General features: G+C 43.5%; 1 protein-coding gene across 1 annotated transcript; it reads left to right on the top strand.

Annotated features, from left to right (window-relative positions):
* The first annotated feature begins 8,597 nt into the window (after nt 1–8,597).
* scarf2 (scavenger receptor class F, member 2) lies at nt 8,598–111,821 on the top strand. Its single transcript, XM_063034102.1, has 11 exons — nt 8,598–9,602; nt 10,331–10,389; nt 10,476–10,577; nt 23,041–23,557; nt 44,819–45,037; nt 46,178–46,306; nt 66,925–67,028; nt 78,747–78,864; nt 86,859–86,983; nt 106,162–106,314; nt 109,383–111,821. The coding sequence occupies exons 1-11, from the start codon at nt 9,469–9,471 to the stop codon at nt 110,615–110,617; spliced, it is 2,895 nt and encodes a 964-aa protein (XP_062890172.1). The 5' UTR covers nt 8,598–9,468; the 3' UTR covers nt 110,618–111,821.
* Nucleotides 111,822–144,179: the final 32,358 nt, after the last annotated feature.

Raw genomic sequence — 144,179 nt, forward strand, 5'->3', positions numbered from 1 at the left:
TATTCTTGCTTTGCCATTGCCTCTTTCTGGGCAGCGTCTTTCCAAGGTGGGTGACCCCACCCTCCCAGCCAATATCAATACTCTTTAGGGATTGTCTGCCTGGTGTCAGTGGTCACAGAGCCAGGACTTGTAATATGCACCAGTTGCTCATACGATCATCCATCACCTACTTCAGTGGCTTCATGTGACCTTGATTGGGGAGCTAAGCAGGTGCTACACCTTGCCCAAGGGTGACCTGCAGGCTAGTGGAGGGAAAGAGTACCTTACACCTTTGGTAGAGATGTATCTCGACCCCACCACCCAGGAATTATATTAACTTTGTTTATTGTTGCTTCACAGTGGGTGAAAGTAAAATCTATAATCTTCCCTCTCAGTTTTTCCTCTATCATTTCTCTCTCATTTTCAATTCACCAAATGCTTGCATACATCCTTTATTTAATCTCATTTGCCACTAATTAATAATGCAAACATGTCTCATTCTTGATTTAAAATTTTGATGTCTCCTTCCATTCTCAAGAGCAAACCACCACCTGCATAGTTGATCACTTTGTATTGACTGTGCATGTCTAATGTACCTACATATACCAGAACAGGATCTAGCAACAATATTTGGTATTTTCCACTCAATAAAGCTGCCTGTCCATGTCCGTAAGTTAATTCTACTTTATTTTAACAAAGGAACCACACAGAGTCTTAGAGGATGCTGGTTAGAAAGGGTTCTTAGAAATGGAAAATATGTCTTAAGGACTGTTGGTAAATTTTGCCTGCCAGACAATAATGGAATCATTCTAGTTATAGAATAGGTTTGAGAGAAAGATTTCAGCCTGATTTCAGGACTCTTAATCCTAATCGATTTTAACTTGTGAACCCATCTCTCAAATGCCTTGGATGGTGTGTGTCTATCGGTGGTGGCATCCCCATGCATCTTCTTCCCTTGACCTTCCAAGAAGTAAATGTATGGGTTTGTGAGGCCATTATTAGGTCATGTTCAATTAAGTAATTAGTATAGTTGTTGGATTAGAATACAAATTTGTTATAGTTTAACTGCTCTGAAGCTTGCTTGAGTTTTTATATAATTCTGATATACAGTACTGTGCAAAAATCTTGGGCACACAGATATAGCTAGAGTGCCAGAGGCTATTGCACAGTACTGTGGTAATCTTATGTATTGCACTGCTCTACTACCACAAAAAAAATCTATTATGGGCAGAGAATGGGGAGGTGGCAGGGAGAGGGGAATCATAGCTGGGAAAACGGGAAGAGTGAGGGAAGGAGTGGGCAGCACCAGAGAGGTATTTTGTAAAGATCAATAAACCAATTATTTGGAATCAAATGACCTTGCCTGGTGTCTTAGGGCTGGATGTGTCTACCTATGCCATCTCCCGGCCCTGGCACACCTTCTCTGCCACCTATCCCACAACCCTGCCAAGGCACTCCACCCTCATCATTCCCAATATTTTTTGCTCCCACCAGATTTAAAAAACTTGCCCTCCACTCCACATTGACAAATAATACAGTACTGTACAAATGTCGGCACCCTAACTATATATAGCGTGTCCACAATAGATTTTTTTTGCGGCAGTAGAACCGTGCAATACATAAAATTGCTACAGTACTGTGCAAAGGTCTTTGGCACTCCAGCTATATCTGTGTGCCCAAGACTTTTGCACAATACTGTATATTTAATTGTCTAGTGATGTTTTCAGCAATTGTAGTACAGTTGGTTCTGTCATGCCACTGAATCTGGCTATTTCATAAGTTATTTTTATCATTGATATGCCTTGTTTTTGTGTAGTTTTAAACACAAGAGATACTGCAGATGCTTGAAATCTAGAGCAATACACACTATGTACTGGAGGAGCTGGTTTATTGTTATCCAAGGAATTTCTGTTACCTCAAGTATAAAGGTGATAGCTTTTTCAAAGATGCCGTCTTTTTCACTGAATCTATTGAATTAATATTAATCTCCGCTTTGCTTCTCAGCTCCTCACTTCACTTTGTTCCTTATGAAACATTTGTGAAGAATCAATGCATCAAAGTTTCTAGCTCACTCTTGAACTTCCAGAAGAATCCAAGTATAAAAAGTAATCAAGATTGGACACCAACCATGCTTTTGCATACTATTATTAGCAATCTATATCAGACATCAAAATCTGTATAATCTTATTATTCCTGAATCTGTCTGAAAGAAGTTCAGCACCCTTATGATATTACTTCCTTAGAGTTGTTCCAGTAGAAGTTTTGTATGTATTTGCTTTGATGCCATATTACATCCAAATAATTTGCTGTTGTGCTTAACACTCTCGGGATGTGTCAAAGATCATAGATTCACAGGTGTGCAGGTGAGGAACTTCTTGATGAGCAAACAAAAAACAGACAGAACGAAGTGTCAAGGATCAGATCCACAGGGAAAGAACATGAGTTTCAAGGACTGCTGTAGAGTTTTATTTGCTAGATGACTGAAGCCGTTCTGGCTAAGGAGGCGTCAAAGGAAAAGGTGATTGATAGCAGCAATGAAAAATGGGTTCTCAAGAAAATAGATACAGTATATACTCTCAGTAGCCACATTATTGGGTACAGGAGGTAACTAATAAAGTGGCCGCTGAATGTCTATTGAATTTAGTGTAGGAAAACAATACAAGAGACTGATCTGAGAAAATCAGACAAATGACATGGAGCCAAAAGCATATTTGATATGATGCATAAAACTCTGAACAAAGAGGTAAGGGTTAAGAATGATCTTAATAATGAGAGAGATAGGGAGACGTAATGCAATTTGAAGATGGAACACTGCGGATATTGCATTTGGACATTAAGTTACAAGGGGCAAGATAAAGGGTTTTATCAAGACAATTCGTAATGGAAAATAGATGACTGGGTTATATTTGTGTGGTGTCCCTGGAGTAGCGAATGGTTTTGTCAAAGGAGAATGGGATTGATACAGAGCGGTAAAGGAAGATTAACCTGGAACTAATAAAGAAAAGTTGTGTATTGTATACCCTCCAAGAGGACTATAACATTGTTGTCGTTTGGGGGCTTGTGTGCCTCAATGACCCGGAGAGCTGTGCTGGCTGGAGTCAGGGCTTTATACTTTGGCTCTTGGTAGGATCACCCATGCCAAACAGGTCATAGGGTAGCGACCAGACTAAGGGTGGTCGCCCGTCCTCCAGGGCAGACTAAGGGTGGTCACCAGTCCTCCAGGTTTGCATGCCCGACAGAAGTGAAAACCGAGGGGAAGCTACTGCAATGATAAAGCAAGTCCTGAAGCACTGATGGACCTTTATTGCTGCCCTAAATGCCAGTGGTGTAATGGGGAGTAAGTAGCTAAGTTTTATACATGTTCATCAATATATCTCTTGGATTTAAGGAATGAAGGTGGAAAGGTGGTGGAGTGAGTTGGATTGGGATCAAGGACCTGGTCCCTGGAGCAGATTGTAAACAAGAATAAATACTATTCTTATGTACAAGGCTAGAAATTTGTGTACACTTTTTGAGTGCAAATTGGACATACAAGTGATTTAATATGGAATAGGTCATGTTAGCAACTATTTCTGGGTGATCCCATTAGAAAATTAATCTCTATTTCCATCTGCAATTTTCCTCACAGTGACATCTACCTAGCACCAATTGTCACCCATGATACATTGCACTCTTCTAACATTTCAGGTGTAATTTGGAACCTCTCGGTACAATCTATGACCTTCCTGGAGAAGCCTAAATAAATTTGGAACACATCATGGTGAGATTGGCCTTGAGATGTCAGTTAAGGTCTCCACATTTACTTTCACATCTGCCTCTCAGAATTAGCCAGCCTCAGTTTTCAAAGTTTCTTTACTTGTCACAGCTTTTTAATACAATTCATTGTGATTTCTGGATCACTCCCACCTTGTTGTGGTACAGGGCCTCTTGCTACACAGGTTCTGATTTGGGTGGACCATTGTTTGGGTGAGGTCCCTGGACACACAGGAGATTACCAAATTCTTACCCTCCTTGCTCCCCCCACCGTACCCCCACACATTTTGTTTCCTCCATGATAGCCTTTTCTCAAGGGTTTAATGAAAGGGAAGAACTGAAGGAAATCAGTGTTAGTAAAGAAATAAAGGCTGATGCATCTCCACCTCCTGATAATTTTCATCCCAGGCTAGTAAAGGAAGAGGCTCCAAGATGGTGCACCTCTGGAATACTCCTCCACAAAAGTCAATGGCAGCCAAGTCATTAAAAACGTTCAAGAAGGAGGTAGATATATTGCGTTCCTTCAGTTCCTGACTCAGAGTTGAGGAGAAAGGTGGAATATTGTACTAAGATAGATATTCAGCCACGATCTGAATGAATGGAGGAGAGGTTGTAATGAGAGAGCTATAGACAGTGACGAACGCAAGTGCAGAGTAAGGTATAGAATTGATTTAGACTTGAAATAAATAAGACAACATAAATTAAAGTACTCAGCAACCTCAAAGGTCTTAAGGTGGATAAGTCACCTGGACCAGATGGACTACATCCCAGAGTCCTGAGAGAGGTTGCTGAAGAGATAACGGATGCATTGGTCATGATCTTTCAAGAATCGCTTGATTCTGGCATGGTCCCGGAGGACTGGACGATTGCAAATGTCATTTCACTCTTTACGAAAGGAGGAAAGCAAAAGAAAGGAAATTATAGGCCAGTTAGTCTAACCTCAGTGGTTGGGAAAGAGTTGGAGTCTATTATTAAGGATGAGGTTTCGAGGTACTAGCAGACTAAATCAAAGCAAAATAAATCAAAGTCAGCATGGTTTCTGTAAAGGGAAAACTTGCCTAACAAAGCTGTTAGAGTTCTTTGAGGAAGTAACAAGCAGGGTGGACAGAAGAGAGGCAATGGATGTCATTTACTTGGACTTTCAGAAGGCATTTGATAAGGTGCCACACATAAGGCTGCTTAACAAGATAAAATCGTATAGCGTTACAGGAAACATACAGGTATGGATAGCAGAATGGCTGACAACCATGAGGCAACGAGTGGGAATAAAAAGCGCCTTTTCTCATTGGCTGCCAGTGACTAGTGGTATTCCTCGAGGGTCAGTATTGGGACTGCTGCTTTTCACATTGTTTGTCAATGATTTGGATAATGGAATTGATGGCTTTGTGGCAAAGTTTGCAGATGATATGAAGATAGGTGGAGGGGTAGGTAGTGCTGAGGAAGCAATGTGATTGTAGCAGGACCTAGACAAATTGCAAGAATGGGCAAAAAAATGACAGATGGAATACAGTGATGGGAAATTTATGATAATGCATTTTGATAAAAGGAATAATAGTGCAGACTATTATCCAAATGGAGGGAAGGTTCAAACATCAGAGGTGCAGAGGGACTTAAAAGTCCTCGTGCAAGGTTTCCAGAAGGTTAGTTTACAGGTTGAGTTCGTGGTAAAGAAGGCAAATGCAATGTTCATTTATTTCCAGGGGAATAGAATATAAAAGCAAGGAGATAATGCTGAGCCTTTATACGACACTAGTCAGGCCACACTTGGAGTATTGTCAACAGTTTTGGGCCCCCTATCTCTGAAAGGATGGGTTGTCATTAGAGACAGTCCAGAGGAGGTTCACAAGGATGATTCTGGGAATGAAGGGGTTAACATATGAAGAGCATTTGGCAGCTTTGGGCCTGTACAACTGGAATTTAGAAGAATGCAGGGGGGATCTCAATGAAACTTACTGAATGTTGAAAGGACTTGAAAGGGTGGATGTGGAGAGTATGTTTTCCATGGTGGGTGTATCCAGAACTATAGGGCACAGCCTTAAAATTGGGCGGTGACCGTTTAGAACAGAGATTTGAGTCGGAGAGTCGTAAATCTGTGGAATGCTCTGCCACAGACTGCAGTGAAGGTTAAGTCAATACATATATTAAAGGAGGAAGTTGATTGTTTCCTGATCAGTCGGGGCATCAAAGGATATGTTGAGAAGGTAAATGTATGGGGTTGCGTGGGATCTGGGATCAACCACAATGCAATGATGGAGCAGACTCGAAGGGCTGAATGGCCTAATTCTGCTCCTATGTCTATTGGAAATCCAAAGGCTGTCATGGTCTGGTCCGTGAAGTCTGCATTCTGGTTCATGGTCTGGTCCATTGATTCTTATTCCAGGTTTTCCAGTTTTCCCTTGTTCTGTTGGGGCCTTAATTGAGGCACACGATTCTCATTTTTGGCTGGCTACATAACCAGCTCCTGGGTTCAGCTTCAGTTGCTGGACTGTTCCCTTCCCTTCCCCTTCCTTCTGTAGCCCTCGCCTGCTAACTTCACCTGAAACCTCGCCTGAAACCTTTGCCTGAAGCCTTGCCTGCTACCTTGCTTGTGTCCATGCCTCCGCTAGGTAGGTCTGACTGTTTGCCGCTACCTTGTGTTGGGAACCGTCTCTTTGTGACCTCGCCTCTGCTGGGTAGGTCCGGCCGTTTGCCACTATCTTGAGTGGAGATCTGTCTCTCAGTGTTCTGTGTATGAGTGCCGGCCCTACGTCCTGCTCCCTAAGAGGGGTCCTGACTCTGTGTAGAGCCCCGACCCCAAGTCCTGTTCCCAAGGAGGGGTCCTGGCTCTGTGTTCCATGTTCCTGTTCTCCCTCGACCAAGGCTCTGCGTTCTTGTTCTCTCAAGACCAAGTCAAGGCTTCAGGTTCTCATCCTGTCCATGTGCCTTGTCCTGTAGCCACGCCACGTCTTGTCCTCGCCTAGATCTGGAGTCCAAGCCCGAGTCAAGACCTAGGTTCTGGGTCCCTGTCCAGTCTCTGGCTTGAAGTCCTTGTCCATGTTCCAAGTTCCTAGTTCCTTGTTCACGTCCCATTTTCCTAGTCTAGTTCTAGCCCAGGCCCTGTATCCTAGCCTAGTCCAGGGTCTATGTCTCGTCCAGCATCATTTTCCCCACTTCCCTTGCTTTCTTGACACACCTAGTCCTGTTCCTAGTACTTCAGTGTCTGTGTCTTGCATTTGGGTCCGCTCCCAGCGCCCCCGTTATGACAAGGACAAAAACCCAAACAGTCGTGAAATGCTTATGATTGAGCACTGAATGCTCAGCATGAGGTCTTTGGTACAGATCCTCCATGAAGGAATGTGGCAGGCAATAACTGGCAGTCTGAGTCTTAAACGGACAGTGGCAGCTAACCATCCTCCAGGGAATTGGAGCGCCAAAACTTGGATGCTTGCCGCTGTTCAGTCGGGACCATAGCAGAGGTTCCTAAGGATGGCACCTCCTGCACCCATTTCCTAAATTTCTATGTTCTTGTGGCCACCGTGAGCCTATTGTGCTTCCCAACTATCCGAGCAGCAATGACACACTGACTGTGAGCCCTTCATGCACCTGTTGGGTGAACATCCTGCACTCACTCTTTGTGCAGGAATTCCCAACCTGGAATCCATGGATCCCTTGCTTAATGGCATTTGTCTGTGGCATAAAACAGTGAGCTGTTGGACTCCCTCCCCAGTCGCTGTGGCAGGAGCGATCTCTCCCCCTCCCCTCCCCTATCTCTATCTTTATCTCTCTATATATAGAGAGAGATCCTGTCAGATGCCAAAGTGTTGGGATGGACAGTAGTTTTTTGATGGACTGTGGATCATGGATTCTGGGGGCTTTGTTATTGCTTGCATTATGGGTGGTGGGGGTTAATACTTTTGCTGAAGCAAGTGGGAGGGATAGGAGGGGGAAAGGTTGATGCCTTTAGTGCTGCTTGTGCGTGGGAGTAGGATGAGGGCTTTGGGGTTCTAACGTTTTCTGTCATTCATACTTTTGGGTTTTTCTTCTGTTTCAAAGATGTCTGTGAAGAGTAAGAATTTCAGGTTGTATACTCTATACATTCTCTGATATTAAATTGAACCATTGTCATTTCTGAGTTTAGGCCCAATTTAATGAATTTTTCAGGGCATCTAAATGAAAATTAATAACATGCGTGTTATGTAATGAGCACACCAAAAGAAAGTGAAGCCCAAATTCTAGGCAACAGTCACATCATTGTCTGCTAATATTACACAAATTCATCAAGGGCATTGGTGCACATACACAGAAGCCCAAGCAGTGTCTGTGTTGTGAGAAAGTTAACATTTCAGGTCAACAATATTGCATAACACATTGTTACACTTTCCACAGTTACTACCTAACCCACTGAGTGTTTACTGTACCTTCTATTTTTGTTTAAGGTGTTCAGTAACTGTAATACCTTTTTTTATTTTCTAGTACACCCTCCTTTATTGTGTAATCCCACCACATCTAGCACTCATACCTGACTTATGGATTATTGGTAAAGATAAGGCAATTGTTTTCTTCTGCGTTTAGGCAGTACAAACACAATCGAATTTCTTCCACATCAGGCCGAAGGGATATCGGTGGTGTTATATATTTGGCGGTAAGATGTTTGCGATTAAATATAATTAAGAGCCTAAAAGTTTTCGTTACTTGCGACTTGCACTGAGCTGAGCCAGAGAGACCGGGATAAATTCTGCAACATCTATTCTGCAATGGTTTTTTATGAAGGTTATCCCAGATGTAATCCGTTTTTTTTTGGTGGGGCGGGGGGGGTCTTGTCGGAATTCTCTGAACTTGGGCCCGCATTTTGCGGCAGACTGCGTTAAACCGCAGGGCTTCGACTGCATTTTCCGTTCATACTCACAGGTTTGGATTGTGTGTAACGAGCAGCCCATTCCTGAACACCTCTGGGAATTGGCCTGACAGAAGGAACTCGAGGAGGTCACGTCGAGGAGAGAACTTACAAAACTTAAGGCAGAGGGAGAGAGAAAGAAAAAAAACTATCCTGCATTGATTCAGTGCGTGTGCGCGCGCGCCAGCGAATGATCCTCCGCCTCTCTTCAAGTCCGGAGCAAGAAACACGGTAACGAATCAGGAATTTATCTTCCTAAGACACCCCCTCTCCACCCACCCTCCCCGCTGGAATTGCCCTGCCGACTTTGCCGTAGCTGCCAAAATTCCGCGGCCAGGACCCAGGCGAGGGGAGGAAAATAAGTGGGCAACTTTACGCGGCTCTGGGAGTGCGTGGAAATTATTTACTCGCTGGATAAAGGATGGAAGCTTGGAAGGGCGACCTGTAGCCAACCCTGGCGAGCTGACGGCACTGGGATAATTTAAACAAAACTCTCCCTCCTTCCAAAAGAATATCAGTCATAACGAGTTTGGAGCTGTTTTTTACTCCCCCCACAAGGATTTCAAGTATGGAGAGGTGGAAGTAGATCGAAATTGCAGGAAAGGCACAAATCTTCTGATATTCACTCACCGTGGATTTTTTTGGGGGGATTTTAAGAAGTATTTATCTGGGATTACAGTTTGAGGGATGCTCGCAGACTGAAGCCGCTGGATCGGGGAACAGTGCGCTTTCCTTGCGGGATGACAGCGGACTGTGTGTTACGGGACGTCTGTGAAGGGCTGCTGGATGGCTAACGGCTGACTCTCTCCCCCACCCCCCACCACCCCTTTTACCCCAGTCCTCTGCCGCTGTCTGTGTGAGGGATGCTGAGACGGGCTGTCCCAACAATGGATCCGGGCACTGGCTGCTGCCTCTGGGCTGCCCTGCTGTCTTTGGCGACTCTGAGTCGCAGCCAGGAGCTCAGTCCTAGCGGCAGGAATGTGTGCAAGGCACAAGGGTAAGGAATTGGGGATTGGGGGAGCGTGGGCTGAGGTGGAGCGGGGTGGAGAGCGAAGATCTTGAGATCTCGGTATTCCTTGGCAGATACTGGGGGATGGGGGGCATTCTAGGACACCATTTCGGGAGAATAACAGCCGGGCAGTTCCAACCGTTCGTGAAGCTGTTATCTTTGCAAATTTGCTCTTCAATTAAATTTTGCGTCTTAGTAAGTTTCGCCTGCCTCTTCTCCCAAGGCAGAACTCACACGATACCCTCTATAACCCACATCTGGTGATGAGGTCAAATGGTTCCTCTCTCTTCCCAGTGCTTGTATCAATGTTTTGGTTGTCTGCTTCGCCAGCCACGGCGCCGGTCTCCCCCAAAAATGTAGAAAGTGTAAAAATTATGGCGGGGAATATGATCAAGGAGCCGGAGTGAAGAGGTCTGAAGACATCCACCCTCACCCCCAGCCCCCCAGCTCCTGTCCTGGGACTGAACGAGCCTGAACTTCTAAGACTAACCTGAGATGGAGCGCAGTTATTGTTGCTGTAGTTGGAAAGCACGGGGCTGGGGTGTGGTCTGTGAAACCCTGAAGTAAAGAAACGCAGGGGGCAGGATTTTAAAGCTAGAGATTGTTTCATTTGCCGGGAACGTTGGGTTAACTTATTATGAGTGCGCAGAATAATTTATAACGGACTTTGCAAATAAAATATTCTGAAACTGACTTCTCTGTCTCTCCCCTTGAAGTTCTTCTGCAAGTGTGTGTTGCCCTGGGTGGAAGCAACAGGGCCAGGAATGTCCTATAGGTTAGTAACATCAAATATCTTTCAATATTTCCTGATTGTTCATCATGCCCAGTGTCTTGACGCATTCTTTCGCTGTTTCCTTTCAGCTCTGTGTCAGGGAAACTTCACCTGTAAAGCAAATGAAATCTGCGTCAGACCCAACCAGTGCCGCTGCAGGCATGGATATTTTGGAGCCAACTGCGAGACCAGTGAGTAAAACCCAGACCCATCATTGTGAACCAAGTGGTAAATCCCAGCACCTGTTTAACGTGGGGTCCTTGTCCTGCTGAGTAAATACATACTCCCTGCAGTTACAAAATCTGAATCAGAATCGGAGTCAGGTTTAATATCGCCAACATGTGTCATCAAATTTGTCGTCTTCGTGGCAGCGATGCCATGCAATACATAATAATAGAAAAAAAACTGTGAATTACAATAAGTATAATATATATATAATAGTTAAATCAACTAAGTAGTTCAATAATAAAATGAGTAGTGAGGTAAAGTTCATGAGTTCAATGTCCATTCAGAAATCGGATGGCAGAGGGGAAGAAGCTGTTCCTGAACACTGTGTGTGTGCCTTCAGGCTTCTGTACCTCCTTCCTGATGGTAACGATGAGACAAGACATGGCTTGAGTGATGGGGTCCTTAATGATGGATGACTGCCTTTGAGGCATTGCTGCTTGAAGATGTCCTGGATATTATGGAGGCCAGTGCCCATGATGCAGCTGCCTAAGTTTACAACTCTCTGCAACCTACTTCAATCATGTGCAGTACCCCCGCCCCTCCATGCCAGCCAGTTAGATTGCTACATGGTACACCTGTAGAAATTTGCGAGTGGTTTAGATGTCATACCAAATCTCCTCAAACTCTTGATGAAGTATAGCCGCTGTCGTGCCTTCTTTGTAGCTGCATCAGTACGTTAGCTCCAGATTAGGTCCTCAGAGATCTTGACACCCTGGAGCTTGAAATTGCTCACTCTCTCGACTTCTGATCCCTCTATGAGGACTAGTGTGTATTCCCTCATCTTACCCTTTCTGAAGTCCACAAGCAGTTCAAAAATTAGTTACCCTAGTTGTGTTGGGCACGTGGCTGAGTGGTTAAGGCGTTCGTTTAGTTATCTGAAGGTCGCTAGTTCGAGCCACAGCTGTGGCAGTGTGTTTGTGCCCTTGAGCAAGGCACTTAATCACACACTGCTCTAGTGTCTGTGTGAGGAGTGGCGCCCCACACAGACTTCCAATCTGCGCCTTGTAAGGCATGAAAATGCCCAACGCAGGCCTCTCATGGTCTGAGTTGACGTTCCCTTCCCTCCCTTCCCCTCCCCTCCCCTCCCCTCCCTAACCTTGGTGAACAGCGTATAATTCTATGGCCCTGCTAGTTAAAATAACCTTCTCTAATAACCCTTAAGTACTGCTTCTTTCTAAATAGTGTGATCTTGTTGAAGTCCCGTTATCTAATGTCACTTTACACTATCCACACGGCAGCTTTGGTAACATTAACATGACAATTTGCTATTTGCCATTCGTTGATTGTATCGAATGCCAGTCTTTAAAATTCATCTTTAATTTTTAAGCAGAGGGCACAATATTCAGTGGGTGATGTGAGTAGATGCTGAGCTTCCAGCCACGTTTTAATATGGATAGATGACTAAGAGACCTCTGAGAGGACCTCAACTTTGTTGTTAGGTTTGAAGGATTCAATGACCTGGAGAGCTATGTTGGCTGGAGTCAGGGCTTCATGCTTTGACTCTTGGTAGGGTCACCCATGCCAAACAGGTCAAAGGGCAGAGGCCGGGCTAAGAGTGGTCCACTAGGTTCGGGGGTTCAGCTCAGGGCTAACGACCCTGACTGGTCAAACAGAATTGTTACAGAAATGGCAATAATGAATCCTTCGACATCTGAGTGCGAAGGTATTCCTGAGTCTCCATCCGGCACATGCATGACTGACAAAAGTGAAGACTGACACGCTGAAGGAAGTCCAGAATACCACCAGAGATGGAGGACCTTCACTGCTGCTCTAAATGCCAGCGGCGTAACAGGCAGTAAGGAAGTCTGACGAAGAGAGTGAGAGACTTTGAAAGTGGTCCCAGATAGAGGCAGAAAATCTCCACCGCACTCCAACTGACAGCACAACTGAAGTAAAGAGCAAAACACAAGATTTAGAGATGTAAATCTACATTTGCAGTTTCCCGTGTGTGGCCAGGTAAAATGTCCGTCATTGGCCCATGCATGGAAAACTCATATTAAACAGCTTGTGACGAGAAACCCAGGTGAGGACGGTCAGGACCAAAGTGCTGCAGTATCCGAGACTAGAATGAGGACAGGGTTCTAAATGAGCCCCTAGACAAGGATCCAGAGTAGAGCTGACGATTGGGCACCGAGCCTCAGTTCATTGCTCTTTAAATATTAAAATGCTGGTGCCAAAACATGGCCGCCAATTAGCTGAGTGGGCCTGAGTCTTTAAAGGGGCCACGCTAGCTCCATCATGGGCTCTGGCCTCCATAGTATCCAGGGCATCTGCAAGGAGCAATGTCTCAAAAAGGTGGCGTTATTCATTAAGGACTCCCCTCCCCCCCATCATTCAGAACGTGCCCTCTTCTCATTGCCGCCATCAGGAAGGAGGCACAGAAGCCTGAAGGCACACAACCAACAATTCAACAGTAGCTACAAAGAAGGCATGACAACGGCTATATTTCATTTGGGAGTCGGGGCATCTAAAGCCCCCAAAATTGGCATGCTCGGGAGCGTATCGTAGCACAGCTCATTTGACAGATAAACCAATAATGTAATTTCAAATTACACCACGAATTTTCAGAAAATATTATTATAATTTTTTAAATCTTGGTGTTTTCATTTTGTGTTGCCTTTGTATAATGGCAGCATGTGCTCCAGAGTGTCCCAGCTCAGTGTGTGTTAACCACCCTGTCACTGTCAGGGAGGGGGTGGTCTGAAAGATTGATGAAACTCCATCTGGCTGAACTATTACATTCACCAGAACACATTCCCATCTACGTTTAGTGTTTTATAGGAGGAAGTCCATAATTGATTGCAGAGGTGCATCTTTAGTCTTATAAAGTCACCCTGTATGTATTGGTGTTGTCTTATTATTGCCTTGTATACTGAGATGTAATGAAAAACTTCTGCTTGCGTGCCATCCGGGCAGATCTCGCCGTACGTGATTCCGTTTATTTATTGATTGATTGAGATGCAGCACGGAATAGGCCCCGCTGCCCAGCAATCCCCTGATTTAATCTGAGCCTAATCACAGGACAGTTTACAACGACCAATTCATCTACCATCCCATACACGAAGGCAGCTTAAAAATATAATGCAATGCAGAATTTGTGTAGCACACACTCGCTCAGAATGCTGGGGGAACTCGGCAGGTCAGGCAGCATCAATGGAGAGGAATGAACAGTTGAAGTTTCAGACTGGGATCCTTCATCGGGACTCATGAAGAATCAGCAAACTAGTGTGCAGCGGTTACAGAGGGGGTGTGGTATAGATAAACAAATAAATCACAAGAAGATGGAGTGGCGGATCAAGAGTTCATCTTAACAATTGAGAGGTCCGTTCAAGGGTCTGATAATGGCAGGACGGGAACTGTCCTTGAATCTAATGGTAGGTGCTTTCAAGCTTTTGTATCTGGTGCCTGGTAGGGGAGGGTTGGGAGTATTGGCTGCATTGTTATCTGATCACTGCAAAATATGGAATGCGAAATAATTTTGTACAGAATCCCAGACTCGTAGAAAGTAATAGCACAGGCTGAATGTATTGAACGCATCCTCGTCCACGTCAGATGAGAAAGATTTATTGAGGCCATTTGCACTTTCCAGCTCTCAGTCTGTAACTTTCAAATTAGAGCTCATTAAGTGCTCTGCGATGTTATCTTGCAGTGTGATGAGGCTTTCTGTTGTACTTCGAGGCAATGACTTCCAGACAGCTGCAAATATTCCCCCCCACCCCCGCTTCCTTTCCTTTCTTGATCCTTTTACCTTAAACCAGGGGTTCCCAACCTTATTTTATGCCATGGACTCCTACCATTAACTAAAAGGCCCGTGAACCACAGGTTGAGTTCAGAGTTCAGAGTTCAAAGTAAATTTTATTATCAGAGTATATATATGTCACCACGTACAACCCTGAGATTCTTTTTCCTGCAGGCATACTCCACAAATCTGAAGGATAGTAGCTGTAAACAGGACCAATGAAAGGTGAAGTAGAACATAGAAGGCAACAAGCTGTTGAAATGCAACTATAAATAAATAGCAATAAATAACTGGAGCATGAAATGACATAGTCCTTAAAGTGAGATAATTGATTGTGGGATCATCTCAATAGGTGAATGTAGTTATCCCCTTTCGTTCAAGAGAATGATGGTTGAGGGGTAGTAACTGTTCTTGAACCTGGTGGTGTGAGTCCTGAAGCTCTTGTGCCTTCTACCTGATGGTGGCAGCGAGAAAAGATCATGGCCTAGGTGGTGAGGATCTCTGATGAAGGATGCTACTTTCCTATGACAGCGTTTCATGTGCTCAGTGTTTGGGAGGCTTTACCCATGATGTACTGTGCCGAATACACTATCTTTTGTAGAACCCCTGCCTTGAATGGTACCTGCTCTCCTAAATAAATAGCGATGATTACTGGCGTTTTAGCGTCAGTGTCATGCAGCAGACAGAAGTCCAAAGGCTGATTCAACTAGATTTCTTTTCCAGAAGGATTGGTAGTAAGTTGCAATCGAGATTTAGTTGCATTAAGTGCGAATTCCTGTGCAGTGGAACAAAAAAGGATTAAACACTGGAGGAAAGCAAGTTGGCTGACCGTCATCAGAGATTCAGCAAATGCAGAATGCAGGTACAATGATGAAAACTGTAAAAAAAAAGAAGTTTCCTAATGAAGTCCCTGAAAATTAGAGTGCTAAGAAACAGGAGCTTCTCAGGCAAGAAAGGATTTCATTGATGCTTCTGCACCCATGTTAGGGCTGCTTTTCTTTATTAGTTACATGTGGATTTAGAATCTGAAAAGTGTTTACAGTTTTCCAAGCATGGTCTGGTAATAGAGCTTTCAGGGGCAGGGGCTGGGGGTATAAAATTTAAATTAAAGCTAGGATTTCAGGATAAAGATCAAAAAGTACATTTTTATGCCGCACTTTTTTTTTGGCTCCCAAAAGGCTGCAGAGACACGGGCTGGAACTAGTAGAACTGTGATTCAAAGTCTAAGAATCGTACTGCACAGAAACAGACTTGTCCACCCACCGTGTCCATGGCAACATTATTGTCCATCTACACTGATCATATTTGACCACATTAGAACCATATCTTTCTATGCCTTGTCAATGTAAGTGTCAGTTAATTGTAGTGATTTTATCTGACTTCACCACTAGCTCTGGCAGTGAGTCGAGATATCAACCACTCTCTGTGTAAAAACAAAAAAAAAAATCCACTATAATTTTCTCTCTGTAAATCTAAGCCCTCTCATTTTTGAGATCCCCACAATGGGCAGATTATTCAGAGTATCTACCCCGGTCTTTGCCTCTTAGAACTTTATATGCATCCACCTCCTCGGCATGGTAGCGTAGTGGTTAGCATAACGCTTTACAGTACAGGCAACCCAGGTTCAATTCCCACCACTGCCTGTAAGGAGTTTGTACTTTTTCCCCATGACCGTGTAGGTTTCCTCCGGGTACTCCGGTTTCCTCCCACAGCCCAAAGATGTACTGGTTGGTAGATTAATTGGTCATTTTAAATTCCCCTGTAATTAGGCTAAGATTAAATCAGGGTATTGAAGGGCCTATTCCACGCTGTATCTCAATAAATAAGCTATCCTTCAGGAAAATAAACGTAGCCTATCCAAGTTCTCTCCACAACTAAAGTCCTCTAGTCCAGACAACATCCTGGAGAATCAGCTCTGTCCATACCTGTTGGTAGGTTTATGTTGGTGAAGTTGTTATGGGGTTAGAGAAAATAAAGGTTATCTAGGAAAGGATGTGTTGGCATTGGAGAGGGTCCAGAGGAAGTTCAAAGACTCAAAGTATGTTTATTATCAAAGTATGCAGTATAAAACCCTGAGATTCATCTTCCCCACAGATGGCCATGAAACAAAGAAAACCACGGAATCCATTTGAAGAAAAACATGAAACCCTCCCATGCATTAAAAAAAAACAAATTGCGCAAATGGCAACAAAAAAAACACGAGTGAAAAACACAGATTATAAAACACAAAATCAAGAGAGTCCAGGCATATTCAGTTCAACTCAGTGTTTGTTATCTGCAAGCTGCCCTGATTCAAAATCACCCAAAATAGTAACAAAACGAGAATAGTCCTGGAAATGAAAGGCTTAACATATGAGAAGTATTGTGCTGACTGGAGTTTAGAAGAGTGGGGTGGGAGGGGGGGGGGAATGAATCTCATGGAAATCTACCAAATTTTGAAAGATCTAGACAGAGTGGAGGCAGAGGGGATGTTTCCTACAGTGGGGAAACTGTAAGACCAAAGTGTACAGCCTCAGAATATAGTGTAAGTATTTCCCTTCTAAACAGAGATGAGGAGGAATTTCTTTAGCTAGGGAGGGAACGTCAACTCAGACCATGAGAGGCCTGCGTCAGGCATTTTCATGCCTTACAAGGCGCAAATTGGAAGTCTGTGTGGGGCGCCACTCCTCACACAGACACTAGAGCAATGTGTGGTTAAGTGCCTTGCTCAAGGGCACAAACACGCTGCCACAGCCGAGGCTCGAGCTAGCGACCTTGAGGTAACTAGACGAACGCCTTAACCACTTGGCCACGTGCCCAACACTAGAGGGTGGTGAACCTGTTGCAATTCACTGCCACAGATGGCTATAGAGGCCAAGTCATTGGATATATTTAAAGCAAGAGGTTGATGAGTTAGTGATTAGTAAGGGCATCAAAGATTACAGGCAGGAGAATGGGGTTGAGTGAGATAATAAGACAGTTGTGATAGAATGGTGGAGCAGATTGATGGGCCTAATTCTGCTCCTTTTTCTTATGGTTTTATGCTAGGTGAGCAGAGATGAATGTAGGTAAATCATGATCTCATTGAATGTCACAGCATAGGGTAGGAGAGTTGCAGGAGGTAATGCTGCTACAGAACAGTTTAATGCTGATCTCTAATTCTGTCTGCATGTGTGTAGTATGCATTTTCTTCCCGTGACGACATGAGTTTCCGCTGAGTGCCCCAATTTACTCCCCACTGCCAAGGGTGTGCTGACTGGTGGGTTAGCTGGTCATTGTAAATTGCCCCAGATGTAGTTGATTGTAGGAATGGATGAGCATGTGAGAGAGTTTTCAGGGAAAAGATGAAGGAATAGGATCGGAGGTGGGATTATTCTGAGAGCTGGCAGGGTCTCAATGGGCTGAAAAGTTTCCTTCTTCATAACATGAAAAAAGCTCTACGAATGTTCAGGATGATAAGTGGCTGCTTCTGTTCCTAATATTTCTGTGGTTGGCAAATTTGAAATAAAACAACCCATAGACCTAATCAGTGTGTGGACTGGAGCAACTTGATTGTTACCATGAATAAAGGAAATGTAGTAGACGAGGAATTGTAGGCAGCTGTTCTGTAAAATGTAAAGATTCGATCAATGTAACTAATGAATAGAAGGCTTAGATCAGGGGTTCTTAACTTTTTTTATGCCGTGGACCTCTTTGGAGGTCCGGTGAAGGCTATGGACCCATCTCAGAATAGTGTACTTGTGTATATATAAAATAACATACAGAAGGTTACAAAAAAAAACAATTATATTGAAATACAGTTTCTCAAAATATTGAAGAAAAACAAATTCGTGACATAGTAATATGTGCATTTTTTAATTAACGCATTAAATAACAAGACTATGCATTTAAAATGTAGGCAAGTTAAAATCAAATTTTATATTTTAAAGACATATCAGTGTGAAGACTGTCATTGCTTAGCCTGAATAAGACCATTAAACCGTGGGGTGGTCTCTGACAAAGTTTCATGCATGTCATGTTGGACATCCAATTGGCTACAATTTTTTTTTGTTTTAATGTTACAAACGTTGAAATCCTCATTTGCAAAGATATGTTGCAAATGGAAATACAGCTTCCATAGCTTGCTTTTCAAGGCAAGGAGATCAACACAGAAATCTAAGTCACAAACATGACGTCACCGTTTGGTCGCTGAAGGACTACTAGGCGCAGGGCTGCCCGATAGTTGGCTAGCTACATCGCACAAGCGCCTGCAGACAGAAGGACTGTGATCGCATTTAACCTAGCAGTGGGTCTAGTAACTACTGCAATTTTGAAGTAGTGATGAGTAGTAAAGGATATTTTGATGTATTTGTAACAACTGTAAAGTGATATGAAAACCTCTGTGATTTCTATAGGTGGCAAAGTCACAGGCACTGCTAATACTACTGTGGTTTGTTGCCTACATTCATAATTGAAGGAAATGCCAAATTTCAATCAGAGATTAATGAAAATACAGATGTAATTTTTTTTCCCATCAAAGTTTATGGACCCCCTGGAATCTATCTACAGACCCCTGAGGGGCCCCAAGTGGTCTGTGACCCTAGGTTAAGAACCCCTGGGTTAGTCTGATACGTGAAAATGTGTTAATAATGGTCCAAAAATCTATAATCAGTGGTGAAACGATGTTGCACATGGCTAGACGTAAATGCAGCTCCACACAAGGTTCTCTGTGGCACGGACCTGCCCTTTCCTGATGCAAGTTATTGTCAGGGGTAGGTTCAATAGAACCCGCAGCAGTGGTAGTGTCATTAAAATGGCTGAGCACCCAATCACATTAAACAGTTCAGACATCACAAACCAGGAATGAAGTCAAAGTTTATTTTATTTCAACCATTACATAGCCTCTTAAGTCATAGTTGAGGGAGCTACATGAGATTACGGTAGAAAATAAAGTGTTGTCATCTGATTTCTAAATAGACTTTGAATTCAGAACATTATCTCACTACTTTTCTTTTGTTTCTGTTTTTGCACTAGTTATTTAACTACTTAATATACTGTACATATATACTTACTGTAATTCCGTTTTTTTCTATATTTATCATATATTGCATTGTATTGTGGCCACAAAGTTAACAAATTTCACAACATATGCTGATGATATTAAACCTGATTCTGAAATAAGTATTCTAAAGATAAAAATCCCATATTATTTTGTATTTGATATTTGATATTTCAATTATATTTGAATAATCTTGTGTGTGTGTGTGCGTGTATACACACACACACACACACACACATGCATACATACATATATATATGATGAAGCATTCTTGTTCATTTAAATAATTCATTACAGGTTATATGTAAAAATATGTGAATTACATACATCATCACGCTACCACGTGATATGTGTGTTTATCGCTTGAAGTAAGGCCCACATTTCGGACTCCTGTGTCTTTCTTTCAATTAGTTTAATGTTTACAAGTTACAAAATGTAACACTTAAGGTTTGAAATAGTTGCAATAAAAGATTTATAATACACTTACTATCTTTGAGTATTCGCTAAGGAGTAATGTAGCTCAGAACAATACTAAATACATTAACTAGGACACATTGGGACCTGTACATTTTGACCGAATTAACCGGTTGTGGTTACTCTCCCATAACCGTGAGAGATGGAAGCAGCTGGTGCAGTGCTCATCTGTTCAGTGCCTCTACGACCCAGGCGGGTTGCGGCATCCGTAACCATAACGTAACCGTGACTGTAAATGAACAAAATCAGTGCAGACACCTAGTGCAGATAATGGACTACCTTCATTGCTCTCCTGCGTAAAGTCAAAACTTAAAAAAAAACAAAATGATCAAAAATCATTACTTTTTGAATTGGCATCTGCCAAAATGGATGAAATAACACAAGCACACGCAACTGATGCTATTTTAAAACTATTCACTCTGTAACATCTAGTAGCCATTTCTGGCATTTCCAAGCCTGAATCCTTGAAAGCACAGTTCTCAGAACAGTTCTGAATTGTCTTGCTGCTTTTTTTCTTGCCAACTATCAGTGAGAAAAACACAAAGACTCGGCTGACGTATGTAAAAACTGTTCACTCTGAGCACAGTGTAGTGTCTAATGGCCATATAAGTGTACACAATTAACACTAGTTAGAAACCGTTCAGCAACAATCCCAATTAAGCAGCATAGTATCCCAAATAAACAAAATCCTGGCTATTTTCTTGGTGAATTTTTGTTTTTTAAGTGTTGTCCCAAATAAGCGGCTGCCACAATTCATTGATGGCCCAATTAACCGGAATCCGCTGTACTCTTTTACACTAAGCCAATAGACTATTAATGTATTTTGATGCAGGATGTCTTGTCTGTTCATATGATTTCCTTGGGTTATATAAAGCCAGTGAAGGAAGGCTGAATTTTTTTTAATCAACTTTGGCTCTTCCTTTCAACTATACACATGGGAATTTCTAAATTTGTTATTTTCTCACAATAATAATGATGAATCTAATACAAACATGCCAATAAGATTAGCTGTAGGGACTCAGTCCCTCGACTCTCTTCCACCATTTAACATGATTATGGTTGATGGAGGCACAATTCTGAAAAACTCAGGCAAAAACATCTAAGTTGCACCATGAAATACTAAAGTTCAAAGTAAATTTTATTATCCAAGTGCATACATGTCAGCAAATACAACCCTGAAGTTCACTTTCCTGTGGGCACGCTCAGCAAATCTATAGAAGAGCAACTATAACATGATCAGTGAAAGATCAACCAGAGTGCAGAAGACAACAAACTGTGCAAATGCAAATATAAATGAATAGCAATAAAATGAGAACACGAGATAATGAGATAAAGACTCCTTAAAGTGAAATCATTGGTTGTGGGAACATCTCAATGGATGAGCAAGTAGGTGTGGTTATCCCCTTTTGTTCAAGAGCCTGATGGTTGTGGGGTAGTAACTGGTCCTGAATATGGTGGTGCGAGTCCTGAGACTTTGCAGTGTGCTGGGGTTACTTGTAAGTTGTAGAATTGTTAGAATATCAATTACCTCTGAACTTTGCAAGGGCATCTCATCTTGACTGTTAAGGTAACTGCTCTTGAATAACATTTGATCTGACTTCCAAGGCATCTAGGATCTCACCGTCTTCTTCAATTCTTTTTCTCCAGGTTATGGGCACATCTCAATGTAGGGCAAGTGAGTGTAGTTATCCCCTTTTGTTCAGGAGCTTGATGGTCATGGTATTTCTTTGCTGAAGAATGATAAGCATTTGAAATGACCTAATATTTAAACAAAGCATCAGAGGTACAGAAAGGGCAATTGAAGATTATAACAGGAGTATTGTAAATGCTGAGATTGCTTTTCTATGTTGGTATATTAAGTATTAGAATGGTAGAGCAAGGATACCATCGCTCAGGTCAGCACTTAATTGATTCCGCAACCCATGTATGCACTTTGAAGGACTCTACAATAAATGTTCTGAGAATTATTTATTTACTTGTTTTTTATTTGCACAGTTTGTCTTCTTTTGCACATTGGTTGCTTGCCAGTGTGTAGTTTTTCATTGATTCCATTGTATTTCGAAGTTCAAAATTCAAAGTACATTTATTATCAAGGTATGTATACTTTATACAGCCTTGAGATTTGTCTCCTTACAGGCAGCCACAAAACAAAGAAACCCAATAGAACCCGTTACAACAAAAGAAGACCATCAAACACCCAATGTGTTGAGGGAAAAAGATCATGCAAACAGTAAGAGAAAGAAATAGTATTCAGAACTGGAGTTCATGAAGCCAGGCATCACTGCAGCCGATTGAGATGTCCATTAGTTGTAGGTCGCAGCCTCAATTTAGCACAGAGATGAGTAAACCTCATGGAGTGGCGAGCTGAAACAGCCTGCCCCTTGCCTCTGGCCCCAACACCCTGACTATTTCAATCTGGCCCAGTGCTTAAAACGTCCAAACCTCAAGTCATTTCTTGCTCTTGGAAATGGACCCTGCCACTTCAATATGCTCTCCGGCCCTTTGTTCTACTATGAATCCCTGCAAGAAGATGAATCTATATGGTGACATAGACATAGTTGATAACAAATTTAGTTTGAAGACCATAACACCATAAGATATAGGAGCAGAATTAGGCCATTTGACCCATCAAGTCTGCTCCACCATTTCATCATGGCTGATGACATTTTCCTTTCAGCCCCAATTTCCCACCTTTTCCCTGTTTCCCTGACCAATCAAGAATCTGCCAACCTCTGCCATAAATATATGTAAAGATTTGGCCTCTACAGCTGCCTGAGGCAAAGAATTCCACAGATTCATCACTTTCTGGCTAAAGAAATTCCTCCCTATCATTCTAAAAGGGCACCCCTCTATTCTGAGGCTGGGTCCTGTTGTCTCAGGCTCTCCCGCCATAGGAAGGATCCTTCGCACATCCACTCTGTTGATAGGTTTCAATGAGGTCACCCCTCATTCTTCTGAATTCCAGTGAATACAGGCCCTGCACCATCAAATGCTCTTCATATGACAAGCCCTTCAATCCTGGAATCATCCTCGTGAACCTCCTTTGAAACCGCTTTGGTTTCAGCACATCCTTTCTAAGATAAGGGGGCCAAAACTGCTCACAATGTTTGGAGTTATAACTACCTGTGCAACGCAGATCACAGGCGGGGTGCCTTTCTCCCAGTACTGACTAAACCACTGTCCTTTGCACTTTCAGAGTGTCCTGAACAGTTCTGGGGCCCAGACTGCAAGGAGATGTGCCTGTGCCACCCAAATGGGCGCTGTGCCGACTCGACGGGTAAATGCACCTGCAACCCTAACCGCTGGGGCCCGACCTGCAACAAGCTCTGCCTGTGCCATAACGGGAAGTGCGACCAGGACACGGGGAAGTGCAAGTGCGAGCCGCACCGATGGGGCACCACCTGCTCCAACATGTGCTACTGCAGCCCCAACTCCCAGTGCGACCCGAGGACGGGCAAGTGCATCTGCCAGCCGGGCTGGTGGGGGCGCAGCTGCCGCAACCAGTGCGCCTGCAACAACTCGCCCTGTGACCAGATGCAGGGCAGGTGCCAGTGCAAGGAGAAGTTTTGGGGGCCAAGGTGCGAACGCTGCCAGTGCATCCATGGGAAATGCAACCCTATCAATGGATCATGTGCTTGCTATCCTGGGTACAGAGGGAAATACTGCACAGAACCCTGTCCCGCTGGATCTTTTGGGCACGGCTGCAGAAGGAGGTATGCCTTACTGATCTTGCTGTTGCTTTGGTCATCTGGGCGCTTGGTAGAAGTGGTAAACCATTACCCTTATCTCCTTCGATCAAGGACAGCAAAGTTGGTTTCTTGCCATAGCTTTGAGTGCACATGCTCTACCCATTACGTAAGCGGACCAAAGTTAATCTTAGTTTGGCGTGATCTAAAGGTAAAGATGCACACACTTCTTTGACATTAAATGTACCTATTGAAATTTGAGTAATGAGGTTCTTGATGAGATGGAGCTCACAGGGCTTGTGGAGCTGATGGCGAAGAATCCCATGTCCGTTGATAGACTAAAGCTCTAGGCTCCATCAATAAGCCTAGCTGAATGGTATCACCTTAACGTTGCCAACTTAATGTGTTCATTTCATGTGGGCATCACTGGCAAGGCCAGCATTTAACTTCCAAACATAATTCCCCTTCAGTTGACTTCTTAAGTGGTTTCAGTCTTGCGAGGAAAGTATTCCCATAATGCTTTTGGGTGGGGAGTGCTCAGATTCAGATCCAACAAGGATGAAAGAATGGCAATATACTTCCAGTTCAGGAAACAGTGAGACTTGAATAGGAAAATTACTGGAGGCAGTGTGCCTATACCCCTCTATTTCCAGATACAGAGGTTGCAGGTTTGGAAGGTGCTCGTGTTGAAGCTTTAGCGAATAGCACTTGCAGACTGTTTATTTATTTATTGAGATACAGTGCAGAGAAGGCCCTTCAGGCCCTTTGAGCCACGCCACCCAGCAACCCCCAATTTAATCTTCCCATATCTCAGACTGTGGGAGGAAACCGGAGCACCCAGAGGAAACCCACACAGTGACGGGGAGAACTTACAAACTCCTTGTAGGCAGTGGCGGGAATTGAACCAGGGTCGCTGGCACTGCAAAGTATTGTGCTAACCACTATGCTACTATGCCACAGCAGCCACGCGCCACCACTGATGCGGAGAATGACGGCTATGTTACTGCCTGGACATTCCTCGTTTGGGATGTTGTCGATCTTCTTGGGCTTTGTTGGAGCTGTGCTCAGTCCAGCCAGTGGGGAGCTGTTAATATGCTCCAGGCTTGGGCTTTGCAAATGTTTTCAAAGCTCCACAAGATAGATGAGTCACTCGCTGTTAGACGCATGGACTCAGCCCACTGGAGGAGTCTGGGTGTCTGGTTCAGACAAGCCTAGGGTCAATGGTGGTCCCCATGATTCTGGTGGAAGAATGTTTAATGATGTCAACTCAGTTCCAATCTAGGTAGTGGATTAACAAGTTAGTTCAAGTCTCCAATAATCACAAGCATTGTTTTAGTACCAAGTTAAACCAATGAGACCCACTTCGCAGGCACTGCACCCTTGGAAGATAAGGGGTTAATTAGCTTGCGTGTGTCCTTCTTCTTCTCCTGTAAGGATCCTGTGTGCTAAGAATAGCATTAGAGGAAGCATATCTTAGGCTGTCATTTCGATGTGGTCTGAATAACATGGTTGTTCGCATTCAGATCGTTGTGTTTGAACACAGTAATGGACAGTGACAGCACATGACACTCATGAGTTACATCAAGGGATGGACAGGCAAAAGTACTAAAGAACTTATTGGAACTTCTCAGATTAAAGACAGATTGAAGACCATGATTGCCCAGGTCATATGGCATGATGATGATGAATGGATGAAACTCAACGGCCAACAGTTAGGCTGACCTGCAACTCCTCTCCTCCAGACAAATCCGTCACCTGTGAGAGAAGTGTTTCAAACGCTGACTATGCCAAGATGTACACTTGGCAATTAAGATGAAAAGTATTGTCTAACAGGGCTGGAATTTGAAGTGAATAAAAGCTGAACAAGATATAGTGCCTCCCTATCCTGTGTGAATACTGTGCTATGAAGCTGAAGGAAGACATCACCTCAGTAAGCGTCATTATCATCATCATGATCACTACGTGCTAAGTCGTATGATATGGGCGATCACGATCTTCCATCTATCCTTGACCATGATTGTTCTTGCCAAATTATTCTATAGAAGTAGTTTGCCATCGCCTTCTTCTGGGCAGTGTCTTTACAAGACGGGTGACCCCAGTCATTATCAATACTCTTCAGAGATTGTCTACCTGGCGTCAGTGGTTGCAAAACCAAGACTGGTGATATTCACCAGCTGCTCATACGACCATCCACCACCTGCTCCCATGGATTCACATGGCTCTGATCGGGGGCTAAGCAGGTGCTACACCTTGCCAAGGGTGACCTTTAGGCGAGTGGAGGGAAGGAGCGCCTTACACCTCCTTTGGTGGAGACGTGGAGACGTATCACTATCTTGCCCCCCCTCCCCCCCCCCCCGGATCCATAACAGTAGTATTCCCTTAATACCACAATGGGAGAACCTGCATAGATCGCCCATCCAGCTGATGAACAGCTATGGGAATGTCTGAGGTCAAAGAAGGACAAATTATATCAAGGAATGCAAGAAGTCTTAAGCAGGCCAGGCAGCATCTATGGAGGGAGGAACAGAGTTTACATTCCAGATTGGTAACTTTTTGTTAGAACCTGAAATATTAATTGTGTTTCTTTACAGTTACCTCCAGCTTCTGCCTACAGCTTTTTGCCTTTCCATTTGCTCGGGCTTATACCTTCTTCCTTCATTGGGGCTGAAAGTTTGTTCCACCCCAGATCAGGATTCTGATTGACTGCATTTAACAGGATATGGGATGAGGTACAGAGGGAATTTAGCTAGGATAGAGTCATAGAGTCACAGAAAAGTACATCACAGAAACAGGCCCTTTGGCCCATCTAGTCTGTGCCAATCCATTTAAATTGTCTGGTCCCATTGACCTGCACCCGGACCACAGCCCCCCATATCACACCCATCTATGTACCTGTCCAAACTTCCATTAAACATTGAAATCCAGCTCATGTGCACCACTCATGCTGACAGCTTGTTCCACACTCTCACTACCCTCTGAGTGAAGAAGTTTCCCCTCATGTTCCCCTGAAATGTTTCACCTTTCACCCTTAACCCATGACCTCTAGTTGTAGTCCCACCCATCCCCAGTGGACAAAACCTGCTCTATTTATACTGCACATAATTTATATGCCTGTATCAAAACTACCCTCAATCTTCTATATTCCAAAGAATAAAGTCCTAATTTATTCAATCTTTCCTAATATCTTCAGCCCTCCAGTCCTGACAACATTCTTGTAAATTTTCTCTGTACTCTTTCAACCTTACTTACATATTTTCTGTAGGTAGGACATCAAAATTGCACGTAATACTCCAAATTAGTCCTCACAAACATATTATATCACTTCAGCATAACATCCCATTTCCTGTACTCAGTACTTTGATTTATGAAGACCAAAACTAGATAGAAGTGAACTCATTAAGCTAAATCACTGTGTTATTTTGAAAGGGTTTGTAATGGTGATAGAAGTCACTGATTACATAACGCGATTCATAAAGTCAAAAGACAGACATGGTTGAGTAATAACCAACAGTTTTTCCTGCCTCGTACATCCGGCTCAGTTCCCTTTCCACAGCACACAGCTGTTCATTAAATCATTTCTCTGGTTGTAAACTACATTGCCACACCAAGATCCCCTCTCCATGGTCAAATGGTTCTTCTTCTTAATAGACATAGTCTTCCATCATTTGAATCTGTGTGCCCTTATAATATAGGCTGAGCTTAAATTTGGACAAAATATTCCATCTCAAAAGTTGATTACGTGCCAAATGTGAGTGTTCAAAATAATGGTGGGTGATGTGGGAGGGGAGGAGGTAAATTGGTCTTGGAGTAGATTAAAAGGTCAGCTCAACTGCGTGGGCCAAGGCTGCCTGTGCTCTGCGGTACTGTTCTATGTTCCATGTGCTAATATTAGAAATCTGAAGTCAATAAAACAATAACTGTTGGATTTACACAGCAGGTCAATCTGCATTTGACAGAAGCCTGAAACTTTGGCTCTGCTTCTCTCTCCGCTGATGCTGTCCGGTGTTCAATTTGCAGAATTTTCTGAGTTGGTTGCATGTGTCCTGTCTGATGGATAAGTTCACAGCAATCGTGGCGTCAGTGCGAAGCAGTTTCATCGAGGAACTGGGACATAAAGTGGTGGATGAACATGATGCAGGAATGAATTGGGTGAGATAGGCCTTGTTACCAGCCTCCAAGGAAACGTAGTGTTGATGTGAAGCCCGTGTCGGAACATTCCAATGCTGGAGCTGAAGTTGTAAATCTTCCTTTCATGATGCTGGAAAGTGCAAAGAAAAAGGACAGAAAGACTTGAATTGATATATTATCCTCAGGGAATTGGGATATCCCAGAATGATTCATTGGCCAAAAGCTTATTGGAATATCACTAACACGAGAAGGTCTGCGGCTGCTGCAAGCTCAAAGCAACACACACAAAATGCTGGAGGAATTCAGCAGGTCAGTCAGCATCCACGGAAATTAAAAAACAGTCGATGTTTTGTGCCGCGATCCTTCTTCAGGACTGCAAAGGAACGGGGGAGACACCAGAATGAAAAGGGGAGGGGGGCAGGGGAAGGAGGATAGCTAGAATGTGATAGGTGAAGCCTTGTGGGTAGGAAAGGTAAAGGTCTGGAGAGGAAGGAATCTGAATGAAGAGAAGAGTGAACCACAGGAGAAAGGGAAAGAGGAACAGACCCAGCAGGGAAGTGATAAGCAGGTGAGAAGAGATCAAAGGTCAGAATAGGGATAGGAGAAGTAGGGAGGGGGAGGGAATTTTTTTTAGATTGGAAGGAGGAATCAATATTCCTGCCATCTATTTGCAGGGTACCGTGACAGAACATAAGGTGTTGTTCCTCCTCCCTGAGGGTGGCCTCATCGTGGCATAAGAGGAGGCCGTGGACCAACATGTCAGAGTGGGAATGGGAATTAACAGGGTTGGCCACCGGGAAGTTCTGCTTTTGGCAGATAAAGTGGGGGCGCTCTGCGAAGCGGTACCCCAACTTATGACGGGTCTCACCGATGTAGAGGAGGCTGTATTGGAAGCTCCGGACATAGTAGCCAATCCTAGCAGATTCGCCGGTGAGGTGTTACCTCACCTAGAAGGACTGTTCGGGGCCCTGAATGGAGGTAAAAGGTATATCACTGAAGTGATATAAAAGTCTTCAAAAATTGCAACAGCTTTATTTGTGGTCACTTTAGCAAACAAGGTGATATGTGAGGTGATATAATAACTGTAATTAAATATTGACCAGTTAGTCCAGTTCAGTGATACTGGTTGAGGGATAAATATCGACTAGTACACTGGATTGAACATCCCTTAATTTGGTTGAATTTGGTTCTGGGAGGTCTGTTCCAAACAGGGGAACAGGCCTACAGTTTAATGGCTCAGCTGAAAGACATCACCTTCTATTAAATAAACATTCCCAAAGTACTTTATTGTCGGCTGGTGGTGTAGTGGCATCAGCATTGGACCTTGAAGCAAATGGTCCCAGGTTCGAATTCTGGCTGGCTCCTTGCAGGTGTCCATCCGTGCAGGGTTAAGCATCAAGCAAGCAACTCGGCCTGGTTAGAAACAGACAAAATGCTAAAGAAACAGCAAGGTTGCTACCCAATATGCCACAAGACATGGAGAGGAATAACAGCAACATAATGTCTCGTTGTGAGTACCAGTATGGATTACTTGCTTGGCTCTAAGGTGAGCTCATCAGAAGTATTTAAACTGGAGGGATATACAATTTTGAAAAATTAGAAGATTGGGTGCTGTGGGGATCTAGCAGAGAAAAGGTACTGTAGGTCAGTCATGATTGAATGGTGGGGCAAGTTTGAGGGGTCGAGATGACCCCCTTGCAGCTCTTATTTTCTTGCTGGTCACCAGTCTGAGGCTGTAACCCTTAAACATCTGGCCTCATGGCACAGCACTGCAGAGTGAGGCACAGTTGACACTAAAATGAATGCTTGGGTAGAGCCTGTGAAAGGAAATTTAATGGAGAGAATTACCCACCTGACATTCTTCCTTGAAGCCAGAAGTAAGGTATACACATACTCAAGTACCTAAAAAAAAAGATAAACTGCCTTTCTTGCTCCGGATTACAGCATCCTACAATCTCGTGCTTCAACTGAGAAAATATGCATTGTTCGGTTCTGATAAAGGCCCTTCGATCTGTTTCTCTTTCCCACAGATACAACCTGACCTACTAAGTATTTCCAATATCTTCTTTTTTTATTTAAGATTTCCAAAGTCTGTATTTTTGATTTCCATACCTTTGGTTACCTAGGTTACCTAGGCAGGGGAATACCGTTATTGTTTCCCTGTGCACTAACTTCAAATAAATGCAAGCGGATTCAGTGAAAGGAACTTGATTTCTTGGGCTGACGTATACATAATAATGTCAATTCCTAGTTGTGGTTCACAGTGACAGAACATTATTCACTTTCACTTAGTCCCATTTTTTTTTGTAGGTTTATTGGTGTGGTGGAGCTCAGAGGCCTCATTAACTCTCTGATATAAGAATCACACTTGGGCACTATGAGGAGCCTTGTTGTAAATAAGTTTGCAGATTCTTCTGGGATTTTGAGTGAGGTTATAAGTAATTTACTAGAATATGAGTCTGGTTTACAGTGAGTGTTTCATTGTTGAATTGGTGTACTATTAAGATATGAATTCTGACGGCTGGTTGTTGGCTACCCTATATATCACAATAACACATGCAAATATTTTAAAAGGTTGAATAAGTAACAAAGGTAAGCTTATTGGATCTTGGATTAGAAGCATTGCATACAAAAGCAAAAAGGTTCTTTTAACTCCCTTTGAAATACAGATCTATATACATGTATTTCTTGTACATACTCAAGCGATGTAGACGTGGTTGGATGTCGGGCCAGCACAGAAAGAGTTGCCAGCATGTTCCGGGATCACAGTTTCTTGCGGGCTAGAGGCACGAGCGACGGTGACCCCCCTAGGTACGCAAATTGGTGAGAGTGGAGTTCGAGGTCAAGTGTGCAGATCCCTTCATCGATGAATCTGGAGTTCGAGTCCTCGTCCAGAGTGCTTCATATATCATCGGTGGCGAGTGCTGGGTCGACACCAAAGGTCAAAGCCCGAATGTCATTCAGAAGTCCAGATCGAAGCCCGAGTGCCAGTCTGAAGTCCTGCTGAGGCTCCCTGGCAGAGCTCCAAATGTGCAAATTTATGTGAGTCCGCTGGGGAAGTCAAAGGCCTGTACTCTGTGATCCCTGAGTCCACCGGAGGCTGGAGCCGAAGACAGGATCAGAGGCAATGCATGCTCATGGGTGGGTGTGTAGATGATGTAGTGGGAAACGAGGCTTGTTTTGTTGTTGTTGATTCGTCGTTTGGTATGTTATGGTCTGTTCTGTATGATCTGCGTTCTGCCAAGTGAGTATGCCAGCGAAATGTATGGTGACACTTGCAGGCTAGACCTGAGTGCATCCTTGAGTGTATTGGCTGTTAATAAAAATGACTCATTCCACTAGAATAACACACATACAAGATGCTGGGGGAGCTCAGCAGGTCAGGAAATGAATAACCAGTCGACATTTCGGCCGAAACCTTTCAACAGACCACATTTCACTACATGTTTCAATGTCCATGTGTTAAATATATCTGAATCTAAATCTGAAGTACAAAAGACAAACTATAGCCAGAGTTAGGGTAACAGGACACCATGTTGGAGAAAGTTTGTAACAGCATAGAAAAGATTTATTAAATCGGTTCCAGGATGGGGTGACTTCAGTTATTTCTGGTGTCGAATCTGAGATTGTCTACTTCACAGCAGATAAGTTTCAGAAGTGATTGGAGCGAGGTTTTTACAATCATGGGGGTCTGAATCGGGGGTTTACAACCTTTTTTATGCCATGGACAAATACCATTAAACAAGGCATCTGTCGACTCCAAGTTGGGAACCCCTGGTCTAAATAACCTAGGCAAAAAAGATAACCTGTTTTCAATGATGGAAAAATTCAGGCAGTAAGCATTTGTGATCTAGGATTCGCTAACTTAAAGATAATGAAAACAGATTCAATCATTGCTTTCGAAGGGGTATGTTCTATAGTTACTTGAAAGAAAAAGTATTGCTCGCACACAGAATCAGAAGCAGGTTTAATATCACCGGCATCTGTCACGAAATTTGTTAACTTTGCAGCAGTAGTACATTACAATACATGATAAATGGAAAAGAAACTGAATTACAGTAAGTTTACTGTATATATGTATATTAAATAGTTTAATTAGTGCAAAAAGTGTGGGCACGTGGCCAAGTGGTTAAAGCATTGGACTAGCGACCTGAAGGTGGTGAGTTCGAGCCCCAGCTGAGGGAATGTGTTGTGTCCTTGAGCAAGGCACTTAATCACACATTAGTCTGCGACGACACTGGTGCCAAGCTGTATGGGTCCTAATGCCCTTCCCCTGGACAACATCGGTGGCGTGGAGAGGGGAGACTTGCAGCATGGGCAACTGCTGGTCTTCCATACAACCTTGCCCAGGCCTGCGCCCTGGAGACTGAAGACTTTCCAGGCGCAGATCCATGGTCTCGCAAGACTAACGGATGCCTTAATAAGTTCAAAAACAGAAAAAAAATAGTGAGGTAGTGTTCATGGGTTCAATGTTCGTTCAGAAATTGGATGGCAGAGGAGAAGAAGTTGTTCTTGAATCATTGAGGCTTCTGTACCATCTCCCTAATGGTAACAGTGAGAAGAGGGCAGGTCCTGAGTGGTGGGGGTCCTTAATGATGGACGCTGCCTTTCTGAGGCGCCGCTCCTTGAAGACGTCCTGGACTGCGGAGGCTAGTGCCCATGATGGAGCTGACTAATTTTACAACTTTACAGGGAATGAGCTGGAGGATGGAGCTGTGTACACTGGACTGAATAGCTTCAGCAGGCAGAATGTGGCTTCAGTTTTTTAAAAAGCCTTGCTTTTTAGGGTTGTATAGATTTCCCAGTTTCAATGAATGTAAAATGCTTTAAAAATGTACGTGCATAAAACCATTTTGCAGAAGATGGACTTGCTACAATAAAACAGTGCTGTAGCTAGTAGATCTGCTGCCCCACAGCTTCAGTGCGCTGAGCTCAATCCTGACCTGTGATACAGTTTGTGTGGAGTTTGCACGTTTCCCCTTGCTCTGTATGTTTGCTCTTTTTCTTTGAACCAGAGTTAAGTCATGTCCCGTTAGAGGCTGATTTTCAGATATTAGATTAGATGGACTTCTGGTGAGATGGTGGCACACTTGACTGCAACTGATTCAATAAGGTTAGCCAGTGAGTTGCTCATTGTTGGAGAAACTGAAGGAGCTGTTCTTGGTGCGGATTGTGCAGCTGCCTGCATCGGAGAGGTGTTGGATAAGCTGGCGCGTGAAGGAAGTGAGCAGTCTGAAAGTGAGAGATTGCCATAGCCGCTTTTCTTGTGTTCATTAGACTCTTTGGGGCATTATTAATGTGGAATGCTGTAAGTCCGATTCACTGACTTGTTGGTGAGTGGCGGGGGAGCTACGTGACCTTGGTGATAGCGAGGACTAGGCCTCAAGCCGTGGTGTCACATGTTTATAGCCACCCAGGAGAGAGGCATCCGAGGCGGTGTGACGTGGCATCCAAGTTGGAGTTAGTGCTGCCCCCTGTGTTCGCTCAGCTGAAGACAAGCCATCTTGTGTTCAACTGCAGTATGCTGTAACATTCACGGACTCAGGTTCTTGGACTATGCAGTTTTTTGTTTGTATGACTGCATTTTCTTGATATCTTATATGAGCTTGTTATCTTAGATGTGCCTTGTGCTGTGTGTGACTATTGATATTGTGTTTTGCACCTTAGTTCCGGAGTAAGGCTGTTCCGTTTGGCTGTATTCATGAATGCTTGAATGACAATTGAGCTTGAATTTGAGATTAGATTACATTATCGTCATATTCATCAGAGTACAGTGAAATTTCTTGTTTCCATGAATCTCACAGAATGAACAGTACACCTAGTAATAATGAAAACTAACAGTAAATACTGTCAAGATATTAAAGGCATCAATCAGTTCCACTGCACAACAATTTTTTTTCGGTGGTGTTGATGTATCAGAATTTTTTTGTTTATGAAAGTCCACTTGAAGCTGAACACAAATATAATTTCGGACTACTTGTATCACGTAGGAATTTGGAGAAACAAGAAATGAACTTTTATTGAATATAATGCATTTAGTTGCATAAAGGTGCTGACACTTTGCAATAGTTCAACTAAGCTAAAATGTTTTGTTGATGATTTTCATTTATACTCATTGTCTGAGATTCTTGCTTAAGTGTCTGACAATAATCAGCCGGCACTGATGGATTCCAGTTGCCTTGATACCATTTCTCCATGACGGAAATGTCCTGGTGAAACCTTTAACCATGTTTGTCACTGTTCTTTAGTGACGTGTTGCACTTCATGGTTTTGTATACTTGAACCATGTTGTCAACCAGCTGCACGTAATTTGGTGCTCTGTAGATGGCAAGAAAATTTTCAACAACATCCTTGAATGCCTTCCATGCGATTTTCTCCAGTTCCACTAGAAGTTCTTTGAAATACCTGTCATTGATAACCTATTCGATTTGTGGACCAACAAAAATGCCTTCCTTAATCTTGGCGTCAGTTATTTTGACTTGAATTATGAATTAAAATAACAAACATAGGTGATTTGCAAAAAAAATGGTGTGGGATGGGGAAATTTCAAGATGATTTTCATGATCAGCAGACCAAAATCCATAAGATACACCCAAAAGTATCCAGGAAGCAAAATCATTGTTGTGAAGTGTATGTGGTCACTGTAGGAAAAGGTTCAACTATTATTTGGCTGATGAAGAGGGGATGAACACGGGGCCAAATGGCCTTATTCTGTTTCATTTCCTTAGGTTAAAACTGCATGTGGAATATCTACTCAAAAGAATTTTAATGCATTATGGAGATTTACAGTAGCTGAGTAATTCAAAGGATCAGTGAACAATGAGTATGTTCCAGTGTTGAGATGTTCACCATAACGCTCAGTTAAAGTGTCATTTTCCCAAGATGTGCCAATTGTTAAAGATCCCCTCCGAGGTGTTGAGCAGGATCATATAACGTACTAACAAGGGGTGAGCCACTGATACCTGTCAGAGCTGGAACAGCACGTAAAGGCATTGAGCCACAGGGTGAAAGGAAGAGAAATTTAGTATTGTACAAACCTTTGGTACTGGGGTGGAGGTATGTCTCTATCAAAGGAGGTATATAGTTCTCCTTCCCTCCGCTAACCTGCAGGCCACCCTTGGGCAATGTGTAGCACCTGCTTAGTGCCCCGATCAGGGTCACGTGAAGCCATAGGAGCCGATGATGGATGGTCCTATGAGCGGCTGGTGCATATCACAAGTCCTGGTTATGTGACCACTGATGCCAGGCAGGCAATCTCTGAAGGGTATTGATAATGGCTGGGGTCATCCATCTTGTAAAGACACTGCCCAGAAGAAGGCAGTGGCTAACCACTTCTGAAGAAATATTTGCAAAGAACAATCATGGTCATAGAAAGACCATGATTGCCCACGTCATATGACAGATCAGCATGGTGGAGACAATGGAGAGATGAGTTCTTAAACCCAGTGCGTACCTGGTCACTTAATCGTAACCATTTCGACAATTGGATCACAGCTGGGCTCACTGCTGGTGAGCAATGGTAGGCAATATAAACATTCAAAGATCCATTTTATTATCAAAGTATGTATACAGAATGCAACTCTGAGATTCCCCTTCCCCAGATTGCCAGGAAATACAGAAAAAAACAAGTGGGTCATTGAAAGAAAAGACATCAACCCACCCCAACCCACACACACAAAAAAAAACGTGCAAACTCCAAACACCCCAACCCATCCCCTGCACAAAACTAACAGATAGCCCACTCGGAAATTAGCAGCTAGAGCATCGAACCCCAAACCCCCAACATGTGAACGTACAAGGCAGGACTCCTGGTTTAATGATTCTCACAGGCCCCGGACAGAAAGTGCAGTCGCGTGGATGTTACAATTAGGGATTTGGCCCAATGGTCATGACCTTCATGGTGATAGAGGCCTGCTGGCATTGAGGAAAATATTACCGGGGTAGAATTATTCAGGAGAAGAGTGGGGAAATTGAGAAACAAGCAACAAAACTATATTCTTCTGATTTGAACTACAGTGCCTCATGTAAAACCAGATTCTAAGGATTCAAAGTACATTCATTATCAAAGTATGTATGAATCATACAGCCTTGACTTGATTCGTCAGCTTGCTGGCAGCCACAAAAAAAAAGAAACCCAAAAGAACCCAATTTTAAAAACAAAAGACCAACACCCGATACGCGGAGAAGGAGGGGGAAAAAAAATCACAAATCATGCAAAGAGAAAAAGCTAGCAGCAGCATTCTAAGCTAAATGGAGTTCATAGGAATCCTGGAGCGGTCTGAGTAGGCCCATAGTCTTGTTCTCAGTTCGGCCTATTGCGGGGCAGATCTCTGTGAAGCTTGCAGACATGAAGCACGTGGCTGCTGGAACAATCTCACAGCCTCAGTGCCACGGAGAGAGGAATGAACATCCCTGAACAACGAACAGAATCAGCATGACCCTCGGCTTCGGTACCGACACCCTGCCTTTCCAGCAGGGTTTAGTAGATTGTAAGTACTGTTTGCAAGTACAAGACTAAAGTGATCTTGCAGAAAAGTTTGACAGTGTTCCTGGGGCTGAGAGATTGGGAGCAGGCAGAGGCCAGACACGTGACGCGGCTGCAAACACTTTAAAGCAAAAACGTGTGGAACTCTTCAAATCAGATCCCAGCACAAGGCAGAGGAAAAATGTAAAACAATCTGGAAAACAGTCTAGACAACAGGAAGATCTGATCAAAACATGCAGGCAGCAACAGTTTGTGGGAAGGCATGCAGAATATTAATGCAATGAGGCCAAGTTTTCAGTGGGGCTTATGAAATGCCCCTTGGCCTCACCCCTTAGCCCTCTCCCGTCATTCCTGTCTAAAGCATTTAGGGCAATGACAGGGCAGTTCACCAGAATGAATGTTTGTTTACATGGCATTTGATTTTAATCCCCACACAGAAACATTAGGTCAGGGTTCAGCATGAACAAATTTCCAATTCCCATTGGCTAATCTCCCAGGTTGGCATCCTGGAGCATGCATTTGTCATAGATGACCAGTTTTCTTCAATAATTTCTGATGTGCATGTTGAGCAGAAGTCAAAAGGTATAAATGAACTACAGTTAGTTCCTTGGTTTCTATTTTATGAGGAAGGACCCAGGGGATGAACTTGTTTACAGTATCGAATGGAGCTCTGTAAGGCTTAAAGATCTGTGAGGACTGCAGGATGCAAGTTTAAGCAAGGACACGTTTTGAACTGTGAGCCTGGAACTCGATGATGCATGTTTAAATTTCACAAGGCTTAAGGAACCAGAGGCTAAGGTTTTTTTTTTCTCTTTCACAGCGTAGTGTAGAATGTGGAACGGAGTCACAGCTGAAAGCAATTCTTGCTGTACTAACTAAATTTTCCAAATATGAGGACTGGGCAGGAATTATAGCATGAATGTGGGTGGCTCTGAGGAAAATCTGTGGGATAGGCATTGATCTAGAGTGGACCACAAGCAGCCAGGGAGGTTCCGCGTAACCTTAGTCAGGGTGTCTTGTTACTGAGATGGGGCTGGACTCCATAACCACTCTGCCCCCTTCCTGATGTTTATTGGCAATTCCCACCTAACTTTATTGTGAAACAAGCTTCACACTATGGACTATTTGAGGGGGGTGGGGGGTGGGAGTCAAGAAAGAGGTCCACTATCACCATCTCCAAGTCCCTGTTGGGAACAATAGCAAGGAATAGTGACAGCAAAGTATTTATCATCTCAGAGGTGCGAATGCTGTCAGCGTTTTTGGTTGCGATCCCTTTTCTTGCTCCTGTTGATGCACGGCTTGCAGTTGGTCCTTGTGGGGCTCCTGCAGCTGCTGGACGGTGGGCAGCTGCCGCTGTGACTGTTAATTCTGATTTGCATTCCCATTCGGACACGTTGGTCCATGGCCTCCACTTGTGTCAAATGAGGTCACCCTCGGGGTGAAGGAACCATCCGGGTAGCCTCTAACCTGATGGCATGAATATCGATTTCCCCTTTATGTTTAAAAAAAAGAATTGAATTGCATTCCCTCCCCCTTTCCCCTCTTCTTCTATTCCCCGCTCTGGCTTCTACCTCTTCTCCTCACCTCCTCCTTCCCTCTCTCCTATGGTCCACTCTCCTCTCCTGTCAGATTCTTTCTTCTTCAGCCCTTTATCTTTCACCTATCACCTTCCAGCTATCCTCCTTCCTCTCCCACTGTCTTTTTATTCTGATGTCTCCTCCCTTCCTTTCCATGCCTGAAGAAAGGCCTTGGCCTGAAATGTCGACTGTTTATTCATTTTTATAGATGCAGTCTGACTTGCTGACTTCCTCCAGCTTTTTGCATGTGTTTTGCTTGTGATCGTTGCGGGCATGTGGCCAAGTGGTTAAGACATTCGACTGGTGACCTGTAGGTCGTGAGTTCGAGCCCCAGCCGAGGCAGTGTGTTATATCCTTGAGCAAGGCACTTAACCACACAGTGCTCTGCGATAACACCGGTGCCAAGCTGTATCGGCCCTAGTGCCCTTCCCTTGGACAACATTGGTGGCATGGAGAGGGGAGACTTGCAGCATGGGCAACTGCCGGTCTTCCATACAACCTTGCCTAGGCCTGCGCCCTGGAGAGTGAAGACTTTCCAGTCGCAGATCCATGGTCTCGCAAGACTAATGGATGTTTGTGATCATTATTGTTGTTGCTGTTTCTATTCGCTGTTGCAACAAAGCTTCTGTTTGGTGGTGGCGATGCTTTTGGTGTTGATAGAGCCCTTGTGTTTTACGATTAGAGCTCGTGCAGTTGTGTGTTACTGGTGGTATGACTGCACGGTGGTGTTCAACGTTCAAAGGTTCAAAGTTCAAAATGTAAATAAGTATATTAACAAATATGTATATGTTACCATGCACTATCTAGAGATTCATTTCCTTTCAAGCATTTACAGGAGAAAATGTAAGTACAATAGAATTTATGTAAGTATTCAAAGGCTGTAAAACAATACATAGAAGATGACAAACTCTGCAAGTGATGGTGGGTGAACTTATTCATGCCGCATCAGCTGCTGGAATAAGTGTAATAAGTGATCCTAAAATTTACTTTGAACTCTGAACCTTGAAACCGGTTGTGCGGGAGAAGAGGGCGTGGCTTGGATGGTTTGGAGGGGGTGGGGTTGATTATAGCAGCTACTTTCCTGTGGCATGTACTTTATGAGGGGAAGGAAATTGCCCACTTCCTGTAGTCTCACTTCGGGGACTCTGCAGTTCATGTTCCATCTGTTACTTGTTTACCATTTTTACTATTTGTCCTCAGAATCAGAATCTTTTGCACGTTGGATATGTGACGGTCTTTCTTGTGTGCGGTTTTTTGTGCATTCTCTTGTGTTCCTTTGCTTTGTGCTACCCTGCAGAAGATGAACCTCAGAGTTGTGCAGTATATGGTATGCATGCGTACTTCGATTATAAATCCAAACTTTGAACTTGGAACTTTTCCGTCCCTGGTCATTGGTATTTCCATAGCAAGTCGTGATGCAGCTAGTTCGGGTATGCTCCACTTTGCCTCTCTAACAAGATGCTGCAAGGGTAGTTGTTACTATGTTTGAAGATGCTGCTAAAGGTGAGGGGTGCTGTTTGCTGAAGCACAAGTTTTGCTGTAGCTGGTGGTCCTCCTGTACTGGAGCGGTTGTAGAAGGAAGAATCACTGTAGGTGGTAAAACTGTTGGTATGACTCTGACTAGTAGATACGTTCTTGGGGTAGATGTTGCCGGAATGCTGTTTCGTTTGGCTGTGTTCCTGTATGGGTGAATGATAACCAAACTTGAATTTGATTTGATTTAACTATGATTTGGAATCGGTGGTCTTGCTGTAGGGGAGATATTGGTACAGTTGGTGATACCGCAGGCAGAATGGAGGTGCAGCAGCAAGGATTATTTTAGATTGAAGCACTACTACTGCTGCTGTAAGTGGAGATGGTGTTTGGTGTTGCAGGTTGAGTTGTTGCTCTTGCCATGGTATTACAGTAACTGCGATATGATTGTATAGATGAGGTTGCTACAGATGTAGGTATGGTTGTTACTTTAAGTGTGGAAGCTGCTATTGTGACTTTAAGTGAGGGTGTTGTGAGATTGAAACTTGTAAGATACGCTGAGCTGGCCACAGGCGCTAAGTAGCGTGGATGGAAGGTGGATATATTCCCAGTGCAGGGTTTGTGCCTACTTCCTGGGTTGGATTGCTGAAGGGATTGGGAGTCCGACGCCTGGGCCAGTGGCAGGCTATGAAAGAACTCTCAGAGGCAGCCGGACAGAGCAGACGCTGGTTTTGGATGAAGAGGAATGATGGCAGCTGGGCCCTAAAATGACCCATGGGTGGCCAGATGTGAAGGTGGGGGCGGGGGGGGGTGCCGAGTTGCACTGTTGAGCCCTCTGGAGATGTAGTGGGCTTAAATTGGCGAAACGTCTAAGTGGGGGGGGGGTGGTGCTCACCTGATGGCCCCTGGGAAGCATCTGCTACCCACCAAGTCCCACCTCAAGATCTCTACGCTATGACCCAAGTTAGCATCTGCTTATCAAAAGGATTGAAACATCTAGTCCTATGAGCTCGAACTATAGATGAGGTTGCTACAGACGTAGGTGAGGCTGTAACTTTAAGTGTGGATGTTGTTGTTGTTACTTTAAGTGAGGGTGTTGTGAGATAGGTTGTTGAGGTTCAGGCTGTAACCCTAAGTCAGGGGTTCCCAACCTTTCTTAAGCTAGGGACCCTACCATGAACCAAGGTGTCTTTAGACCCCCAGGTTAGGAACCCTTGCTTTAAGTTAAGATACTGTTGGTGACGTTGTGGGCGGTGCTACTTAGCAGCGGCCACGTTAATGGTGTTGTCGGAGACGTTGCTTCATTGGAACAAGATGGTATTGGCTCACAGAATGTGAGCTGTGGTTTTGCCTGAGGACGTCCTGTTTTTGGAGCTGGTGCTATGGTAGGAGGCTGTGCTTCCACCACAGATGTTCATGACTCATTTTTTTCTACAGAAACATCTATTCAGTGTTGAAAAAAACAAAGAAACGTTAGCTTTTATTGGTCACATGTACATCAAAACATACAATGGAATGTGTCATTTGTGTCAACGACCAACACAATCCGATGATGTGCTGGGGGCAGTCCGCAAGTGTTGCCATGTTTTCAGTGCCAACGTACCACGCCCACAACTTACTAACCCTAACCTGTATGTTTTTGGAATCGGGGGGAAACTGGATCACCCAGAGGAAACACACATGGTCATAGGGAGAATGTACAATTTCCTTACAGATGGGAATTGGGCTGTGATCGCTAATCCCTGGTGCTGTAAAGTATTGCGCTAACCGCTACACTCCCATGCTGCCTGTACACGACTGTGCCTTCCTGCAGTCGGTACCATTGTTAGTACTGGTGAGACGCAAGGGTGTTGATGCCAGTGTTAGTATTAGTCACAGAGAGCTGTACAATGGGTACAGGAAAGCAAAGTGTACTACAGAGAACTAGGTGAGTTGTGTCTGTTGGCTTTTTAACTGAATGGTCTGTTTCTCCCTTGATGCTATCAGAGCATGATGTCAGAGTTCTGGGTCTTGGATAAAGTTTAATTGATGCAGTTTGCAGATTGGACTCTGCAGAATCACGTTATGATGTGTTTCTGGTTTCTGGTCACTCCCTTTTCTTGTTCCTATTTTGGGCGACTTTGAATCTGAGCGGCCTGCAGGTAATGAACTGAACTGAATATGCCTGGACTGTTTCGATTTTGTGTTTTATGCTCTGTGTTTTTCGCTCTTCTTTTTTGGTTGCCGTTCGCACAATTTGTTTTTATTGCACTTGTGTGGAGGAGGTTAATGTTTTTTTCTTTGAGCAAGTTCCAAGGTGTTTCTTTGTCTCATGGCTGTCTATGGGAAGATGAATCTCAGGGTATATACTTTTGAAAATAAATGTACTTTGAGTCTTTGAATCAGATATTTTAACTCCATTGAATTAGAGATTAAGATATTTTAATCCCTCAGTTTCAAACTCTTCAATTTTCATTTGAAAGTTGGAAATGTTTCCATTAGTCTTTCAGGCAGCGCATCTGCGCCACCCAGCAATCCCTGACTTAACCCTAGCTTAATTATAGGACGATTTACAATGACCAATTAACCTGACAACCGGTACGTCTTTGGAATGTGGGCGGACACCAGATCACTGGAGCAGCCTTGGGGAGAATGTACAAACTCCTTACAGACAGCGAAGGGAATTGAACTCGTGTCTCTGGTACTGTAAACCGCTGTGCTAACCACTACACTAGCAGGCCGCCTGATACTGCTCCCTCTGACAAGAATGTTAATAGGCAAAAAAGGGTTGTAAAACTAAGCAGGCACCAGAGTGAAATTCTGATAACAAAGTGCGCTGCAGGATGACTTTGTTAGAAAGAATAAACACAAAGACTTTTCTAAATGGGAAGGAAATTCTGAAATTGGAGGTGCAAAGGGAAGGAGAGTGTCCATTTCAAAGTATATTTATTTTCAGAGTATGTAACTCTGAGATTCATCTTTCCCACAGACAGTCACGAAACATGCAAACTGTTCAGAGAGGGAAAAAAGAACAACCCATCCTCACATACAAATAAAAACAAATCGCACAAATGGCAACATAAAAAGAAACAAGAAAACCACAGGATATAAAACACAAACTCAGAAGGCGTATTTCAGTTCAGCTCAGTGTTCATTATCTGCAGGCTGCCCTGATTCAAAATCGCCCAAACGAGCAACAAAAAAAAAAGCGACCGGAAACTGGAACACATCGTAAACGTGAATTAGTGTCCACAATCCACAAACCGCGCCAATTAATCTTGCAGCATCCTCTGACAGCATTGAGGGACAGAGAGAGAGAAATCATTCAAACGCAGGGACATTCCCTCAGGAGCAGCAAGCGAGAAGGAGGGAGAGGCCATCACACACAGACACCCTCCCTCTGCAATAGTGAGCGAGAGGCGGGTAGATGGCGCTGATCACTCGCTTGCTGCTTATCTTGTTTCTTTTGTTTTACTTTCTCTTCCTTTTAATGATTGTCTTGAACTGTGGATCATGGCCCTTCAATTCAGCTCGAAGCAAAAAGTGATATCCAGAAGACTTTATAGAGATTTGACAGTAAAAACCTTTGACAACTTGTTCATGCCATGAGTGAAATCATTCACTTACTGTAGGCAGCCCTCATCCATCTACTGACATGCACGTTTCCAACAGTCCATCATTATAATATTCCATAAAAATGTGGTACAAGTTATAAGATCCAGTCTATGTATTTTCTGGCACGCTAACATGCTCAGAGGCCCAATATGCCAGAATTTCTATGTGAAACAGGTTATGTGAGGTTATTTAATGTGATGGTATGGAGACAGCCTGAGTCTCTATTTAACCTGCTTTATACCTTATTTGAAAGGGACACCAATGGACAAAGCTTAACTCTGGAGTAGCCCACACTACAGATTATTTGAATGTTTATTTTTTCCATATTAAGGTAGAAAAATCTTCCCTTGGCCTCTCTATTTAACTAAGAATTGATTAATCAATGAAATATCCACATCATTTGAGGAGGCATTTCATTGCGTGCATGCTTATTTTGAGGTGATTAGTGGTGCTTGCTGTTTATTAAATAGAGGTTCTGAAATCTATTTAAGATCTAACTTCTAAAATAATGTTAGAATATTCTTCTTTGGGGTCAAGAAAATGGAGATGGAGGACTGAAATGGCAGTAAGATGAACTACCTGAAGATAAAAGAGCAGTATCAACTCAGTTCTCCCAGGAAGATTGTTACCAGCTGATGATGCACAATTAGCCAGATGGTCCAGATGCTAAAAGCCTGAAACCTAAGTTGAAATACCACCATGGCAAGCTGTGAAATTTAAACTCAGTTAATAATATGGATTCTGAAAACATCAGCCACAAAACATAATAATAACTGTGAAAAGTAGCAAATTGTCACATTTGATTCATTGTTGTCCCTCATGGAGGAAATTTGCTATCTTTAGCTGGTCTGATTGTTGTAACTGTGAACAAAGTCACCAGAGGGACACAGCTGGTGGATATAACTATCTTTATTTGGAACACACGCAAGCTGCAGATTTGAAGTTGAGAGAGAGAGAAAGGAAAAAAGACTCCCGACCCAACATGCAGCATTTTTATAAGTAAAGAACAAAGGTAACAGGACAAGATCTATACTTACAATGCCCTCATAATACTTCTTTTGAGTTACATGTGACATCCTCCCACCAAAGTGAATCTTAATTACTGTGGTCTCTGAATCAGATTCATGAAATGGGGTGTTGATTGCTTTCATGCATATGCAGACATATATTAGTCAACTGATGTTTCCTGGTCTGCAACTTACTGTTCCAAGCTGCATTTTAAATTCAACCTACAATCCATATTCAGGTCTGAATGCTGATTGCTGTTGAGGTTAATATTTTCTAGATACCCTAACTCCAGAATGCATCCTAACATGGCCTAAATGTGACTCCAGACTTATTTTGTGTGATGACTTTTAAATGGCCTAATAAGCCACCTTTTATAAGGGCTATTTGATAGAGTGGTGCATAGAATCTAAAATAATATAAATTATGGATGAACCTTCAATTAAGTCAGGGATTCCCAACCTGGGGTCCGTGGACCTCTTGCTTAATGGTATTGATCCATGGCATTAAAAAAAGTTGTGAACCCCTGATTAATTGTACGTGAAAATGCTGGTTCTTTTCTCTGAGCTCCAGATAACACTACAGACAACATGATAGCAGCGATTATCACCATTGACTGTTTAGATTTAATGCCGACATGGTCATAATTTCACGATACAAGCTCATGGCATTTCCCATGTGTATGAATTAACAAAGTTGGAGACCAGATGATAATGAGGCAGAGGACCAAACAACTGAAATTCTTGGCTTCAGGACCTGCTTTGAACTTTGCCTGGCCTATTGGTGTTAACAGGAAAGGATGACAGTTTTCCGACACGGAAGGAAAAGGACTGAAAATAGAACCTTAGAAATAACTACTTCAGCGAACACCAGTCCAATTGGCCAGCTTCCATGTTAAATTAGCAGACTAATAAAGGTCAAGAAGTCCATTTAATCAGATAAGCAGCCATTTCTTTTGGCTCAATGTATAAGAAAAGCCATACTTTAATTAACCAATCGAATGAATTTTCTTTTGTGTAACACTAGGTGTGGCCAGTGTAAGAATCATCATCCCTGCACAATCGCTGATGGCCGGTGTCTAGCCTGTGAGCCTGGCTGGAATGGAACCAGATGTGATAAAGTATGCTCTGCAGGTTTCTATGGAGAAGGATGCAGAGAACAATGTCCTCGTTGCAAGGACGGGCATACTTGCAACCACATCACCGGGAAGTGCCTGCAATGTAATCCTGGATGGATTGGAGCTCAGTAAGTATTGTATTTTTTTTAAGATAAGAGAGAGCTTGTCTGAGATGTCGAAGTGTTGGGATAGATAGTAGTTCTTGATGGACTCTGGGTCATAGTCTCTGGGATCTTTGCTATTGCTTGCCTAGAGGGTGGTGGGGTTGAATTCTTTTGATGGAGCAAGTGGAGGGAGGGGGAGGGTTAATGCTTTTGCTGCTGCTTGTGTGTGGGAGGAGTGACAGGGCTTTGGGGTTCTCACATCTTCTGTCATTCATTCTTTGGGTTTTTTCTCTGTTTCCTGGATGTCCGCGAAGAGTAAGAATTCCGGGTTGTATACCGTATACATTCTCTGATATCAAGTTGAACCATTGAGCTTAGGGTGAACAAAGAAGAAAGTGAATTCTAACATTTTTGTCTATTCCCTATTTCTGAAAAGGCATTGATTTGTGGATGTTCAGCTAGCAGTCATTCGTCCAACAGTGAACAGGCTGATGCCACTTAAAGGCAGACCATCATAATGAGCTTGATACTATTTTTCCTGAATCTATATGATGCACTGAATAGAGGGATAAAGATAATTAATAGGAATCCTAAGTCACAAATTCCTTTGAAAATCCTGTAAACTAACTTTAGGGTCTCAGACTGTTTATACCTCTCCATAGATGCTGACTGAGCAGCTAAGTTCCGCCAGCATTTCCTGCGTGTTGCTTTAAATCATCTTCATCGTCATTATGTGACGTGTCATATGACGTGAGCAGTCATGATCATAATTGTTCTAGGCAATTTTTTCCCCACAGAATTGGTTGGCCATTGCCTTCTTCTGGGCAGTGTCTTTACAAGACGGGTGACCCCAGCCATTGTCAATACCTTTCAGAGATTGTCTGCCTGGTGTCAGTGGTCGCATAACCGGGACTTGTGATATGCACCAGCTGCTCATACGACCATCAACCACCTGCTCCCACGGGTGCACGCGACCCTGATCGGTGGCAGGGGGCGGGGGGCTGGGTTTAAGCAGGTGCTGCACCTTGGCCAAGAGTGACCTTCAGGCTGGCAGAGCACTTTACACCTCCTTTGGTTAAGACGTATCTCCACCCCCTCACCTAGCTGGTTTAAACATACTCTTTTTTCTCGTTTCAGTAATGAGTCCATTCTTTGTGTTAACAGGTGTGACTTAAAATGCCAAAATGGAACCTATGGGGAAAACTGCGACTCAGTGTGCACGGACTGCTTCAATGGGACCTGTCACTTTGAAACAGGAGAATGTGTCTGCCACAAAGGTTTCCATGGCCTCTTGTAAGTACTGGAGAGCATGTGGTAATGATGTTTCTGTGATGTGTCATCAGACAACGTGTAAGCATGTGGTCCACAAGTATTTATAAACATTCAAAACATTGGCATTCCTTTATGAGACAGCTGCACGGAAATGCTCAATTCAGATTTAATCAAAAGTTTTACGTAAGTGAACATTAGTACTTCGGTTCCCAGGACTGACATAATGTAAATTAGGGAGTGTGATTAATGCTCCTGGTTTTTGGAAGAAAAAGACGCTATCTACTTCTGGATCAAACTTGTTTTTTTCTTAATTATATGAAATGGAAATCTAGAATGTTCTCTGGGCATAAAAAAAGGGAAAAAGGAATATATAGCGAAACTGGGCCTGTAAGAACAAAAATAGGAACTTGAATATCAAGTCGTTGGCATTTGTCTGTCTTGAAGGACAATGGCTGGTGATGATCATCATCAGAAGCCTGGGTGGAAGGTATGGAGATCCTGAGATGCCCAGTCGTCAAGATCCCACTCTCTGCCTCACCAGTGTAGTCCAAAGGAAAGCTTATGAAGCAGTATGTTTGGCACCAGCTTGGTTGCAGAGCTGCCAGAAGGATGTTCAATGACGTCCAACCGCCTTAGGGTCTTCCCTCCAGATTTAGCCTTTGTCTCTCCTGAGGCCGCCCACAAAGCAGTGGGGCCATTTACCCATAACTGGGGAATCTGATTCACGAGCACCAGGGCATGTCCACACACCAGTGAGCCTGTGTGCTACGTGTGCAGGGGCCAGACCTCCTCCCCGTCCTCTGTAGTTCAACCTGAGTCCAAAAGGAGTTCAGTTTCCATTTGTCGTCAGCGAGGAGGCACTACAGAGGCTTGCTGTTGGAAAGGCTGTGTACTGGCAGGGAGAGACTCACACATTCAGCTCTCCTTTTCACAAGACTGCTAGCCAGCAGTGGAAGCTGAAAGCGAGAGTGACAAGCACTCCCCACTACACTGCCACAATAGACACATCACAACGACCATTTTGATATTAGTGCTGAGTGTAATATTAAGGTCCTAAATGAGTAGTTTGCATTTGCCTTCACCAGAGATGAAATTCTTCAAAGGAGTAGCAAAGGAGGAAATAATCAAAACAGTAGATACTTTAAGAAATGGTAGCATGGAATTATTAAAAAAGATGCGGTGTATGGGATGGCCACAATTTCAAAACTTGTGGATGACTCAAAATCTGACAGCGAGGTGAACTGTAAATTGGACGGGTGTAGGTTGCAGCAAGTTATAAACAGGCTGGTGGAATTGGATGATGTATGGCCGATGGAGTTTAATGCAGAATAATATGAGGTAAGGCATTTTGGTTGGAAAAATAAAGAAAGACAGTATAGAATAAAAAATAATTATTTAAATGACCAAGGGAGTAGAGGGACCTGGGGTTATGTGTGAAAATTTCGGGGCAGTTGGGGTAGTTAATAAACCGTACTCAATTATATTTAAAAAAACACCTTTTCTGACTCTCTTACATAGTTAGATTTTTCCCCTCTTCTGCCTCAACTCATCCGTTGTAGAAACCTTTATCCACGTCTTTGTTGTTAATTTTTCCAAAGCATTACTAGCTGCCAGCATTCCTTCTACTCCCTGCAGTCTCGAGGCCATCCAAATCTCCGGCCTTTCCCTTCACCTGCACCAAACTGTAGTTACCCAAGAAGCCTGTGCTTACTGGAACTGGTTAAGCAAAAGCTTGAGTTTAACATGTCCCCCCTCCTTTTTGAAACCCTGCATGACCTCTCACTGTAAAATCAATTGAATTGTAAATTATAAGACCAAAAGTGTTAGATTGTGACTGGCCCATCCCTTGTTGTGACGTTGGAGACCACATTTGATTGCTGAATAGATCCCAAATTTGCAGATATTTGAGAATACCAGAAAAAAAAACTTATCCACACTGAATAACATTAGCCTCGGAGGGGCCCAGGTTCACATGCTCATAATGATTGTGTTGGGAGTGAAGTATTTCCAGATGCCGGCCTGCCAGTTGCAATAGTGAAAGATTTACTTCTGCTTTCATTGAGGACCGACAGTTAAAACGGCAGCAACAACCTTCTGAACAGTTTCAGATCTGACTCAAATCACATTTTAGACCTTGCCTTTCCTTGGCACTGGGACTTTGCGCTAGCCACTTCGTAACTTGGCAAACCTTGGGCAGCATGGTAGCCTGGTGGATAGCACAATGCTTTACTGTACCAGTGACGTGTGTTCAATTCCTGCTGCTGTCTATAAGGAATTTGTTCGTTCTCCCTGTGACTGTGTGGGTTTCCTCCGGGTGCTCTAGTTTCCACCCACAGTCCAAAGATGTACCAGTTGGTAGACTAATTGGTCATTATAAATTGTCCCATAATTAGGTTGGGATTAAACTGGGGGACTGCTGGGGGGCGCGGCTCAAATGGCCTATTCCGTGCTTATCCCAATTTGGTGTTTTAATTTAACTTGTGCAGGCCCTCCTGGCTGCTGAGGTCAGTTATAAGTAGTGTGTTAATGAATTGCCCAGAACAGGACAATGTAGAGGTGCAGCAGCAGCAACCCGTTTTAAATCAAAGCCCCCTGCGTTGTCACTGTGGAGTCGGAGTATTCTCCCTGTGACCGCGTGGGTTTCCTCTCGATGCTCTGGTGTTCTCTTTCATCTCTGTTGGTTGGTTAGCCAGTTGCTGCAGATTGTCCCAGGTTTTTAAGTTATTGGTAGAATCTGGGTCGGGGGGGGGGTGAGGGGTTGATGGGAATGCGGGGAGAACAAAATGGTCAGTGAGGACTCATTAGGACACCAAGTCTTCTGCATAACAGCGTGGGATGTCCACGCTGTGTAGGAAAGCCTGGTACTACCTCATGGGCACGCATGTATTCTGTCCTTTCAAAGTCTGCTGAGGCATCACCAGCCAGCTATCTCTGCCTAGTGAGCAGCCCCTCATCTTGGGAAGCTGAGACCATGGAATTAAAAGAGAGATTCTATCTAAGCTAATTCTTGAAAGGGAGGAGGCTCAGGGAAGGACTGGGTATGCCTAACTTGGCAAGCCTTCAGCTGGATTTCCAGTGTAATTAGCAAGGTGGATGCTGTGAGTTTGGATAGTTACCTTGGTTATGGAGTCTCCCTCTGAGCTAGGGTAGTTCGGGGGGGGGGGTTGTGAAGAGCAGGGGGATCAATTTTGTGGGCAAATTAAGGCATTTATCTTCAGTCACTGAAAAATATTGTCCCCAACAATTGGATTTTATCCCCTTCCCTCTGTGTCCCAAACATGTACTATGCCCAGTCAGATCTCTTGAAAAATGGCCAGCCATTGATATGGCAGTGCCATGTGCTATGGGATTTATGTCTGTCCAGCAGTGTCTTCAGGTATGCAACTGATGCTAGGAAGCCATTGGCCATACTGAGGAGAATCGTGTACAGAAGTGCCAAATGCTAATTCCCTGACGGGCGCTACTCTGCCCAGAAATAAACAGCTGGAGTGATATAACCAAAGCAAGGTTTCTTTGAAGTGCACTTTGGATCCAATCTCTAAGCTGAGAAGTTTAAAGTGTACATATGGCTGTTGAGTGAATAGCTTTGAAGTCAAGATAATGGCCAAGAGCTGTTCAATTTCCTCAGAAGCTTGGGAGACTTTGTTCACACATATGCTTTTGAAATATCCTTCTGTTTTCTACTCGGCAAAAGCAATGACGCCAGGCAAGAGTGGCTTTGTTCTTCAGATCCGGTACTACTGTGACATACAGTATGTCTCACTTCAGAACCAGAGAAAAAGCCTGCTCAATTAATAGACCGAGGGAACAGTGACTTTTTCCTGGGGTTGTGCATGGACGTGCTACCTTCCTGTAGTAAATGACAATCTGTTTCACTGGCTGCCAGAAACACTCATTGAACGATAGCCAGCATTCCCTCATACTGTAGGATTAATTTGGAGCCCCCGCCTGAAAAACTGGAGGAAGTAGCTGCGGATCATTTCCTGCCCGCGAGCTTCTGGGACAAACACGGGCAGAGGTCACCGAGTCACGAGAAGGTTGATATTTAAAGCCCTGGTGATTTTCTTCCCTCCTTTGCAGGAAGCACAGCTGTACGAGAACTTACTGAGTCCTTTCCCAAACTGTTGCCTAATTTCTGCACAGATCCCCTTGTCAGGCCATAAACCATCTGAACCAGGAATGTCTTCCTGCTGATGGGCAATGTCTACACTTGATCCAGAGCAACATCAGAATCAGTTTATTGTCCCTGCCTTACATGACACGATATGTGCTGTTTTGTAGCAGGGGGCAGTTTGTTAAGAATTATAAAATAAATAAATAGAGCAACGGAAGGAATAGTGAGATGATCTTGATGGAATTATGGACTGTTCAGGAATCAGATTGCGGAGGGAAGAAAGTGTTTCTGAATCATTGCATGTGGGTCTTCAGTCTCCTTAGCCTCTTCCCCAATGGTAGTGACAAGATGACGGCAGATCTTGGATGATGAGAGGCCTTTGCGATGGTTGCCGCCTTCCTGAGGCGCTGTCCCTTGAAGATATCCTTGATGGTGGGGAGGGTTGAGCCCGTGATACAGCTGGCTGACTCCACAACCTTTTTCTGCCTCCTGCGATCCTGTGAACTGGAGGCTCCATGCCAGGCGGTGATGCACCCAGTCAGGGCTCTCCCCACCGTACATCTTCAGAAATCTGAACGTCTTTGTTGACATACCAAATACCCTCAAACTGCTAACAAAGTACAGCTGCTGGTGTGGCTTCTTTGTGATTACATCTTACTCGCATCCTTCTGAAATGAAGGTGGAGAAGAACGGATTCTTCTTTTTACTTTAAGAAAATTTCTCCATGTTTCTCCTAGATGTTTGAAAATATTTGCTTCAGCAGATCTCTTTTGATACCTCACCAGGGTTACCCTCACTTCTTGTGAATCCTAACTATGAGTTTCGATAGACTATTCAAAACCAGAGGGCCTCACAAGTAAAGGACAGCACCTTTGACCTTTATTCGTGCAGAATTGATAGGATTGATATAAACACAGGGAAGTCTGCAGACGCTGGAAATCCAGAGCAACATGCACAAAATGCTGGAGGAACTCAGCAGGTCAGGCAGCATCTATGGAAAAGAATAAATAGTCGACATTTCTTCAGGACGGGAATGGAATGCGGAAGGCGCCAGAATAAAAAGGTGAGGGGGAGGCAAAGGAGTGTAGCAGGAAGGTGACAGGTGAAGTCAGGTAGGTGGGAAAGGTGAAGTGCTGGAGAAGAAGAAATCTGATAGGAGAGAAGAGTGGACAATAGAAGATAGGGAAGGAGGAGTGGACTCAGGGGTTAGATGCTAAGAGGCATAACTTCAGGGCAGAGTGTAGTCCATTGAGAAGTAAAATCGGGAGAAGTGCGAATTTTGGATTTCTTGAACTCTGAGGGTTGTAAATGATTGATGATGAAATAAGTCAATAAGGAGTAAATGGCTTCATTGAAGGCATGTATTTGTTACTTTGATGACAGTATCTAATGTTATATCCAAGAGATCATTGAAAAACCACATATATACATAGCTCCTCTCTGCCTTTTCCAACCGATGTTTATTGTGTTTAAACACCCAATGAGATCTGACCGCACTTGTTGATCCATGCCAGTTCTGTCAAGCATCACAATGCCTTACTTTCCTCAGTCAAATTCACTTAGTCTTCTAACATCGCCAATCCAGGCTCAACCTTTCTCAGGCAACCAGTAGTATAATTCCCTCTGGCTGGGTTGAGTTGTTCTCCAATCTTGGCAAATTTATTTGCAAATGTTTCATCATCATACGAGGGGACATCATCAGTAAGCTGTTAATTGTGGTGTTTTCTGAATGATTGGCCTTTATATACCAGCAGCTGAAGGGCCGTCATTACGGAAACTCAATTGTGACGTACGGAAATAATTCTGTAAACAGACATGTAGATCTCAATCCTACTTAGGAGCCAATGCTGGCAAAATTCCACAAAGATCATCACACGGCCAACCAGTGAAGAGACTTCCTCCCTACGTCACAATTGAGTTTCCATAGTGACAACCAATCAGCTGATGGATAAGTATATGAAGGCCAAGAATTCAGAGGACACACCTCAATTAACAGTGCACTGATGATATCTCCTCACATGGTGATGAGATGTTTGCAAGTAAATTGCCAAGATTGCAGAACAAGTCAATCTAACCATCGACCACCTGAGCTACACATTTTCTGAATTACTTCCATAAATCCCTCTGCTTGATTTAATCATCCTTGCTCGGTTTGAAAGCATCACATCATAGACAGAGAAGAATCAGTTGATGTGTACTTGGATTTTCAGAAGGCCTTTGACAAGGTGCCACACTTGAAGCTGCTTTACAAGCTCATGGTAATACAGGAAAGATTCTAGCATGGTTAAAGCAGTGGCTGATCGGCAGGAGGCAAAAGAGTGGGAATAAAGGGAGCATTTTCTGGTTCGCTGCCATTGACCAGTGGCATTCCACAGGGGTCCGTGTTGGGACTGATTCTTTTCATGTTATATGTCAATGACTTGGATGATGGAATTGATGGCTTTGTTGCAAAGGTTGTAGATGATATGAAGGTGGAGGGGCTGGTAGTTTTAAAAAAGTAGAGAGGCTACAGAACAACTTAGAAGATTAGGAGAATGGAGAAGGAAGTAGCAGATGGAATACAGTGTCAGGAAGTGTAGGGTTATGCACTTTGGTAGAAGAAATGAAAGAGTTAACTATTTTCCAAATAGAGAGAAAATACACAAAAACTGAGGCGCAAAGTCCTTGAATCCTTATGCAGGATTCACTTAAGGTTAATTTGCAGGTAGTGTCTGTGCTGAAGAAGGCAATGTTAGCATTCATTTCAAGAGCACTAGAATATAAAAGCAAGGATGTAATGTTGAGACATTATAAAGCACTGCTGAGGCCTCACTTGGAGTATTGTGAGCAGTTTTGGTCCCCTTATCTTAGAAAGGATGTGCTGAAATGGAGAGGATTCAGAGGAAGCTTACAAAAATGACTTCAAGATTGAATGGCTTGTCATATGAAGAGCGTTTGATAACTCAGGGCCTGTATTGACTGGAATTCAGAAGAATGAGGGGTGACCTCATTGAAACCTATCGAATGGTGAAAGGCTCTGACAGAGTGGATGTGGAGGGGGTGTTTCCTATGGTGGGAGAGTCTAAGGCCAGAGGCCACAGCCTGAGAATAGAGAGGTGTCCTTTTAGAACAGAGATGAGGAGGAATTTCTTTTGCCAGTGAATCCGTGGAATTCTTTGCCACAGGCATTGTGGAAGTCAAGTCCTTATATTTAAGACAGAGGTTGATAGATTTTTGATTGGTCAGGATTGAAGGGATCTGGGGAGAATACAGGAGACTGGGGCTGAAAGGAAGATTGGATCAGCCATGATAAAATGGCAGAGCAGACTCGATGGGCCAGATGGCCTAATAATACTTCTATATCTTATAGTCTTATGGTCTTATCATTATTTAAGTTTAAATTCATCTGTACATTTAACTCTGCTGTCCTTTCCTTTATGTCACTCTCCCCACTGGGTTTGAATATCTTGTTTCTGCTCATTATCTGTTCACTTACAGTACTGTGCAAAAGTCTTAGGCACATATATATAGCGAGGTTGTCTAAGACTCTGGCGCAGTACTGTACTAGTTTATGTATTGCATTGTACTTTTGCCGCAATAAAAACAAGTTCAATGACACATGTGAGTGATGATAAATCTGATTCTGATATGGGTCTCTATTGTGGACCGAGAGTGGGAAAAGGGGAAGGGAGAGCGGAGGGAGCGGGAAGCACCAGAGAGACATTCTGTAATGATCAATAAACCATTTGTATGGATTCAAACGACCTTGCCTGGTGGATATGTCTGCACTTGCGCCACCCCCATTTCCAGGAATTCCTTCTCCGTCACCTGTTCCCCTACACTCCACCCTCGCCGTTCCCAACATCCTTTGCTCCTACCAGATTTACAAACTCTCGCCACTCGGCACTGACAACTATGTGTGAGACTCACACAGGATTGTACTATCCATGGATCCATATGCTCGTGACTTTGATCTGGAGTGCTGAAGAACATCATACCTTCCTGTAGAGTCCCCTCCTGCGACAGGCATGTGTCCACAACGTCTGTCTGACTCTTCCTGGGAAACCGGAGCAGGCATCCAGACTCTGTGTGATTAGGATGGGGCCTAATTTCATGAAGTCAGAGCGGGGATGAGCTTTTGAGTGAAGCCTGGAAAAATCCCCCCATTACATTGTCTTCAGACTCAGCTCAGTTCCAAAAATTAAAGAAAACGATATCACTGGAATGAGTTGGGCCTGTAAAATGTGAGTAGCCTGCACTAAACTGTGATCATTATCATGAACAACAGGAATTCTGCAGATTCTGGAAATTCAAGCAACACACATCAAAGTTGCTGGTGAACGCAGCAGGCCAGGCAGCATCTCTAGGAAGAAGTACAGTCGACGTTTCAGGCCGAGACCCTTCGTCTCGGCCTGAAACGTCGACTGTACTTCTTCCTAGAGATGCTGCGTTCACCAGCAACTTTGATGTGTCATTGGCATGAAGGTTGCTGTGGGTTTGAAGGCACCTCCACTGCCACCGGAAGCTTCCAGAACTGCATTTTAGGACTTGGCCACTGTTTTAATGGTTCTACATTGGAGAAGATCTCATATTTTGTAACCCATGGGAAGTTTGTGCCATTTCCACTCTTGGATAATGTGTGTACTCGCCCTCCCAGCTTAATTTTATCGATGTAAACCTAACTTATTCATGAAACATTGCCATTGCTCACTCTGCCCCCGTCTTATATGAGTCACTTTCCGTTGTGGCCACTTCGTCGAATTTAACAATCCCAATGGCCTTTACTCAGGTGCCATGCGGCTACTATTAAAATGGATTTCCTCACCAACAGACGAGGAAGAATGTACCGTCAGCCCATATATCGCAGCAGCCTCTGGCTGGTTATCACTCTGTAAATGTACTGGAAAGTGTTTCTGCTCTTTATGAATCTCTCCCACAATTTTTTCATCAAATTCCTGTAGTGAGCTTCCCACAGCATCAGAGTCAACCTGAGCAAAGCCACAAGCCATATCCTTTATCGACTGTGACCATGCTGCAATAGGTCTCTTCCTCTGTACCTCAGATTTGGCTGACTACACCATTGCTCCTGCTGTTTTTCTGTTACTGAGTGATACGGCATTAATTTCTGGTTCCATTGCTATTTTTCTTAAAACAAAACAAAGCATTTTGAGCAGTCTCTTATCTCCTTTCTTCTGCATACTCAACTCCAGAATCCAAGAAAGTTTATCCTCAGTTCAGTCCTTTTTTGAATGCATTTTTGCTGGTTACTCGAGATCATTGTTTATGTGCAAGGAGGACACTGACTTAACTTGGTACCATTTCTCTTTCCTATTTGACAATCTGTTTATCTAAGCCTTGAATGAATTGCAGCTACCTGCAGCCTTAAATGTGAAGGCTCAAGTCCAGGAACAATTTATTGATATAAACACTGGCCCATTTGTATTCCACAGGCTCATCTACGAAGATGCTCAGGTTTACTGTCCCTACCTCTCTTCCATACCAGAGCCAATCTACAGCTGACAATCATTTATGAGCTGCAAACTCTTTGCTGAACATTTATGTATGTATGTATTTGTTTATTTATTAAGGTACAACATGGACTAGGCCCTTCTGGCCCTTTGAGCCTTGCTGTTCAGCAATCCCCTGATTGAGTCCTAGCCTAATCATGGGACAATTTACAATGACCAATTAACCTTCCAACCGGTATGTCTTTGGACTGTGGGAGGAAACCAGAGCACCCAGAGGAAACCCACGTGGTCATGGGGAAGAGGGTACTAACTCCTCCTAGGCAGTGGCAGGAATTGAACCTGGGTTGCCTGTACTGTAAAGCTTTGAGCTGTAAAACACCACACCGCCATGCCGCCCAATGTTCTTTGCTGAACTTCTAACCTATTTTAATCATACTCTTCAACTTAACTATAAATCTGTCAAGTATATTCTGTGGTGTTGTAAAACTTGGTATTCCACCAAGTCTTCTGCACCCTGCCATCTCAAATTATCGGTGCATTGACAAATGTCCACACCATCACTTGTAGTCACTCCCCTTTCACTGGTAAATATTTGTGCAGTCCCTCGGGATCTCTTTATTGTTCTTCTGCATGAATGTAACTTATAGCTGTTAGACAGCAGCTAATAGTTAATATTCTCTGGCAAGCATAAACAAAATGAGAAATGAAAACATTTGAAACCGCATGCTTTTCCACATTACTTCAGCATATTTCCAAAATTCTCAAAGTGCTTCCTACACAGTGGAGAAAGGAAAATAAATCTGCAAAAGCTGGAAATCAGAAACAAAACAATAAGTGCTTGCATATCTTGATCGGTTAGATGGTCTGGAAAACTCAAGGATTCACAAGGGAAGGCCTTTTGCTCCTCTTGCTAGGTTTTGCTTGTATATGGCTCCTGTCCCACAAGACCATAGTGACTCTTAACAGGCGAATGATATGGAACGTTCAACTAATGTCTGGCGTTGAGTGTACAAGTGGCCCAAAAGGAAGGTTCTCATTGTAACTGCAACAGACAACTAACACCACTCTTCAGTGCAAAAATTGATTCATAAATGATAAGGGAGATTACATTTTCAAATGTTAAAGGTAATTTTGGCCTAGGATATTAAGAGCTCTGGATGACAAATTAGAGTTAAGCTATGCATTAGCCAGGATCTGTTTGAACATACACAGGGTTGAGTGATTCAGAGAACGGTATACAGTATGCTGCCTGAATTTCTTCCTCTTCACAGACGTCCATGAAACAGAAGAAAAATCCCCAAAGAATGAAAGACAGAAAAACGTAGGATTCCAAAGCCCCTCAACTCCTGCCACACCCAAGAAGCAGCAAAAGAATCAACCCTCCCCCTACTTGCTTCAGCAAAATCATCAGCTCCTCCACACACACACACACACACACACCTTGAAAGCAATAGCAAAGCCCCCAGAGACATGATCTTGAGTCCATCAAAAGCTGCAGTCCGTCCCAGCACTTTGACGACATCTCCCAGGCTTGCGCTCCTTCGCCGGTGAGGGAGCGAGGTATCGCTCCTGCCACAGCGAGAAGGGAGTCACCAGTTAACTGGTTCGATGTTACAGTCTGCACTGTCGTTTATTTAGGCAGCTGCGTTCACAGCAAATGATTTCTAATTATTTGTGTTTCACTACTCTTTTTGTCTCTCTTTGGACGCTGACTGGCTTGCCATATATTACAGTACTTTCTCTTTTGCATTAAATTACAAGTTGGTCTTTCTTAATGGGTTCTACTGGATTTCCTTGATTTGTGGCTGCCTGTAAGGAGACGAATCTCAAGGTTGTATATGATTTACTTCCTTTGATAGTAATTGTGCTTTGAACTTTGAACTTTGGTTCATCTCTTTCTGGGGTGGTTGAATGAGGAACAAAGTTTGTTTAAGAGACTGGGCATTTTTTTTTTACTGCTTTTTAAAAATAGCCTTAGGCTTCCTTAACAGTCAGTGTACAAAGACAGATCAAAACTCAGTTTCATGAAGAATGAAGCTTTTATCATTGTACTACTCTGCAGAAGAAGATAATGCATTTAAGGCAATGGTACATTTAAACTGGATTTAAATCCACAGCTTCCTAATTTATAGCCTATCTGACACCTGGATCTAACATACTAACATCTTCTGTAACAACATTAGACAGGTTATAAACTAAAGAGATTTTGCAGATGTTAGAAATTCCAAACAACAGACATAAAATGCTGGAGGAACTCAGCAGGTCAGGCAGCATATAGGTTAGATGCTCAGCATGAGGTCAAAACCAGGAATGAAATGGTTGCAATGGAGCTAGTACCAATCACATTTTCTTTCCTAATGTATTCATGTCAACACTGATAAATTGAAGCTCTACAGGGTGGGAGGGGAGTGTAGTGGTTAGCACAACGCTTTACAGTACTGGCAACCTAGGTTCAATTCCTGCTGCTGCCACATTCTCCCCGTGACGGCGTGGGTTTCCTCCGAGTGTCCACTTACCTCCCACAGTCCAAAAACATACCGGCTGGTAGGTTAATTGGTTATTGTAAATTGTCCCATGATTAGCTTACGGTTAAAGTGGTGATTACCGGGTGGCATGCTGGAAGGGCCTAGTACGCGCATTATCTCAATAAAGAAAATATACATAAATATAGTGTCTTCCTCTTTTTCATTGGCTGTTTACATATTGTTTCTACATATGTAAACCTGTTGCCTTTTCCAGTAATAATTCCTGCCATAATGACATATTGGAACATTGCAACACCAGGTTATCCATAGGTTCCTTTCCCGTTCCCACCAGTCCACGCAGATTCTTTCTCACTCTGTTCACATTTTTCATTCCTTCCTCCCCCCACCAATTGGCTCCATTGAGCCATCATTGCCCCCGCCCCCTCATCTGGCTCCACCTATCACCCACCAGCTTCTGTCTCACTTTCCACCACACTTCTCTATACTGGCCCTCTTCCTCAATCCCCTCCCCCTCATTCTTGCCTCCACAGATGCTGCTTAACATGTTGAGTTATTCCTGTTAAGTCATGAATGGTTCCACACCCGACTGGATTGTGTATTTACCTTGAGTTTACTAAGTCCACGAGCCAGTGGAACACCAGAGTTTCACAGTAATTTATGGTTAAACATTACTAACTATGCTGCCAGCAGGGTAAATATGTACATACTTAGTGAATGATTTAGACAGGCACTTGCTAAACCTCATGGCAGTGGGGCATCAGTTTGGATTGTGCAATTTTCCCAGAAATTAGAATTATTCTGTGTGTGTCCAAACTGTGATCATCATGTGCTTCGTTGACCAATACTGAGTAACATATGTTCATATGTTGGTCTATGGCCTCCTCTTGAGCCACAATGAGGGAACCCTCAGTGTAGAGGAGCAACAACGTACATTTTGTCTGGGTAGCCTCCAACCTGGTAGCATGAGCATCAATTTCTCCTTCCAGTAAAAAAATTCCCACCCCTCCCCCCTTCTTCTATTCCACACAGGCCTCTTACCTATTCCCATCTGCCTATCAGCTCCCACTGGGTCGCATCCTCCTTCCTTTTCTCCTATAGTCCATTCTTCTTCTCCAGTCCTTTACTTTGCCCACCCACCCGGCTTCACCTATCACCATCGAGCTATCCTCTTTCCTCTCCCCCACATTTTTATTCTGGCATCTTCCCCCTTCCTTTTCAGTCCTGAAGATGGGTCTCAGCTTGAAACTTCGATTGCTTGTTCATTTTCATGGATGCTGCCTGACCCGCTGAATTCCTCCAGCATTTTGTGTGTGTTGCTTTGGATTTCCGGCCTCTACTGAATTTCTGTGTGTTTATATTGAGCCTTAAGTTCTGATGGTTACCATTTACTGGACGATGGTGCCATCTCCCAGCCAGAGGTATGTGAACTTTTATTGTAAGGGGTTTCTTCTTTTATGTTACTGAGTAGGCTAATCAAAATGGCTTCTTTGTTATGTTAACTGCTGAGAAAGTTCTCTCTCTAGCAGCTTCTTTGGGTTATAAAGAGAATTGTATTCATTTGCCGACGAGTTGGGATAGATGTTATTCTTTCTTGTGTGTCTGTAAGCTATTGTGTTGCGCGGGCTTTGGGGCAGAAGGTGCAATGGGGACACAGAGAGGAGACGCGATGCCGTAAGCTGGCTGATGGGACGGACCCCGAGCGGGAGTCCATGGCCCAGGGACTTTGGCGAGGAGAGGAGACGAGGACAGACTCGTCTGGAGCGTCTGGTCGACCACCGTGGTTGGTCCCAGGCAGCGGGTCCAGGGGGTCAGAGGGGATCGAATGGTGGAAAGAAGACTCAGTTAATTGAGCGCCAACTGTTGTGCACTGTTGTGCATATGGTGTGTTGTCTGTTATTTGGCGGGGTGGGGTGCATCACACAGCATCCACACAAACTTGATTAGCCAGTCTGGCGGGGCCGAAGACTGCTCCCCCTAGACGAAAGCGAGCTGAGCGAGCCTGAGGCTTACCAGGGGCCTACATTATGATAAGCATTTGTCATTGTGTCTTCAAGAAATGCTCGGCAGCCTGGTAAAAATCACTCATTACAGTGTGAACCTCATTCGTTTCCCTCTCTCCCATGCTTTATATTGAAGTAGAGGAGAAACAGGAGCCTGAAGACCCACATTATCATCATCATCATCATCATCATCATTTGCCGTGGGCAATCATGGTCCTCCGTCTGTCCATGACCAGGATTGTCCTTGCCAAATTTTTCTACAGAAGTGGTTTTCCCTTGCCTTCTTCTGGGCAGTGTCTTTACAAGATGGGTGACCCCAGCCATTATCAATACTCTTGAAAGATTGTCTGCCTGGCATCAGTGGTCGCATAATCAGAACTTGTGATATGCACCAGGTGCTGATTCAGTCATCCATCACCTTCTCCCATGGGCGGCTAAGCAGATGCTACACCTTGCCCAAGGATGGCTGCAGGCTAGATGGGAAGGAGCACCTTTGGTAGAGATGTATCTCCATCCCTGACGACCTACACTCAATATTTTAAGAACAGCTTCTTCCCCTCTGTCATCAGATCTCTGAATGGTCCGTGAACCCATGAAATTACTTACTTGCTGCCTGTTATGCTACAGGCATTTAGGGCAGCAATGAAGGTCCTCCATCTCTATCACACAAATATAGAATTCTTCTTTGCTGTTTCCATAACAATATTTTTTTGTCCAGTCAGGGTTGTTAGCCTTGAGCTGAAACCCCAAATCTGGAGGATCAGTGCACCACTCTTAGTCTGGCCTCAACCCTTTAATCTGCTTGGCATGAGTGGCCCTACGAAGAGTCCAAAACAGAAGGCCCTGACTCCAGCCAGCATACCTCTCCAAACCACTGAGGCACGCAGGCCTTCAAACCCTACGGCAAAGGTTAGAAACATAAAAAAACCTACAGCGCAATACAGGCCCTTCGGCCCACAAAGCTGTGCTGAACATATCCTTACCTGAGAAATTACATAGGGTTACCCATAGCCCTCTATTTTTCTAAGCTCCATGTGCATATCCAGAAGTCTCTTAAAAGACCCTATCGTATCTGCCTCCAACACCGTCGCCGGCAGCTCATTCCATGTATTCACCATTTTCTGCGTAAAAAATTTAACTCCTGACATCTCCTCTGTACCTGCTTCTAAGCACCTTAAAACTGTGCCATCTTGTGCTAGCCATTTCAACTCTGGGAAAAAAGCTTCTGACTATCCACACGATCAATGCCTCTCATCATTTTATACAACTCTATGAGGTCACCTCTCACCCTCTGTCGCTCCAAGGAGAAAAGGCCAAGTTCACTCAACCTATTCTCATAAGGCATAATCCCCAATCCAGGCAACATCCTTGTAAATCTCCTCTGCACCCTTTCTATGGTTTCCACATCCTTCCTGTAGTGAGGCGACCAGAACTGAGCACAGTACTCCAAGTAGAGTCTGACCAAGGTCCTATATAGCTGCAACATTACCTCTCAGCTCTTAAACTCAATCCCACAATTGATGAAGGCCAATGCACCCTATTGCTTCTTAACCACAGAGTCAACCTGCACAGCAGCTTTGAGTGTCCTATGGACTCGGACCCCAAGATCCCTCTGATCCTCCACACTGCCAAGAGTCTTATCATTAATAGTATATTCTGCCATCATATTTGGCCTATCAAAATGAACCACCTCACACTTATCTGGGTTGAACTCCATCTGCCACTTCTCAGTCCAGTTTTGCATCCTATCAATCTCCTGTTGTAACCTCTGACAGCCCTCCACACTATCCACAACACCCCCAACCTTTGTGTCATCAACAAACTTACTAACCCATCCCTCGACTTCCTCAACCAGGTCATGTATAAGAATCACGAAGGTTGTAGTCCTCTTGGAGGGAACCTATGAAAATTACTTCACTATTCTCATCTTCTGCATTTTTAATTCATTTTTGTTTACATAAAGCAATTTTTATGTCTTGCTCTTTACTGCTGCTGCAGAACAACAAATTTCATACGTCAGTGATTTTAAACCCAATTCTGATTCTAACTGGTGTTGTATAATAAAATGCCTTTGTGCATCCTCTACCCATCTGTGATGAACGAATGGTTTGAGTTGAATTTTGTTTACTAGTGATCCGTAGTTGCTGCTCCTCTGTATCTGCCCCGTGAATGGACCTACCTGTGCATTTGACAGATGTTGATGAACTGCTGAAGTGTCATTTCAGATTATGGGTTGAAGTCCTTGAGTAAAATTGAACCCATGACCTCCTGACCCCTAGGTGAGAGTGCAATCAGTGAGCAAAGCTGACACTTGATCTTACTGTCGGAAACTCAGCCCTGAGTCTGATAGTTGAGACATTTTCCCTTATCAGTCGGTTCAGGGCTGAGTTCATTGCTGCAGTTCTGCAGCATTTCATGTGGTTTCACTTAAATGAAGGAGCCGCGAGCAGCTTTGTTAAAGGCGGCTCTGTATCATACTGTTAGGTACGTTAGAATGTACTGGAGTGTTGGCTTACTGTGCGAGCAGATTGTTCCAGTCTGCGTCTCTGGGGCCGGGGTTGGGGGGGGTGGTGTGGGTGATGGGGGAGGGGGGCGAACATGGGTTGGCGGTGGGGTTATTGGGGGCAGGGAAAACGCTGTGTGCTCATGTGTCTAATTTAGCTTCGGCATGCAAGAGCTGTCTGAGTCTTCAAAGAGATTTTGAACGGATGTTGCACTGAACAGTCCAGCTGGAATATTGCCTGCATCTGGCCACTTCCTGAACTGCTCCACATTCTGAATTGTGATTTTCTAAAAAAAACATTCTCCTTTATGGGGGATGAGAGGGGAGGATGTAGAGAAGTTGTGGAGGGGGAGTAATGGGGGCAGTATTGAAAGCATTGTATATTTTTCGCTCACCGACTAAAATTCGGATTCCTTTGCTCTTGTGGTCAAGGGCCAGATATACAGAGATTTCCAAAATGCAAAATGGAACATTTTCTAAACTCCAGAGGAAAAAAAAAGCCTCATGACAGGAATTTGTTTTGACATTAACGTAAATGGTTCTGCTGTTGAATGCTACTTGTGCCCACAGCTTCCCTGCCTCCCTGCCTCCCTCTCCCCTTCAGCATTCCTTGGCTTCTGAGGGAATTCTGCTTCCAGCTGGATAAACGGAATAATTCCACTGAAGCCTTTCATGTAGCAATTGGCTGCAAAAATTGACTGTGATGTTTCTCCAGTGGGCAGCTGCTGTTAGATGCAGCTTGGGGTAAAGCAATCTGGATTATTTTTAGCAGTGCACCTAACTCCTCACTCGCTCTAGTGCCCTGAAAAAATCATAGGGTGCTGGTGCTGGGATCTTTTCAGGGAGTTGGGAGGGGATGGGAGGGAGCAGATGGAGGAGGGTTACCAGGAGTATGGAGTGGTGACATGTCATGGCTAGACTGAAACTCAAGAAATAACCTGCTCATTGTGACAAGTTCCATCATCAATGATCCCCACTGTCCAGGCCTCATCAATTTCTCTCTGCTACCATTGGACAGGAGGTAGGGAAGCCTGAAGCCTCACGCCACCAGGTTCAAGAACACCCAGCACAACCTTAAAGTTTAAAGTTCAGAGTTCAAAGTAAAATTTATTTTCAGGGCACATTCATGTCACCACATACAACCCTGAGATTCTTTTTCTGCGGGCATACTTCGCAAATCAATAGAACAGTAACCATAAACAGGATCTATAAACTGTAAACATCAGGATCTGTAAACTATAAACAAACTGTGCAAATGTAGATAATAAATAAATAGCAATAAGTACCGAGCATGAAATAACAAGATAAAAGAGTCCTTAAATGAGTGTAGTTATTCCCTTTTGTTCTAGAGCCTGATGGTTGAGGGGTAGTAACTGTTCTTGAACCTGGTGGGACGAGTCCTGTGGCTCGTGCACTTTCTACCTGATGGCAGCAGTGAGAAGGGAGCATGGCCTGGGTGGTGGTGAGGATCTTTAATGGTGGATGCTGCTACAGTTTAGAAACACAATGACCACTTTGATCACTTTGTACTAAAATGGATGTTTTTGTTTGAATTTATATTTAATTTATGTTCTTGTCTTGAGAATGTGTCTTATATGATGTTTTGTGTTTGTAACATTCCTGCGATTATGTATTTCATTACATCTATGTGTATATGTTACATGTACCTACCCCCTCACTGTCTCAGTCTCTCCTTCAGCATTCCTTGGCTTCTGGGAGAGCTAAAGAAGGCACTTACACTTTGGAAGGACAAACTCCAAGGCAGAGTACAAAGTAAATGTCAGGATACTTGGTAGTGTGGAGGAGCAGAGGGATCTGGGGGTAGATGTCCACAGATCCCTGAAAGTTGCCTCACAGCTGGATAGGGTAGTTAAGAAAGCTTATGGGATGTTAGCTTTCATAAGTTAAGGGATAGAGTTTAAGAGCTGCAAGGTAATGATGCAGCTCTGTAAAACTCTAATTAGGCCACACTTGGAGTATTGTGTCCAGTTCTGGTCACCTCACTATAGGAAGGATGTGGAAGCATTGGAAAGGGTACAGAGGAGGTTTACCAGGATGCTGCCTGGTTTAGAGAGTATGCATTATGATCAGAGATTAAGGGAGCTAGGGCTTTACGCTTTGGAGAGAAGGAGAATGAGAGGAGACATGATAGAGGTGTACAAGATATTAAGAGGAATAGATGGAGTGGATAGCCAGCGCCTCTTCCCCAGGGCACCACTGCTCAATACAAGGGGACATGGCTTTAAGGTAAGGGGTGGGAAGTTCAAGGGGGGTATTAGAGGAAGGTTTTTTACTCAGAGAGTGGTTGGTGCGTGGAATGCACTGTCCGAGTCAGTGGTGGAGGCAGATACACTAGTGAAATTTAAGAGACTACTTGACAGGTATATGGAGGAATTTAAGGTGGGGGGTTATATGGGAGGCAGGGTTTGAGGGTCAGCACAACAATGTGGGCCGAAGGGCCTGTAATATGCTGTACTGTTCTATGTTCTGTGTTCTATGTTAGAGGGCAACTCCTTCGAGTTCATCTACATCCTCAGCACTCTAGAGGTTGCTCTCTCTCTCTCTCTCTGTCTCTCCCAATGGTGAGAGAGAATTAGTTGCCAATTCTCGAGTCGGGGGAGCTCGAAATAAAGGCGATGCTGCAGACTGTAACAATGAATCCGCGAGCTGTTGGCCTCCCCTCCCACTGTGGAAGGAGTAATACTCCCTTGCCAGTGAGAGAGTGAGCCTGTGGGATATCGAACTGTTGGGGTGAACCGTGGTTTTTGGTGGACTAGATCATGATCTCTTTAAGGCCTTTGCTATTGCCTGCATGGTGGGTGGTGGGAGGAGGAGGGCTGATGCTTTGTTGCTGCTTGTGCGTGCGAGGGGGGGCTTTGGGGTTCTAATGTTTTTCTGTCATTCATTCTTTTGGGTTTTTCTTCTGTTTTGTGGGTACACATTCTTTGATATTATATTGAACCATTGAACCATATGTGCTTGTGCATAAAACAATGGAATCGGAATCAGGTGTATTGTCACCATCTTATGACGTGAAACCTGTTGTTTTGTGGCAACTGCACAGTGCAAGGACATAAAGTTATGATAAATTACCAAAATAAATTAATGGTACAAAAAGTGGAATCATGAGGTGATGTTTATGGCCTGTTCAGGAATCAACTCAAATTTGTACAACAATGAACTTAACTTGTCTTCAAACCAAATTTGTTGTCTTTTGCACACTGGTTTAATTCCCAGTTTGCTGTGGTTTTTCATTGATTCTATAATGGTTATTATTTTATTATGGATGTATTGAGTATGCCTGCAAGAAAATGAATCTCAGGATTGTATTTGGTATCATGTATGTACTTTGATGATAGATTTACTTTGAACTTTTTGAACTTTTGAACTTTGAATCTGCAAACGAAGCAGAAAGTGATGGAAGTGCTTAGCAGATGGGGCAACATCAGGTTCAGAAGCCTTTGTGAACCATGAAATCTTTCCATAGTGGTTAAGAGAACCCTGAGCTTGTGAGAGAGTGTAATGTAGGTGATGGTGAACAAGCAGGCTATTTCACAGTGTCAAAGTGAACCCAGGGAGTGTGTCAGGTCCATTATTTGGAGTTTCAGATGCGACTTGAATGATTGCTATAAACGTGGAGTACTGAAACTGTCCAGAGCCCTTGATGTCTTCTTGCCATACTGTGTTTGGTGGGCAGTAACTGGAGTTCAAAAGGGAGCATAAAAATAGAATAGGATTTCGGCCACAGTCCCTCAGGCCTGCCCCATCATTCAGTATGATCATGGCTAACCGACCTCAGGCCTTACCTCCTCATCTGTATCAGATCCTCATGGGTTTCAATTCCCTGAACATCGAATGAAGCCACCAATTGCACTGACAAGGAAAATCGGGCAACAGGCAGGACAAACAAAATGATTCAGGCAGAGGGATGGTGGTGATTCAATGGACCCAGTTGATCAGTAGGCAGAACAAGAACTGGAATGGCTGACCTGACAACCTAACTTCTGTTGCTGCTGAGAGAATGTTGCTTGAAGAACTTAACAAATCTCCTGTTTCTCCAACCTTTTACCCCTCCCTTTCCTTTTCCAGGTGTAACATGACCTGTCCCTCAGGACTCTATGGAGCCAATTGTGTTCACCCCTGTCCATGTATTGAGGCCAACTGTGACCCAGTCTATGGCACATGCATTTTGGGTAAGTGTCCCTGAGTTTTCGGAAAAATTACTTATAAATATTAAAGTGAAACCTTTCCTGCAGATGGGGGAAGGAATTCCAGAGTCAGTGAAGCATTTCAGTTACCATCCGATTCAAAGTTGAAATGAAATGTTTGTTTTAAGATGACCCCTGGCTCGAAAGCATTTCAGAGCAAATGCCTTGCAAGGTTGATTTAAACTCGTCATTGCTGTAAGAGTTGAACAAAGTGAGAACATTTTCATTCTAGGGTAACCAGACCTGGTGTTCAAATACAGAAACGCAACGTGTCTAAAGATGCAGTCAGTACACTGTTACACAGTGACTGCACCTCAAGAGACAGTTAACATTGGGTCAGTTATTGTGCCCACAATCAGACTGTGCCTGTTTCTCTGGAAACACACTAACTCAGTGCCTGTGTTTCAGCAGATAGTACACAATAGCTCAGTGCCTGTACGTCAAGGAGAGAGCTCACTGACATCGATCCAGCATCATGGATAGGCTGTTCCTCCCTGTGGAATACGTGAGCTTTCTCCGGATTCTCCAATTTCCTCCAAAGATGTACTGGTTAGAAGGCTAATTGGTCATTGTAAAATTGCCCCGTGATGAGGCTAGGGCTAAATAGGGGGGTTGTGGGTGACGTGGCTCAAAGTGCTGATTGGGTCTATTCCAAGCTGTTTGGCGATATAAACAACGCCTGTGTTTAAGGAGGCACCCAGTCATCTAGTGCCTGTTCTTACACAGGCAATCAGCATATTTTTTTTCCTGAGACTCTCAGTACAGTCACATGGTGCTCATGACCTGTGACTAGTCTCTCAGCCTATTCAACCAAGACAAGCAGAAGACTCCTTTTGGATATGTTCCCACTCAAATTGCCTCCTGAAACACCAATGACTGTACATCCTGATGTAATCTGTGCAAAGTTACTTGGTGCCTGTTCCTGACACACCATCAGTACATCGACTCACCCCAGTTGTGATTCACTGGAGACACAAGGAACAATTAGCTATCAAACTTGGACAATTAGTGCAAGTTCACTCTGTGTGTGTGTATACAAGCTAAGAGAGTACTGGCAATCAGATCCATTCCCCTGGCACACCTAATCCACAGTTATATATATAGTCACAAACAAGAGAAAATCTGCATATGCTGGACATCCATGCAACAGATGCTAGAGGAACTCAGCAGGCCAGGCAGCATCTATGGAAAAGAGTATAGTCGATGTTTCAGGCGGAGACCCTTGGGCAGGGCACTCGAATGGTCCTGGCCTGAAACGTCGACTGTACTCTTTTCCATAGATGCTGCCCGGCCTGCAGAGTTCCTCCAGCATTTTGTGTGTGTCGTGTTGGCGCGTTGCCAAGTGGTTAAAGTGTCGGTCTAGTGATCTGAAGGTCGCTAGTTTGAGCCTCAGCTGAGGCAGCATGTTGTGCCCTTGAGCTAGGCACTTAACCACACATTGCTCTGCGACAATGCTGGTGCCAAGCTGTATCGGCCCTAGTGCCCTTCCCTTGGACAACATCGGTGGCGTGCAGAGGGGAGACTTGCAGCATGGGCAACTGCTGGTCTTCCATACAACCTTGCCCAGGCCTGCGCCCTGGAAACCTTCCAAGGCGCAAATCCATGGTCTCACGAGACTAACGGATGCCTATAATATTTGTGTGTGTCATATACATATATATATAGTGTTTATTTACCCTTAGAAAGTCCACACACGGTCACTTATTGCCTTAGACTCCTGACACAGTCCACAGACAATGTCTACACACCTTTATGCAGGGTTCATCCATCCATTATGTACCACGTCATATGACATAGGTGATCATGGTCTTTCCATGACCATAACTGTTCTTGACAAATTTTTCTACAGAAGTGGTTTGCCTTTGCCTTCTTCTGGGCAGTGTCTTTACAAGATAGGTGACCCCGGCTGTTATCAATACTCTTCAGAAATCGTCTGCTCGGTGTCAGTGGTAGCATAACCAGGACATGTGATATAGACCAGTTACTCATACAATCATCCACCATCTGCTGCCATGGCTTCAAGTAACCATGATTGCAGGGGGTGGGGATGGGGAGACTAAGCAACTGCTACACCTTTTCCAAGGGTGACCTGCAGGCCAGCAGAAGGTCGCAGTGCCTTACACCTCCTTTGGTAGAGACTTATCTCCACCCCGCCATTCATGTACAGTATTTTACAACAGATACATGATGCAAAAATAGGGCATTTGCTCCAGCTGGGGCCTCCTTCTGTCTAATCAATCAGCACAAGCCTTTGTCTCTCTTCTCCCACACCTGCTGTCTGACCTCCCCTTAAAATATGTACATTCTTCATTTCAAATAGTTGGCTCTACATTTTCATCACTCTCTGCAGAAAAATATTCTTCTGATATACTATTTAAAATGGAGAAGGCTATTCTTTCATAATGGTCCCTCATTATTTCTTCCCCGCAAATGAGGAAACACAATTAAAATCTTTAATAATTTCAATGAATTAATTGAGTAGCAGAGTCACACTGCACAATAATATCTCCTTTGGCTCACAACGTCCATGACAAATACTGTCCCCATCTACACTAATCCCACTTACGAGAATTTGGTCTGCAGCCTTCTGTGCCTTAGAGATTCAAGTGCTTGTTTAGATACTTCTAAAATATTGTCAGAATATCTGTCTTCAACATCCACTCAGGCAACATGATCCAAACTCAATCACTTACTGAGTAGAAAACTCTAACGCTAGATCCCTTCAACATCTTCTATTACTTAAACTAAACCAATAGCCTTACATGTGCAATTGGACTGTACTCACTGGAATTGAGAAGAATGAGGGGGATCTCAGATCCAGAACTGGCTTGCCCACAGAAGGCAAAGAGTGGTTGTAGACGGGTCATATTCTGCATGGAGGTCGGTCACCAGTGGTGTGCCTCAGGGATCTGTTCTGGGACCCCTACTCTTTGTGATTTTTATAGATGACCTGGATGAGTAAGTGGAGGGATGGGTTAGTAAATCTCTTAATGACACAAAGGTTGGGGGTGTTGTGGATAGTGTGGAGGGCTGTCAGAGGGTACAGTGGGACATTGATAGGATGCAAAACGGGGCTGAGAAGTGGCAGATGATTCAACTCAGGTAAGTGTGAGGTGGTTGATTTTGGTAGGTCAAATATGATGGCAGAATATAGTATTAATGATAAGACCCTTGGCAGTGTGGGGGATCAGAGGGATCTTGGGGTCCGAATCCATAGGACACTCAAAGCTGCTGCGCAGTTTGACCCTATGGTTAAGAAGGCATACAGTGCATTGTGGGATTGAGTTTAAGAGTCAAGAGGTAATGTTGCAGCTATATAGGACCCTAGCTAGACCCCACTTGGAGTACTGTGCTCAGTTCTGGTCCCTCACTACATGAAGGATGTGGAAACCATAAAAAGGGTGCAGAGGAGATTTACAAGGATGTTGCCTGGATTGGGGATTATGCCTTATGAGAATAGGTTGAGTGAACTCGGCCTTTTATCCTTGGAGTGACGTAGGTTAAGATAGAGGTGTATAAGATGATGAGAGGCATTGATCATGTGGATAGTCAGAGGCTTTTTCCCAGGGCTGAAATGGCTAGCACAAGAGGGCACAGTTTTAAGGTGCTTGGAAGTAGGTACAGAGGAGATGTCAGGGTTAAGCTTTTTACGCAGAGAGTGGTGAGTGCATGGAATGGGCTGCCGGCGACGGTGGTGGAGGCGGACACGATAGGGCCTTTTAAGGGACTCTTGGATAGGTACATGGAGCTTAGAAAAATAGAGGGCTATGGGTAACCCTAGGTAATTTTTAAGGTAAGGACACGATCGGCACAGCTTTGTGGGCCGAAGGGCCTGTATTGTTCTGTAGGTTTTCTATGTTTCTGTGTTTCTATCTCATTGAAACCTGTTGATCGTTGAAAAGCGTTGATAGAATGGATGTCCTATAGTGGGGGAGTCTAAGACCAGAGGACACAGCCTCAGAATAGAGAGACATTCATTTAGAGTGGAGATGAGGAGGAATTTTTTTAGCCAGATGATGGTGAATCTGTGGAATTCGTTGGCTCAGGAGGCTGTGGAGGCCAAGCCATTAGGTATATTTAAGGAAGAGGTTGATAGATTCTTGATTAGTCAGGGCATGAAGGGATACGGGGAGAAGGCAGGAGATTGGTGCTGAGAGGGAAATGGATCAGCCATGATGAAATGGTGGAGCAGACTCATTGGGCCAAATGGCCTAATTCTGCTCCTATATCTTATGGCTCAATTTGTACTTCTGCTTTCACAATGTTGTGGAGGCCTCAATGAGTTCCTTCAACAGGGTCCCATAACGCCACGGGAGCAGGTAGTGGATATCACAAGTCCTGGTTATGCGACCACTGACGCCAGGCACGTAATCCCTGAAGAGTATTGACAATGGCTGGGGTCACCTGTCTTGTAAGGACACTGCCCAGAAGAAGGCAATGGCAAACCACTTCTGCAGAAAAATTTGACAAGAATAATCATGGTCAAAGACCATGATTGCCCACGGCGCATGACACGCCACATAATGATGATGATGACAGATAGGTCAGAACGTTTCTCGTGAAGGAAGGGACATTATATATTAGAGGGCATGAATTTAAGGTGAGAGGGAAAAGTCTAAAGGAGGCAGGATTTTTACACAGAGTGGTTGTGGCTGGAATGGGCTGCTCGTATTGTGGGTGGAAGCAGATATGATAGCAGTGTTTAGGAGGTTATTAGACAGATATATGGAAATGTAGGGAATATATATCATGTACAGGCAGAAGACAGTTAGTTTAATTTGGCATCATGTTCAGTGCAGATACTGTATCGTGGGCCAAAAAACTTGTTTCTGTACTGTACATATATTCTGTGTCAAGGTCGACTTTTCTTGCTTGTGGTCATTTTTAAACTTGGAGCAGAGGATATTGATCAGCAACCTTCTCCATCTCCTTTTTTAAACCCCATCCTAAATTCAAGGGCATTTTAATTGAACTGTGCTGATCCTGTTGCTTGCCAGCTGAGATCCTTTACCAGCTGGGAGATGGCACAGTTGCTCAGCAAATAGGCTGAGTTCCTGTCGGGCACCTTCCACTCATTTTGATTCAGCACCATGCAGGGAAGGAAATGAACAGCATTGACAGTTTCTGCTATGCCACTGGGCTCTGAATAAAGCTCAAGGACTTTGGCCATGTTCAAATGGGGCAGCTGCTATTGTAGACATGTTGGTTGTGGGCAGAGAACTCAGTCAGCTCCATCATGAGCACTTAGCCTCAGTAGTATCCGGGACATCTTCAAGGAGTGATGCCTCAAAATGGCAGTGTCCATTGTTAAGGACCCCCTGGTCATGCCCTGTTCTCATTACTACCATCAGGAAGGAGGTACAGAAGCCTGAAGGCACACACTCAATGATTCAGGAACAGCTTCTTCCCCTCTGCCATCTGATTTCTGAATGGACATTGAATCCATGTACACAACTCACTACTTCTTATTTCTTTTTTGCATTACTTATTTAATTTAACTCTTTAATATATATGTTAATTGCTATTCACGTTTTTTTTATGGCGTTGCACTGCTACCACAAGTCAACAAATTTCTTGACATATGCCGGTGATATTAAATCTGATTCTGATTTGGAGATGTACAGGGCACTGCTTAAACTGAAAACTGAGAGGAAAACCAAGAAGAGAGTGGGGTCTGCAATCTTAGCACTTCTACTCTCATTCTCTGAATGTTGGATCTCTGCTCTGAATTGGAGAGAGAAAGTGTGTATGTCTGCATATTGGAGGACACTCTGTAGAATTATTGTTGAACAGTTCACTGCAGATCCTCAGAAAGAAGGCTACTCATTGATAAAGAGCTGAAATTCACAGCTTAGGCTAAGGACATTGCCCCGAGGAACAACTGCAACCGAACGGATCAAGGAACCTTTGTGAATGGAACTTTTGTCTGAGCTTTTCTTCAGATGGGAAATACTGGCGTCTGTGTATTAGACAAAAATCACATGGGAGCCCGGCCATTCACTATATTTATCTGAGCAGATGACCGAGAGCACTAATGCGTAGATGGCAGGACTGTGTGTCTCATTATTGTGAACAGATCTCTGGATAAGTACTGTATTTTCTTCATACTTTAATTACTAAGTCTTCTTGGAAAGATCGTGTGATTTTATTTCTTCAGAACATGTGAAATAGGAGCATGGGTAACTGTGCAGCCTTCAGTACAGACACAAGAGACTGGAGGTGTGGGAATATGGAGCTACACGCAACGAAGCTGAAGGAACTCAACAGGTCAGGCAACATTGGAGGCCAGGAAGAAATTGTCAACATTTTGGGTCAAAATCCTTCATCTTGACTCAGATTTTGACCTGAAACGTCAATAACTTTTCCTCCCACTGATTCTGAGTTCTTCCTGCAGATTGTGTGTTGATGCAGCCCTTCAAATCTGCCTTGCCATTCATAAAGGTCATGGCTGATCAATTCTATCTGCTTCCCCTTTACTTACAGAAAGATATCAATATCTGCTCTGAATGAATTTAACAACTGCGTCTCCCTTGCCCTCTTGTTTAGAAAATTCTAAAGATCCTCTGTTCTCTGAGTAAAGAAATATCTTCTTATCTTAGTCCTAAACAGCCTCAGCCTTAAGGCTAATATTTCAATATTGCCATTCATCAAGATAGGATGAAATTAGCATCATGCCATGGAGAAAGAAAGTTGTGGATAGCAGAATGCACCCAGATATAACAATGTATTAATTACAATACATTAAACAAAAACAAATACGCAGCATATAAAAGGCAAGGAACTGTTCAAAGGAGGAAAGAGAGAGTTAAAATCGAAAGGCAGAACTTTGGCATTTGAACACGATTGTCACTGGTGATGTTGCATCTCACTCCGGGGCGTCATTTGAGTGGGAGGAGTGCTACTGTCTATGTTTAATGTAATAGAACAGTATTGAAAACAGTTATTATGTATGTAAGGATGAAAAGGCATTGCATGTTTATTCCTGTAAATAATTTATTTTATTATGAATGATGTTAATATTGATATAAAAAAAACGCTGGAGAGGAGATAACTTGGAAAATGTGTAGCTTGGGTGGTCGGTGGTTGGGTTGGGTTGTTCTCCGATCTTGGCATTCCATTTGCAAATGTTTCATCACCATACGAGGAGAGGTCAGCAGCGCCCTTGGAGCAGTGCTGATATTTTGGGTTGGATGAGATTATGAAGCTGAAGGAACTTACACAATAAGGGACAAAATTGTGGAGTAATTTGAAAAACAAGGAGTAAGGAGTTTGGTAGTGTGATTTAATATACTGTATCTGGTATTATATTTTTTTCTTTTGCTCTATAATACGTATTTTCTTGAACTCTGTATTCTTCTATATAGAAATCAATAGAAAATATTGGAAAAGAAAAACATAAGTGATAAATTTAAAACTAACATTTTATACAGAAGACAGTATAGATTAGCAAGCATAGAGGTGAAGAGTGAATGATGTGCTTTAAAATAGCAGAGTTTTAGGTGGCAGTATTTTCAAGGATTGAAATGATTGAAACCATCCAGGAGAGCTTTGAAAAAATTAAGTGAACAGATAACAAAGTTCAGATTCTCAACATTGAGCAGTGTTTGATGGCTCTGGGCCTCTATTCACTGGAGTTCAGAAGGATGAAGGGTAACCTCATTGAAACCTATTGAATGTTGAAAGGCGTTGATAGAGTGGATGTGAAGAAGATATTTCCTGTGGTGGGGGAGTCTAAGACCATAGGGTACAGCCTCAAAATAGAGAGACATCCTTTGAGAAGAGAAGGAAATTTTTTAGTTGTGGAATTTATTGCCGCAGGTGGCTGTGGAGTCCAAGTCTTTGGGTATATTTAAGACAGAGGTTGATAGATTCTTGATTAGTCAAGGCATGAAGGATACGGGGAGAAGGCAGGAGATTGGGACTGAGAGGGAAAATGGATCAGTCATGATGAAGTGGTGGAGCAGACTTGATGGGACAAATGGACTAATGGTCTTATAGAATTCGCTAATGTTATAGAGGTGGAAGTGGAGGGGGTTGACTGATGGCCTTGACATGCAGTCTGACACACAATCAGAATTAAGTGTGACAACAAGAGTGCAAACAATCTGTTCAATTCCAGGATAGTTGCTAAGTAGAAGGATGGACTTCATACCTAGCAAATGGCGTTTGTGATGGGGCAGAGGATGATGGCTTCTTTCTTTCTGCAAGTTAACTGGAGAAGGTGGCTCTTCAATGAACATTGAATGGTTGACATCCAACATCAAAGCAGACTTAGGAACCATGAAGCTAAGGGGAGATGTGAGGTAGTGTACGATCAGAAACTGGTGCCACATCATTGGACCACATTTCTGAAAGGGGAGCATGTAGGTGAGAAATAGAAGAAGACCAAGCTTTCACCTCTGAGAATTATCAGATGACTCGGTAGCTTTGGGAAGAGAAGGCAACTAGATTGGAATTAGCCCTTGTAAATTGAACAATGATGGTAATACATTGGAGAAGAAAGACATTCATCTTCATCATAACTATCTTCATGACAAGACGGGTGACCCCAACTGTTACCAATACTCTTCAGAGATTGTTGTCCTGGTGTTAGTGGTTGCATACTAGGACTTGTGATATGCACCAGCTGCTCATAGGACCATCCACGACCTGCTCCCATGGCTTCACATCACCCTGATGTGGTGGGGGAGGGGGTGCAAGGCAGGTGCTACACCTTGCCTAAGGGTGACGTGCAGGCTAGCAGAAGAAAGGAGCGCCTTACACCTCTTTTAGTAGAGACGTGTCCCAGACCCGCCATTGGAAAAGATGTGCTTAACCATATCAAAGTTCAAAGTAAATTTATTATCCAAAGTACATATATATCATCACTGACAGATGATACACTCATCACTCACAGTCCCCTGGGAAGACAACATCGATGAAGCCCATGAGTGCAAGTTAACCAAGTATGCAGAATTAAGATCAGAGTGCAGACACAGAGGGTGGAAGGTCTCATGCTGTCCATTTGAAGTAGGCTGCTGTGGGTTTATTGCGTTCACTTTCCAGAAGTGGCTGCATGACCTTGGCTTCACTAGAAGAGAGATCAAGTCAACCAGCAGGGCTGTAGCTGAGGCAGCAGAGAAAGGATCAGCATGGGTGTGGACCAAGTACGTCCAGATGGGCAGATAGTCTGACAGTGTATACATATCTTGCAAACCCTTCAGTAGTTGCATAGACACCTGAAGAGCAGACTATCTGTTGGATGGAAGCAATCAACAACTCTGATAGAGGCAGATGCCAAGTTTTTAAGCTCACCAGTGGGAGGTGATGCTTTAGCACTGCTGGTCCACCACCTCGAGGGAGTCTTAATCATAAGCGGGCCGAAACTCCTGAAGGCAGGTGGCAGATCAACTGATGATCCCACCAGTGATAGCACAGGACAGTTAACATCTTAGTCCACATGTATTTTCAATTCAATTCTATATCATCATAGACAATGCTGAGATTCATTTTCATGTGGGCTCTCACAGTAAGTACAAAGAAAGACAATAGAATCAATGAAAACCAAAGAAGGATATGTGACCACTGTCATTCGTGATTGGAGCTGCTTTGGTATTGTAGCAAGGCAGGGCATCTGACTGGGGGGATCAAACTAGTTGCTCAGGTTAAACCTGGGAGTCTGCAGTATATACAGGAGAAGAAGGAAGCTGGAAACAGGTTAGCTGTTTTCAAAATGGCTGGACTAATGGTGGTTTATTTTAGGAGAGGTGTTTGATGATAGTAACAATAACAAAAAAAAGGCAGTACCTCAGGAAGGTGAACTGCAAACACTATCACCTAACATGAGACTTGGGAAGTATCAGCAGTAAACATCAGTTACACGCTAGTCAAGCCTCAAACCCTCTTTTCAAAGCAAATAGTCGATATACTCCTCCTGCCTCTTTGATATTTTGATATAATTCCCATTCTCTTGTAGAACACGCTGACCTGCCTCAGGATCGGTAAGCATCACTTTAAGGTGGCCAACGTAAACAACAGGAATTCTGCAGATGCTGGAAATTCAAGCAACACACATCAAAGTTGCTGGTGAACACAGCAGGCCAAGCAGCATCTCTAGGAAGAGGTACAGTCGACGTTTCAGGCCGACTGTACCTCTTCCTATAGATGCTGCTTGGCCTGCTGCGTTCACCAGCAACTTTGATGTGTGTTACTTTAAGGTGGCCTTCACTTCTCATTGTAAAATTCTGATGAGTGGCAATATTAAATTTTAATAAACTTTGTATTGAAATGAAAGAGAAGATGGGTTGGCTGCTTGTTGGTAAGGTTTTTGCACCAATCAGATCAACGAGTCGGACCAATATAAAAGCGAGCACTCGGCAGAAGCAACCCGCAATTGCGCACTGATGATGTCACCGCGACTGGTGATGAAACATTTGCGGCCTAACCTCCAGGCTCAACGAACAACCCTACAAACAAGCCTTGTATTTCTTAATGTGAAACTGAGAACATTTCAGATTGGCTATTTTGAATATATAACAAAATCACTGAACGCTTCTCAAATATCCACATCCTTTATAGTAAGTTGTTGATGCATGGCTTCCTGGAGCAGTCCAGTTTATTTCACATCTTATACTCCAACTCTGACATATCACTGACTCTAATTCTCTGATACACCACTGCCCCTCATTTGTTTCCTAAAGTGAAAAACTTTATTTAGATTGATAGCTTTTTTATCACATGTATGTGCATTAAAACATTGAAACAGACAATGAATTACGCTGTTTACATCAAATCAAATCAGTGAGGATTGTGCTGGGCTGCCTTGAAATGTCGCCATGTTTCTGGTACCAACACATCTCACTAACTCTAACTGTGCATCTTTGGAATGTGGGAGTGAACAGGAGTACTCAGAGTGATCCCATACATTCACGGAGAGAACATATAAACTCCTTTCTGACAGCAGTGGGTATTGAACTCCAGTCGGTGATCACTGGTAGCATAGTGGCTGGCACAATGCTTTACAGTACCAGTGACCCGGGTTCAATTCCCGCTGCAGTCTGTAAGGAATTTGTGTTTTCTCCCCGTAACCACGTGGGTTTCCTCCGGGTGCTCCAGTTACCTCCCACAGTCCAAAGAAAGCCATTTGGCCCATCGAGTCTGCTCTGCCGTCTCATCACGGCTAATCCATTTTCCCTCTCAGCCCCAGTCTCCTGCCTTCCTCCCGTATCCCTTCATGCCCTGACCAATCAAGAATCTATCAACCTCTCCCTTAAATATACATAAAAGCTTGGCCTTCACAGCTGCCTGTGGCAAAGAATTCTGCAGGTTCTCCACTCTCTAGCTAAAGAAATTCCTCCTCATATCCATTCTAAAAGGACGCCCCTCTATTCTGAGGCTGCATCCTCTGAATAGTGCCGGTAAATTGTTCATTGTAAATCGCCCCGTGATTAGGCCAGGGTTAAATCGGGGTGGAACGGCTCAATGGGCCGGAAAGGCCAATTCCGCGTTGTGTTCCAATCAATCAATCAATAAATAGATAGTGTTACGCTAACCGCTATGCTACTGTGCTGCTCCAAAAGCAACAAAACCCTCTCACAAACATCACGCTTGCAGAAAATCGCCAGTGTATTCTATCCTATGGTTTGTTGTTAATGAAGCAGTTTGAAAGTGAGTAGGTTTCAACTGCTGTCAAGTTGCTCAGCTTCTTTTCCTCTCTTCACTTAGGTTCCAACGGGCGAGTCGGCGTGATTGCGGCTGGTTGTCTGATCTTGTTCCTGCTCCTCCTGCTCCTGTTCTTCTTATGTTGCTACTGTCTCTTTCACAAGAAGAATCGAGGAAATGAGTGAGTACTCCGGCACACGGGGATAGGTTCTGATTCATAGCCAGATACACTCTGAATCTCTCAGCTCGTTTAAGGTCAGGCTGTCGTCCCCTGTTAGGCTGATGAGATGGATGTTTTCTTCCATTGCATTGGGCAGCAAGAAATAACCCAAAGCAGGCAGTTTCCGGATGATTAGTGTTTTACAACTCTCACTTCAGACTATGGTTCATAAAGACGACAGGATTGGGAACCTGAACGTTGAAGGATAGAAACATTTTCGAAGGATAGAAACGTGGTAAATGGTATAGAGTCAGTCTGACTTTGTACAATGGACTGGGATGTCCTAAGATCAGGAAACCAGAGGTTTTTAAAAGGTAAGCAGTAATAAATTTAAGAGCTCACTGTGCGAATAGTGTACAAACCCATAATGATTAAAATGTAATAGGACACAATATAAAGGATGTAATAATGGGTAGGAGGCCTCCGTCAGTTAGAGTCGACCTTGGATATTGCTTGCCAGCCGTCTAGGTACGCTAACCTGGGCAGTACAATATGGAGAGCAAGCTGTTGCCCATGTAGCAACCTCCCCCTCTCTAAGCAAAGGAACGGTAGAGATCGATACAGTTTGGCACTCGTAGCATCACAGAAGTTGCCAGTCAACTTTGAGCTCAACATAGTGCTACCTTAGGGACTCCAGCTCTAGATTTCTCCCACATGGTTCACTCCCAAAGCCTTCCCCGTGAGTGGGTATAGTGGGCAGCAGAGGTTTGAGATCAGAGTTTTCCTTCTCCTAGATGGCTGACAAGCTCCATCTGCCCGAAGCGGCTGGTTTTAAGGCACCAGTAATCTGCCTTTGCCTGTTCTCCTGTCCACTGGACTCAGTAGCTAACCCACACTTGAAGGTCAGAAGCTGGACTTGGTTGTCAGAGGCCATTTGAGCCACACACATTGGGAGCATTTGATCAGTAGTGCGATCTTATCTCCATCACCACACTTTACTGTAACAACCTTAAGGAACCAAGAAATAATGGAGACTTGTCAAAAAAGATATACCCAAAAGCTTTGGATAGTTTTACGTAGAGGCAAGTAGAATCAGATATGTGAAGGTACCCTGGATGAGGAATTCTAGATGAAGAGTTGGAAGAGTTTTCAGGATGGTTTGTTATAGCAGCATATTTTGGCCAATCAGAAAGCAGGCAATTCTAGTGCTGGTTATTTTACAAGGAGATAGGATTATAATTAATAACCTCAGACTGAAGCATCCATAGGTATTGGCAATCATATATGATTGAATTTTACATTCCATTTGGGGAAGAGAAGAATAGGAACATGATGAGTACCTGAAGCTCAAATCAGGGAAATTATAAGAACAGGAAAGAAGAACCAACTAAAGGGAACTAGCACATTTGGTTCAGGGATCTATCAGCTAAGATGCAGAGGTAGATATAAAAGGAGAGCTGTCAGAATATGAAGAATAGAGATATGTAATGAGTGAGAAAAACTATCATGGGAAGTTTCCACCAGTTGTGCTTAACCAAAGAGTTTAAGGGTAGTATCCAACTCAAAGCATAAAGATGGTCGCCAGGTCAGAAGATCAAAAAAAGGCAAATGACAACAAAAGGATTAATAAAGGAGGAAAAATTAGAGTATGAGATAAAGCTAGTTAGAAATGCAAGAACTGATAATAATTCTTTATATACATTTCAAAAAGGAAGAATGATTAGAAGATGAGTAATGTTCCTAAAGGAAGGGTGTCTGGGGCATTAATAATGGAAAACAAAGAGATGGCACAGTAGCGTGTACGGTTAGCACAACGCCTTACAGTACAGGTGACTGCCGCTGCCCGTGAAGAGTTTGTACATTCTCCCTGTGACTGTGTGTGTTTTCTCCTGGTGCTCTGGTTTCCTCCCACAGTCCAAAGATATACCAGTTAGTAGGTTAACTGGTCATTGTAAATTGTCCTGTGATTAGGCTATGATTAAATTGGAGGGCTGCAGGGCAGTGTGGCTTGAAGGGCCGATGGGCCTATTCTTCGCTGTATATCAATAAAAAGTGAATTAAGAAATTATTTTGCATCAGTATTTACTGTAGAAAACAAAAGCAACAGCTCAGAAATAGCACCAGATTGGGAATCATGAGGGAAGAACTGGGGGGAAATTCCAATTATCAGGATAGTGGTTCTGTAGTAATTGTTGGACCTTCAGGCTGAACAGTCCCTGGGTCCTTGACTATATCCTGAAGTCTTAAAAGAAATGATTAGTGAGATAGTTGATATAACCATATAACCATACAACCATATAACAATTACAGCACAGAAACAGGCCATCTCAGCCCTTCTTGTCCGTGCCCAATGCCTACTCTCACCTAGTCCCACCGACCTGCACTCAGCCCATAACCCTCCATTCCTTTCCTGTCCATATAACTATCCAATTTTACTTTAAGTGATAATATCGAGCCTGCCTCTACCACTTCCACTAGAAGCTGGTTCCACATAGATACCACTCTCTGAGTAAAGAAGTTCCCCCTCGTGTTACCTTTTGCCCCCTAACTTTCAACTCATTTCCTCTTGTTTGAATCTCCCCTACTCTCAATGGAAAAAGCCTATCCACGTCAACTCTATGTATCCCCCTCGTAATTTTAAATACTTCTATCAAGTCCCCCCTCAACCTTCTACGCTCCAAAGAATAAAGACCCAACTTGTTCAACCTTTCTCTGTAACTTAGGTGCTGAAACCCAGGTTACATTCTAGTAAATCTTCTCTGTACTCTCTCTATTTTGTTGGCAGCTTTTCTATAATTCAGTGACCAGAACTGTACACAATACTCCAAATTTGGCCTTACCAATGTCTTGTACAATTTTAACATTACATCCCAACTACTGTATTCAATGCTCTGATTTATAAAGGCCAGCATACCAAAAGCTTTCTTCACCACCCTATCCACATGAGATTCCACCTTCAGGGAACTATGCACCATTATTCCTAGATCCCTCTGTTCTACAGCATTCTTCAATGCCCTACCATTTACCATGTATGTCCTATTTTGATTAGTCCTACCAAAATGTAGCACCTCACACTTATCAGCATTAAACTCCATTTGCCATCCTCCAGCCCACTCTTCTAACTGACCTAAATCTCTCTGAAGGCTTTGAAAGCCTACTTCATTATCCACAACGCCACCTATCTTAGCACCATCTGTATACTTACTAATCCAATTTACCACCCCATCATCCAGATCATTAATGTATATGACAAACAACATTGGACCCAGTACAGATCCCTGAGGCACACCACTAGTCACCGGCCTCCAACCTGACAAACAATCATCTACCACTACTCTCTGGCATCTCCCATCCAGCCACTGTTGAATCCATTTTACTACTTCAATATTAATAACTAACGATTGAACCTTCCTGACTAACCTTCCGTGTGGAACCTTGACAAAGGCCTTACTGAAGTCCATATAGACAACATCCACCGCTTTACCCTCATCAACTTTCCTAGTAACCTCTTCAAAAAATTCAATAAGATTTGTCAAACATGGCCTTCCACGCACAAATCCATGTTGACTGTTCCTAATCAGACCCTGTCTATCCAGATAATTATATATACCATCTCTAAGAATACTTTCTATTAATTTACCCACCGCTGACTTCAAACTTACAGGCTGATAATTGCTAGGATTACTCTTAGAACGCTTTTTAAACAATGGAACAACATGAGCAATACGCCAATCCTCCAGCACCATCCCCGTTTCTAGTGACATTTGAAATATTTCTGTCAAAGCCCCTGCTATTTCTACACTAACTTCCCTCAAGGTCCTAGGGAATATCCTGTCAGGATCCGGAGACTTATCCACTTTTATATTCTTTAAAAGTGCCAATACTTCCTCTTCTTTAATCATCATAGTTTCCCTAACTTCACTACCTGTTTCCCTTACGTTACACAATTTAATATCCTTCTCCTTAGTGAATACCGAAGAAAAGAAATTGTTCAAAATCTCCCCCATCTCTTTTGGTTCCACACATAGCTGTCCACTCTGATTCTCTAAGGGACCAATTTTATCCTTCACTATCCTTTTGCTATTAATATAACTGTAGAAACCCTTTGGATTTATTTTCACCCAACTTGCCAAAGCAACCTCGTATCTTCTCTTAGCTTTTCTAATTTCTTTCTTAAGATTCTTTTTACATTCTTTATATTCCTCGAGCACCTCATTTACTCCATGCTGCCTATATTTATTGTAGATATCTCTCTTTTACCAAACCAAGTTTCCAACATCCTTTGAAAACCATGGCTCTCTCAAACTTTTAACCTTTCCTTTCAACCTAACAGGAACATGAAGATTCTGTACCCTCAAAATTTCACCTTTAAATAGCCTCCATTTCTCTATTACATCCTTCCCATAAAACAATTTGTCCCAATCCACTCCTTCTAAATCCTTTCACATCTCCTTAAAGTAAGCCTTTCTCCAATCAAAAATCCAAATCAAAGATATGGATGGCTTAATTCACCAAAATTCCCAGGTTTAGATTCAGAGAAGTAAATATTAGATTGAGAAAAAACACATACTGCATTATTCTTTTATTCAGAAGGGCAGGGAAATAGAAAGCAGAGAACTATAAGCCAGTTGACCTAACATTTGTCATTGGAAAAGGTTAGAAGAAAATATGAAAGAAATGGCGTACTTAGAAAAGTTCAAAATAACCAGGTTAGTTCATGGTCTTGTGAAAGGGAATCATGTGTGATTGATTTATATGAGTTTGCTGTAGAAGAAACATATCTTGTGGATAAAAAGGAACGGGTAGATTAACTGTTCTTTAATTTCCAGAAGGCATTTGATAAGATGCTGTGTCAAAGGTATTTTGTGAAAGATAAAAACTGATAAATGATAACAAAGTTGTGTGTACAGAAGATTGGCTGGCTAGCAAGGAATAAATGTCACTTTTTATTTACTGGTTGGTAAGACTTAATTAGGTGTGCTGAGGGCTCAGCTTTTTACAATTTATCTGAACTTATGCTCCTGAACCAGTGTGGATAACCTTATCCACCTCAACTCTGAATGGATTCCACAACCCGAAGCCCCACTTTCTCGGTCACAACTCAAGTTCTCAGTATTATTTATTTGTTTAATTTATTTATTTCACAGTTTGTCTCCTTTTTCACATTGGTTGCTTGTCTGTCTTTGTTTGTGTGTGGCTTTGCATTGATTCTATTGTACTTCTCTGTTCTTTTGTGAATGCCTGCAGAAGAATGAATCTGAAGGTAGTGTATGGTAACATATACATACCTCGATAATAAATTTACTTTGAACTTATATCTTTGATGAAGGCATCAAAATTATGGTTTTTAAATTTGCAGGTCATGTTAAGCATAGGCGGGCTAGAAATTGATGTAGGGAGATTAGACATGGGAATCTGCCAAACAGAGTTTAATGTGGGAAAATGGTCTATTTTTGCAAAAAAAAAAGTTTAAAAATGTGCACATTAGTTGCATAATTCAAATACAGATCAGGATCCTCGTGGCATGGATCGTCAAAGGCTATTATGTAGGGTATTACAAATAATGAGGAAAACTACCAGAATATTATCTTTATTGCTTGGGATAAAAGTAGGGAGGTTTTGTTTTCTGTTACTTAGAGGATTGTTGAAGGTGCTTCTGGAGGACTGTGAGAGTGTCACTCTTATATAGGGAAGGATGTAATGAATTTGAAGTAGTTCAAAGAAGGCTTGTTTCATTGATATCCAAAATGGATGAGTTATCTTAAGAGGAAATGTTGATCATTCAAAGTTCAAAGTAAATTTATTATCAAAGTACGTACTGTATATGTCACCATATGCCACTCCGAGATTTATTCACTCGAAGACATTCACAGTAAATGCAAGAAACACAATAGAATCAGTGAAAGGCCGCACCCATCGGGATGGACAAATGATCAGTGTGCAAAAGAAAAAAAATTGTGCAAATACAAAAATAAAGAAAAATGTAATGACATAATATTAACAGTAATAAATATGCAATAAATATAGAGAACATGAGATGAAAAGTCCCTGAAAGTGAGTCCATAGGTTGTGGGAACCGTTCAGTGATGGGAGAGTGTAGTTATCCCCTCTGGTTCAAGAGGTAATAACTATTCCTGAACCTTGTAAATGTGGGTCCTGAGGCTCTTGAACCTACTTCCAGATGGGAGGAATAAGAAGAGAGCATGGCCTGGGTGGTGGTGGTCCATGATGATGGACTATGCTTTACTGTGACAGCGCCCCATGTGGACGTGCTCAGTGGTGGGGAGAGCTTTACCCATGGTGGACTGGGCCGTATCACTATTCCTTGTAGCCTTTCCCATTCAAGGGCATTGGTGTTTCCACACCAGGTCATGATGCAACCAGCCAATATACTCTCCACCTCACATCTATAAAAGTTTGCCAAAGCTTTAGATGACATGCCAAATCTTTGCAAACTTATAAGAAAGTCATGTTAGAGCTTTGCCTGTCAGAGTTTAAAATAGTGTGAAAAGACTTGAATGAAACATAATCCATTTTGAGTGGATTTGATATATTGGGTGAGGATCAGGGATCAGGTCTTTTGAGTCAATCAAGAACTAGAGGTCACTCTGCAAATATAAGTACTCGTCCATTTCAGACTGAGCTGAGGTGATTTTTTTCTCTCAAAGGGTCACAAATCTTTTGAATTCGCTTCTTCAAAGGGTGGTAGAAGCATATTTGTTGAATATATTTAAAGTAAAGTTAAATTCTCAATAGTCGGTGAGGTAGATTGTTGCTGGGGGTGATATGTGAGGTAAGGTTACAGTTATATCTGGCACAACCTTATTGATTGGGGGAGCAGATCTGAAGGATTGTATACCCTGCTCCAGCTGCTAACTTGTCTCTTTGTATGCTCCTGTCAGCTGCCTCCTTTGCAGTCAAGTGCACATGGACATCCAGTTAGGGAGAAATTTGTCTCTGGCTGCTGACACTAAATCCAAACGATTCTCTTGCTCTCGCTATTCCCCTGAAGTAAACAGAATCAAAGGTTCAGGAGTAGGTCACAAACACGAGCAGATGCTGGAAACCCAAAGCAACCTACACAAAATGCTGGAGGAACTCAGCAGGTCAGGCAGCATCTATGGAAGGGAGAAAGCTGTCGATGTTTCGAGTCAAGACCCTTCTTCAGGACTGAGAAGGAAGGGGGAAGATACTGGAATAAAAAGGTGGGGGGAGGGTAAGGAGGCTAGCTGGAAGCTGGTAGGTGAAACCAGGTGGATGAGAAAGGTTAAGGAGTGGAGAAGAAAAAATTTGATAAGAGAGGAGAGTGCACAATAGGAGAAAAGGAAGGAGGAGGGGACCCAGGGGGACATAATAAGCAGGTAAGAAGAAGTGAAAGGTCAGAGGGGAATTGAGGAAGGCATTTTTCACCGGAGGGAGAAATCAATATTCATGCCAACAGGTTGGAGGCTACCCAGACAGAATATAAGGTGTTGCTCCTCCACCCAGAGGGTGACCTCACCTTGGCATAAGAAGAGGCTATGGATCGAGATGTCTGAACCGGAACGGGAATTGGAATTAAACTGTACGGCCACCGGGAAGTCCTACTTGTGGCGGATGGTACGAGTTAATAGTTAATACTCGGGCTCAACTGATCAAAGACGGTGTCCTCCCCCAACAGTTCTAACATAGCTGAAGAAGGAAGGCTGACCATTCTTGATAAAGGTGCTGAATAGGAGAGACAATGCAGTCTCGTCTTGGTTCAGAGTCTTCTGCCAAAGTTAATGGAGCTGAATTTCAGAGGCATGTTGTCTACAGTGTTTAGAGTAATTTGCAATTACAATTAGGGATGTATTTCTTCAGACTTACTATTCTATGGGTATTTTTGTTGATAGCAGATTCACCGGCTGGACAGTGTACTGTGCATAATTTATGGATTGCTTTGGGAAAACGGAAAGTAAAACCACACGTAAAGACAGTTGCAAACTGGAAGTGGCCGGTACCTATCTAACATTATGTGCTCTATCTCCCACTAGTTCCAACCAAGTCATCACCGTCAGAGGCAAGCAGGCACGGAGACGTTTGCGTGGCACCATCAGCCAGATCAGCACCAAGCTGCCCAGAATTCCCATTAAGCGGCAGAAATTCCCAAAGGTTGTAGGTGAGCAACTCTTCACAAGTACTTTTATATTTACTTCACACAAATGGATATTTCATTTCGGAAGGGAATAACTTGGGAAATTTTTAGGATCTGAATGAAAACTGGAAATTGTGAGAATGACAAAGAAGAGTGGTCAATATTTGAATGGGAGGTTTATAGATCAGCAAAAATGTGAGCTAATGTGGACCCGTATCTGTGGAGTTTATCTATTGTTTATTTCAGATGGAGGTTATACATTTCATGTTTTTATAAAAAGTTGTGCAGCAACATTTTCGTCTGAATAGGCCCTTCCAGCCCTTCAAGCCGTGCCGCTTAGCAAATCCCCCGATTTAACCCTTGCCTAATCACGGGACAATTTTTACAATGGCCAACTGGTACTTCATTGGACTGTGGGTAGAAACCGGAGCACCCGGAGGAAACCCAAGCACTCACGGGGAGAATGTACAAATTCCCCACAGGCAGCAGAGGGAATTGAACCCTCAGGATGCTGATACTGTAAACTGTTATGCTAACCACTACACCGCCATTTTGCTCAAAGCCTCTCAATTTCTTGGCCCCAAGAGGAACTCTCTTCCTTTTGTTATTTAAGTAAACATCATTCTGAAGAAAGTGAGAATTCTTCTTGATAAGTAACAGACCTTGGTCTGGAAATTGCTTTACAAATTTCTAATGGTGTTATCGTGAATCATAGGAAGGTCATAACTGAAATCCCATAAAGGCTAAGATATTCATTGTGAGACCGAAGGGACAGTATAGAACCATAGAAACTACAGCACAGAAACAGGCCCTTTGGCCCTTCTTGGCTGTGCCGAACCATTTTCTGCCTAGTCCCACTGACCTGCACACGGACCATATCCCTCCATACACCTCCCATCCATGTATCTGTCCAATTTATTCTTAAATGTTACAAAAGAACCCGCATTTACCACCTCGTCTGGCAGCTCATTCCATACTCCCACCACTCTCTGTGTGAAGAAGCCCCCCCTAATGTTCCCTTTAAACTTTTCCCCCCTCACCCTTAACCCATGTCCTCTGGTTTTTTTCTCCCCCTGCCTCAGTGGAAAAAGCCTGCTTGCATTCACTCTATCTATACCCATCATAATTTTATATACCTCTATCAAATCTCCCCTCATTCTTCTACGCTCCAGGGAATAAAGTCCCAACCTATTCAACCTTTCTCTGTAACTGAGTTTCTCAAGTCCCGGCAACATCCTTGTAAACCTTCTCTGCACTCTTTCAACCTTATTTATATCCTTCCTGTAATTTGGTGACCAAAACTGAACACAATACTCCAGATTCGGCCTCACCAATGCCTTATACAACCTCATCATAACATTGCAGCTCTTATACTCAATACTTTGATTAATAAAGGCCAATGTACCAAAAGCTCTCTTTACGACCCTATCTACCTGTGACGACACTTTTAGGGAATTTTGTATCTGTATTCTCAGATCCCTCTGTTCCACTGCACTCCTCAGTGCCTTACCATTAACCCTGTATGTTCTACGTTGGTTTGTCCTTCCAACGTGCAATACTTCACACTTGTCAGTATTAAACTCCATCTGCCATTTTTCAGCCCATTTTTCCAGCTGGTCCAAGTCCCTCTGCAGGCTCTGAAAACTTTCCTCACTGTCTACTACACCTCCAATCTTTGTATCATCAGCAAATTTGCTGATCCAATTTACCACATTATCATCCAGATCATTGATATAGATGACAAATAACAATGGACCCAGCACTGATCCCTGTGGCACACCACTAGTCACAGGCCTCCACTCAGAGAAGCAATTCTCTACCACCACTCTCTGGCTTCTTCCATCGAGCCAATGTCTAATCCAATTTACCACCTCTCCATGTATACCTAGCAACTGAATTTTCCTAACTAACCTCCCATGCGGGACCTTGTCAAAGGCCTTACTGAAGTCCATGTAGACAATGTCCACTGCCTTCCCTTCATCCACTTTCCTGGTAACCTCCTCGAAAAACTCCAACAGATTGGTCAAACATGACCTACCACGCACAAAGCCATGTTGACTCTCCCTAATAAGCCCCTGTCTATCCAAATGCTTGTAGATTCCGTCTCTTAGTACTCCCTCCAATAACTTACCTACTACTGACGTTAAACTCACCGGCCTATAATTTCCCGGATTACTTTTCGATCCTTTTTCAAACAACGGAACAACATGAGCCACTCTCCAATCCTCCGGCACTTCACCCGTAGACAGCGACATTTTAAATATTTCTGCCAGGGCCCCCACAATTTCAACACTGGTCTCCTTCAAGGTCCGAGGGAACACCCTGTCAGGTCCCGGGGATTTATCCACTTTAATTTTCCCCAAGACAGCAAACACCTCCTCCTTTTCAATCTGTACAGTTTCCATGGCCTCACTACTTGATTCCCTCAATTCCATAGATTTCATGCCAGCTTCCTTAGTAAATACAGACGCAAAAAACCTATTTAAGATCTCCCCCATTTCCTTTGGTTCCGCACAAAGCCGACCACTCTGATCTTCAAGAGGACCAATTTTATCCCTTACAATCCTTTTGCTCTTAACATACTTGTAAAAGCTCTTTGGATTATCCTTCACTTTGACTGCCAAGGCAACCTCATGTCTTCTTTTTGCCCTCCTGATTTCTTTCTTAAGTATTTTCTTGCACTTCTTATACTCCTCAAGCACCTGATTTACCCCCTGTTTCCTATACGTTTCATACAACTCCCTCTTCTTCTTTATCAGAGTTGCAATATCCCTTGAGAACCAAGGTTCCTTATTCCTATTCAATTTGCCTTTAATCCTGACAGGAACATACAAACTCTGCATTCTCAAAATTTCCCCTTTGAAGGCTTCCCACCTACCAATCACACCTTTGCCAGAGAACAACCTGTCCCAATCCACGCTTTTTAGATCCTTTCTCATGTCTTCAAATTTGGCCTTCTTCCAGTTCAGAACCTTAACCCTAGGTCCAGATCTATCCTTGTCCATGATCAAATTGAAACTAATGGTGTTATGATCACTGGAACCAAAGTGCTCCCCTACACAGACTTCTGTCACTTGCCCTAATTCGTTTCCTAACAGGAGATCCAATATTGCATCCCCTCTAGTTGGTCCCTCTATATACTGATTTAGAAAACTTTCCTGAACACATTTTACAAACTCTAAACCATCTAGACCCCTAACAGTATGGGAGTCCCAATCAATGTATGGAAAATTAAAATCCCCTACCACCACAACTTTATGTTTCCTGCAGTTGCCTGCTATCTCTCTGCAGATTTGCTCTTCCAAGTCTCGTTGACTATTGGGTGGTCTGTAATACAATCCCACTAATGTGGCCATACCTTTCCTGTTTCTCAGCTCAACCCATAAGGACTCAGTAGACAAGCCCTCTAATCTGTCCTGCCTGAGCACTGCTGTAATATTTTCCCTAACAAGCAATGCTACTCCCCCACCTTTCATTCCTCTGCGTCGATCACATCTGAAACATCGGAACCCTGGAATATTAAGCTGCCAGTCCTGCCCCTCCTGTAGCCAAGTTTCACTAATTGCTACAACATCATAATTCCACGTGTCAATCCACGCCCTCAACTCATCCGCCTTCCCCGCAATACTCCCAGCATTGAAATATATACACCTCAGAAGATTTTTACCACCACTCACAACCTTTCTATCAGCAGATTTGCTTAAACTTTCAATATCATTTATTTTCACCCCAGCCACACTGTCAGCTCTGGTACTCTGGTTCCCATCCCCCTGCAAACCTAGTTTAAAGCCTCCCTAATAGCACTAACAAACCTCCCTGAAAGGATATTGGTCCCCCTGTGGTTCAAGTGTAACCCGTCTCTCTTGTACAGGTCCCACCTGCCCCAGAAGAGGTCCCAATGATCCTGAAATCTGAAACCCTGCCCCCTACACCAGTTCCTCAGCCACTTGTTCCTCCTCCAGAGCATCCTATTCCTACCCTCACTGGCACCTAGCACAGGTAGCAATCCTGAGATTACCACCCTTGAGTTCCTGCTTTTCAACTTCCTACCAAGCTCTCTATACTCACTGTCCAGGACCTCTTCACTCTTCCTTGCTATGTCATTGGTGCCTATGTGCACCACGACATCTGGCTGGTCACCCTCCCACTTCAGAATGTCATGCAATCGATCAGAGACATCCTTGACCCTGGCACCTGGGAGGTAACAAACCATCCTGGATTCTCTGTCACGACCTCAGAACCTCCTATCTGCACCTCTAACTATCGAGTCCCCTATCACTACCGCTACCGTATAATTGTGTTTCCTCGTGTAATGTCATTCTTTGCTAGCTTTTGTGCAAGGTTACTTCTGCTATAAATTGTCAGAGCTGTAAACATTTAGCCTAGCAGCTGTGTTCTTGGCAGCCAGTTCTTAAAGGGTCATAACACAATACCAGCCTTAACATTCAGCTACAGGGGATTGTTTCAGCTTAATGAAGGAGCACTGGGAAGAACCCTTCCCAAAGAGACTAAAACCTGGTTAGGCTGATAGGGAACAGTGTCTGCAGGAGATATGTCTTTAGAGCCCAAGCCATGTCGTCTCTCCATGGCGACTCCTTGATGGTTGCCTAGCAGTATGTGTTTAAAGTTGCAAAAGGTCGGATTGAGGATAATGAATATAGTTTGTATGTTGGTCTTTAAATACCAGGGAGTGGGATGGTAACATAACACCACTGCAATGCCAGTGACCCAGGTTCAATTCTGTAACAGGATTTGTACGTTCTCCCAGTGACCATGAGGGTTTCCTCTGGGTGCTCCAGTTTCCTCCCACATTCCAAAGACATATGGATCAGTGGGTTAATTGGTCACATGGGATTAGAACATTTGAAAGTTTTTGACAAGGACAGGTCATTCAGCCCAACAAAGCTTGCCAAATTCCTAGTCACGTAGAGTGTTGAAATAACTATTGAGTTTAGATTTGAAAGTCTCTAAGGTACCACTCTCAGCTACACATCTAGGTAGTTGATTCCATGTGTCCACAACTCACTGTGTAAAGAAATGCTTCCTGGTGTTAGCCTGAAACCTCCCTTTAACCAGTCTCCACCTGTGGCCCTAGTGATCCTTGTTGATGGATTAATTTTGAAGTAGAAGCTGGCATCCACTTTTCTTATACTCTTAATGATTTTGAATATTTCTCTCCTGTCCTGTCTCATTCTACGTCTACTTAGAATAAAAAGATTAAATTCTTTCAATCTTTCTTCATAGTTCATACCCTGCAGACCTGGAATAAGTCTCGTCCTTCTCCGAACTCTCTCCAGCAACTTCACACCCCTAGCAAAATATGGAGACCAGAATTGTACACAGTACTGAAGGTGTGGCCTCACAAGCGCTTTATACAGCTTGAGGAGAAGATCTCTAGACTTGAACTCCACTGACTGCATTAGATAGCCCAACGGTCTATTAGCCTTCCTAATCACTTCTGTGCATCGTCTAGATGTTAATAGTGATGAGTCTACCAGGATGCCCAAATCCTTCTCATACACTGCACTTTCTAACTCAAGACCCCCTTTGTACATTTGTATCTAATATTTCTTCTTCCGATGCGTAATATTTTACATTTCCTTATATTAAATTTCATCTTCCATTTATCTGCCCAGATCTGTTTATATCTAACTGTATTGATTCTGCTGCCTGAATGTTATCAGCCTGGCCCCCTAGTTTTGTGTCGTCTGTAAACTTTACTTAGTTTATATGTTATGTGTTATCCAAATCACTAATGTAGATTAAAAACAGCAGCGGCCCCAAAACTGATCCCTGGGAACCCCACTTCTAACGTCTTCTAGGTGTGAAAATGATCCTCTCACTATAACTCATTGTTTTCTGTTTTCGAGCCAATTCTGCACCCATTCACAGACCTTACCCTGAACCCCTACCTCCTGTAATATGATTATTAACCTCTCTTGGGTTACCTTGTCAAAAGTCTTCTGAAAGTTCAAGTAAATGATATCAACCACTCTATTGTGATTATAAATTTTAGTTGCCTTTTCATAGAATATGAGCATATTAGTACAACATGATTTCCCCTTTCTGAACCCCCACTGGCTTTCTGCTAACATGCCTGTTCTTATCAGATGCTGTTCCTTCTCATTCTTTATTAATGTTTCCATTATCTTACCTATGATACATGTTAAGCTTACTGGTCAATAGTTACCAGGGTCAGTGTGGTCACCCTTCTTATATATCGGGACAATGTTAGCCCATTTCCAGTCCTTATGGATTTCACTAGTCTTCACTGACTTTTGAAAAATATATGTAAGGGGTTTGTATGTATAATTGGGCATCGGGGGCTCGTTGAGCTGGAAGGGTTTGTTACAATGCTGTAGTTCTAAATAAAATAAATAAAAATATTCTAGTAGGCAAGAAGAGCTGCTGTTTTTCAGACTAGTGAGGTTCAAAGAGTGCAGAAGTAAAATCTTGCTAAAAAGCCGGGAATCAAATTTCCTATTTGGCTCAAAGAATCCTGGAAGTGTGTGCAGATTGCTTTTTTTCCCTCTCTTTCTCAGTTAAGCCAATTTGCAGCTGCACACCACTTTTGTTTTGGAAATGTTTTAAAGAACATCCAGACCCTTTTCTTTTCTGGAGGAGCTTGTCTCACTGGAAAGCTATGTATTGAAATTAAAGAACCAATCTGCTGTATATGCCCAGCAGGTCAGGCAGTAAATGTGGAAAGAGAAACAGAGTTTGCATTTTGGGTCAAAAACTCTTCTCCAGGCCTGAAGGATTCAGTTTCTCTTTCCACGGTTACCGCCTGACCTATTGAAAGTTTCAGAATCAGAATCAGGTTAAATATCACCAGCAAATACTGTGAAATTTGTTGCTTTTGTGGTAGCAGTACATTGCAATGCCTGATAGTACAAACTGTGAATATATATATATATATATATGTAATATATAAATATATAAATATATATATAATATATAAAATAGTTAAATAAGTTGTACAAAAAAAGTACAATAACCATTCAGAAATCGGATGGCAGAGGGGAAGTTGAGTGTGTGCTGTCAGGCTCCTGATGATAGTATTGAGAAGAGGGCATGTCCTGTGTGATGGGGGTCCTTAACGATGGACGCTGTCTTTTTGAGGCATCGCTCCTTGAAGATGTCCTGGGTGCTGGGGAGGCTGGTATCCGTGATGGAGCTGGCTGAGTTGAAAACTTTCTGCAGCTTATTTCGATCACGTGCAGTAGCCCCACCCCCTATACCAGACAGTGATGCATTCGGTTAGAATGCTCTCCACGGTACACCTGTACAAATTTGAGAGTGACATATCAAATCTCCTCAAACTCCCAATGAAATATATTTCAGACTTTCAGCATCTGCAGTTTAGTTTATGAGAACACTCAGTCCTCGTTTATTGTCATTTAGAAATGCATGCATGCATTAAGAAATGATACAATGTTTCTCTGGAGTGATATCACAAAAAAACAGGACAAACCAAAGACTAACACTGACAGAACCACATAATTATAACGTATAGTTACAGCAGTGCAAAGCAATACCATAATTTGATAAAGAGCAGACCGTGGGTACAGTAAAAAAAAGTCTCAAAGTCCCAATCAACTCCCGAGTCCCCGATAGCAGGCGGCAAAAAGGGAGAAACTCCCTGCCGTAAACCTCCAGGCACCGACAACTGCCGATGTATTGAAAGCACCCGACCACAGCCGACATTGAGACTGCCCATCTGAAAACTTCAAGCCTCCGTCCAGCCCCTCCGATACAGCCTCCTGAGCGCCATCCTCTGCCGAGCGCCTTTGACCTCACCCCGGCCGCCGAAACAAGCAAAGCCGAGGATTCGGGGCCTTCTCCTCCGGAGATTCCGGACCACACAGTAGCAGCAGCAGCGAAGCGGGCATTTCAGAGGTTTTTCCAGATGTTCCTCCGTACTCTCACGTCTGTCTCCATCAAAGCAGAATTGTGCACGGTACCTTACTTGACACATAACAAATATCATTCACCGGAGTGGCTGCGTGCGCTGCGTCACGCCGCCATCTTCTCCTCCTCCCCACCCTGAAGTTACATGTTTAATTATGTTTTTAATATTATGTACAGATCCTGAGGTCTTTATATTTTGGTTGATTTACTTTCTAATTCTCCAGTGTTGTGTTAAAGTGAAAGCTCCTGCCCAGACAGTACCTCCAGTCTCTCTAACTCTGCTGCCTCTAAACTAACATGTATCTTCCCTTTCACCTGTCGCCAGTGCTCGCTAATCTACATAGTATCCTAACTAGTCATCACTATTCTTAAAATTTTTGATTTCAAGTCCCTCCACGACCTGACCCATCCCAATCTGCGTAATCAGCTCCAGCCCAGCAATCCTCTGAAGCCCCTACTCTTCTCACCCTCTGGCCCACTGACATCCCAGAATATCATCTCAGCAGCAGAAATAATACCCCATCCAATTGCTTTCTTCCTTTAAAATCAGGGGTTCCCAAACCTGAGTCAATGGACTCCTTGATTAATGGTAGGGGTCCATGGCATACTGCTTTAAAATACTTCTTCAGGACTGCCTCTTTGGACAGATGCCCTCATATTAGGGCAGTATGGCAGCGTAGTGGTTAGCACAACACTTTATAGTACAGGCGACCTGGGTTCAATTCCCACTGCTGCCTGTAAGGAGTTTGTACGTTCTCCTTTTGACAGCATGAGTTTCCTCTGGGTGCTCCAGTTTCCTCCCACTGTCCAAAGATGTGCCATTCGGTAGGTTAATAGGTCATTGTAAATTGTCCCAGATTAAATCAGTGGATTGCTGGGCAGTGTGTCTTGAAGGATCATAAAGGCTTATTCCACACTGTATCTCAGTAAATAATTGTTTCTTTTGATAAAGCTCCTGTGAAGAATATTTGAACATGCTATTGTTTCAAAGATGTATTATGAATTCAAATTGTTGTTTTACACTCTTGCTAATAAATGGCGTTGAAATGAGATCAAGAATGGACCAATTAATGAACATGTCAGAATTAGTTGTTCTTCTGTTGACTTTTCAGTTATTGCATCGGTTCCAATTTTAAACAACCTGTTTTTAGTTACTGCTAAAAATTGGAAACTGCTGTGTTAAATATTTTAAATCTAAACCCTCCTAGGAACTAAATTATAAGTAAACATTCTTGCAGCTTTGTTTAAATATACAAAGCTGCAAGTTATGCAAATCAAACTAACCCTTGAAAATTTTGATTTAGATGTTTAGTGTGCTCAGAAAATTCAATTCCATTTCAAAAGAACCTGGCTACAGCTGTCCCAAGTTGGATTTTTCTACACTCAACCTGAAATGAAACTCACAATTGCCTTCACTGGGCTCTTTTTGGGGTATTCGTTCATTTGTTATATTTCATGTCGTATGATGAGGGCGATCATGGTTGTCCAACTGTTCTTGACCATGGTTGTTCTTGGCAAACTCTTCTACAAAAGTAGTTTGCCATTGCTTTCTTCTGGACAGTATCTTTATGAGATGGGTGACTCCAGCTGTTATCAGTACTCTTTAGAGTTTGTCTGCCTGGCGTTTGTGGTCGCATAACCAGGACTTGTGATGTGCACCAGTTGCTCATACGACCATCCACCACCTGCTCCCATGGCTTCACATGACCCTGATTGGGGTTGGTGGTGGGGGCTAGGCAGGTGCTACACCTTGCCCAAGGGTGACCGGCAGGCAAGCAGAGGGAAGGAGCACCTCACACCCCCTTTGGTAGAGATGTATCTCTGCTCTGCCACCCATTTGGGGAATTAGGCACTACAAAAATGGAATTTTGATATTATTATTTATAGAGCTGCCTGGTCAGAGTTGAGTCAGAGAGTCTGTCAAGGTTTATTGATACCTGCATAATGTGAAGTGGACGTTTACACCCAGATCTCATTGTAATGAGTTTGAAGAGGTAGCTCTATTGTGATAAGTACCTCATGGCTTGTAGCTTCGGATGGATCTATCAAACTGACCGGTGATCTGTACTTGGCTAGCATGGACAGCTTATATTGCCCTTGCCTAATTGTCCACCAGACAATGGTGGTGAACCTAGTGAAGGTATTCCCATTGTGCTGCTAGGCAGAGATTTCCAGGATTTAGAGCCAGTTCCTGCAACAGATTTCCAAGTCAGGATGGCGTGCGGCTTGAAGGGTGAACGGGGTCAGCAGCTGGTCATGCTCCCATGTGTCTGAAGCTCAGATGACTCGACACCATTTTCTCACGGACAGTTAGGACAGTCTTAGCAGTGGAGTTTGTGGATTTGGGAGGTGCTGTTGGAGCAGCATAGTGACTGGATACTGTGCATTTTGGAAAACAAAATCTGTACACTGCATCTTCTGAGTGCTCTGGGCGATTACTAGAGTAGCAATCAAGAGGATTGTTTTCTACTGTGTGATATTGAGCATCTTGAGTGTTCTTGAAGATGCACACATCCAGGTAAGTGTTCTATCACACAACTGATGTGTATCTCCCGTGATGGAAAGGTTTTGGTTAATTATTGTCACTTATTGAAGGGTATCTAGTGACTGTCCTGCTGTGACACTGCTCTAAAACATTAATTACTGTTATTCACTTGCCTACTTTTCGATTTGATAAATCCATCCAAAGCTGCATCTGTGATTGATCACAACAGACTTACAGGTAGCTCCCCAGCCACAGTCCCATGGCATCTGGGTACATAGGTGGCTTTCTGATCAATTGTGATCCCCCCAAATTGTTATGGCAAGTAACAATGCCATGGGGTTTCAGGGTAGTTTGTAACTCTTTCTTGTTGACGATGGTTATCGTCTGGTACTTCTGTGACATGTATGACCATTGTTACAGTCTTGTAAGGTTCTTGGAACTTCCTTCATCTATTCATCATCATCAGTATGCCGTGTCGTATGACTTGGGCAATCATGGTCTCCCATCTGTCCATGACCATGATTATCCTTGGCAAACTTTTCTATAGATGTGGTTTGTCATTGCCTTCTTCTGGGCAGTGTCTTTACAAGATGGGAAACCCCAGCCATTATCAATACCCTTCAGAGATTGGCTGCCTGGCATCAGTGGTCGCATAGCCAGGGCTTGTGATATGTACCTGCTGCTCATACAACCATCCACCACCTGCCCCCGTGGCTTCATGTAAACCCTGATCAGGGGCAAAGCAGGTGTTACACATTGCCCAAGGGTGACCTGCGGGCAAGTGGACGGAAGGAGCACCTTATGCCTCCTTTGTTAGAGACATATCTCCACCCCGACACCTAATTTCATCCATTAGCTCTTCAATGTTCCACCACCATGCATTGCTAGATGTGGTGAGATGCAAGGCTTTGGTAGTGAGATCACTTTACTCTATCCATTGCATTTCATTTTTTGCCGTGGAGTGTGCATGCAGTCCTGCACTGCATCGTCACCCGGTTGGAACATCCTATCTATTGCATGCTTTTCAGCACTTCAAGTCAAGTCACTTTTTATTGTCATTTCAACCATAACTGCTGGTACAGAACATAGTAAAAATGAGACAACGTTTTCCAGGACCATGGTGCTACATGAAACAATGCAAAAACTACACTGAACTATGTAAGACAAAACACAAAAAACTACACTAGACTACAGACCTATCCAGGACTGCATAAAGTGCACAAAACAGTGCAGGCACTACAATGAATAATAATAAATAATAAACGAGACAGTAGGCACAGTAGAGTGTATAGTAGGTTGGAGTCAAGACAGGCTCTGGGTATTAAGGAGTCTGATGGCTTGGGGGAAGAAACTTGTTACATAAGTCTGGTTGTGAGAGCCCGAATGCTTCGGTGCCTTTTTCCAGATGGCAGGAGGGAGAAGAGTTTATACAAGGGGTGAGTGGGGTCCTTCATAATGCTGTTTGCTTTGCGTATGCAGCGTGTGGTGTAAATGTCTGTGATGGCGGGAAGAAAGACCCCGATGATCTTCTCAGCTTGTCACGGAAACAGGATTAAACTATAGAGTGAAAGGCTTGCTGGGCCATGAGGTTATGGATTGTGGTGGTGCACAGTTTGGCTGTTGCTAATGGTACCCATGCCAGCCCAATGCAGAACTTCCAGGTCTGTTCTGAGTCAACCCCATTTAGCATTATAGTAATGCCACTTAACAGATAGAGAGATCAAACCAGGCTTTGACCCCCACAAGGATACTGGTCATGGTATCCTGAATGGATGCGCCTGCCACTGCTAAAGTAGTGAGAATGATTGAAAGCAGTTTGTCCTTCATGCTATTCCACTCAGTACCTGCCACTGACCATGGCAGCTAGATCTTTAGGGCTCAGCCAGCCCAGTGTGTGATCTTGTTGTCGAAACACTTTCGGAAGTGGACATTGGAGACTCCAACTCTGAATACATTCTCTAGACTGTCTTCTGTGCTTATTCCGGCTTTTATTCAACTGACTCATCAGTTCATTCAAGTTCATTGTCAACCAATTGTACACATGTACACAGCTAAACGAGACAACATTTCTCCTGGACTCAGGTGCAAAACACAATACATACACCACATGCAGCACATACAGTAAAGAGAGGATGGTCGGTGAAAATCAGACAGAGATCCTTTCCTATTATGCATTAAAATTAAAAAAAGATGCATATCTTTATTTCTTATGAATCATTTTCTGTGGCAGTGTATTTTTCTGATAGTTTTATTTTGGATGCTCTAATCTGAATGCAAAGAACTGAGTTTTGCCTTTACTTTATAAAAGATGTTGGAAATCATATCAATTAGAATATTTATTTTTATAGAAAAAAGTAGACTTACAATATGTTTGCAGCTGTATTCCTAAGAAACCTGATCCAGACAATGATACTTGATTATATATCAAAATAAGATAGGCTAGGCTTTATTAGCCGATGGGAAGCAAAACACAATAGTCTGTTATTTGTCAGTTACATCTGTAAGTGATCAACAGTTCAGTCAGTCTATTTTTATACAGTCATTGAAACATTAAATTGTTATGCCACAAATCAAAGCTATTAAGCTCTTTAAACCTACACTCAGTGACCACGTTATTAGGTGATAAAGAGGGCCACAGGAATGGAACCTTGTGTGTTCTCCTGTTGCTGTAGCTCATCTACTTCAAGCTTTGACTTGCTGTACGGTTAGGGATGCTTTTCTGTTGTAATGCATGGTTGATGGAGTTACTGTCACCTTCCTGTCAGCTTATACCAGTCTGGCTATTATCCTCTGACCTCTCTCATTAACAATGTGCTCTTTTCCCACAGAGCTGCCGCTCACTAGATGCTTTTTTTTTGTCTTTCGCAACATTCTCTGTAAACTCCAGAGAGTCCAATTTCTGAGATACTCAAACCGCCTTGTCTGACACCAATAATCTTTCCGTCGTCAATGTCACTCAGATCTCATTATTCCTCTATTCTGAGGTTCGGACTGAAGAACAACTGAGCCTCTTGACCATGTCTGCATGCTTTTATGCATTGAGTTGCTGCCACGTGATTGGCTGATTAGATATTTAAATTAACGAGCTGGTGTACCTAATAAAGTGGCCACTGACTGTATGCCAGCTTCAAGATGAAAAACCCCAATCAATCACATCTTTCCTCTTTCCACACAATCACGCAGATTACTCTCTCTTGACTGCCTATCCACTCCCTTTCTGAAATCCCTGAAAAATTTTGTATCATCCCTCAGGCAGTAGATGCTGATGACTAATCTGTAAAATAATCTTTCCTGTACTCATTCAGTGTTTCCAACCAGATTTTTTAATCTGTGTTCCTTAATCCCCAAACAGTCCACAATGAAAATATCTTCACTCTATCACCCCTGTTTAAACTTGTTGACTAATAAAAAATCTCCTCTCAGCCTTCTTTGCGGTAGACAAGCCTAAAAGGACACCCAATATCATTGAGAACACCACATATTTTAAATGTCTCTTAAGAGGAACTGGTGTGGCGGTGATTCCCCGTGGCTAGCCTCAAAAAGAGCACTGCGCAAAAGTCTTAGACACATACAGTATATATCGCTAGGGAGCCTAACTTTTTTGCACAGTATTGTTGTAATTTGATGTATTACCCTGTACTGCTGCCACAAAAAAGAACAAATTTCCTGATATACATAAGTGGTGATAAACCTGATTCAGATCTGGGTCTCTATTGTGTACTGAGAGTGGGAAGGGGGCAGGGAGAGGGGAATCATGGTTGGGGAGACGGGAGGGGGCAGGAAGCACCAGAAAGACATTCTGTAATGATCAATAAACCAGTTGTTTGGAATCAAATGACCTTGCCTAGTGTGTCTGGGCTGGGTGTGTCTGCACCCATGATAGCACCCGCCCCGGCACTCCTTCCCACACTCCTCTCATGGTGCTCCACCCTCACCATTCCCAACATCCTTTGCTCCTGCCAGATTTACAAATTCATTTGATGCTCCACGTTGACTGAAGCTGGGGGGGGGCGGGGGGGTGGTTGGGTGTGGGGGGCCACAATTTGCCTCTTCCGCAAACTTGGAACATTGTGTTCAGTTCTGGTCACCTCACTGGATGGGGGAGCTTTGGAGAGGGTGCAGAAGAAAGATGAGAGGTGACCACATTGAAAGCTCTCGAATGCTGAAAGTCCCCGACAGAGTGGATGTGGAGAGGATGTTTCCTATAGTGGGAGGGGACAGCCTCAGAGTAGAAGGACGTCCATTTAGATCAGAGATGAGAGTGGTGAATTTGTGGAATTTGTTGCCTCAGACAGATGCGGAGGTCGAATCTTCAGGTAAGTTTAAGGCGGGGGTCAATAGATTCTGGATTGGTCAGGGCATGAAAGGATACGGGGAGAAGGCAGGAGATTGGGGCTGAGGGAAATTGGATCAGCCATGGTGAAATGGCAGTGCAGACTTGATGGGCCAAATGGCCTAATTCTGCTCCTGTATCTCATGGTCTTATGGTTGACAAGTACAGTACTGTGCAAAAGTGTTAGGCTCCCTCGCAATATATATGTGCCTAAGCCTTTTGGACAGTACTCTATGTGTGTGTGCACCCTCTATTGCGTAAGACTTTACATTTTCCTGCTTTAGAATGGGGTGGCTTGCGTTTCCTCAATGTTAATAGACACACACATTAGGAAAATTAAAGTGAACATAAATAATTCCATCTTCATGTACAGCTTCAGCCATAATGACTTAAAAATTACAGCTTAGCCTTATTTGTTCTGTGTACAGTGAAATGTCTTGTTTGTGTCAACAACCAACACAGTTTGAGGTTGGTGAGGGTAGCCTGCAAGTGTCACCATGCTTCCTGCACCAACGTAGCATACCCACAACTTTCTAACCCGAACTCGTACACCTTTGGAATGTGGGAGGAAATTGGAAACCCATCCGGTTGTGGGGAGGACGTACAAACTCATTTCAGACTGCGGTGGGAATTGAATCTCGATCTTACTGTAATAGCGTTACGCTAATCACTGTGGTATCGTGCTGAATAATTTTAATATACTGTAACTACACCCAGTATAAATGGTTGTGATAAGCAAAGTTGATAAGAGGAAGGGTGACCGATATCTTGGTTTGGTATAGCCCAAAACCAAGATAAGTAGACCAACTTCCCATTTCACAAAAGTTTGCCCAGTCTCTGAGACTGTTAGCCTGAGTTAGTTTGAGTGATGAACTTAAAATTGGACAGGATGATAGTGAAATCAAAACCTGATTGGTCTTTGCCCACATAATCCACTCAACGGTCATCAACGAACAAGATACCAGGCGACAGGCTGGGAGCCCCGGGATGGCTTTACTGTTGCATCTGGCCCATTATCAGCAGCTCTGAAGCTCCTGTCTGTCTCTCTGCTGACAGAGAGTCAGGGTTTGATTTCATCCCGGGAGGCTGGCAGCTTGCCTGAAATATTATTTTCCTTTGCTGCATCAGTTGGTGTGTACTAAGGAGGTAGATGTGGAAACCATGATTAGCAGATCCACCATAATTGCCCTCAGCTGCTACCCACAGCCTAATGAAGTGACCACGTCAAAGCTGGGCATCATTACAACTCCAAGGCTGGGAATTCTTTGCATGTTCCTGAGCTATTACCATGGTGTTACATCCATGTTAGTAAACGGTTTAGTTAGCAGCCTGCTACTTCACAATGCAGAAAGCCTTTTTGGTAGTCAGCACAAAGGTGACACAGGGAACATGAGGCACTGTGTGAACTAGATAGATAGATAGATAGATAGATAGATAGATAGATACACTTTATTGATCCCGAGGGAAATTGGGTTTTGTTACAGCCGCACCAACCAAGAAAAGAGCATAAATATAGCAATACAAAAACCACAAACAATCAAACAACAAAATGCAAACTATGCCAGATGGAAAAAAGTCCAGGACCAGTCTATTGGCTGAGGGTGTCTGACCTTCCACGGGAGGAGATGCAAAGTTCGATGGCCACAGGCAGAAACGACCTCCCGTGCCGCCCAGTGTTGAATCTCGGTGGAATGTGACTGAAGTTGAATATCCGGTCTACAAAACACATTCCTCGATCGTAATATGACCCGGATTGCACCATCTGTTGTTAACCAGAACAGTAAGCACCCAACCCCTTTACGCTTACCGCTCTTAGTGCACTTCCGGTCAGCCAGAACGGTTTGGAAGCCGTCTATGGAGTAGTTTTGATCGGGTATGTCCTCCTGCAGCCCTGTTCCAGTGAAACACATAACACTGCACTCCCGAAATGTTCTCTGACACCTGGAAGAAGAGAGGGGATTTATCATAAGCAAGAAACTGTGCCACAGAGAGATGATTTTATCTCTTTTATGAGAGGCAGTGTGTTCATTAAACTTGGAACAGAAGCCGTGAGACGCTATGGAATTGATAGGCTAAACCTCGCTCACCTTCCTTTCTCCTTCACCGCGCTAATGCAGAAGCACCAGACAGGTGGCTTATCTGCGAGCTTCCAGGGGTGTGCTGCACGCGAGATGGTCAGCAGTCTGTGATGCATCGCGACACTTCCCATATTGGGCTATGCCTTGCAGTTAGTGGCATTATAGCGTCCCTCTCCGGTTCAATTCCTCTGAAATTAAGTTAATAATATATCAGAGGGGCTTATCCCAAGTGGACATAGAGTTGGGCTACTTCTGAAGTACCTGGGATGAAATTCAGCCCCACACACACGCGCACACACCTTTTGTGTTGTGGTCCCAGTGTCTGTGTGCTACCACTCCAGCTTTCACACAGTGGCGGTCTGAAGAGAACAGGAGGCAGAAATGTCATCTAATTAATACTGGGTTAATGGTCTGCTCTACATTCACAGTGGAGAGCATCCTAACTGGTTGCATCACAGTCAGGTATGGAAGCAGCAATGTCCTTGAGGGGAAAAGCTTGCACAAAAAAAGTTCAAAGATCAAAATAAATTTATTATCAAAGTATACATACCATAGGTAACCTTGAGACTAATTTTCTTGCGGGCTGCTTCTGAAACAAAAAGTGGTGGATACAACCCAGTCCATCCCAGGAAAAGCCGTCCCCACCATTGGACACGTCCACAAGGAAGCATCATTCATCAGCAAGAACCCACACCATCCAGGCCATGCTCTCTTTCTGCGCCTGCTGTTGGGAAGAAGGTCCCATGCCAACACAAGGGATTCCGCAAGAGCTGGGAATCGAGAGCAACCCACACAAAATATGGGTGCTTTGCTGTAGCTTGGTGGGTGGTGGGCACTGATGCTTTTTACTGAAATGGGAGGGAGAAGGGGAGAGGTTGATGCACTGATGCTTGCTGCTGCCTGCGTGAGGGAGAGGGGTCTTTGGGGTTCGAACGTTTTTCTGTCATTCATTTTTTTGGGGTTCTGTTCATCGTGAGTGTCCGCGAAGACAAGTATTTCAGTTTGTATACGGTATACATTCTTTGATAATAAACAGAACCATTTGAATCATTTGAAATACTGGAGGAACTCCGCGAATCAGGCAGCATCTATGGATGATTTCTTTGTCCATTCACGCTTCCCCACTTATCTCCCTCCTGACACAGTGACAGATATGCTACACTTGCCCATACACTTCCTCCCTCATCTCCATTCAGGGCCACAAACAGTCCTTCCAGGTGAGGCAACACTTCACCTGCGAATCTTTTGGAGTCATCTATTATACCTGGTGCTCTCGGTGCAGCGTCCTCTATATTGGTGAGACTTGACGTAAACTGGGGGACTGCTTTGTCAAGCACTTTCACTCCATTCGCCAAAAACGGCCAACCATTTTAATTCCTGTCTCCCCTGTTCCGACGTGACCTTCTCCTTTGGCATGACGAGGCCACCCTCAGGCCTCCAACCTAATGGCATGATCATCGATCTCGCCTCCTGGTAATTTTTTCCCCCTATCAAATTCCTTCTTCTCTAGACCTTTACCTTCCCCACTGACCTGGCTTCACCTTTCACCTTTCACCTTCCACCTTCTAGCTGATCGTCCTTCCCCTCCACCCACCTTTTTATTCTGGCATCTTCCCCCTTCCTTTCCAGTCTGAAGAAGGGCCTTGGACCTGCTGAGTTCCTCCAGCATTTTGTGTGTGTTGCTTAGGTCCCATACCACCAGGTTCAGGAACAATTACCCTTCAACCAACAGGCTCCTGAACCAGCGTGGATAACTCATTCACCTCAACATTGAACTAATTCTACAACCTATGGACTCAACAAATCATATTCACAAAATAATTTGTTTGTATTTGCACAATTTGTCTTCTTTTGCACATTGGTTGTTTGTCCGTTTTTGTGTGTTGTTTTTCATCGATCCCATTAAATTTCTTTGTATCCACTGTGAATGTCCACAAGAAAATGAAACTCAGGGTAGTATATGGTGACGTATATGTACGTTGATAATAACTTTGAACTTTTAAACTTTCGTTTTGAACTTTTCATTAACACTCAATAAAAGGAGCCACAACCCCCATGAAGTGTAGGATTGTCCCATTGACAGAATAACGTTAACCATTGAAGGATAGGACAAACCAGAATATTAAATCAGAGATAGAGAATCCATTTATCCAGACAGGCATACTAAATCTGTGGTGTAATTTTCCAGTGGTATAATCAAGGATGAATTACAATGAATCGTTATGATGGAGCAAAGAGCTGGGGAGCAGGGGACAAGAGGATCCGGTGGGTTATTGTACACAGTGTTCTCTAGACCACCCTGGCAAAAGCCATGTAATTCAATGCTGAGTGGGTGGTGTGGGCTGTAGGTATTTCTTTGGACTGGATTTACTATTCCCGTGTTATTCCTTTCCAGTGGCCCATCACGATATGGAGAACACCCTGAACTGTAGCTTCATTGAGCCACCTTCAATGATGGATCAGCCTTCCCCCTCTTGGTCTTCCCATGGCTCTTTCTCATCTTTTGATACAGCAGATGATGGCCCTGTGTATTGTGTGCCTCACGAGGGTGAGTACGATACTTGCATATGTGTGTCCAAAACTAGATTAAAGTTGCCTTTCTTTGTTTCTGAGTTAACCTAATCATACGTTGAATTAAATAGCGCAAGATCTTTTATCAGCTGTTGAGTCAAGGGGGGAGTGTCTTTATTATTAATCGTGGAGAGTTGAGAACTGCTTACTGGTATTTGTGTTGAGAGGAATGATTACAAACTCAGCAATAATTGAAAACCTTACTAACCATTAAGTTGTCTCTTTCTCCTTTCCCATACTGGAGACTTTAATGGAATGAGTGTTATTAGGACTACCACCAAACATATCTTTATCTCCCCCCTTCTCTGCTTTCCACAGGGATTGCTCCCTCCAGGATTTTCTTGTCTATTCGTCCTTCCCCACTAATCTCTCTTCTGGCACTTATCCTAAAGTGCTACACACCTGCTCATTCATCTCCTTCCTCGCCTCCATTCAGGGCCCTAAAAAGTCCTTCCAGGTGAGGCAACACTTCACCTGTGAACCTGCTGGGGTCGTCCATTGCGCACGGCGCTCCCGATGGGGCCTCCTCTACACTGGTGAGACCCGGCGTAAAATTGGGGGACTGATTCCTCGAGCACCTTCACTCCATCTGCCGAAAGCGGAACTCCCGGTGGCCCAGCATTTTAATTCCCATTCCCATTCCCCTGCCGACATGTCGGTCCATGGCCTCTTCTTGTGCCAAGACGAAGCCACCCTCAGGGTGGAGGAGCGAAACTTTATATTCTGTCTGGGCAGCCTCCAACTTGATGGCATGAATATCTATTTTTCTTTCTGGTAAAAAAAAAATCCATCCCCCTCCCTCTCTTCTTCTATTCCCAACTCTGGTCTCATGCCTTTTGCCTCGCCTCACCTACTTATCACCTCCCCTGGGTCCCCTCCTCCTTCCCCTCTCCTATGGTCCATTCTCCTTTTCTATCAGATTCCTTCTTCTCCAGCCCACCTGGTTTACCTTTCACTTTCTAGCTAGTCCTTCCCTTTCCCCCCGTCTTATTATCATGTCACCTTCTCCCTTCCTTTCCAGTTCTGAAGAAGTGTCCCTGCCCAAAATACTGACTGTTTATTCATTTCCATAGACGCTGCTTGGCTTGCTGAGTTCCTCCAGCATTTTGTGTGCCTTGCTATTAGGACTGGTTGTCAATAGTCCTAAATCTGTCTGTTGGAGTAGTTGTTACCATCAACAACTACTGTAGCTTTTGGTTTGTTTAAGGGAATCCTGTGGTGTAGTAGGTTTTCCACAGGCACTCCAGTTTTTTCCCACATTCCAAAGACATGCTGATTGAAAGCTTAGTTGGCTCCTGTAAAGGATCCCAGATTTAGCTGTGTATTCGGAAAAGAGAATAGGTTACAGAAAAATAAAAGAGGGAAATAGGGCTATATGGGACAGTACTGACAAATGGAATAGGTTCAATGGCTGAATAAAACCTTCTACGGTGCAAAGTCTTAGGTATATATGTATTTATAGTAGTGAGGGAGCTGAAGACTTTTGCACAGTACTGTAGTAATTTTATGCATTGCACTATACTGCTGTTGCAAAATAAACTAATCTGAGGACATAGAAATATAGAAATTAGGTGCAGGAGTAGGCCAATGGGCCCTTCGAGCCTGCACCGCCATTCAGTATGATCATGGCTGATCATCCAACTCAGAACCCTGTACCTGCCTTCTCTCCATACCCCCTGATCCCTTTAGCCACAAGGGCCATATCTAACTCCCTCTTAAATATAGCCAATGAACTGGCCTCAACTGTTTCCTGTGACAGAGAATTCCACAGATTCACCACTCTCTGTGTGAAGAAGTTTTTCCTAATCTCGGTCCTAAAAGGCTTCCCCTTTATCCTCAAACTGTGACCCCTCGTTCTGGACTTCCCCAACATCGGGAACAATCTTCCTGCATCTAACCTGTCCCATCCCTTTAGGATTTTATACGTTTCAATAAGATCCTCCCTCAATCTTCTAAATTCCAATGAGTATAAGCCTAGTCGATCCAGTCTTTCATCATATGAAAGTCCTGCCATCCCAGGAATCAAACTGGTGAACCTTCTTTGTACTCCCTCTATGGCAAGAATGCCTTTCCTCAGATTAGGGGACCTGAGTAATGATAACCCTGATTCTGATATGGGTCTCTATTGTTGATTGAGAGTGGGAAGGGGCCCGGGAGAGGGCGATCATGGTTGGGAAAAGAGGAAGGGAGAGGAGAGGGAGTGGGAAGAACCAGAGAGACATTCTGTAATGATCAATAAACCAATTGTTTGGAATCGAATGATCTTGCCTGGTATCTCAGGGATGGGTGAGTCTGCACCCGTGCCACCACCCCGCACCCCCTGCCACTGTTCCGGCACTCCCCTGCCACCTTCTCCACCCCCAACGTCCTTTGCTCCCACCAAATTTACAAACCCGCCCTCTGCTCCACGTTAACAAATACAGTACTGTGCAAAAGTCTTAGGCACCCATACATGCCCAAGACTTTTGCACAGTACTGTATTCTGTCTGGGTAGTCTCCAACTTGATGGCATGAATATTGATTTCTCTAACCTCTGGTAATTTAACCTCCCTCCCTCTTTCTCTCTTTTCCATTCCTATTTCTGGTAACTCTCCGACCCCTTCTCTCCTCCTCACCAGCCCATCATTTCCCTCTGGCGCCCTTCCTCCTTCCCTTTTTTCCCCCATGGTCCACTGTCTTCTCCTGTTCACCTCCTTCTTCTCCAGCCCTTCACCTCTTCCACCGACAACCTCGCAGCTTCTTACGTCATCCCCCTGCTCCCACCCACCCACCTTCCCCCTCACCTGGTCTCACCTATCACCCGCTGGCTTGTATTCATTCCCCGCCTGACTTCTGTCCTCTTCCTCCCCAGTCCGATGAAGAGTCTCTTAGCCTGAAATGCCGACGGTTCTGCCCCCTCCATAGATGCCTCCTGACTTTCTGAGTTCCTCCAGCATTTTATGTGTGCGTTGATTAAGACTGCCCGCATCTGCAGAAGCTGTTGTGAATATGAAATATAGTGCGTTCTCAATGGCAATGTCCTGACATTCACTTTGAATCTTACAGAGAGTATTATGGAGAGCAGTGTCCGTGACAAGGCGAACCTGGCGGAAAAGCTAGCCCCTCCAGTTAGTGAAGAGGACGCTGGGGAGTACACGTGCTTGAAAGGCGACCCCAATGACATGCTGCTTCTGAAGTTGTCAGACAGTGAAGCCTCCAGCAACGGCTCTGGCTCGACCAGTGGAGCAGTGTACGCCAAGGTAGCCCGACTGTCCAAGCAGTCTAAAGACAGCGACAACAGTATCAACACCAACAGCAGCAGAGCCACCAACATCAGCGGCAAGCAGCCCTCCCCTGAGAGGACCAAACCTCCCCCTCCCGACCCGTCAACAAAGCCCAAGTTATCCTGGATTCATGGCAAATTTAACTCCAACCAACCTAACACGGCGTCAACTACGAGGTCTCCCTCCCTGGATAAAGCAGCCACTCAGACAGAGAGCCACCATATGGCTTCAGATGGCAGGAGAAAGAATCTGAGCGAATCCTCTGTTGGACTTTACGGCAGACAAGATGAGAAGAGAGCTTCCGGCGAGGTCAAGCTGAGGCGCAAGGACAAGGCCCACAGCCGGACGAGGGAACACGCACCCAGCGAACCCAGTCACGGCAGCACAGTGCAGAAGAACAAAACAAGCCCGGAGCAGATGCGGAATCTCAACGGCACCATCCAGAGCGCATCGAAAAGAAGTGGACCGTCGCCCCATGACAAGAAGCCAGCGGAGGGGAGGGAGTCGCAGAGAAATCCCCCACAGGCAAAGGGTAGGCCTGAGGTGATTCACCCCCATCTATCCCCAGAGACGGCTACCATGCTGGCTGCCCAACTCAAAGAGAAAACCCAGAGCCTAAATAAGTCAGAGGTGAACATGAGGCAGAACGGGCTGATTCCCACCCACCAGCAGCGGGAGAAGCCCACGCCCCCGCAAAAGGCCAAGCGCTCCTTTGGCGCCAACAGCCAGCGAGCGGTCATTCCGACGACCAGCAACCTTCAAAAGATGATCAGCCCCTCTCCAGAGCAGCAGGAGGCTGCGGGAGGCAGCGCCGGCGGTTCGACCCCGGAGAACTGCAGCTACCAGGAGCAGGACGGAATGAACTGTTCTCAGGCCAGACAGGAAACGGGTGAGCAGACACCCAAAAGGACACCAATTAAAAAGCCTCCGAGGAAGCGTAGCAAAGAGGCAACTTTGGAATCGCATCCAAAGACACCCACCATGTCCCCTCAGGTGATGGTTGTAAAGGAGTCATAACTAGAAACAGCATACTCCCACTGGCTGATGTCCACCTCACAGTGCAGCAGGGCAGAAGGGTGGTTATAAGCCTCATGAAAACCCGAGCTGTGTAGTTGTACTGCACTACAGTGGCCCAACCAGGAGCATCAGATAAATTACTAACTTTTAATATACTGTATGTATCTGAGTGTCTTTTCCCTCACTTACCCTTCCCTGAAGGTCAAATGTGGACCAACAACGCCAAATGAACTAAGTATTGTATTGAGTCTGATAGACGACCAAAAAATCTTTCCCATGATCTTATTTTGACTGATCAGCAGTAATGGTAGAGAGAGCCATTGATTATTGCAGATTGTTTATAGAGTTAGGCATCTTTCTCTGGGCAAAAGGATCCAACCTTTTGTGACATCTATTTCCATAAATTTTACAGCAGCAAAGCTTTCTCCAAAAAAGGAGCACATCAATTCCTCATCATTTGCTGTGGTCTTTTTCAGTATCAGATTGCTGGCTTTTGTATTTTATTCTTTTACAGCTCTCAGTGACTGAAACAAAACGGATTTAGAGGCTCAAGGCTGGGAGATGAAGGTGACGTGCCTTGCTTAAAAGTTGGTAACTTGCTTGATGCTGCCCTTGCTTCAGTGATTTCACTCAGGCACCTTGCTGGTGAGACGTAGCAGAGAGCAGGAGGTGGAGATGGGAGATTGGCAAGAACCTGAAGTTGGCAGGGAAGGGCTCATTGTTGGCAGGAGATGATGCCTGAAGCAGTTTAGAGTTTGCAGTAAATGACCCTGGAAAGCAGAGAGAGCCCGGTGAGCAGAGTTGGCGGTCACAGAAGGGATTGGTTCATTATATAAGTGTCACTGCTGATCACTGGTTTGCAGAGGTGGGAGTTCACAGTGAGATTTTCAAGTCACACTGTATTTGTATTAGCTTTCAGGAGCAACTTGCAAACATAGGTTTAGCCTCTCAAATGCTTTTGATGTATTTTACAGTTTTGCATATTATGTGCGTGAGACATTCGGTAACACTTGGCCATGCTGTCATCTGTGAGAGACGGAGAGGGGAAGAGCCTGAACTGGCTGGGATTACTGTGCTGCTGCCAGCACACTGGGACTCTCTACTCTTGGCGCACTATGTCCCAGCTTCTTTCTGCATACAATCATTTTTATGTGTTTTTTCCAAGTTTGATTAAAAATGCCAAGCAAAAAGAATAAACAAGCTTTCTTTCCTCATTTGCCTTGTGGTTGCGTTTCTCCCCTCACCCCCCGATCCCTCTCTCTTAACTGGATGTAGTCGGATCAATGTCTTTCCTGCGGAGTACGGAACAGTCAGGAGTTGATTCCAGGAATGTAAGGGATTCAGGAGTATGGAGAAGGGTGAGGGAGTTGTGTCTCCTCTGTGAGCTAGCCCACCCTGGTGTATCACCAGCCCTCAGTTTCAGTCCTGTTCAATTAAGTCTCTCATATGGGGTGCAAAAACAAAATATGGGGCATGCTGAAAATCTGAAATTAACAGTACTGTGATGGTAACTATTTCTCCTGCCACAAAGTACTTTCCACAAATTTTGTTATTACTGTTTTTTTTTTACACATTCAGAGTTTACGATTATTGGAAAGGATTGCACTGATTTTGAGGGAAAAAGCAATATTGAATTTTCATTAATTTTGCCAAGATTACAATCCTTTTATTTACGTACTGAGTTACACCAGAGAACAGGCCCTTCTGGTGCTGTGCTGCCTAGCAACCCCTGATTTGAAGCTTTATAAGTCGCTAGTCAGACCACACTTGGAGTATTGTCAACAGTTTTGGGCCCCTTATCTCAGAAAGGATGTATTGTTATTAGTGAGAATTGAGAGGAGGTTCAGAAGGATGATTCCGGGAACGAAGGGGTTAACATATGAGAAGCATTTGGCAGCTTTGGGCCTGCACTCGAATTTAGAAGAATGTGTGACGATCTTATTGAAACCTACTGAATGTTGAAAGGATTATTTAAGGTGGCTGGGGAGAGGATGTTTCCTCTGGTGGAGGTATCCAGAACTAGAGGGCACAGCCTCAAAATTGAGGGGTGGCCTTTCAGAACAGAAGGAAGGAAGAATTTTTTTTTTAGCAAAAAGAGTGGTGAAGCTGTGGAATGTTCTGCCACAGACCAGGGTGGAGGCCAAATCGGTGAGTATACTCAAAGCAGAAGATTGGTCGGGGCATCAAAGGATATGGTGAGAGGGCAGGTGTATGGGGTTGAACGTGATCCGGGATCAACCTTGACGAAATAGCTGAGTGGACTCAATAGGTTGAATGGCCTAATTCTGTTCCTATATCTTATAGTCTTAACCCCAGCCTAATCATGGGACAATTGACTATGAACAATGACCCTACCAACTGGTACATCTTTCGACTGTGGGGGAAAACCGAGCACCTGAAGGAAGTCCACGTGGTCATGGAGAGAGCATACAAGCTCCTTACAGCAGCAGGAATTGTACCTGGGTTGCTGGTACTGTAAAGCGTTGTGCTAGCCAGTATGCTACCATGTCAATCCAATAAGTTGGGATTGCCGTGTACTTGCTGTTCCATCACAGGTGTCCTTTATGCTTTCAAACGCAAGTGATCTGAAATTTAGTGGCAAATGCGCAATTAATTTTGGAAATTGTGAAGGATGGCGTAGAATTCCGTAGACAGGGAAGTACAAAGTCAGGATGTTTAATGTGACGGATCAGTGTTGCTGTTTGGTTCCACGCAAGCTCCCAATGTACTTCAGTTCTCCATCAGTATAGAACGTGGAACATAGTACAGGCCCGTCAGCCCACGTTGTTATGCCGACCCTCAAACTCTGCCTCCCATATAACCCCCCACCTTAAATTCCTCCATATACCTGTCTAGTAGTCTCTTAAACTTCACTAGTATATGTTCAGTACTCCCACATCTAACAGTGGACGAAACAACAATACTCCTTCATCCCCACTTCCCATTTGCCAAGGGGGCTATCACAGGTATTTTGTTTGTTCTCTGCACTCCCTCCCCTTCTCTGCGATTTGAAAGAAATACTCAGTGGCCACTTTACCCCCATGTGTAGTGAAGTGGCCACCGAATGCACGCTGCTGCTCTTCTGCTGCTGGTGCCCACCCACTTCAAAGTTCAATGTGTTGTGCGTTCAGAGAAGTTCTTCTGCACGCCACTGTTGTAGCTAAAGGTTACTTGAGTTACTGTCCACTTGACCATTCTCCTCTGACCTCTCTCATTGACAAGGCATTTCTGCCCACAGAACTGCTGCTCCCAGGATTAATTTTTTGTTATCCGCACCATTCTCTGCAAACTCTAGAGGCTGTTGTGCATGAAAATCCCAGGAGATCAGCAGTTTATGAGCTACTCAAACCACCCCTTCTGGCTCCACAGTCAGTCACTTAGATAACATTTGGTCCCAACAACTGAACTTCTTGACCATGTCTGTGTGCTTTTATGCATTGAGTTACTGCCACATGATTGGCTGATTAGATGTTTGCATTAACAAGTAGGTGTACCTTATAAAGTGGCCACTGAGTCATAGAACACTATTACATAGAAACAGGCCCTTCAGCCCATCTAGTCTGTGCCAAGCTATTATTCTGCCCTGTCCTATCAACCTGCAGCTGGACCACAGACCACCATACCCCTCTCTTCCATGTACATAACCCAAATTTCTCTTTTTCTCATTGTACATATGACTGTGAATGTGTGTGTGTGTGTGTGTGTGAATCAGTTTATATTTGTGGATGAGTATGTGAAGCTGTGTGTATATCTGTGTATGAAATAGCCGTATGAGTGAGGGTGTGTGTTTGTACGCCTGTGAACATATGTTTGTATGTCTGTGAGCCCGTTTGTGTACCCAGCTCCCAGCGCAATCAATCAACCCTAGTTTTAAAGCAGCATCAAGTTTTCTGGTGCTGGCACTCAGTGGTAGCTGTGCAAAGCAGGGCTGTTTTCAGCACGTATGGTATCAATTATAAACCACATGATCCCCATTCTCGGCTTCCTCTCTCTTGGTTGATGTATTTTCCTGAGAGGCCCCTCTCACAGAGCTCTGACTGTTAGGCCGTGAATGAGCCTCTTGTCTCAGTCTGACAGGAGCTCTGCATCTCCAACTCCAAATTCTCTGCTGGTTCGAGTCAGTGTTTGGATAAAGGCCTGTGTGACATGCCCAATGCTGTTCTGGAACGTATAAAAACACACAGGGCACTCGAAAGAGTTCATGACTCCTGCTAATTTTTTTTTTCTCAGTGCTCGCGACTTAAAGTCATTAATTTGAACTCTTGGCAAACAAAATGGCCAGAATCTGCGGGAGTGACTCATCAAAGATGCCAGCCTGGCAGGGTAGCACTTGCCAATAACATATACAGTTTTTACAATTAACCCAAGAGCTGTCTGGCGTTCAGAATGACAACTTGACCTCTGAGGTGAAAAATCAAGCCGAGGGCCTCAGGAGCAAATTAATGGCCAACAAGATCACCTGGGCAACCCTGCTTCCTTTCATATTCCCATCTCCCTAGCTATTAGACTCTTTTTCTCCCTTAGCCACTCTTTGACCTGAAACACAAACTCAGTTTATTTTTCCACAGACACTGTCTGACCTAATAAGTGTTTCCAAATATTTCTGTTTTATTTTCGGATTTCCAGCATCTCCAGGTTTTTGCTTTCGAATCATGTCCATAGGAGGATATGTTGGAGTGGGCGGTGAATGCCAGGTTAGGTAGACGAAGAAAACCAGAGGGATTGGATTAAGAGAGAGAAAGAGAAGAGAATTTAAAGAAAATACTACCTTAGTACATTGTTAAAATCTCTAAGAGCAATTTATCACCATCATTATGTGCCATAAGCGATCGTGGTCTTTCCATGATTACTCTTGGCAAATTTTTCAACGGAGTGTTTTGCCATTGCCTTCTACTGGCCAGTATCTTTACAGGACAGGTGACCCCAGTCATTATCATTACTCTTCAGAGATCGTCTGTCTGGTGTCAGTGGTCGCATAACCAGGACTTGTGATGTGCACCAGCTCCTCATACGGCCATCCACCACCTGCCTCCCGTGGCTTCACGGGACCCTGATCACGGGGCTAAGCAGGTGCTACACCTTGCCCAAGGGTGACCTGCAAGTTAGCAGAGGGAAGGAACGCCTTATAACTCATTTGGCAGAGAAATATCTCTGCCCTGCAACTCTCTAAGAGCAATTAAAATCTGTGAAAAAAGAAACTCCACATCAAGAGTTAATTCTTAGCTGGGTTAACCGTCAGTAAGTAACATTTGCCACACAAGTAGAGAGAAATCATCCTGAAATGAACTTTCAAAGGTGACTTTGGTTTATTTATGCTCTGCAGCCACAGTGACTTCATACATTTCACTGCTTATTATTTCCTTGCTTCATATGGCAGAGCTGAACAACTTCTCTGAGAACTTTTGTGAGGCCTTCACTAGTCAGGATCAACCTTGGATGTTGCATCCTATCTGTCTAGATACCCAAGCCAGGTCGGTACAATATGGAGATCAAGCTGTTGCCCATGTAACAACCTCCCCCTCTCCACGCATCTGATGAACCCAAAGGAACAGCCGAGACTGATGCAGTTTGGTACCTGCAGCATCGTAGGAGTTGCCAGTCAGAGTCGACTTAATGTAGGACTGCCTTAGGACACCAGCTCTGGATCTTACCCTCGGGGTTTACTCATGAAGCCTTACTCATGAATGGGTATAGCTGCGAGGTAATGGAGGTTTGAGATCAGAGCTTTCTTTCTCCAAGATGAGTCGCCAACCACGGCCAACGAGCCCAACCTGCCTGAAGCGACAGGTTTTAAGGTGCCATTAACCTGCCTTTGTCCCTTCTCCTGTCAGAAGGTACGGTTCTACTGGGCTTACTAGCTGAGCCACACATGAAAGCCAGGAGCTGGACTTGGTTGTCAGAGGCTGTTTGAGGTGCACAACATTGGGCGCATTTAATATATAGTGGGAGCTTATCCCAATTACCTGCCCCGGTTATAACAACCTTAATGAAGCCTGAGAACTTTTACTGTGATGCAATTATTTTGAAAGCAAATCGAGTGCCATTAAGATGTTCAATAAATCCAGTGTGTACTTTTTTGTTGAAGCTGAATAGGATAGGCTTTATTCTTGATAAGATTACACCGGAAAAGATTCTTGCTTAATCGCACTTCAAGGTTAGTAAGCAGTGTGGTAATAGTCAAAGCTGCTGTTCCACACACAGTATAATCCAAAAGAGTCAGTTAAATTCCAACATGCAACTAGTTCATACTATTGTTCAACCATACACACCCCTCAATTACACTGCAGTGTGTAATTCATCTGGGGAAATTGTAAATATTATAGCTTCTGTTGCTTTATATAAAAACCAACTACACCCCTTCAATTAGGTACATGAGAAATTCTGCAGATGCTGGAGATCCAAAGCAACACGTGCTAGCACAACACTTTACAACACCAGAGACCTGGGTTCACTTCCCGCCGCTGCCTGTAAGGAAGTCTGTACGTTCTCCCCGTGACCACATGGGTTTCCTCCGGGTGCTCCAGTTTCCTCCCACAGTCCAAAGACCTACTGCTTGGTAGGTTAATTAGTCTTTGTAAATTGTCCTGTAATTAGGCTAGGGTTAAATCGGGGGTCACTAGGCAGCATGTCTGGAAGTTCGGGAAGGGCCTTCTCCACACTGTATCTCCGTCAATCAATAAGTACATACAGACATGCTGGAGGATCTCAGCAGGTCAGGCAGTATGTATGGAAATGAATGAACAGTTGACATTTCAGGCCGCCACCCTTCTTCAGGACTAGAAAGGAAGGGGGGGAAGATGCCAGAATAAAAAAGTGGGAGGAGGAGAAGGAGGATAGCTAGAAGGTGGTAGGTGAAGCCTGGTGGGCAGGAAAGTTAACGGGCTGGTGAGGAAGGCATCTGATAGGAGTGGAGAGTGGACCAATGCAGGAGAGGAGCCGGGGAGCACTGAAGGACAGGTGAGAGGAAGTAAGAGGCTAGAGTGGAGAATAGAAGGGTGTTCTAGTCATGTCTGGCACTTTAACAAACTACTTTCACGTTCCCCATACTAGATAAATTTGTTCCTTTATTCTTCTGCACACTTGTTGTGCTTGCAGTTTGGGAGAACTTCATCTGATATCCCTTCCAAAATGATATATTTAAAACTAAGTCGAGACAACTGAGTCTTATACAAATAGTAACAAAGTAAAAGATGAGATGGTAATTGCTTCAAGCATGCCAAGTGAAACAGTTCAGAAGCCTCCACTCCCAGCCCAGTACCAGGCTTCAAATAAAAACTCCACTCACATAAAACTGTCACCGAGCCAAAGCGGGGCCCATGACCACACGCTGGATCATGAGCTTCCCAGGGAGAGCCGAGCAGCCCACGTCACCGACATCTGGTAGTTATTGAGAAACAGGAAATTTATAAGGAGGGAAGGTGGTGAACAGCACAGGGAAGGCAGTCGCAGACAGCACTTCAAATAGACCCGAATCTTCATGCTGCATTCATGAACAGTCTTGTGGGGCCCACAACAGATAAGCCCTGAGACGGTGAACCAAATACATCACTCCAAAGTGCTCTACTAAACTTCACAAGATTTCTTGGAAACCCTTGATAGCCTGGGCGTGCCTTCCAGCAATCTTCAAATACACTCCTCTCTACAACACTCCCTGATAAAGCTCATATTACCTCTACAATGCTCCAATACAAAGAGAGCAATCAAAATATCTGACTTGAATGTGGTCTGCAAGCCTCCTTATGAGATTTGCTGATGGCTTTTGCTGTAATGCGTTTATTATGATCTTTCTGTTATATTCCCTGTTATTTACCTCACAGCCTGATACCTTTCATGCCCTTCCTGTGATACCCTTTCATATGTCCGTAACTGTCCCTGAAATACACTTTGATATGCTCGTAACTGTCACCGAAACTCGCTCTGACATACCCACACCATTCCTTTATAACACTCCCTGATATACCCATCTCTCCCAGTAATATCCATTGATATGCCCACCACCCTCCCTTTGCCACCCTCTGAGACACCCACAACCCTCCCTGTAGCATCCTGTGAGACACAAAAACTCTCCCTTTAACACCCTCTGAGATTCCCAAAACTATCCTTGTGATACTCTCTGAGATGCCCACATCCCTCCCCTGTAACAACATCTGAGATGCCCACAAACCTCCCCGTAACACCCTCTGAGATGCCCACAAACCTCCCTGGAACACTCACTGGGATTCCCAAAACCCTCCCTGTAACACCCTCTGAGATGCCCACAACCCTCCCCTGTAACAACATCTGAGATGCCCACAAACCTCCCCGTAACACCCTCTGAGATGCCCACAAACCTCCCTGGAACACTCACTGGGATTCCCAAAACCCTCCCTGTAACACCCTCTGAGATGCCCACAACCCTCCCCTGTAACAACATCTGAGATGCCTACAACCCTCCCTGGAACACCCTCCGAGATGCCCACAACCCTTTTGGAAACACTGTCTGAGCTGCCTACAACCAATGCTGCCGGCCCTGTAACACAGCCTTCACTTTAACTCCCAGAAGCCAATGCCTGCATTACTTAGCAGCACACAGCCGTTCATAAACAGTTCGGACAGATAAAGCAATCGACACCGAGCCGAAGAAAGAAATATTAACACGGGCAACTAATGGGTAGTCACAGGTATAGGATGCAAATAAGAAATGAAAGATACAGAAAGACCAAAATTGGATATTGAATCAATAGCTGAAGAGGAGACTGTTGCTGATTGGCCAAAGTATGTGTAAGATGCATGGGGTTAGAAATATAGCAACACAGAGGGCTAGAGAGATGAAAGACGTCACAAGGTCAGGGCAGGGATTAATGGGTTCACACCTCCGCTTCTGTGTCTGATGGATGAAGGTACCAATCTCCTTCAGGAGACAAGTGCTTCATGACTTAAATTTAAGTTCCAATGGAGGGATGACGGAGTGTTTGTTTTATTAAAGGTTCCAGATTTTGGCCCTCTTGAGCAGAACCAACAACAATAAAAAAAGACCTGTGGCAGAGTGTTGTAACGAAGTGCAGCTGTTGCATAGTTCCGGTCACCCAGGTTCGATCCTAACCTTTCAAAGCTTGCAGTGAGATCTGGACCAGGTGGAAAAATGGACTGAAATGGGCAAACTTCGGGAAAGATGTAAATAAGATTGAAAGAGTAGAGAGAAAATTTATAAGGATTTTGCCGTGCTGGAGGACCTGAGTTATAAGGAAAGATTGAATAGGTTAGAACTTTATTCCCAAGAACGTAGAAGATTCTGGGGAGGGTTGATAGAGGTCTACACAAAGGAGAGCTGAATATGTAAGTCTTTTCCTGCTGGTACATAGCCTCTCCAACAGCAAGCCTTGTGTAGTGCCTCCTCACTGGTGACACACGGAAACTGAACTCCTTTCATACTCAGGCTGAGCTAAGAAGACAGGGAGGAGGTCTGGCCCCTGCACACGTAGCATGCAGGCCCACCAGTGTGTGGACACGCCCTGGTGCTCGTGAACCAGATCCCCAGCTATGGGTAAGTAGTCCCACTGTTTGTGGGCAGCCTCGGAAGAGATGAAGGCTTTGGACTACACTGCTGGGGCCGAGAGGGGGATCTTGATGACTGGCCATCTCAAGATCTCCATACCACTGCCCTGGCTTGAGACGATCATCATCATCCCCCATTGCCCTTCAAGGTAGACGGATGCCAACCAACCAACCAACACAATTATGATGGGTATATATAGGTTAAATGCAAGCAAGCTTTTTCCTCTGAGGTTGAGTGAGACTACAACTTGGGGTCATGGGTTAAGGGTGAAAGGTGAAAAGTTTAAGGAGAACATGAAGGGAAATTCTCCACTCGGAAAGTGGTGAGAGCGTAGAACAAGCTGCCAGGGCAAGCCGTGGGTACTATTTTGATTCCAATGTTTAAGAGAAAGTTGAATAAGTACATGGATGGGAGGGGTATGGAAGGCGATGGTCTGTATGGGACGAGGCAGCTTAAATGGTTTAGCATGGATTAGATGGGCTGAAGGGCCTATTTCTCTGCTGTTGTTTTCTGTGAGTCTATGATCAAGGAGCTGTCCATGTGGAATTTGCACTTCTCCTGGTGATCACATGCATCAGCCTGGTGCTCTGTTTTGCCTTCCACATCCCGAGGGCATGTTGTGTAGGTTAACTGGATGCAGTACAGAAGCACTGACACTGAACATCTCCACCGGGGGAAAAGCACATCGAATCCTACAGTCAAAGAGCACTACAGCTAGTCTGTGCCTGCCTAATTTTCTGCCTAGTCCCATCCAACTGCAATTGGACCATAGCCCTCCAAAAATACCTCTTCCATGTACCTACCTCTTAAGTGTAATTGAATCAGCATCTACTATATCTGCTGGTAGCTCATTCCACATTTGCACCACCCTCTGTATGAAGAAGTTTCTGCTCAGATTCCTGCCAAATATTCCACCTTTCACCCCAAACTTATGACTAGTTTTAGTCTCACCCAACCTGAGTGGCAAAAATCCTGCATACATTCACCCCATCTATACCCCTCATAATCTTGTAAACCTCTGTAAGATCTTCCCTCATTCTCCTACACTCTAAGGAATAAAATCCTAAACTATTCCACCCATTTACATTTGGGAATGCTCTGTGAGCTGACAGCGATTTAACAGCCAAAAAGCCCTCTTTATATGTTATATGTAAACAAGTGAAAATATGAGAACTTCATGTAAGAATAAGTAAGATATTCCTAGTTGTAAAACAATAGCAAATGCTGGGAATCCAATCATAGACAGAAGATCATAAATGTGGTAAATTCTGCAGATGCTGGAAATCCAGAGCAATGCACACAAAATGCTGGAGGAACTTAGCAGGTCAGCAGCATCTATGGAACTGAATAAACAGTCGACATTTTGGGCCAAGACCCTCCTTCAGGACTCGAAAGGAAGGGAGGAGGCACCCGAACAAAAATGTAGGGGAGGGGAAGGAAGATAACTAGAAGGTGATAGGCGAAGCTAGATGGGTAGGAAAGGTAAGGGACTGGAGAGGAAGGAATCTGATAGGAGAGGAGCGTGGAACTTTGGAGAAAGGGAAGAAGGAGGTGATCCAGGGGGAGGTGATATAGAAGTGAGAAGATGTATGAGGCCAGAATGGGGAGTAGAAGAAAAGGGGAGGAGGGGGAGGGAAAATTTTATTTATACCTGAAGGAGAAATCAAAATTCATGCCATAAGGTTGGAGGCTACCCAGTCGGAATACAAGGTGTTGCTCTTACCCTGACGGTGTCTTTGTCTTGGTACAAGAAGAGGCCAAGAACAGACATGGACTTGCACTACCAGTTTCAAAAACAGTTACTACCCCTCAACCATCAGGCTCCCGAACAAATGAGGATAACTACACCCACTTGCACATCCACTGAGATGTTCCCACAACCAATGATCTCACTTTAAGGACTCTTTATCTTGTTATTTCATGTTCTCGTTATTTATTGCTTTTTATTTATATTTATGTTTGCACATTTTGTTGTCTTCTGCACTCTGGTTGATCTTTCATTGATCCTGTTAGTTATTATTCTATAGATTTACTGAGTATGCCCACAGGAAGATGAATCTCATGGCTGGATGTGGTGACATACATAAGACTATAAGACCATTGGACAGAAGTAGGCCATTAGCCTATCGAGTCTGCACTGCCATTTCATCATGGCTGTTCCAGTTTTTCCTCTAGGCCCTAATCTCCTGCCTTTTCCCTATATCCCTTCATCTCCTGACCAATCAAGAATCTAACAGCCTCTGCCTTAAATATACATAAAGACAGGTTCCTCAACGCACCCCTGAGACATCAACAGTTGACTGTGGCAAAGTAAGCCACATATTCACCACACTCTGGTGAAAGAAATCTGTCCCTCATCTCTGTTCTCAAAAGACTTTTGTGTACTCTGATAACAAAATTTATTTTGAAGACATGTCGGAAAGGGAACGGGAATCAGAACTAAACTGTTTGGTCGACGGAAAGTTCCACTTTTTGGCAGAATAAACTGATAATACTGGCTGACCAGTAAGTCAAGTAGTGTCCATGGGATTTTCTGGGTGCCTCGTCAAAAAACAAATCCAGTTGGTATCACATTGTATTTAGAGGAGCTTTCTGTGCACAAATTCGCTATTGTACATTTCAAATATTACAGCAATGTTGCTACAAGTCCATCCTACTGTACATTTCATCATTCTCCAGTAAGTCATGTTCTTCATCCCACCCTCATGCTTTTCCCCTTCTCTGCACTTCCCTTTCGTCAGGGCGACTGCTAAGGGGAACTTTTGGTAACAGACAACTCACTTCCTAATGGTCAGATGACCTCCATGCAGGCCTGATAAGTGCATGTGCATGCATTGTGTTCTAAAGATTGTAAACTCTCTGTTCATGTACCTCTGTCAGTTCTCACAAGAGAGCTCAGAGTGGGTATTAGTCCCACACATGAATGTTTACTGTGCCAAAAAAGGATGAACTCCAGAAGAAAGACTTCCAGCATAGTCTCTTCAGATATTTGCAGTTCAGGTCGCATCAGTCTTTGTATGTTCTATCCATAACTGTGTGGGTTTCCTATGGGTGCTCCGGTTTCCTCCCATATTCCAAAGACATATGAGTTATTGGACTAATTGGTTACAAATCATCCCAGAAATGAAAGTGTTAAGATATGAGGAGCATTTGATGGCTCTGGGCCTGTAACTCGCTGGAGTTTAGAAGAATGAGGGGGGTTCTCATTGAAACATATCAAATGCTGAAAGGCCGATACAGAGTGGACATGGAGAGGATGTTTCCTATACGGTAGAGTTTAGGACCAGAGAGTACAGCCTCAGAATAGAAGGACATCCACTTAGAACAGAGATGAGCAGGACACGAGGAAATCTGCAGATACTGGACGTTCAAGCAACACACAAAAAATTGCTGGTGAACGCAGCAGGCCAGGCAGCATCTATAGGAAGAGGTACAGTCGACGTTTCGGGCCGAGACCCTTTGTCAGGACCCCTGACGAAGGATCTCGGCCCGAAACATCGACTGTACCTCTTCCTATAGATGCTGCCTGGCCTGCTGCGTTCACCAGCAACTTTTATAGAGATGAGGAGGAATTGTTTTTGCCAGAGCGTGGTGCATCTGTTGGATTCACACAGAGGACATGGAGAGGATGTTTCCTATAATGGGGAGTATAGGACCAGAAGGCACAACCTCAGAAAACAAGGACATTCATTCTCCTCTCTACTCCCCATAACCTTTAATGCCCTTACTGATCAAGAACCCATGAATCTTTGCTTTAAATATGCCAAAAGATTGGCGCTCCACTGCAGTCTGTGACAATGAATTCCACAGATTCCCCACCCCCGGCTAAAGAAATTCCTCCCCATCTCTGTTCTAAAGGGCTGTCCTATTCTGAGCATGAGCCCTCTAGTCCTAGACATGCCTGCTCCTGGAAACATGTCCATGTCCACTCCATCTAGGCTTTTCAATAGTCAATAGGTTTCAATGAGATTCTTCTAAACTCTAGCGACCACGAGCCGAGACCTATCGAACACCGCTCATACACAAACCCCTTCAGGTTTATTACTGTGAATCTTCTGTGGACCCTCTCCAATGCCAGCACATCTGTTCTTAAGTAAGGGGCCAAAAATTGCTCACAATATTCCAGGTGCAGTCTAACCAATCCCTTATCAGCTTTACATCCCAGTAAGTGAGCTGCTACCTTTGGTGCAATAACATCAGTTCTAATTTGTTGTTGCATAACAGGTGCATTTTTGTGTTTTGATGTGATCTCTCCAGAACTTTAAAACCAGTGGATTAGAATAAGAAGTTTCCACTTTGGAGTGTATTGGCTGATAAGCAGAGTAGAGTGCCACAATTTACAAAGAATAGGATGCTAGATGATAAAATAGTGAAAGACCCAGCTCAAGCAAATAGTGCTTGTCCTAGTTCAATGACCAGCACTGGCACTGATCACAACCCACTGGCCCTGTCGCTGAGCTATTCAACACCAGGGACCTTACCTTCAATCTACCCTCCACATTCAATATGTAACATTTTCCCCATACTGAGAAATTCCGGTTAGTGCCTTTCTTTGCTTTCCCGGGAGAAGCTGGGTGTCCCATTTTCATTACAGCAAGAACAATTCGAACAGTTGTCCTAAAATTCGGGGCGTGTCTGTGGTTTGGGAACTTTCCATTTAGATGCAAGTTGGCTTTTATATCTGTCTGGAAAACACTTGTGTTGGCTCTGCATTTTTCAGCACTGAATGAGAGCTTTTTAAAGCTGTATCTATGCAGATCCTACAGTTGGTTTACATAACCATGGATCAACATTTAGCATAAATACTCATTTCCTGATTTTTTTTGACAATATCTGTAGAGACAAGAATGAGATTTTACCAATTAACTCTTTGAAGACTGTTCAACTTCCTTATACTTCTGAAACTCAAGTGTAAACTATCTGTTCATAAAAACAAAAGTATCTCAAGTGGAATTGTGTATTGGCCAGGCAGCAGGTAAGTCTTGAGTTTGATAAGCAGTGGTATGTTTTGCTTCTTTAACACTAAGAAATAATTGATTAATCACTGATTTTGCTAATCCTATTAAAAGATCACTCCAAATGTAATCAGCCAGATGGCCTCTTTGCTTTGTGTCCCATAAGCCTTTGGAATCATAAACTTCTTACTTCTATTTACTATCTAGAAAAAATCCTTGTAGTTATTGCATGTAAAAGCGTGTAATCTTTCATGCAGATGATGGCTGTCTATGTGTGTTTGATTAAAGCCAAACTGATGGCCCTCTTAGGCATTAGTCTTTGCAAACACAAGAAAGTCTGCAGATGCTGGAAATGCTGAATAACACACACAAAATGGTGGAGCAACTCAGCAGGCCAGGCAGCCTCTAGGGAAAAAAGTAAACAGTCGATGTTTTGGGTCGAGATACTTCTTCAGGACTAAGAGGGAAGAGGTGAGATTCCAGAATTAAAAGGTTGGGGAGGGGAAAGAGGTTAGCTGGAAGGTGACAGGTAAAGCCAGATGGATGGGAAAGGTCTGTGGTAGTGGGTCTGGGTGAGTACTCGGGAAGAGTCGGAGTGCAGCAGAGATAACAGAGGGGGACCAGTGAGAGATGGTTTCACTAAACTCCTGTTGAAGGGAAGACTTAAACTTCTTCAGGGTAGGCATCCCTTGAAGATTCACGTTTGAATGGCGGAGCAGACCCAATGGGCTGTATGGCCTACTTCTGCTCCTATATCTTATGGCCTTATGGAAGAGACTTCACAATGGAGCAGCTAATCATAAGGACGAGAAAGTCTGCAGATGCTGGAAATCCAGAGCAACACACACAAAATGCCGGAGGAGCTCAGCAGGTCAAGCAGCATCTGTGGAAGTGAATACTCAGTCAACGTCTTGGGCTGAGAATCCTACCCAAAATTGTCCAAAGTATCACACCAAACAGAATTTCACATAATTCAATCAGCTGAGTCTTCCCATTACTTTGGGCCCAGTGCATTGTTCATTCAAATTCTAATCCTCAACAAAAAAATAATCATTGAAATTATATGAAAGAGCATGAATAGTCTTAACTAAAGACATTCCTCTTGCTTGTTTGAGGTGGTGACTCACATGGGTGAAACCATTCCACAGATGGTGGACACAACTTGGTGTCTCGGCAAAGTACTTACTGCTCTATGTTACATCCAGTGGAGGTCACAGCAGGGCCTCTTCTATGATTACTGTCTATTGACACACACTTATCATATCAGGGCAGAACATAAAGCTAGCAATCCACAAATACATTGATTTTGTCCCTGGTGAATCAGGTTAAAGCGGCTCCCAGGGCACGACTGGGCAACAACAAGTCAACTCCTAAAATAAGTTCCCCGTACTGAGCCTGTCTCTCATGGGATGATCACAGCTGGGCTGCATCCCGGCTGGCAGGATTCCTAAGAGTTACAAGTCCTAGTGCTGTCTTTTGTAAGCAATCCATGCTTTGGCAAACTTTCAAAGTGAGCACAGAACATGCCAGTATAATGCAGGCTAAAATGGGGCCACAATGCCAGCACTGGAAATCAAATATTTTGAAAACATAATGATTATCGTGACAGATTTGATTCCTTTGTTCCTAAACTTTGCCCCTCTTTGTCTAACACTTAAAGAATTTCAAGGTTTTATGGATGGATTAGTTTTATGTGATACAGTTGTGATCGCTAATCTTTTTTCACCTAATTCTGACCATTAACGTTCTGACTTAATTCCTCTGAACTTCCATTTGCTGAAGTATTTGACATGGAATTCCTGGCACATTGAAATCTTATAAGTATTTTACTTATCCCCTTTCTTCTGATTGTGCTCCTGTTATTAATTATTTGTGCATACACATTCGATGAACAGAAATGGCATCAGAGAAATTGATATCCCGTATCGTTAGTTATCAGAAATGCCAAGGATAACCAACAGAACTCAGCAAGCCCCTCAGCAAGATTCAAAAGCTGCTGGTTTATTTGATGAAATTAATGCAGTTTTTGTCTTTTTTTTTGGTCCTCATTGCACTTTCCGTATTATTTTAAATCTACTCTAGCTAGAACAGGCACGGCGGATTTCATTTTAACCCTTTATGTTCAGTCAGAGGAACGTAATGCCAAGACTTTATAAGGCTTTGGTCAGACTGCACTTGGAGTATTGTGAGCAGCTTTGGGCCTCTTATCAAAGAAAGGATGTACTGGCATTGGAATGGGTCCAGAGGAGATTTACAAGAACAATGCCGGGAATGAATGGTTTAATTTATGAGGAGCATTTAATGGCTTTGGGCCTGTACTTACTGGAGTTTAGAAGGGTGATGGGGAAATTGCAATGAAATTTATCGAAGATTGAAAGGCCTAGATAGAGTGGACGTGGATGTTTACTGTAATGGGGGAATCTAGGACCAGAGGGCACGACCTCAGAATGGAAGGACGCCCCTTTAGAACAGAGATGAGGAGGAATTTCTTTATTCAGATGGTGGTTAACCTGTAGAATTCACCACCGTTGACAGCTCAGCTGTAGAAGCCGTCATCTGGTTTATTCAGAACGGAGGTTGATAGGTTCTCGATGATGAAGGGCATCAAAAGTTTCAGCGAGAAGGCAGAAGAAAGGAGTTGAGAGATAATAAGTTGGCCATGATGGAAAGGTGGAGCCAACTCGATGTGTCAAATGGGCTAATTCTACTCCTATGTCTTGTGGGTTAGCATATAAGGGATTAAAATTGGGCAAATCTGGTTACTTTTCTACAACTGCCCGAAGCTGCCCTGCCATATTTTAAATAGGTTCACTAACTGAGGTTGTAAACCACATTTCTTTTCTGATAATTATATTTAAATGCTATCCACAATGTCACAAGGATTCCTATACTATTCCTATTGCACAATAGAAGTCTGAAAGCCCAGGCGCTAGATACGCGACTAAAATACCTCTTTAAAGGAACATGTCATCAGTTTATTAGAATCTCCATGATATCACTGATGGGTCATTACTATAACATAACAGAGCATTTAACATTCATCATCATCATCATCATCATCATCATCAGGTGCTGTGTCGTATGACAGGGCCAGTCATGGTCTTTATCTCCATTTAGGCGATATATTAGATTTTAGGGTGAGGGAGGTGGTTGGGGGTTTGGGGTTTGATGTTCTAGCTGCCATTTTCTGGGTGGACGATCTGTTAGTTTTTGTGCGAGAGACGGGTTGGGGGATTTGGTGTTTGTGAGTTCTTGTTTCTTTTAAATTTCATATGGGGTCTTTTCTCTCAACTACTTCTATGTTTTTTCTTTATTTAGTGGCTATCTGGAGAAGATGAATCTCAGAGTTGTATTCTGCACATATACGTTGATAACAAAATGAGCCTTTTAACCTATGAGGTATATAACTCGTGAATCTTTGAGTGAGTGCCTTCAGGCTCCAGTGCCAGTTGGACACATTATTGAAGGATCATCACAAGATCACCTTTGATTTCCCTGATCTCATCACCGGTTTCTCAACACATCAATCCTCAGCGCACCCCTGACACATCAACTAGAAAGCAAAAGCTCTCTGCATTACTCTATAAGTTAACAAAGCAACTTCTCTCCAACTTTTCTATAATAAGCAGTAGTGTTAAATGATAAAAAGATAGCTTGATACTTTTTCCCGTTTATTAGGACTTCTCTCCACAACATTCTCAGGTGGTTAATCTGCAGTTTGGGAGAAAGACAATTTCTAAACTCCCCAGCCCCAACCTCTCCTCTCCCTCCTCTGGCTGTCTGAACTTGCATCAAGGATGATGAAGTTGATATGTTACTTTATGTGCTGTCCATAAACAGCTGCATTTGACCTCTTGGAAAAGCTATTGTCCTAGTTGATCTGTGCTGACTGATATATTTGCAACTCAGGCTCTCGTGCACTTTGAATAATTACTAGGAGTGAGGTGAAGATATTATATTCCAGCCAGCATTTATAAACAGTCTGCACTTGGCCAGATCTGATGTTACAATTTCTTTCAAAGAGCTTTTATGTTTATCCGGATTAGAGTGCTTCAGAATATAATAGATAGAATGGCAGGAAAGACCGTGAGAAGTTGCACTGTGTAGTTGAACCTCAAACATGAAAACTCTATATCCGGTGTCAATTCATCTTTTGTAAGTTGGGTGAGGGTTGACTATTTTCTCTCATACTGAGGCTCTGATTTATGCTTTTTTTTTCCCAAGGGATAATTCTGAAGCAATAAAGTCTCAGAGATGTTGAGCTCTCACTGTTAGGTATAGGGAACTTGGAGTACTTTCTGTTAGAATGTGCTTTCCTGATTATTGATGTAATTCAATGTGGTGCTTCAGATTAGATCTGAGATAAGGAGACATTTCAGTTTCAGACATTTCCTATCTCCTCTGTGTTTATGGCTTGACAAGAGTTTCCATAAACACAATCGAATCTGAGGAAATGCCAGGGTCTGCGAAAGTTTAATTGGCTCCTTGAAAATTTGTAGGGCCAGAGACAGTTGAAGAAGTAATAACGAAAGAAAGATTCAAATCAGGAAACGCACAAATCAGCCAAGGATTTATGGCGAGCAAGGGATACCAGGCTAATTATGAAGCTGTTGGATGATTTACATGGCCCACTATTAGCTTCACAAAGATGCATTCTAGGACCCAACCTCCTGGGCTTTCATGAAGTTGTTGCATTTTTATATTAATTACTGAAAGCCAAATCCCGAAATGATCAACCAGAATAATACTGCTGGTGGCAGCAACTCAGCCCTTCATGCTGAGAAAATAAACGGTATGTGACAATGGCGGGGGCATTGGGAGCAAGGGTGGACCCAAATGCAAGACACATCTTGTGAGGTAAATTAAATTTAGTTTATTGTTCAAAACCAGGAGAGCAAGGCAGGAGTAGGAATAGCGAACTGGACAAGGACTGAGGGCTACGACCAGACTGGAACCAAGGGTCTGGGCTAGGACTCGGAACCAGCTCCCAGAACTAGAGGAGACATGAAGAGGCTAGGGTATGGACTCCGAGCCCGAGACTGTGCAAGGACCCAGTACCTGGGTCTTGCCTCGGGCTCGGACCCCAGAAGCAGGCATGGACATGACATGGGTTAGGGAGAGGAGGAACATGGGAACACAGAGCCTCGGTCTCGGGAGAGCAGGTACATGGAACCAGGGACACATACACAGAATGCAGAGTCGGGACCCCACCTTGGGTACAGGACATAGGGCCGGGACTCGCACACAGAACAGAGAGCCAGGCCCTCTCTTTGGGTACAGGACATAGGGCCGGGACTCATGACCCTCCCACGGGGCAACGGCAAGACGGTCTGATTTACCCCACGGAGGCGAGGACAAGACAAGACAAGACCAACATGAATGAACACCAGACAGTACCTATCTAGCTCTGGTGATGGAACTACACCGAAGTGCAGGTGGGGGCTGCAGACGAGGGCTAGAGGTGAGAGGGGCAGAGAAGGGATTCAGACAAAGGGGTAGGACAGGAATCACGGACTGCCAGGGCCAGGACTAAACTCAGAACTGGAAGCCGCCAGGGCCAGGACATGGACATGGTACTTGAACACCACCAGGGCCAGGACGTGGACGTGGTACTTGAACGCCACCAGGGCCAGGACGTGGACGTGGTACTTGAACGCCACCAGGGCCAGGACGTGGACGTGGTACTTGGATGCCGCCGGAGCCAGGACGTGGTGCTTGGATCCTCCGGGTAGTGCCGAGCTCTCGACTCGGCCCGGGAACAGTAGACAGCGGTTCTTGATTCTCTCCAGCGGGTTAACTGACAGACCCACCTTGATGAGGAAACTATGCAGGCTCGCTTCGGTGAGGTATCTGGACAGGGTTGCTCTGGTGAGGAAAGGTGAATTACCGGCACTCGCTTCAGCAGAGACTAGGTTTGCTCCGGCCAGATGACATTGGCACGCTGTGACTTTGCAGATGTTCCTGCACCGAACGGCTGAAAGCCGGAGATTATAAACTACCGGTCCAGCAGAGTGTTAATTGCCTCTAATCACCAAAGTCGAGGAACATGGGAAAACAGGGAATCAACGGTCCGGATCGTAACATAAACAAGCTAAATTTAAAGGGACCCTGATCCGGACCATAACACGGTAAGTCCAGAACACATTCCACCTAGCTGTAAAATGTGTTGAATTTTCAAAAATATTAATTCAAAAGAAACCTTCCCTTCTTCACTCTTAATTAATTTATTTTCTATTTCCTTAGTTTTTAATTTATTTATTGAGCTACAGTGTGGAAAAGGCCCTTCCAGCCCTTTGAGTGGTATCAATCAGCATCCCCCGATTTAACCCTAGGCCAGTGTTTCACAACCTTTTTTAGCCCAATGCCCCCCCAAAGCACTTTCACACTTGCCAATGCCTCACTAAAGCACCTTTATACTTGCCAATGCTGCTCTTAGGCACAATATACTTACTGGTGCCCCCATAGTGTAAAGACATGTCTAGAATATGCCAACATGAGAAAGATGATTCAGCTTTAAATTATTATTTGTCTTTAATCCTAGCTTACACAGAACCTGTGCACTGTAAAGCAGCCTCATTATTAATGTAATCCTTGAGCTTGATGGTCCTTGGCAAGGGCTGAAATATCCGCTTCAAGCTGTGACAGCAAAAGCCTTAAGTCCCCACGTGTAACAATGTCCAAGCAGTTTCTCTTTTTTGTGAGTATGTCGTTCACTGCATTGAAACCTCTTTTAACAAGGTAGGAGGATAGAAATGAAGTGAAGAGCAGTTTGGCTCTTCTCCAAAGACCAGGAAACTTCATTTGACAGTGTAGCTATGTACTACAAGAGTCAACATTTTTGCTTCTTCATCATTCTGAATTTCAATCATTTCTTCTTGCAAGCTCTCTTCCTGATTTGCCACCTTGCAAAGAAATGGATTAATTGCCCAGTCCAGAATTTCCAGATCATTCAAATCCTTGAATCAATTCTGAAAATACTTCTTCAGTGATTGCAGGTATAAGCAGTACTCTTGCAAATCACAGTCTGTGAAAGGAAGTGGCATACTTTCCATGCAGGAAAACTGTGAGAACATCCTTCTCCCATCATTTTGCTTACATTATAAAAGTGGACACTGCACTTTTTGCCTGGACTAATTGAAATTCTCACCCTGCTGTTTCTTATTTAGAATGCTCATTTTGTCATACAGTGTGCTAAGTGTGCTGCATCTCCATGTATAAGTTCAGTCTTGTTTCCCAAGCTCCTCTCAACTTTGAGTAAAAATTCAACCACAGTGTCAAAAAGATCAAAGAACTATTTTAAGCAGGAGCCTTTTGACAGCCAACACACTTCAGTGTGAAGAAGCAATCATTCAAACTCTTCATTGTTAGCTTGGTGAAATATTCTGCTATTTAATGAATGGGCATTAATTTTGTTGATAGCAGATATCACAAGAGTCATGCTTGAAAAAAGTAATTGGCTGAGGTTTTTGGCTGTGAGATGTGGACAATGAATTATACAATGGATTGCAAACAGACCTAGAATTTTTTTCACAAACACCTCTAAATCTGTCATATGATGTTCTCCATCTGTTCTGCAAGAAATCATGTTCCTAATCGGAATATTTTTGTCCATATGCATTTTCAGCTTGTCATAGATTGATTCTCCATTGATATTTGTTTTTGACTTTTTACAAAAGAGAACCTCTTCATAAACTCTTCAATTTTTGATAAACTGTACGTAATTCCATTAGTAATGCTTCTTTGTCTCACATAGTTGACTCATCCAGTTGTATACCAAATTCTGTGTTTTGTGGCTCTGTGCGTAGTTGATACTCAATGCCTTCACTCATTTTGTCAATACAACCAGGAATTGTTTTTAAAATACCGGTAACACACACAAAATGCTGGAGGAACTCAGTAAACCAGGCAGTATCTATGGAAAAAAAAATACAGTTGACATTTCAGGCTGAGACCTTTTGAAGGTTCTCGGCCCGAAATATCGACTATACTTCTTTTCCATAGATGCTGCCTTGACCTGCTGAGTTCCTCCAGCATCTTGTATGTGTTGCTTGGATTTCCAGCATCTGCAGATTTTCTCTTGTTTAAAATACTAGTATCCATTTTGAGAATAGTGGTGAGCACTTCCGATATAGCAGGCATTATTAATCATTCACCAATTGTATGAGATTTTCCACACTTTGCTATCATTTTGGAAGTGTTATAAGAAGCAATGAGACCACCATGAAGCTCATTTTTAGCTTTTCAAATGCTTCATCTTCTGGAACTGAGTATTACCATAAGTAGCCTTTTCAGGGTACCGTTTACAGAAGTGTTCCTGCAATCTTTAATTACAAAGCTAATAGAACTAAGACCAGTGGCCAATCCGGACATTGGAAGTTTGGAGAGGAGGGGACTTCAGTTAGGTCCACTGCCTGAGGATAAATGGCAAGAGCGGTTCATGGCACTGTAATAGAGCTTTGACCAGTGGCCAGTCGGCATTAGTGAGAGTAAATTCAAGGAAGGCGGGGCAATCACAGCGGCCATAGTCTGAGTGGACAGAGTCAGAGGGGTGATCTTAAGGCTTTAGCTTGGCTTGGGTAAAGAGAGGCTTCACTCAGAGACAGCAAAGGAAAGAAAAGCTCAAGTTTTTTCCTTCTCTTCTCTATATCTGCTCAGCTAGGATGGCAGGGAGGACAGGCAGGATAGTGCAATGCTCTTCTTGCAGGACATGAGAAGGCAGGGAGACCTACAGTATCCCTGACCACCACAACTCCGAGAAGTGCATCCAGCTGCAGCTTCTAACAAACTGTGTTAAGGAGATGAACTCCAGATCATTTGGGAGGCTGAAGGCGTGATAGATAGGACGTATAGAGAGGTAGTTACACTCAAGGTGCAGGATACAGGAAACTGGGTGACAGTCAGGAAGGGGAAAGGGGTAAGGAGCCATCACTTTGGATACTGTTGTGGGGGCGGGGGGAAGTGACCTAACAGAAAAAAGTCACAGTGGTTGGGTCTCTGGCATTGAGCCTGCCTCTGCGACTCAGAAAGGAAGAGGAGCGAAAAGACGCATGCTGTGGTGATAGGCAATTTGTTAGTTAGGGAAATGGACAGGAAGTTCTGTGGGTAAGATTGAGATTCCTGGATGGTGTGTCGCCTCCTGAGTGCCAGGGTCCAAGATATCTCAGGTTGTGTCCTGAGCATTCTTAAGTGGAAGGGTGAACAGCTGAAGGGTGGAAGACATGGTCCATGTAGGTACCAATGACATGAATAGGATGGAGACAAGGTTCTGCAGAGGGAGTTCAGGGAGTTAGGTGCTAAGTTAAAGGGCAGGGCTTTCAGGGCTCTGATCTCAAGACTGCTACCTGTGCCACGTGCTAGTGAGGACAGAATTAGGAAGATTATACAATTTAATACATGGCTAAGGAGTTGCTGTAGGATGGCAGGTATAAGACTTTTGGATCACTGGGCTCTCTTCCAGGGAAGGTGGGAGTTGTACAGAAGGGACATAGTTTACAACTGAATTGGAGAGGGTCTTAGTGGGAAGGTTTATTAATGCTGCATGGTGGTTTTTAAACTAGAGTTGCAGGGGGATGGGAACCATAGTGTCAGAACATTTAGTGGAGAGGTTGTGGAGGCAGATGTTGGTAAGACTTCACACAAAGCTAAGAATCAAAAGGTTGAGCATGGTGTGACAAAATGGAAAAGGGTGGGTACAGAACTGAAGGTGTTGTATCTGAATGTGCGCAGTATACAGAATAAGGTAAATGAGCTTGCAGCACAGTTGCAGATTGGCAGGTATGATGTTGTAGGCATCACTGAATAATAGCTGAAAGATTATATCTGGGAGCTTAATGTCCAAGGATTGTATCAAAAGGATAGGCAGGAAGGCAGAGGAGGCAGTGTTTTTCTGTTGGTAAAAAATTAAATCAAATCATTAGCAAGAGGTGATATGGGCACGGAAGGTGTTGAATTATTGCGGATAGAGCTAAAGAACTGCAAGGGTAGAAAGACCCCGATGGAAGCTGAATACAGACCCCAAAGGATGTGGCCTACAAGTTACAATGGGAGATAGAAAATGCATGCCAAAAGGGCAATGTTACAATAGTCAAGGGGGACATCAATATGCAGGTGGATTGGGAAAATCAGGTTGGTGCTGGATTACAGGAGGGGGAGTTTTCTAAAGTGCCTACGAGATGGCTTTTTAGAGCAGCTCGTGGTTGAGCCCGCTAGAGGATCAGTTTTTCTGAACCAGAATTGTTGAGAGAGCTTAAGATAAAAGAACCCTTAAGGGAAAGTATCATCATATGATCAAATTCACCCTGAAATTTGAGAAGAAGCAGCCAGATGTATTATCTTTGAGAAGAAGAAGTCAGATGTATTAAGATTACAGTGGAGTAAAGGGAATTACAGAGGCATGAGAGAGGAGTTGGCTGGAATTAATTGAGAAGAAGCAGCCAGATGTATTATCTTTGAGAAGAAGAAGTCAGATGTATTAAGATTACAGTGGAGTAAAGGGAATTACAGAGGCATGAGAGAGAAGTTGGCTGGAATTAATTGGAAAAGACCACTGGCAGGGATGACAGTAGAGCAGCAATGTTTGGAATTTCTGGAAGCAATTCGTAAGGCACAGGATATATACTTCATAAAGAAGAAGTATTCTAAAGGAAAGATGGCACAACCGAGGCTAACAAGAGAAGTCAAAGCCAACATTAAAGCCAAACAGAGGGTATATAATAGATAAAAGATTAATGGGAAGTTAGAAGATTGGGAAGCTTTTAAAAGCCAACAAAGGACAACTAAAAAGTTATTAAGAAGGGAAAGATGAAATACAAAAGTAAGCTAGGCAGTAATTTTAAAAGGATACCAAAAGTTTCTTCACATACACAGTGTAAAAGAGAGGCGGGAGTGAATATTGGACTGCTGGAAAATGAAAAGTAATGATGGAGGACAGGGAGATGGCAGGTGAACTGAGTAAGTATTTTGCATTTGTCTTCATGGTGGAAGATACTAGCAATATGGTAGAAATTCCAGCTGTCAGGGGGCATGAAGTGTGTGAAGTTACCATAAATCGAGAGAAGGTTCTTGGGAAAATGAAAGATCTGAAGGTCACCTGGACCAGATGGTGTACACCCTAAGTTCTAAAAGAGGTGGCTGAAGAGATCATGGAGGCATTAGTAATATAACATATAACCATATAATGATCTTTGAAGATTCTGGAATGGTTCTATAAGACTGGAAAACTGCAAATGTCACTCCACACTTCAAGAAGGGAGAAAGACAGAAGGAAGGAAACTATTGACCAGTTAGTCTGACCTCATTGATTGGGGAGATGTTGGAGTTGATTATTAAGGATGAGGTCTCAGGATATTTGGAGACACATAATGAAATAGACCATAGTCAGCATGGTTTCCTCAAGGGAAAGTTTTGCCTGACAAGTCTGTTGGAATTCTTTGAAGAAATAACAAGCAGGATAGACAAAGGAGAATTGTTGATGTTGTGTACTTGCATTTTCCAAAAGCCTTTGACAAGGTGCCACACATTAAGCTGCTTAACAAGCTATGAGCCCATGGTATTACAGGAAAAATTTTATGATAGGTAAAGCAGTGGATGGCTGATTGGCAGGAGGGAAAGAGTGGGAATAAAGTGGGTCTTTTTTGGTTGGCTGCTGATGGGATCTGTGTTGGGATCGATTCTTTTTACATTATATGCCAATGATTTGGATGATGGAATTGATGACTTTGTTGTAAAGTTTGCAGATGATATGAAGATAAGTGGAGGGTGGGTAGTTTTGAGGAAGTAAAGAGACTACAGAAGGACTAGACAGATTAAGAGAATGGGCAAATAAGTGGCAGATGGAATACAGTGTCAAGAAGTGTATGGCCATGCACTTCGGCAGAAGAGATGAAAAGGTTGACTATTTTCTAAATGGAGAGAAAATACAAAAACCTGAGGTGCAAAAGGACTTGGGAGTTTGTTCAGGATTCCCTAAAGATTAATTTGCAGGTTGAATCTGTGGTATAACCCGATAGTTAAACATACTTTACGTATATGGTTTCAATTTCGAAAATTGTTTTGGGTTGAATCAATTTATTTTTTCAACCCTCTACTATGGATCAAGCATATCTGGCTTGGAAAATTAAAGGTATAATACGATTTTGTGATTTATTTTTGGATAACTGTTTTATGTCCTTTCAACAATTATCTAATAAATACAATCTGCCTAGATCTCACTTTTTTAGATATTTACAGGTTAGAAATTTTTTAAATACTGTTTCTCCTACCTTTCCGAATTTATATTCAATGGATATTTTGGAAAAAATTACAGATTTAAATCCTTTTCAGAAAGGGGTAATAGCAATTATTGATAATACAATTATGAAAATATGTCCAGACATATCTAATAAAATTAAGACTGATTGGGAAAGAGAACTTAAGATTATTGTACTGATTGAAAAATGGGAAAAAATTCTTCAATTAGTTAATTCATCCTCTATATGTGCTAAACATGTGTTGATCCAGTTTAAAGTAGGGCATAGGGCTCACATGTCTAAAGATAAATTTTCTCGTTATTATTCTTATATAAATCCTATATGTGATAGATGTCACTCCGAGATAGCTTCTTTAACTCATATGTTTTGGTCATGTCCTTTGTTGAAAAAATATTGGAAAGATATTTTTGATATTACCTCAACTGTTTTGAATACTGATTTACAACCTCACCCAATTACTGCCATTTTTGGGTTACCAATGACAGAATCAAATCACTTAACCTCTTCAGCTCGGTCGGATGATTGCATTTCTTACGTTAATGGCTAGAAGATCCATTTTGCTGAACTGGAAAGAGATTAATCCTCCCACCACATTTCATTGGTTCTCTCAAACTATGTTGTGTTTAAACTTGGAAAAAATTAGAAGTGTTGTTTATGATCCCTCTATTAAATTCGAAAAGACTTGGAGGCCATTTCTTCAACATTTTCATATGATGTAATTTGACCTTTTCCAAACTTATTTTATTTCTTTGTAATATTTGTTGAGAGGAACAGAGTCATTGACACTAATGGTTCCTTTTTTTATGATGTTACATAATAGCCCATGTCTTTTTTTTTAGTTTAGTTGATTAACACTGTTTAGGTTAGTTTTTTGGGGGGGGGATTTTTTTTTCTTTTTTCATGATTTTTTTTTAGATATTTTTCCTTGTTTTATATTGTTCATCTGTATCCTGTATGATTGGGAGATTTAACATTCAAGTGTCAACTGGGCTTATATTTAACTATGTCAATTACAGCAATGTATTCCCAGTAACTTTGTATCAATATTATGCTATGTTTATTATTATGAAACTAATAAAAAGATTGAAAAAGAAAAGAATCTGTGGTGAGGAAGGCAAATGCAATGTTAGCATTCATTTCAGGAGGGCTCAAATATAAAAGCAAGGATGTAATGTTGAGACTTTATAAAGCACTGCTGCGGTCTCACTTGGAGTATTGTGAGCAGTTTTGTGCTGAAACTGGAGATGGTTCAAATGAGATTCATAAAGATTATTCCAGGATTGAATGGCTTGTCATATGAAGAGCATCTGATGGCCTTGGGCCTGTCTTTACCGGAATTCAGAAGAATGAGGGGTGACCTAATTGAAACCTATCAAATGGTGAAAGAAATTCATAGAGTGGATGTGGAGAGGATGTTTGCTATGGTGAGAGAGTCTAAGACCAGAAGAAACAGCCTCAGGTAGAGGGGCGTCCTTTTAGAAGGGAAATGGGGGGAATTTCTTTAGCCAGAGAGTGATGAATCTGTGGATTTCTTTGCCACACGCAGCTGTGTAAGCGAAATCTTTATGTCTATTTAAGGCCGAGGTTGATAGATTCTTGATGTCAGGGCATGAAGGGATTTGGGGAGAAGGCAGGATGCTGGGGCTGAGAGGAAAATTGGATTAGTCATGGTGAAAAGTCAGAGTAGACTCGATGGGCCAAATATTCTAATTCTGCTCCCATATCTTATGATCTTGATGGCTCCGTAGATGGTACTGTATTACAATTAAGACACATGGGGTGTTGCTGATCTGACAGGAATGGAATAAAATCATACTCTAGGTATGTAACATTGTATCGACACACATTCTGTAGTTTCTATTTCTTGGCAGGATTAGGATTCAAGCTTCACTGCCTTTAGCCTCAGAGACATCACACTGTACATAACTATACATCATTAACAGGGCTAAATTGAAATTAAAATATTAACACAAACTGGGATGCCTGTTAGACGTTGACAATGGCAGCGAGTTGACACAGTGGGTCTGGTCTCGTGCCTCAAGTTAGTGTGCCACTTATGGTCCCCCCTATACCCAGAAATATTGAAACCCCCCACCCGACAACTTGTATTTCTCCTAACGTCTCCTTAGGACATTTATCCACCTCCTTGGGGGGGTGATACCACTGTTTGGAATCACTGCCCTAGCATAATCACGGCACAATTTACAATGACCTGCCAACTGTTTCATCTTTGGATTGTGGGAGGAAACCGGAGCACTGGGAGGAAACCCACGCAGTCACGGGGAGAACGTACAATCTCCTTACAGAGAGTGGTGGGAAGTGAACCCTGGTCACTGGTGCTGTAAAGCATTGTGCTAACCACTACACTATCGTGCTGTGCTTGAATGAAAATTTAATTCACTCTTGTTTGTTCCCTATTTTTTCCTCTAAGTACTTCTCAATCTTTAAATCACTGCTTGCTCAAATATGTATTGTTCATTCATAAAGGCTGCCAATGACCATTGCATTGTACCCAATAAACTGTGCAGGTGCATGGCTGCACAGTAACTGCAATGCCCCCATGCACATAGCCTTTGTTGCCATGCAGCTGGAATAAAGTCAGACAAGAAAAAGATTATGATATGTGAAAAATTTTCTTTGTTGCACTGTATTTCATTATATCCTTCAATTGACAAATAAAATCAGGAGAAGATGGTGCCAGTGAGCAACGCGACGAAGAGCGACATCGTCCAGATGGTTCAGGAAACTACTACTTTCACTTCTTCTACATCTTCTTTTTAGTTCAAATGTGGTTCTGCTATGGATGGAGCCTGTGTTCAACAGTTTGGTGATGTGTTATCAGGCCGACTGAGCAATATGTTGCTTTACTGTCTCCCAGAGTTCTGTGAAGCTTCAAGCGAAATGTGCAGCCTTGAAGCCAAGAAGCCTGAAGAAAGGGCGCGAGCTCACGATTGACCTCATTTCTCGGCGAGCTCTCCGATTGAAGCATGAGGAAGATTGAAATTGAGGCGAATGTGGAAGGTGAGCAGGTTTTCAGCGCTGTCAACCAGCTTCTCACTTGCTACTGCTGAAGCAAGTTATCTGGTGTGATGGTCTCTCTTTCTCTCTCTCCCGCTCACTCTCCCTCTCCCTCTCTCTCTCTCCCCCCATTGCTTGATGCTCCCAAAGGAAGGCCCCTGTGTTTGAACAGTCTCTCTCTCTCTCTGTCTCCTTAGATATTGTCAGAGGATGGTACTGAAATCCAGGGTTTTGGGAAAGGTTTAATTGACACAGTTTGTGGATTGGACTCTGTAGTTCACGTTACGATGTGTTTCTGGTTTCTGGTCACTTCTTTTATCGTTGCTATTTTGGGTGACTTTGAATCAGGGAAGCCTGCAGATAACAAAAACTAAGTTGAGCGGAATATGCCTAGATTCTTTCAATTTTGTTTTTATATTCTGTGCTTTTTGCTTGTTTTTGTTGTTGCTATTTGGGCAAGTTTTTTGTGCATGGAGGTGTTGTTTGATGTTTTATTATGAGTGGGTTCCCTGGTTTTCTTTGTTCCGTGGCTGTCTGTGGGGAAGACTAATCTCAGGGTGGTATACTGCATACATGGGGTGTATGGGGTGTCAGGAAGGGGTAGCAGCTCTGGTGGGGGAACATGTCATGTCCTTTTCAAGGCTGTTAGTCTGCCTTTGGTCTCCACCTGGCACTTAGCTCTCACCTGTGGCTCCTCGTAGCTGTTTTCATGCGACAGTGGTCATACCCCGGGCAATGGCTTCGACAAGCTGGATAAACCAGATGAGGGTAGCCGAAGGGTCTCAAACCCTCCGTGAGATAGGAATGTCTATCCTAGTATGTGAAGACAGACTCCGGTGCATTGAGTGGATGAGTCCAATGGACAAGGCGGCGGTCTCTGCAAGCGTCGTGGAACGTGTAGAGCACGACAAGACGCAGAAGACATCCTGGTCATCCACTGTGCCTAGTCCCATCTCCAGCCATCTTGACTCTGTCTTGCCACTGGATCCAGATGGGAATTGGGAAAAGAGAGTAAGGCTGACGCTGTCCAACTCTCCCTCACTTAAATCCAAATCACGCGCTAGTCTCGACACCATCAACAGTCTCGAGGTCTTCATCGACGACAACGATGGACAAACATGACTGCATACATACTTCATATATGTACTTTGAACGTTGAATCTTTAAAGTCAAAAGTAGGTGATTTCTCAATTTTTATTAAATATTCATAGTATACATATTACAAAAAAAAATTAAAGTGCTGAGCAGCTTTCAGGCTGTGTAAAATTATCCTGCTCAGAGGACTGGCTGGTCTGCACAGCTGTAAAATAAAATAGAGGCAACATTGCCTGATGCCTTCACAACATTGTCAATTAATTTCCCACAACTTTATACACAAAACATTTAACATTTTAAATCCAAATAATGTTCCCATCACAATCTGCCCCAACAGTTTCTTACACTTCACACTTACTGCCCTGAGCAGGATATTCTTTTCCCTATGAATAGTGCTGACTTGCCATTGGCTGGTACTTTCACCCATTCCCCAACGATGCCCTTCAGAGCTCAGTAGATCTCTCGTTATCACCCAATATTGCCACACAATTCCCAGCAACAGGGAGTTCTGTGAGACTCAGACCCTCCTGTAATTTCTGATGAGTTACAGCAACTCAGCCCCAAAGTCACGATCATCGAAACCGCGTAACTTGCTCCTTCAAGACCAAAGCTCCTTTTAAAATTTTATTTATTGAGATACAGCCCAGAATACAGGGTTGAGTACAGGGCTACGGTAGGAAACTTTGTCACATGGTGTGAGCAGAATTATCTGCAGCTTAATGTGAAAAAGACTAAGGAGCTAGTGGTAAACCTGAGGAGAGTTAAGGTACCGATGACCCCTGTTTCCATCCGGGGGTCACTGTGGACATCGTGGAGGATTACATATATCTGGGGATACGAATTGACAATATACTGAACTGGTCAAAGAACACTGAGGCTGTCTACAAGAAGGGTCAGAGCCGTCTCTACTTCCTGAGGAGACTGAGGTCCTTTAACATCTGCTGGATGATGCTGAGGGTGTTCTATGAGTCTGTGGTGGCCAGTGCTATCATGTTTGCTGTTGTGTGCTGGGGCAGCAGGCTGAGGGTAGCAGACACCAACAGAATCAACAAACTTATTCGTAAGGCCAGTGATGTTGTGGGGATGGAACTGGACTCTCTGACGGTGGTGTCTGAAAAGAGGATGCTGTCTAAGTTGCATGCCATCTTGGTCAATGTCTCCCATCCACTACATAATATACTGGTTGGGCACAGGAGTACATTCAGCCAGAGACTCATTCCACCGAGATGCAGCACAGAACGTCATAGGATGTCATTCCTGCCTGTGGCCATCAAACTTTACAACTCCTCCCTTGGAAGGTCAGACACCCTGTGCCGATAGGCTGGTCCTGGACTTATTTCATAATTTACATATTACTATTTAACTATTTATGGTTCTATGACTATTTATTATTTATGGTGCAACTGCAACGAAAACCAATTTCCCCCTGGGATCAATAAAGTATGACTATGACTATGAATAGGTCCTCCAGCCCTTTGAGCTGCGCTGCCCGGCAACGCCTGATTTAATCCTAGCCTAATCATGTGACAATTTTCAACGACTGATTAACCTACCAACCAGTATGCCTTTGGACTGTGGGAGGAAACCGGAACAGCTGAGGAAACCTATGTGGTCGTGGGGAGAACATACAAACCCCTTCCTTGAATCCCATTTGCTGAGTTCACATTTATCCATCAGGGCTGTGGGTTCCTAAGTGGGAAAGTTTTCAAGGCTGGCTTCCTTATCAATATCTTAAAGCAATAATCAATCACAGAGGCATGAGAGAAGAGCTGGCCAAAATTGATTGGAAGGGGATACTAGCATGGATGATGGTCGAGCAGCAATGGCCAATGGCTAGAGTTTCTGCAAGCAACGTAGAAGGTGCAGGATAGATACATCCCAAAGAAGTATTCTAAAGGCAGGATGACACAACCATGGCAGACAAGAGAAGTCAAACTAAAAAAAAGCCAAAGAGATGGCAGGTAATAGAGCAAAATTAGTAAGAAATTAGATGATTGGAAGGCTTTTAAAAATCAACAGGAGGCAACTAAAAAAGTCATAAAGAAGTTAACGAAGTAACTCAAAGGCAAGCTAGTCAATAATATTAAAGAGAATACCTGAAATTTCTTCAAATATACAAAGAGTAAAAGAGGGGAGAGTAGATATCAGACCGCTGGAAAATGATGCTGGAAGGGTAGTGGTGGGGGAACAAGGAAAAGGCAGATGAACTGAGCAAGTATTTAGCAAACAAGAGAAAATCTGCAGATGCTGGAAATTCGAGCAACACACACAATTGCTGGAGCAACTCAGCAGGCCAGGCAGCATCTAGGAAAAGAGTACAGTTGATGTTTCAGACTGAAACCCTTTGGTAATAAATATTTAGCATCAGTCTTCACTCTGGAAGATACGAGCAGTATGCTAAAACTTTGAGAGTGTCAGGGAACTGAAGACAGTGAAGTTGTCATTACCAGAGAGAAGGTGCTGGAAAACTGATAGGTCTGAAGGTAGATAAAGCATCTGGACCAGATGGTCTACACCCAAGGTTCTGATAGAGGTGTCTGAAGAGATTGTGGAGGCATTAGTAATGACCTTTCAAGAATCAATTGTTCCTGGCATGGTTCCTGAGGAATGGGAAATTACAAATGTCGCCTCACTCTTCAAGAATGGAGAGGTAGAAAGGAAAGTATAGGCCAGCTAGTCAGACCTCAGTGGTTAGGGGGATGTTGGAGTTG

This window comes from Mobula hypostoma, chromosome 27, assembly GCF_963921235.1.
Source record: "Mobula hypostoma chromosome 27, sMobHyp1.1, whole genome shotgun sequence".
In the NCBI taxonomy this organism is placed as follows: domain Eukaryota; kingdom Metazoa; phylum Chordata; class Chondrichthyes; order Myliobatiformes; family Myliobatidae; genus Mobula; species Mobula hypostoma.

Bases quoted from the DNA above. Each gene is read 5' to 3' on its own strand.
- scarf2 (XM_063034102.1), top strand. From the start codon at position 9,469: ATGCTGAGACGGGCTGTCCCAACAATGGATCCGGGCACTGGCTGCTGC. The intron at 10,390-10,475 runs GTTAGTAACATC...GTTTCCTTTCAG, and splicing joins GGGCCAGGAATGTCCTATAG to CTCTGTGTCAGGGAAACTTC. The intron at 46,307-66,924 runs GTAAGTACTGGA...TTCCTTTTCCAG, and splicing joins AAAGGTTTCCATGGCCTCTT to GTGTAACATGACCTGTCCCT.